This window comes from Dendrobium catenatum, unplaced genomic scaffold, assembly GCF_001605985.2.
Source record: "Dendrobium catenatum unplaced genomic scaffold, ASM160598v2 fragScaff_scaffold_334, whole genome shotgun sequence".
NCBI lineage: Eukaryota > Viridiplantae > Streptophyta > Magnoliopsida > Asparagales > Orchidaceae > Dendrobium > Dendrobium catenatum.
Window position 1 is genome coordinate 3,405,118 of NW_021318796.1, and position 144,179 is coordinate 3,549,296.

At 35.6% G+C, this 144,179-nt stretch overlaps 8 protein-coding genes across 19 annotated transcripts in view; 2 read left to right on the forward strand and 6 right to left on the reverse strand.

Moving 5' to 3' along the window:
• The window catches only part of LOC110099907 (phosphatidylinositol 4-phosphate 5-kinase 9), a 19,342-nt gene extending 13,674 nt beyond the window's left edge, over positions 1-5,668 (reverse strand). Inside the window, exon 1 of one of the 2 annotated variants that reach the window (XM_020827218.2) lies at positions 5,425-5,668. The gene's annotated coding sequence lies outside the window, so the exon portion shown is untranslated. The remainder of the gene's footprint in view (positions 1-5,424) is intronic. The other variant, XM_020827217.2, reaches the window with a different exon arrangement.
• Positions 5,669-19,967: 14,299 nt separating this feature from the next.
• Positions 19,968-36,875, reverse strand: LOC110099942 (malate dehydrogenase [NADP], chloroplastic). Its single transcript, XM_020827280.2, has 14 exons — positions 36,636-36,875; positions 36,431-36,533; positions 34,863-34,949; positions 33,978-34,062; positions 22,613-22,794; positions 22,454-22,524; positions 22,227-22,317; positions 21,632-21,706; positions 21,356-21,457; positions 20,909-21,031; positions 20,658-20,726; positions 20,512-20,580; positions 20,382-20,435; positions 19,968-20,290 (listed from the first exon to the last, which is right to left on the reverse strand). Exons 1-14 carry the CDS (start codon positions 36,800-36,802, stop codon positions 20,237-20,239), a joined length of 1,332 nt encoding a protein of 443 aa, XP_020682939.1. The 5' UTR covers positions 36,803-36,875; the 3' UTR covers positions 19,968-20,236.
• Positions 36,876-42,364: 5,489 nt separating this feature from the next.
• LOC110099920 (acyl-CoA-binding domain-containing protein 4) lies at positions 42,365-77,486 on the reverse strand. 9 transcript variants are annotated; one of them, XM_020827242.2, is made up of 16 exons: positions 77,251-77,486; positions 77,028-77,153; positions 73,344-73,505; positions 73,028-73,105; positions 72,833-72,952; positions 72,659-72,725; positions 68,428-68,489; positions 55,490-55,629; positions 55,283-55,409; positions 55,046-55,160; positions 54,806-54,894; positions 45,196-45,279; positions 43,192-43,512; positions 43,045-43,104; positions 42,767-42,938; positions 42,365-42,677 (listed from the first exon to the last, which is right to left on the reverse strand). In XM_020827242.2, the coding sequence occupies exons 2-15, from the start codon at positions 77,148-77,150 to the stop codon at positions 42,783-42,785; spliced, it is 1,704 nt and encodes a 567-aa protein (XP_020682901.1). In that variant the 5' UTR covers positions 77,151-77,153; positions 77,251-77,486; the 3' UTR covers positions 42,365-42,677; positions 42,767-42,782. The 9 variants fall into 9 exon arrangements, with proteins under 9 accessions (XP_020682901.1, XP_020682907.1, XP_020682904.1 ...); XM_020827248.2 differs by lacking the exon at positions 77,028-77,153 and adding an exon at positions 73,725-73,844 and having other exon boundaries at positions 73,344-73,511; positions 77,251-77,485; XM_020827245.2 differs by lacking the exon at positions 77,028-77,153 and adding an exon at positions 73,725-73,844 and having other exon boundaries at positions 73,344-73,521; positions 77,251-77,485.
• Positions 77,487-81,313: 3,827 nt separating this feature from the next.
• Positions 81,314-89,083, forward strand: LOC110099909. The gene is made up of 2 exons (XM_020827220.2): positions 81,314-83,243; positions 88,876-89,083. The coding sequence occupies exon 1, from the start codon at positions 81,474-81,476 to the stop codon at positions 83,217-83,219; it is 1,746 nt and encodes a 581-aa protein (XP_020682879.1). The 5' UTR covers positions 81,314-81,473; the 3' UTR covers positions 83,220-83,243; positions 88,876-89,083.
• Positions 89,084-98,624: 9,541 nt separating this feature from the next.
• Positions 98,625-99,615, reverse strand: LOC110099948 (zinc finger protein ZAT5-like). The gene has a single exon (XM_020827288.2). It carries the CDS (start codon positions 99,532-99,534, stop codon positions 98,788-98,790), a length of 747 nt encoding a protein of 248 aa, XP_020682947.1. The 5' UTR covers positions 99,535-99,615; the 3' UTR covers positions 98,625-98,787.
• A 14,583-nt stretch (positions 99,616-114,198) lies between these two features.
• LOC110099910 lies at positions 114,199-126,656 on the forward strand. 3 transcript variants are annotated; one of them, XM_028693683.1, is made up of 5 exons: positions 114,199-114,408; positions 114,546-114,846; positions 114,936-115,005; positions 115,104-115,210; positions 125,214-126,656. In XM_028693683.1, the coding sequence occupies exons 1-5, from the start codon at positions 114,304-114,306 to the stop codon at positions 125,840-125,842; spliced, it is 1,212 nt and encodes a 403-aa protein (XP_028549516.1). In that variant the 5' UTR covers positions 114,199-114,303; the 3' UTR covers positions 125,843-126,656. The 3 variants fall into 3 exon arrangements, with proteins under 3 accessions (XP_028549516.1, XP_020682880.1, XP_028549517.1); XM_020827221.2 differs by having other exon boundaries at positions 114,202-114,408; positions 115,095-115,210; XM_028693684.1 differs by having other exon boundaries at positions 114,271-114,460; positions 115,095-115,210.
• Positions 126,657-135,441: 8,785 nt separating this feature from the next.
• Positions 135,442-140,685, reverse strand: LOC110099959 (protein WALLS ARE THIN 1). Its single transcript, XM_020827301.2, has 6 exons — positions 140,423-140,685; positions 140,265-140,327; positions 140,053-140,169; positions 138,730-139,177; positions 136,033-136,184; positions 135,442-135,926 (listed from the first exon to the last, which is right to left on the reverse strand). The coding sequence occupies exons 1-6, from the start codon at positions 140,635-140,637 to the stop codon at positions 135,719-135,721; spliced, it is 1,203 nt and encodes a 400-aa protein (XP_020682960.1). The 5' UTR covers positions 140,638-140,685; the 3' UTR covers positions 135,442-135,718.
• Positions 140,686-143,575: 2,890 nt separating this feature from the next.
• The window catches only part of LOC114579365, a 3,123-nt gene continuing 2,519 nt past the window's right edge, over positions 143,576-144,179 (reverse strand). Inside the window, exon 1 of the mRNA XM_028693698.1 lies at positions 143,576-144,179. This exon is cut by the window's right edge and continues 2,519 nt beyond it. Coding sequence (XP_028549531.1) covers positions 143,576-144,179 — 604 coding nt within the window.

Consider the following 144,179-nt stretch of genomic DNA (forward strand, 5'->3'; position numbering starts at 1 on the left):
GTCCGATTTTACTTAAAATGTTCCGCAAAGCACCACAACGGTGTTTAATTCCTATGTATAGGCTTGTAAGCCCAATTGACAAAAAGAATTGAATTTCATATTAGCGCTCTCCCTCTGCTCCCTCTCTTCCCTCTCGCTCTCTCACTCTTGCAAGAAGCTCAAGCTTCCTCCCAAGAATTGCATAACAAGTGGTATCAAAGCCTCGTTAAAGCGATCTCGAGGTGAAGGAAGTTTCTGTCCAAGAAAGGGAGGTTGGATAGGCCGGTTGTGCACATGATAGGGATGCATAGTCGGGCGTTGTTCGATCGGAGTCGCCTCGTGCCATCAGGGGAGCAAGTGGAGCGTGTGGAGCACAGGCGTAAGAGCGTGCTTTTGAAGATCGCACGCGTAGGCTGGCTTCCGCATGAGATTGCGGGTGGGTCGGAGCAGGTAGATGCCAGGGGCAAGCGAATGGATCGTGCGCTGGGCACAAAGGCGAAAGTGCCACATGGAACAGACAGTTCCAGAGTGGGCCCTGTGAAGACGCAAAGGCAGGAGATGCGGTTCACGCGACATGGTTCTTGGATCACGATCGCGGAAGACAACGGGTTTTGTTCGTGGAAGTCAAAGCGAGTGGGCTCGTTCATGTGTATATGAGGTGTGGGAGTAGGATTTCACTCATGCAAACCCATTCACGAGTGGAGCAGGCAGAAGCGGGTGTTAAGAGCGGTGCAAGCGAAACAGAGGAGGGCGTGAATTCGCGTGAATAGGGCATGCCAGATCGCCGACTACATGCAAGATAAGCTCTTGCCACATAAGAAGCTAATCAACGATAAGGACATTTAGTGGGACCCTTGCGACATCAAGAATGACAATCAGCTCATCTTGGCTCAAAAACGTGAACTAACCAGCAGCAGAGGCCTCACATGGGATTGTTCGCATAAGGCGGATAGGAGACTTTTTGTAGGTCGGGTTCGAAAGTTAGGAGGGTAAATAAGGGCATGGGAGGTGTCGTTCAAGATCTTATGCACGGGAGCGGGTTGGGTAGTGTGTCGGAGCAAGCCAAAAAGGGTTTTGCACGATTTAAGCCATATTTTCCTCGTGTGCAGGCTTTTGTGCGAGCAAGCGGACAGATCTTTGAGGTGGAGCCTTTGGGTCAAAACACGAGCAATTCAACAAGAAGGCACATTTGGTTGTTGTGTGTCAGAGCAGTGGATCAAAATCGGCAAGATTAAGAACCTCAGGGCGGCAAGCTGGTCGCAGACTCAAAATTGGACGGGTGGCTCGTGCAAAGTCGTAGGTCGAAGAGCGCATGGGTGCCAGGGGAAAACTGGAGAGCCGGAGTACACTCGATGCTGAAGCGCGGGTGTGCCGCACAGGAACAAAAGCGTGGGCCAAAAGCACGCAGAAGCAGTCAATGCACAAGGTACGAGCATGCAGATCACAGGAGGAATAATGACGAGTGCAGGCGAGCGTGGGTTAGAACGTGTGAGAGCACAAGCTGGAGCAGTGGATCGAAACACATAATGAAGGACAGGTGCAAGATAGATAGGGCTCGATTCGGTGGATTTGCTCAGGGAGTTAGTACAGGTCGCAACAAACGCACATGTGATTCTTTGATCGTAAAATCGAACCAAGGTGGAGATTGTTGTGTATTGGTCCAATTTTAGATTAATTTATTCTTGCATCACATCACACCAGTGTAAATTCCTATAAATAGAGGTTGTTTAGAATAATGTAAGGTGACCCTCTCTTGTAAGCCCAATTGAATAAATGAAGTGGATTTCCTATTAGCATTGTCCCTCTCTTCCCTCTCCCTCTCTCCTCTCTCTCTCTCTTGCAAGAAGCTCAAGCTTCCTCCTAAGAATTGCATAACAAAAAATCCATTGTCTTCCGCTCCGACTAATCTAAAACCGGATCAATACACAACAAATTTAATTGCACGTTTTAACAAAAAATGCTAAAGGACAACCTCCTTAACAGCTTCGATTGAGTTATGCTAATTTAAAAACTCGAAATCTCATCAAAATTTTATCCATTTTGACCAAATGTTTCTTGGCACAACATTTCTAGAGATCAATAATCATAAGAGTACTCCAGCATCAACACACTTTAACATTGAAGTTCTCAATAAAAATCCAACCAGTATGCAAAAAATATTTGATGATTAAGAGTTTAACTTCACTATGCATAGAAGGTTTCACAATCCTCACACTTAAGTAACTAAAGTTCTTGCTAGTGATCTTATGTAGCTCTGAATTATCCCTCATATAAATAGGATTCTAGAGATGGTCAGTTGATGTTTAAGAAATGGATTAATTCCACCATCTAGTGCTTTACCCCAAATTGGTTCAAGGGCCATCTCTCATAAGCACTTTGACATGCATGAAACTTAGCTCTCATCTATGAGGTGTCATGATGCACCGACACTTTTCCTCAAAGAGGTATGCAGCATTAGACACGTATCAGACACCACACGTGTCTGACACACCTCCGACACATATCAAACATGTTGAAGATGTGTCTGATTAAAAAAATTTAAAAAATAAATTGGACATACGTGTCGCAAACATGTGTCTAAAATATTTTATAAAAGCCCCTATGCCATTTGGACATCTCATCTTTATTCAATGTCATCTTAACATCGACAATCAACATCATCTCGAGATCGATGATCGACGTCGTCTTGACATTAATATTCGATGCCCATTATACAACAACGCCCGACCGTTGAAAACATTGTCGCCTCCCCTCTTGATGCCTATCACAAAATCGAAACCGACCATTGACATCCTAATATTAATCCCTTTATGCACAAATCCTAATTAAATTACATATTATTTCCCTAAACTTATTATTTCTTAATTATTCTTAATATTTTGCTTTTTCAAATTTTATACACTATTTTTAATATATAAAAATTACAATACCGTGTACAACCCATGTTCGTGTCCTATATTTCAATAATTGATGTGTCATGTGTTCGTGTCATGTCGTGCCAGTATCTGTGTCGTTGTGTTCATGTTTGTACATCATAGATTAGGTGGTGTATTTCTCTCATAACCATTTATAACTAATCATCTAATCTCTCATTAAAAAAATAAATAAATAAAAGCTATCTAATCTCTCATCAATCGATAATTGTTCACTTTGGCCTAACATACCTCATGATTTCATCCCCTAGTGAAACTTCCTAGGAGCCAAAATATCTTAAAAATACTCCAGCATGAGCTAACAAATGTTACAAGTTCCCATTAAAAGTTTCAATTGTAACACCAAAAGATGTCTTGATATATGTAAGTTCTACTTTATTGCATTGTGGCCTTGTGGGGTCTCACAATCTTGAATGGGTTCAAAAGGTGACTTCCTAGTGCAGCACTTTGGCATGTATGAAACATAGTTCTCATCTTCTGATTAATATATTGCTTTCATATATTTGTAATAATTCAAATACATACCATTAAGATATTGGCAACTTTAACCTACTATGCCTCATAATTTAGTTCATTTTTTTGCAACTCAAAAAGTCGTCCATCCTAGGAGAGACCAAGAATGAGCAAACTTAATGTTTTAGTTCCCAATGAAAGCCTTACCATTCACTAAAAGGAAACTCAATATTTAATAGCTTAACTGCACTATTTTAGAGGTCTCTCTTGCAACAACTTCTAAATTCTCAAATGAACTCTCTCAATTATTGCCAAAATTACAAATATAAATTGGTCGCTCTTTCATGCTTGTGAGTTGTATAAATTAATCATAAAACTGATAGGACATTGTAAACTACTAGTATTGATCCTGCATGAGTTATATATGGATTCCTCTTGATCACGTTTCCTTTCTTTATTTTAAATATTTGGTTAAGATTTAATTTAGTATTTTGGGCTGAGCGAAATTTTGTATTTTTTTAAAGAGATCTTCTGATTAATTTGACTTTTATCAGTCTTGACTTGTAATCTATTCGTAAATTGTATTGAAATGGGGTCTTATAATTCACGTTAAAGTGCAAATCAAGAGAGTCAAGGAGTGGGAAAACAGTCGGATTGGGTTGCCTATGCAACTGAGAGAGAATGTAGATTGCACAGCTTACTACAACAGTAGGCTGCTTCTTCCTTTGTTTCGCCAAGTGCAACGGATAATTGTTGTTTCTTCTTATTCTCAATCAACATCAACAATCGCATGGGAAAATTACAATCAAATAAAAGCTAAGGCAATTGGTTGCAAAATCTAGAAGCAAAACATCTAGATTTTGCCATATGTGAAGTTTAAATGCAAATCATAATTGTAAAATGCTAGTGCAGATATAGTGAAGAAAGATGGCAAAATATTGCACCATCACCATTTGTGGCGCATGTACTTGGAGGTAAATCTTAGGGAAGTAAGATTTAAGAGGTTAAACTCGTGTTCCCTTATTTAAATATTAAATCTTGAAAGAATCTATTAAACTGTTCATTAAAATTTAACCAAAATTTATATGTATTATGCCAAATGTTTTTCAAGATTTAATGCTTTCGAGATTTACTAAATCTGAATTTACGAATTACTAAGAGCATCTCCAACCGAAAATCCCTTTTTTCACTCCAAAATGCAGTGAAACTAAAAAAATGTCACGATTCATTTCCAATCGAATTCCATTTTGCATGTTTCTGCCAAGGTAATCATCTTTCTCCTCTTTCACGCATTTTTTCGGCAAATCCGGTTGAGACAGAAAAATTGCATAGGTGAACAGTGCCACAGCAATATTGGCGTTGCACTGTTCACCGGCAAGCAAATAGCGGAAGATTTGGCATTCAACTGGAGCGATCAAAGGACATCATACGCATATTTGGTGATGCCCTAAACCTACTTTAATTAAATCTGCACTTGTAGCCAAACAACCTCATAAAACCCTCTCTAATGAGGATTACCGGATCGCCAGCTTCAATTGGGTAACTACCCAATCGTACCCCCACAAACCCCAATTTCAACAAAAAAAATATAAAAAGCATAAAAAAAAAGTACTACAGTGCAATCCCTTAAATCTTCATTGCAAAGCACGCATTTTCTATTAAAGGGGGTCAAGTGCTGTTCTCTAGCTGCAACACTGAACTCAAACTCTATCTAATTCACAAGCAACTTAGCAGCCAAAAAAGAAGTCCAAGTAAAGAAAGTAACAAAACTCGATCAATAAAAACCCAGAAAGCCATATCTTGCTCTCAATTATCACAAGACGCAAAAAGGATTCATCCCCACCTCTCCTCTCCAAAAAACCAGTTCCTTAAAATCCAACTCCTACGTCCTCAAAACCAGCCCCCAATCTCCAGTTTTCGTAAGATTACCAAGATCCTCTCCTTCACTCAGAAAGCCAAATAAACAAGCTCCTTTAGAGATCCAAGCAAAAACTAATTTATTCTTCGTAATATTAGAAAATTCAATCCAGCAAGAATGATAGAGTGAGAGAGAGTGTACGTTTCTGAGCTGCCGCTCGATTGAGCTCAGCTTCGGAGGAAGCCAGCAGTGTGAAGGAGTTGAACTTCGACGGGGCCGTGACAGGTTGAGGAGATTCGCAGGGGAGAAAACGAGATCCGACGACAGAACGAGGGTACAGAGTTAAACTCAGTAAAGCCTTTCACAGCTTCCATCAACAGATGAGAAAGAGAGAGAGAGAGAGAGAGAGAGAGAGAGAGAGAGAATGTCAAAACAAAAAGGTGAGAGAAAGAGAGAGAGATTTCAAAACAAAAAGGAGAGTCGCGGTCGGTAATGGTCAAAAGTGAACCCAGGCAAAGAAGGGCCCGCCAGGGGTAACCAGATCGATCCTGTGCAACACGAATATTCAACTTGTTTGAAAGTTGAAGTTGAAACCTGTTAAATATATCTGCTTTAATAGTTGTAAAACATTATAGGATGAGGATCTCCATAAAGCTAAACTTTGTCACACCTATCGAAGCAAATCTAACGGTCAGCAAGCGGTTAATTCTTGAATTATGTAACTGGAAGAGAATATCTCTTTTTTTTTTTTAGAGAAGGTCACCTAAATTGAAGTCTGGATAGCATGAATTTTTTTAATAGAAGCAGAAGCATCGATCCACCACCACCAGCGGACCAATAATAGCACGGAATGTAGAAAATAAGGCTGAGGTTCCGCTGGGATTTCTCCATCCATACCTATAAATTTCGGCAAATTATAGTAACAAAGTAAATTTGCAAGTAAATTTGGCTATTGGTCGGCAAATTATATATTTTCTTCTGTGCAGTTTTCCTTTCTATTTTATGGGAGGCCTGTGAGACAGATTTAGATTAAAATATTTACATCTATTTGCAATAAATGTATAGTTAAAATGAGCGTCATAATAAAAAAAAAAATCTAATGATAAAAAGAATATCTTAATTTGAGCTCAAATGGATCGAAATTAGACCTTTTGAGAGATCAAATGATCTCCAATTTTTACATACTATAAATTAATGAAAACAAGATCATCCAATTATGAGATTATTGAGGCTTCTTTATATTTTAAAAATCTTGAATAATACAGTGAAATCAACATGCATTATTTGATGGAGATAAGAACTAGATAACTGCAATGCTTCTCCAAAAAACTTATAAATTGATCATACTTCTACATATTAGCAATGATTTTAAATGAGAACACTTTGAGACTCAAAGAATTCCAAAGCTCTGCATGCTAGCATCCAAAACTCATCATTGATGTTGTTGATATTCATCATCGTCCGCCACCAACGTTCGCCATTGTCCGCCAACAGTACTCTTGATGTCCTCCACTATCAATTGCCACAAACAACTGTCAATGCCAAACCTCCCATAGTACTCACCGTCAGTCATCGCTAACACTTCTCATTCATCATCATCCATCACTAAATAGAGCCAACATGCTTTGTCTTCCATGTCCTCCAATAATTGGCAATAGCATATTTTCCTTCCTTGTAATGTCACCTTCAATGTGACAAGAAAAGATGAATCATTGTAAATTTCAATCAATATAATTAAATTATTCAAATACTATGATCTTATCCTTTTCAAAATGCTCCACATAAAAAAATCTAATGCCACTTGTGACTCATAATCTACCGTTTATGTTTGTGTTAAATTTTCATGCAAATCTTCTCTCTCTCCCCTCCCCCCTCCCCTCCCTTCCTTCTCTCTCTTATATATATATATATATATAATGAGAAGATATTATACAAACCAAACTTATATCTAATTTAGAAAAATAATTTGAAAGCAAGTAAAATTTTAAATTATAGAATTTCAAGGGATTATAGTATTATTTCTTAGCCAAATATTTATAAAATTATCCAAGGCCAAAAATCATTTAAAGATGCATTTTAATATACATCTTTAAACATTAAGTACTCAAGGGTGTTGTGGTGAGTTTCTAAATTGAATTTTTCCTGTGACTATTACTTGACAAGCCTAACCCCACTAAAAAAGGATCTTCTAGTCTCTCCCAAGAAGACCACATTCACAAGGACAAATTAATTCCTCAATTCGCACTTGCATGAGATACACCAATTAAAGTGATTGTAGCAAGATTATGCTAAGGAGCTCCCCTTCAAAATCAATTGCATGTTGAGAATGCCAAGTTGAGGACACCCTTATAGTGATCACCAAGATGGAATTTTACTCCTAGTTAATGATGACCTCCATGAAATATCCAACAAAACTTACTTGGCCCTCAAGTTCCATGCAAGTGACGTGACCAACTTCGAGATAAGCAACGAGAGAGAACTTTAATGGAATTACATAATTGAGAACTAGTAACTGGACAAGGGTTGAATCAAGAAATAACTCTCAAGAGGGCATGTGATACACGATGGGAATCACACTATGAATCAATTTTTCGATTGATTACAATTTTTTATTCCCCTTAATTATTGATATTCTAGAAGTGGTTGTTGAAGATGGTATTAGTTCTGAACAAAAAGGTGAGGTTTTGTATTATTAGGGACAATGCAATCTTTTGAATTTTCATTCTGTTTACTATTGATGAAGGATATACTTGGTATAACTGCTGAGTTATCACAAGCTTTGCAAAGAAAAGAACAAGACATTGTAAATGTTATGTCTTTGGTTCAAATATGTAAAAAAAGGCTGCAAGTTATGAGAGATAACAAATGGGAAGAGTTCATAACCAAGTTAACTTCTTTTTGTGAGCAACACAAAATAGATATTCCTGACATGAATGATAGATGGGTTGCTCGGGGACGGCCTCGTCGTAGAGCTCAAGATATGATAAATTTACATCACTTTAGAGTTGAAATTTTCTACATAGTTATTGATATGCAACTTCAATAGTTAAATAATCGTTCCACAGAGACGAATACTTAGTTACTTTTATCTATTGCTTGTTTGAATCCATCTAAATCTTTTTGTTCATTCAGTAAAGACAGATTAATTCGAATGACACATCTTTATCCATGTGATTTTACTTATGTTGAATTGGAAATTCTAGACAATCAGTTGAAAACTTATATCATGGATATGCAGTTAGATCCACAGTTCTCATTGTTAAAAGATATTGAATACCTTGCTGAGACAATGATCGATACAGAACAAGAAAGATATTTTATATCATCTTATTTTCAGGCTATTAAAACTCGCTTTAGTTTTGCCGGTTGCAACAGCAGGAGTAGAAAGAGTATTTTCTGCAATGGCTATCATTAAAACTCGACTGCGAAATAGGATTGGAGATCAGTGGATGAACGATAATTTACTCGCATATATTGAGAAGGAAATATTGGATTGTATTGAAAATGATGTAATTGTTAATCTTTTTCAAAATATGAAGACTAGGCGCTATAAATTGTAAGTATTTTCTATCTTATATTTAGTATTCAATCTTTTTTTAAAAAAATTTAAAACTGCCTATGCCGGTCCCAAGCCCGGATGCAAAAAAGTTGAGGGAAAAATTTTTAAGGAATTTGTCCATAGATTGGGACTGATGATGGCTCTAAGTTTATGATACTTATGGGCGAGTGTGTTATACATTAGCAATATATCTTTCGGAAAACAAAGTACAAAGTAAATAGTTTATAATAATTTGTAATACTTTTTGGTGCACTTAGATCAACCGAATTGGCTAAACCAGTTGTATCATTCCAAATGATGATAATATTTTTTTCTTATAAAAATAATTATTTTTAAATACTTTCTTACATAATAAAAATAAATGTGTTATCCTTCAATAAAATAAAGTACAAATAATATGGCCACAATCTAGCAATTCCTGTTGTAATGCAGGTCTAAAATCTGGACCACAAGGCAACAAACAACCAATGACTTGCCACCACAACTAGGAAAACCCACAGGCGAGAGTTAAGAAAGAGGTAAAGCCAAACTCCCCATGAGACTCCATCCAAGTATTATCCCAATAGTCCTAGCTCAAAACCTAATTATAAATACTCGTTAAAACATAAGAGCAACAACCCAATCTAAAGGTGGTATAACAAACAAAAAACTCCACAAGACTTAGGTAGGAAGTAACAAAAGCCAAAACTCACATAAGGCTACAACCATGAGGTGAGTAATTTGGGTTGACCTAAGAACTATTCAAAAATAACAATCAATGCAAGCTTTTTGTAATTAACTTTTCTTTCTTTTAAGTACTCTGTTTTACATGCAGTAGCTTAGATTTATAAGCATTCATTCAATTTATTATGATGTACTGACTCTTCATTTGTTTGTTTGCAGGTGTTTGTAGCCAATAGTTATAGTAGCCAAGGCTTACACTACCCATAGGTAGCTATAGGAGCTCATATATGAAAGACTTTGGAGGGCTTGCAGGGTGTTTTGTTTATGTTGGAGAGTTTTAGTTTGTGTTGTAGGGAGTTTTGAGAGTTGTTGTGAGGGTTGTAGTTTGAGGGGTTTAGAGAGCACTTATCTATGTTTATGGATATATAAACTATATGAACATGTGTGTAGGCTGTTGGAATGAAATGGGAAAGTTTAACCAAGAATATAAAAGAAATTGAGCAATTAACGATGATCAATTCATTGATTACACTCCAAGCTTTTTCTAAATTGAATTGAGCCTATGACTATTACTTGACAAGCCTAACTCCACTGGAAAAGGATCTTCTAGTCTCTCCTAAGAAGACCACATTCACAAGGACAAATTAATTCCTCAATTCGCACTAGCATGAGATGCACCAATTAAAGTGATTGTAGCAAGATTATGCTAAGGAGCTCCCCTTCAAAATCAATGGCATATTGAGAATGCCAAGTTGAGGACACCTTATAGTGATTGCTTATCACCAAGATGGAATTTTACTCCTAGTTAATGATGACCTCCATGAAATATCCAACATAACTTACTTGGCCCTCAAGTTCCACTCCTAATAGTTCAACTCCTCCAAATGATAAAGGAGAGTGGGAACTTGCATTGCCCTCTCCCAAAAGGAAAACGAAATGATTACAAAAGCGATGAAAGGAAATGATGACGATCCAATATATGTTGAGTTTAATAAAATATCTTCATCTATTTGTTTAATTATTTAGAAAATAAAACTGATTATTTTAAAATAAAATTTAATATTTAATATAAAATATAGATTAACTAACTAATTAATTTTAAAATGAAAATTAATTACATAGTTAATATAACTATTAATAATTATTTGTTAAATCATTTAAATATTTTAAAATTTATAAATTTTCTTTAATTTTTTAAAAAGCCGCCGGAAACGCCAAAAAGCCGCCGGAAAATTCCGCGCGAAAATTTTGCGGGAAATTAGCCGTCGCAAAATTTTTGCGGGGAAGTTAGCCATCGGAAAGCCGCCGGAAAATTTTGTAGGAAATAAGCCGTCAAAAAACCGCCGGAAAGCCACCAGAAAACTGACCACCGAAAAGCCGCCGGAAAATTATGCCGGTAATAAGTGATTTTCCTGTAGTGTTGATCCAATATATGTTGAGTTTAATAAAATATCTTCATCTATTTGTTCTTAAGAAAATGTATGAAGATAAAAACAATGCAATAAATTTTCAGTATAAGGTGGATTTCCTCCCAACACATATGTTGAAGGATATTTCCTTTCTTCCAACTTATTTTGAGACTTCTTCCATGATGCTTATTTTATTTGATAAAGAGTCATTTTATTATTATTTTTATAGGTTGGAATATCAAGCCAATGACGAAGAACCACCTTCATTCAACAAGAGGACACAAGTTTTCTAGATAGTGAGTAAAAAATAGAAAAAGCACCTCAATTGCCTCTAATTGAGCTAGGCCAAACTATAAAGGTAGGTTAAGCTAAATCTCTTGTTCATTTTGATCTAGTCTATGAGATAAAATAATATAATTAAAAAAAGTTCTTTACTATATATGGGTAAGCCAAATAAATATAAGGAAAAAAACTTGTTATCGCGAGTAAGATATTTAGCCTCTTTTTTACAAGTCCAAAGATAAGTCTAAGGGTCATCATTTTCATATAAATTATAATGTCACTCACTTATGGAATATTCTTTTCTTTTTAATATTTATGATATATCAATAATGTTAACTGACTTATGTTAAGGTAGAGATAGACCTAAAAATACTTGGTTAGAAAATATTAGAAATGACATTTTTTATTAGATTTAGATGAGAATTTGACTCTAAACATGACACAATGGAGAAAAAGGATTCATGTAGGAGAAAAAGGATTCATGTAGCCGACCCCAAATAGTGGGATAAAAACTTGTTGTTGTTGTTGTATTAATAATGTTAACTGAGTTGAGACGAACTTTGATTAAAGCCCTCGTCAAACTAGAGGTTTATCAAGCATTTGCTATATAAAATCCCTAAAAGTGTCATTTAAGGATATTCCCGATCTAGCATTCTCAAATTAGAATGTGCTTATGTCAGTGCTTGTTTTTAGGCATTACAAATGAGACTATATACATTTTATAATTCTTAATATCAACACATGAAAAAAAATTGGTTTTTGTTTCATAATATAGGCACTTCATAATATCTTAGTTGTATAAACCTTATAAAGCCCAATTTTGATTCTAATAAAGACATTCAAAGTTTTTTTCCATTCTTCACCTCTTAATCCTTCATAATAATGGCTTGATAATCTAGTCGACTTTGATATTAGCTTGTAGTTTACCTTCACATTTGATACGGCATCACAAAATTAGCTTGATCGGGCACGAATCTCGAGGCAAAAGCTAGTTGGAAACTTCAAAAATTAATTCCGGGAGCACCCGAACACCGATTTCAGTGAGCTTATATTCAAACTGAGCGTCTCGGAAATACGAACCCAACAACACCAAGATCAACTCAATCCGAGCCCAAATGAGTCCGAATCAAGGACCCGAAGCGTTGTTGGAAGGTTCAAACCGCAATTTGAGTTACCAAACGGTCTCCGATTTTAACGAGCTTATACTCGAATCGAGCGTCTCGACGAGACAAACCCAACAAGCCTAAGATCGCGGAATTCCGACATCATTAAGGCCTCCAAATGTCCAACGAACGGTGCACAATCGAAGGGTTCAATATCGGCCGTCCATTCAAACCACTCCCTATTCGCCCATGATCTCACACCTATTTACAAGCTATGCCACTCCAGAAAAACTATAAATAGAGCCCTCATTCTACACAAAGGGGACTGAAGTGAAGAGAGAGAAGAAGAAGGAAAAGGGGAAAAGGCAAATCCTCTCCTCCTCGACCACCGCCGGAGCTCTTCCTGCCGCCTGAATACGCCGGAACTCTGCTGGATTTTCGGGAAACGTTGGAATTTGCAGAACTTTATAAACTTGCTTGAATAAACGAATTGTAATCTGATTGCCCCGACTTGTGGGACAAATCAACCATTTGTAATTTGCAAAACACTAGTGGAATTTTGCAACTGGGCGAGGCCCCGTGGTTTTTTCCTTTTTGGGTTTTCCACATAAAAATTCTGGTGTTCGTATTCTTTTTTCCTGTTTGTGTGTTAAATATGCATGCAACGCTCGGACGCGAATTTACAAACTCTACCGCCGCGTATTTTCTAGCACGCAACAACATTAACTATCACCCAATTAGATTAGATCAGACAAATTTGAATCATGACAGAACAAATCTTTTATCTTTTTATTTCATAATTGTATCTATAGAAAGTATGAGGCGCTAAAATGCCCTCCTTCCAGAACTTGCAATCATTCCATAATTTTTGTTTTCAGCTCTCTCAGCAATAGTTTAGGAGGAAATATTTGTCACAGCTCAATCAATCCTTTCAGTAATTATCACTACAACCAATCACTACAATTATTACTTATCAGCATCCAATGTTATCCATAGGGCAACACTTTTCACATCAAATCAATTTTAGAACTTTGAGGTTAACGACAATTTTTTACTTTTTATTCATGTGTTTAAAGAAATTTTCAACATTGCAAATTTCACTTATATTAGTATTATTAGTAATAAATAAACATTTTCTTTTTTAATATAGATTCAAATGTCTAATTTTGATTAGGGGTGTCAACATATGATCTGACACAAAAATCTGGCTCGAATCCTACCCGAAAATTCTGGATTAGGGTCAATCCGTTTTTGAAACGGGTCGGGTTCAGATTCAACAAATCGACATGTTTCAAAAATCGGGTAGGGGTCGGGTTCGAGTTGAACCGAAATAGGTCGGTTGCCCGTGTTGCATGCCTGGCTGTCTACGTCGCTTGCCTGTGTTGCCTGCTCTCATCGTATCAAGTTGCTTCCACGCATATATGCCTGAGTCGCCTGCTGCGTGTTGTCCGTTGCTGCGCCGCTGTTGCTGCCTGGCCGTTATTGTTGTATGGCCAATGTCACTGTTGCACAACAAGAGAATTAGCGTGCAAACAAAAGGCCGCCGACAGTCTTATAGGTCGAGTTCGTGTCCAAAAAACACCCGTTTGCAAAAACGGGTTTGATTTGAGCTGGCCCGAATAATTTCAAGCTCGACCTAAACCCAATGACTCATGACTCGATTGTGACACTCTTAACTTTGATGATAGAAAAAAAAACGGCACTCAGTTATCTTATTATACTTAACAACTTGCATGTGGGTCACGCTCTCAGCACTATTTTAAAGGGCTTAAAAAACAGCAAGTATGCCTCGCGTGATGATTTCTGATAAGCATGCCTGGATTATCTTACAAACCAAGTGGATTAACAAGCTAAATAACATAATCTGCCCTATAATCTCCATAATTAAACAAACACATCTTATTAATTAGATTCCCACCAAAATAGAACAAGCACAACTGCATAATTTATCGTCCTTTGATTGGATTAAGTCGGTGGCATAAGACTAATTAATTTCCTTGATCTCTGACGTATTACAAAAGAACAAAAATGCGTTGCTGGAACATCCCACGGCCACCGCAAAAGCTATCGCACGCACCTGCGCGGTAGCCAATACACGTCACTTTCGGCAACGAAACGGGGCTCTCGTCTAAAAACACGTGGTGCGGTGACCGGTCAAACTGGTGCCACGTCACTGGCTTCTCCGTCGACGCAGTATTGGCTGTCCGATCGGTAGAACATTCGTTTTTGTTTTTTTAATCTGACAAATCATGCGGTTACTGATGTAAAAGGGACGGTGGTGATGAATTGGTGTGGACGCGTCAGCGTTGGCGTGGAAGTGGAGATTAATGATAAACGAGGGGGGTTTGTTGGATAGTTTCAATGGGCGTTAGGAAAGATTTCACATGGAATATATGTAGATAAAATGTACGCCCTGATGTTGGTTAAATTTATAGACGGCTCTGATAGTGGACAAAATTTTTATGTGAATATCTTACGTGGAAATCAAAAAAGAAAAAAAAATTATGGGCATAATTGAAATAGATTCAACCAGTTTATAGTCATGGAAAATAGTCTTTCCAGTTTGAAGCTCAAGAAGAAATTGTATTGAATGTCGCTATGATGATGATGAATGGAGATTAAGGTTTCGTTTAAGATGGCTTTTTGATTGTTTCTTAAAATAGATTTTTTGCACAAAAAGTTTAATTTTTGTACTAAAAAGCTGTTTTAAGAAGCAGTACGAAAGTCGTCTCAAACAAAGTTTACGATGTGTATGATAAAGTTGCATGACAATTAAAATTTTTCATCATAAAAAAAAAAAAAGATAGGGTGTTAGAAGTTAGAACTAATATCAGCATGCAATTGATAGTTATTATTACTCTCTCCTAGGAGGGGGGAGAATGAGGTGATCTTGACTTGATTGTTGATTGAAAGAAGTTGAGACAACTATTTTCATTAATGAAAAGGAAACTAAGCCAAGTGAAAAATAACAAATGATCAATATGTATTTAAGAACATAAAAATGAATAAATGGTAACCTAGGAGATAATCAGGGGTTCGAAATTATCTGACCTAGTAATATATTAGTTTCATATACATGTTGATGTATGAAATGAGTATAATTAATCTTTATTTATAAAATTTAGTACAATCATGTTAGTCTTTTTATGAAAATCTTTCAATTTATGCTAGTATCAAATGACTTGGATCAGCCTTCATAAGATTGGAAAGGTAATAAGATGATCATACCTACCATTAGATAGAATAATTGATGGGGTTGAATTGGTGGTTGTTGGTGATGAGGATAATTGTCACGTGAACAATGCTGGTTCTGTTGGGCATGCGCTGCCCAATTCTTTGGTTCTTGACAACTCTTTACTCCCTCTTATTATTGTTTTAGACTCGGTTAAAGTTATTAGTGATATTGGTGTTGAGGCTAGGGTGGATTTAGCTGAACTTGTTCTTATTATTTCTTCTAATCATTGTGCTCTTCTTTATTTGGAGGCTTCTCTAGTGCATGTGGAGAGTGAGAGTTTTATTAATGAGGAGGTTAATCACTTGATTGTTATTCCAATTGATGTTGTTCATTCTCCTGTTGGTAGTGATAAGGATATTTTCCATGTAAACACAATGGTTTTGGATGAATCTTCAAGTGGAACTAATGCTGAATCTCATTTTTTTTCTTCTGAACTTGTTTTGTCTCCAACTATGCAACTGGAAGGGAGCGTGCCTTTGGTTGATGTTCCAATTTCTCTTATTACAAATGATGAGTTAAAAGCTCAATTGTTGTTGAATACAAATGATAGCTACTTGGACCACTCTGATTGGTTGGAAGGGTGGTCTCCTCGCCTTGCGGGGGTACTGGGGAAGATTTGGATGAGCTTCTTGCGTTCAATAGCCTGAAGGTTGGTCAATTGGTGGGTGACACTTCCTCTTGTGGAAGTGGTATACGGGGCATAAGAAAATCTAAAAGAAGTTAATTTTGGTGTTCTGTTGCAGCTCTTGTTGTTGTTGGTTTTGGGTTGTATGATTGGCCTTGTGATTTTTGGTTGACTGATTGGTGTTTGGGTTTCTATTGGTATTGTTTACCTTTCGTTTGGTATTGGCTTATTGGCGGTGTTCTGGCCTTTGGGTTGGGATGTTCTTGCTGTTGTCAACGATGTGGTGGCTCTTGGTTGGTTGGTCCTTTTGGGTATGACAATGATGAGACTGGTTTTATGCACGTCCTCCTGGATGGCCTTGGCCTGTTTTGGCAACCTTGGAGGTTATTTCATCTGATCGGTCTGTGGTGACTTCTGTTTGGCTTTTTGGACTTTTTGTCGTTGTTTTCTCTGCCTCCAATGGATGGTCCAAGCGTGACAAATGGGTGGCACTCTGAGTCTAGCTGCCTTATGTGCCCTTTTTTTATTTTTGCTCTCTTTTGGTTTTTTCTTCTTTTTCCGATTGATTTGCAATCTATCTCTTATTGTAGGATTTCTAACTTTGGATTTTCGTGTTTTGGCCTCCTTTGGCCTAGTTGTATATCCCTCTTTCTTTTTGAAATAAAATATTGTTAAGAAAAAAAAAATGTACCAATCTAAATAATGTCTAACTTGGTTAACTAACTAGGGGATAGCGGCGACGACTTGATGCCGGCCTCCACCGATGATATTCTGATCCACAAACAAGGTATATCATTTCAAATATCAAAACACCATGAATCTAACAAAGTTGACTTGCTAAAAATTTGATGGTTGGATTGATTGATATAATTTTGAGAATATTCCTGAATGAAATTCAAGACTATTAGTAAATACAGATAACGTATCATCATTTCTTATGTCAAAATAAGTTTCTCATAAAAAATAATAATTTTTCATAAATGGCTCATAAAACAAATATCGATATTGATCAAAGAAATTTTACAATATATATGTATGGATGAGCCCTAGAAAAATGGCAACTTCTCTTATTATGATCTAATAAAATTTAATTATTATTTATCTTTTGAGTTATCTCATAATTTGTATGAAATTTATCATATGTAAAGTCCATAATTTTTATTTTATTTTTAAGATGAGCTAAAGTAAAATGAAATGCACTTAAGAATAAATAAGATCATGATCTCCAATCTAAAAGGCTGGTTCTAATTTTGCTCACATCTTATTAAAAAATAAAATAAAATTAATTTCTCTCTCAAAAACAATGCTTTAGACATGAAAGGTAAAAAATCTTATATTGATATTTCAATGAATTCAGATACACGATGCTTCCAACTAAGACTTCATTTAGGACGATTTTTTTACTGCTTTTTAAGGAAATTTTATAATACAACAATTAAAATTTTTGTACTAAAAATTTGATTTAAAAAGCAGTAAGAAAGTCATCCCAAACAAAGCCTAAATATTCTTAATAATTTAATTTGAGATCCATGCACAATGAATTTATTTTTCCTCTTCAATCTTATTTCCAATAAATGATATCAAAGCATGTAGCTCATTTGAATATGATTTATCTTAAGGATATGTTAGCAGTGACATTTTATTTATAATGTTTAATTATTATATATTTTAATCAGGTTAACATATTATTATTATATCATTATTAAAAACTTGGAAGTAAAATTAAATTATTTCAATTACAGTTTAGCATAAAATATTAAAATTATATTGATAACTCTTTTTGAGTTATAATGTTAAATCAATTGAAAACATGCTTACTATGAAAACAAATTACATTATATTTTTATGCTACAAATTCATAATTAATTATATAGTTATAGTAACCATAGATGATTCTTCTTATAAAAAAAATGTCAAAAACATAGATAGGTAGGGGCTGTTGAGCAATGATGTAAATTTGACTATATAAAAGTCAAAATTGACTTTATAAAAGTCAAAATTGACTTTATAAAAGTCAAAATTGACTTTATATGCCTCATGAGACAAATATTTTTTGTTGTTGAGAAGTATGCCAGTTTTTTTCTTAGAAAAATTATGTGAAGGAAGAAAAATTGTCAGGGTATACTAGAGGACTTTAAACTCAAATTCAAACGATTTGATTTCATGAAAAAATTGTGCGGCGGAAGAAAACAAGGCTTTGTACCTTCACCACACAAGCCAAATTTGTTTCCTGTTTTTTGGTAACAATATAGGATACTTGGCTGAAGAGTTATTTCTAGGTTTCAAGTTGTTTATTTTATCTCTAGGTCATTATGACCGTATTATGACTACTTAGGAGCTGGGTTCTCTGCTATGAATAATAAAAATGAACTTAGTATCAGAGAACACAACAAGGCGCGCTGCCGCCGCGCGCTGCCGCCGTGGCGGTTCCGGGTCGGGTCGGGTCAACCCGGCAACCCGTCGGGTCGGGTCCGGGTTTGGATTTTCGACCCGTTTCTCTACCCGGGTCGGGTTAGGGTTGACCCGTTTTCCACCCGGGTCAGTTCGGGTTCGACCCGAACCCGACCCGTAACCCGAAATTGACACCCCTAACTGAGTCGATAAATGTAGTTCCTTTGATGAAAGGCATGCAGAAGTTCATCAAGGATTATATAGCACTGATGAGACTAAGGCTTCGTTTGGGACGGTTTTCTTATTGCTTCTTAAAATAGCTTTTTAGGGCATCTCCAATGGAACGACAAACTACTGTTTTCCATTCTTCCGTCGCTCCAACCGAGCAACAATTTTGCCGCTATTTCATCGTGGGTGAACAATGCGACCCAATATTGGCGTCGCACTGTTCACCCGCTAAATTTTTGTGACAACAGGATTTGCCCCCGAAATGGAGAAAGACGATTACGAGACGACGAAGCCCGCAAAATAGAGTTTGATTGGAGCATAATTATCGCATTTTGGAGTTTTGTTGTATGTTGCAGTGGAAAATTGGGTTTTCGGTTGGAGATGCCCTTAGTGTAAAAATTAAAATTTTTGCACTAGGAAGTTGTTTTAAAAAGCAAAAAGAAAGCCGTCTCAAACAAAGCCTAAATAAATTATAAAACTACTGTGTAGGGGAAATCATTGTGAAAATAAAAGTTCAAACCATGCAGAAGAATATTAGATCATGAAATTCAAAATTTAAAAGTTCAACCTATTAAGAGGTTCTGATTTATATATTCCACAATTAATGAGAGAATTCATACCCTATTATAAATGATAATCTTAAAGGTATTCTAATAACCACTCATTATTTTAAGAGTCTCCAAATTTGAGGGAGAATTTAATTTCTTGACTGGAAGAATTAACTAGTATCTTTTGCTTTTACAGTTGACTTTGATCATAACTAAGCATATTTTGTCACATCAATAAAATTTGTGCATGGCCTTTAAATTGCTCAAAAAAAATAAGAACTTTCTATGAAAAAAAAGGATCAAAATGATCCCCAACTATATTAATGGACCATTTTAGTCTCTTAAATATTTTAAAAAAATCAAAATAATTCCATGGTGGGACTGTTTTAATTCCTCTTCAAGAAATTGAGGGATCAAAATAACCTTTTAATATAGTTGAAGACAATTTTGATCTTTTATGAAAAATCATTGTACTATTTTAATTATTTTCTCAATTTTCTATTGATGGAAGGTCATCTTTGGGTTCCCAACTGAAGTAATTCCTATCAGCCCTTTCACCATCCCCGAAGATTGTTGTTGGGTTAGAAGACTCAAAGAGAAGATAAAGTCTTAATTTTGATATGGATGAAGGTCAGTACCTAATCCTCTTTTTGCTTCAACTAAGATGAATTCTCCAAATCCTTATGTAAACATTATTGTAATTGGTCTGACACGAATTACGTAATATATACCATTAAAGCTGTGAATAAATTATACTTAAGACATTGCACTTACAAATATAATATGATACAAAATTTGGATGAATGCCAACATTCTTTACTGCGAAGCCATTTAGCTGCTTATTCTTTTATATAAACATAGTACAGCACACTTACTATTTTGATGGAGGGCATCTCTCCAACTCGATTCTTGTTATTTGGCAAATGATTTTCCAGGTCTAAGATCAAATAAAGAGTGCTGCATCGAAATTTTACTGCTCTCCAGGAAGCATGGTGTCCCCAGGAAGATCACAGAATGCATTGCCCTGTGTGAATTGGTGAATAAAATAAGATTTAAAGATACGACTAGCTACAATTTGATTTACCAAAGCGGTGCACAAGGAATGAATATTTTACCTCCCCTGTAAGATGAGCGACGCATCTTTTCTCAGCAATCAACTCTGCTTCTGTCTGAAGAATTGATGGAATAAATATTGGTTAAACTAACATTATAAAGACATGCAAGCAACTTCTGAAAAAAACTTGCCTTCTTTATACGTTCACGAAGGAAATCATCAATTACTATCTCCTTAACAAGCTCATAGTCACCATCTCCCTGAGTAAAAGTGGTCAACCGCTAAGATCCATCTCCAAATAGGACAAACTAGCAATATGAAACAATGGATGTCTGACCTTTGATCTGCATGGCATACTGAAGACAATATCCTCTTCAATACCATAAGGATTTCCATTGGTGTAAACCTGTAATTTTGCATTTAAAATAACGTTTTTTGCAGCATCAAATCCTGGGAAAATGTGAAACAACTAGCTGAAAGTTGTGCGGCATTAATGTTTTCTATAGTCAATCATGATAAAGGAGTCAAGTCTTTTTTTGTTTTAATTTCGCTTCAAGGGATTAATAAAGGAAAATTGGATAGCCATACCCCAGATGAAAACCAATCACCCTCTGGAGTGGGGGTAACAAGGGATCTTATGCCATCAACAATTGAGACAGCAGTTGATGCAGCAGAAGATCTGCCCCATTTTTGGATAAGCACACCTCCACGCTGCAAATGATAATAGAACATGATACGAATAGGATTTGGATCAAAGACTGCAAAGTATTTCAATCAATTGTACGTAACCAATAATATGAAACAATAATTATGTTTCTCAATAATCATTTCATCATCAGATATGATACACCAGATGAAAAAACCGCCAAGATTTTTACGAACAAATCTTGAAGTTAGCTTAAAATCACCATTTACTTTTCCACCAGGAATCATGCAGGCAGAGAGATGAATAAATCAGTTAATCCAAGAATTCAGCAGAGAGTTTTGCTTCATTTTTTTTAATCCTCTTTGGCATTTCTGTCATTACACATGTACCTTTTGAACTCTTTCAGTAAACTCTTGTTCTAACCACTTAGTGTCATTGATAACTTTCTTCACGGGTACACCATTAATTTTTGCATTAAGAAAATCTGGCACCTGTCAATGGAAGTAGTTAATTCAGAGCAGCAGCACTTTTGTTATATAGGGATAAAGTGAGAGAAAATGAAAGATTAGTCTAGTTCATAATGTGGTAATATATTATTAGCTATATTCTGCTTGAAGGTAATTTTAGGTATCTGATGATATAAAGCTAAGGCTCTCCAAACACACCTGGGTGGTTGAATGGTTTCCCCAAATGGTGACATTTGAGACTTTGTCATAAAAAACACCAGCTTTCAGGGCTAGCTGCAATAATTCATTTTACACTAAGAACGTCATAACTCAGAAATGTTTAAAAAAATGCACAAGAACTAGATTCGCTACAAAAATTGTAACTAACGTAATAGGATGGAGATTGGAGAACAATGTGGTTATATGGTCTTCTGTGAAAAAGGATAATAGTTTAAAACTTAGCAAACAAGAACAATAGTTCATCTTTTTTACAAACAAGATAACTAACCTTTGCACACATTTCCAAGGTTTATTTAAAAACCCTATCAGGATATAGTTTTAATACTAGAGTTCGTTATGAAATATTAGCATACAAACTGTGTATTACTCTAGAACTAATACAGAAGTTTCATAACAATTTGTAATTGGAAAACCTGGAGTTTGAAGAAATCCTGGCGATTGGTTTTTTCTTTATTTGCAAAATAAGGTAAATTATCATCCTTATTTACAAAATTCTTAAACAATTTTCATTTTTCACAGAGACCAAACGATAGAGCTATACAAACCAAAAATAATAATGGGCGCATATATTTACCTGGCATTTTGCTCTGTTTTCATCCAACCGTGTCAGAGCATGGAAATTCTTTGCCGGTATATTTGGTGCATTTTTCAAACAAATAAGTGCACTGCATGAAGCTTGTTTTACTAAGCAGAGCAGCATAATTATGAAGAGAAATGAGTAAAATTTGCTTGGATTGTAAATAAAAAAAGAATAATATTAACTTAATTTTCATGCAAGTTCAGATAGCGCGAGACACATACTTTGTATTGCATGGGTTACCCACTACTATGACTTTGACACTGCGCGATGCCACGGCATTGAGAGCTTTTCCCTATAATTCGTTTAATTCCAAATCTCAATGAGGATGAAGGAAAAATGATTCGGTAACTGAAATAAATTATATTTAGGGTGCATGGAACCTGTTCTGCAAATATTTGTCCATTAATATCTAATAGGGCGGCACGTTCCATTCCAGGACCTCTAGGCTTGGCACCAATTAGAAGTGCCCATTCTGCATCTTCGAAAACATCATAAGGATTTACACCTATGCTTACTTCTCTTAACAAAGGATATAAGGAGTCTTCCAGCTCCATGGCAACACCTAAGCATGCAAAGATACAAAATGGAGAGATCAGAAGCACTTAAAATCAAACAAGTTTTCCAGTTGACAACAATAAAATAGTAAAAAAATTATAAAGAGAATGTTTCCCTAAAAAATTTAAGCGAAGGATTACTTGAAAGATAGGCAGCTTAACTAAAGTCTTGTGTACTGTCTTAGAAGTTTGAAAGTCACTCCAAGAAACTTGTTCCACAATGCTGAATTTTAATAAGCAACTCAAAAGCAAAAAATTTCAAGACAAGGGATTTGAGGAACCTGCAATCCTCAATGTCATGCTCATGATCTTCGTGGTACTCACATAATTTTTTTTTGGAATGCTACAATCCTGGTATTAGCTCTAGAGCCTTTCTTTGGTGTGGGCCAATGAAAATAATCTTCCTTTTGGAAGTCAGCCATCACTAAGGTGAGCAGCCGATTCAATGTAGACTTATGATAGAAAATACTTGAGTTCGCAAGTAACCCTAATGGGAAATACTTGAGCTCGCAAGCAAACCTAATAATAATCGGTAAAACAGCAAGAAAACAGAAGAAAATTTGGTGGAAAAGCAATCAAAATGATAGATAGTCTTATAGAAAGCAAAGTGAAGCAAGAACGAAACAAAGATGCAATTGATCCTCAATTCGAGAGGAGGATCGTTCTCTCCCAATCTCTAGACAAGAAGCCTAGAGCCCAAGACACCAAAGAGACTCCAAGAAAAACTCAAATTTTGCATGCCCTAACCCTAGCCTCTCTTCAACTTTAAATACAAATCTTCCTAATAAAAAACTTCCTAACACAAACCAATTTCAAAAATCACTCCTTATGCATTAGCCTCCCCTTTCTCTCTCTCTCTCTTATGTTGCCGTCTTAAGGGGGGCCTACATGCTGGGATAATTCATTTAAGGAGGCGGCTTAGCCCGCCTCCTATAGAGCTGGACCGGCCCCTCCTGGGTCGGTCTGGTTGGCTCCGTAACACTACCCCGCTCCCAAAGAACCACCTTATCCTCAAGGTGAAAGCTCGAAAACTGATGTTTCATCCTCTCGTATGGCTCCCACGTGGCAACGTAGAAGGCCTTGTCACTTGATCAACACTTATTTAGCTCCCCCCTATTTCTGACGTACCCCCAACAGTTCTAAGGGTTCCAAAATCACCTCTACCTCCTCCATGAGTATCCCCGGCAGCTCCGATCTAACTGCATAATCCCCAATTGCCCTCCTCAACTGTGATACATGAAAAACATGGTGTATAGTTGTCGTTGATTGTAGCTTCAGATGATACGCAACCGCTCCAATCTTATCCAAGACTTCATATGACCCAAAGTATGTAGGGGAAAGCTTCTCATTCCTCCTGTTGGCGACTGATTTCTGCCTATAAGGTCTGAGCTTTAAAAACACCCTTTCTCCTACCTCAAACTGAATGTCTCTTCTATTCCCTTCAGCCTGTTTCTTCATTATTTGCAGAGCTCTCAATAGATGCCTTTTTAATTTTTTCAATACTTTGTCCTTTTCTTGCAGGTACTCCACTGAAGAGATCGGAGTACTGCTAGAGGCAAATCCCTTCCGTACAACACCTTGAATGGGCTCATCTGAGAAACCGAATGATAGGAGGTGTTGTACCAATACTCCGTCCATGATGACCATTTGGCTCATATTTTGGGTGTCTCTGACACAAAGCATCTGAGGTAGGTCTCCAAGCTCCTGTTGACCACTTATGTTTGGTCATCCGTCAGTGGGTGGTAGGCGATACTCCTTTTCAAAACTGTTCCCTGCATTATGAATAGCTCTCTCCAAAAATGGCTGAGGAACACCTTATCCCTGTCGGATACTATCGACTCTGATACCCCATGCAGTCTAACTACCTCTATGATGAATACTGATGCTACTGTCACTGCCATGTAGGGATGTCGTAGGGGAATGAAGTGAACATACTTGCTCAATCTATCCACTAATACCAAGATCACTGTGAAGCCTTCAGAACGGGGCAACCCATCTATGAAGTCCATAAATACCTCCTCCCATACTCAACCCGGTAACACCAATGGTTGTAGTAGTCCTCCTGGGGACATGGCTAGATACTTGTTCCTCTGGCATGCCTCATATATGGACACAAACTCCTCAACATCCTTACGCATTCCCTTCCAAAACAAGTCTGAGGCTAGTCTCCTGTAAGTCTTCTGTACCCCCGAGTGACCCCCAACTGCACTCCCATTGAACTCCTGCAACAAGTGTGGAATGCGGACTGATATCCGGGGCATCACAAACCTTCCCTGGTATGGTAGCCTCTCCCCCTCCAAAGAGTACCCCAGGTGGCTACTCCCTTCCCTCAGTAAGTCGGCCCTGATCTTGCCCAACTCCTCATCCCTGGCGCTTTCCTCTTGGATGGCCTTCCAATTTAACATCAATGGGATAGACACCGCCATCACCTGCAACTCCCCCATGCATCTGGACAAGGCATCAGCCGCCTTGTTTTCCACTACTGGTATGTAATAGATTTCAAAATCATATCCCAGCAGTTTGGACAACCATCTCTGATGCTCCTTTGTCACCATCCGCTGCTCCAACAAGTATTTCAGGCTTTGCTAGTATGTCCTGACAATGAAATGCCTCCCCAATAGGCAGGGCCGCCACTTTTGATGGCTAACACAATAGTCATTAGCTCCCGCTTATAGAATGATTTCAGCCTAGCCTTGACTGTCAACACTTGACTGAAATATGCAATGGATCGACGATTTTGCATGAGTACTGCCCCCAGTCCGTATCCTGAAGCATCTATCTCCACTATGAAAGTTTATGTGAAGTCTGGTAAAGTTAAGACGGGTATTGTAGTCATAGCCTTTTTTAGTCTTTCAAATCCTGTTGTGGCCGCCTCTCCCCATAAGAACTCATCTTTCTTCAATTGTTTTGGCAGTGGCCAGGTTATAGTGTTGTACCCTTTTACAAATCTCCTGTAGTAACCTGTCAGTCCTAAGAATCCTCTCAATTCCTTCAAATTCTTAAGTAAGAGCCACCACAACATAGCCTCGATTTTTGACTGGCCGGAAGCCACATCTTTTTTAGAAACAATATGCCCCAAATATTCCACACGAGTCTGGTCAAAACAATAGTTCTTCAGGTTGGCCCTCAGCTGATGTTCCTGTAGAATTCCCAAGACCACCTTTACGTGTTCCTGAAGCTCCTCCTCAGTTCTACTGTATACTAGTATGTCATCAAAAATACCAAAACAAACTTCTGGAGGTACTACCTGAACACCCTATTCATTACTGACTGGAAAGTAGCAGGGGTGTTGGTAAGCCCAAACGGCATGAACAAAAACTCGTAGTGCCCCTCATGTATCATGAAAGCTGTCTTGGAGATGCCTGCTTCTCTCATTCTGATCTGATGGTATCCAGATTTCAAATCCAGCTTTGAGAATATCATTGTTCCATATAGTTCATCCAAGAGCTCATCAATCACTGGAATAGGGAACTTATCTGACATTGTCCCCTTATTCGAAGCTTTGTAGTCCACACAAAACTGCCATCTCTCATCCTTCTTGACCAGAACGACTAAACCAGAGAAATGACTCACACTCGGCCTGATGATTCCAAACTCCAACATCTCCCGGATCAGCTTCTCAATCTCATCCTTCTGAGATTGAGGAAATCGATAGGGCCTGACGCTGATGGGTGACACCCCTTCCCTCAAGACGATGGCATGCTCCTGCTCCCTCGGTGGTGGCAATCCCTAAGGTGGCTGAAACACCTCCTGGAATTTCTGAATCAACGGCTGTATGGAGGGGTGTATATCCCCTCCCTCTTCCAATCTAGCTTCCTCCAAACTGTGCAGCTCCACCAAATATCCTTCACCCACCAACTGTATATTCCTCACCATAGTTTTAAGTGAAACCTTGGATTTGGATAGCCCTGCATCTCCCTTGATCACTATTCCTCCCATCCACCATCAACTCCATTGTAAGTGCTCCCTAATTAACCTTGGTGTCTCCCAAGGTCTGTAGCCACTTCATGCCAAAGATGGCATCTGTACTTCCCAACTCCAGTGGGAGAAAATCTTCCCTCACCTAAATCCCCTGGATAGTCAATAGCACTCCTCTACAGATCCCCTAGCCTTTCTCCATCTTCCCCGTACCCATCATCACCCCATAACGACTGGTATCCACCAATTTCACTCTCAATTGGTCGATGACCTGAGTGGAAATAAAATTCTGAGTAGCTCCACTATCAATTAGCACCACCACCTCCTGTCCTCTATCTCCCCCTTCACCTTCATGGTATGATTCGTAGTGAATCATACCATTGAGTTCAGGGAAACCTCGGCCAGATTCAAATGCAACTTCTCCTCCATCTCCCCCTCACCTTCCTCCTCAGTTTCCTCATCATCACAGACGGTGAGAACCTGAAGAGTTCGGTTCTTGCATCGATGCCCTAGTGTATACTTCTCATGGCACTTGAAACACAACCCATCTGCTCTCTTCTCCTACATCTCTTTCTCTGTCAGGCTCTTGAAATTTTCCCCACTTCCTCCTCATGTATTCTCTCTGGTGGTCTCCCGACTTCCTCCTGTTACAGGACCTTTAGGTGCTAGCTGAGTAGTCATCATCCTGTAAGTGCGTCCTGAGCTGCTAATCCTGACTCCTCTCTCTAGATTCCTATGGTTTTCAACTAGTTGTGCCAACATCATGGCCTACCCCAAGTCACGAGGCATCAGAACTTTTACTGCCACTCGGATCTCTACCTCCAATCCCTTCATGAAATTCCCCTTCAATACTGTCTCTAATAATCGCTCCACCCTACAAGCCAAGTGCTCAAAACACTCACAATAGTCTGCGACTGATCCCTCATGTACCAGAGCAAAGAACTACTTATAAAAATCTCCTCCCCGGTCGGTTTGTAAACGTTCTATTATGCAGTTCTTGAATTCTCTCCAGCTCCTGATGAGTTTCCTCTAGTCTCTCCACTGATACCATGACAGCACCTTCCCCTCCAAACATAAGATTGCTGTTGTCAGCTTCTCCTCATCCGTTAGCCCATTAATGGTAAAGTACATCTCCACCTTATAGATCCACCAATTCACATCCTCCCCCTCGAAGATAGGCGTCTTCAACTTCCTCACCTTCCTATTTCCCCTTATTCCTATAGTTTCCCCTTTCTCAAGTGTTCACCCCCCCCCCCAAGTCTCCCGATCTTCCCTTCCCCTTTCATACACATAACCTCCTTCGAATTCCCCTCTCCTCTCTTCAAAATCAGCCACTGGGCGGCCATAATTTCCTTCCCTACATTCCCAATCAGCAACCCTTTTCTTCGGCCCTCCATACCCATGCCTTTCCCCAAGCCTATCTCCTTTATCCTCCCTCTGGAAAGGCTCTATATGGGATTTTCTCCTTTCTCCCTCTACAATCTCTACGTCCTCTTTATCCTTACGGATTTTAGAATTTGTATTGTCTTTCTGGCCCTCTCGCCACGAAAGCCGCCGATTGATTGTGGAATTCTAACATCTTCTTCATCATCTCCCGTAAGTCCACGACTTGCCCTTCCACGAAAGAAATTCTGTCCTCCACCATGGTTTTGATTTGGTTCATCTCTCCTTCCAATCTCTCCTCCAAAGCATCCACTTTTTTGCCGCCATCATTCTCCAGATTTTTTGTAGATACAAAAATCTGGATTTTGCCTTTAAAAATAGCACTTTCCTTCTTTATCAACCCAAGAACAGCCGCTGGAATTTGCAAAAACAGCCCACCAATGATCCCAAGATTTGTTATGATACCAATTTGATAGGAAATACTTGAGTTCGTAAGGAACCCTAATGGGAAATACTTGAATTCACAAGCAAACCTAACAATAATCGGTAAAACAGCGAGAAAACAAAAGAAAATTTGGTGGAAAAACAATCAAAACAATAGATAGTCTTATAGAAAGCAAAGTGAAGCATGAACGAAAGAAAGATGCAATTGAACCTCAATTTGAGGGGAGGATTGTTCTCTCCCAATATCTAGACAAGAAGCCTAGAGCCCAAGACACCAAATAGATTCCAAGAGAAACCCAAAATTTTGCATGCCCTAATCCTAGACTCTCTTCATCTTTAAATACAAATCTTCCTAATAAAAAACTTCCTAACATAAACAAATTTCAAAAATCTCTCCTTATGCATTAGCCGCCCTTCTCTCCCTCCTGTTGTCGCCTAAGGGGGGCCACATGCTGGGTGAATTCATTTAAGGAGGCGGCTTAGCCCGCCTCCTGTAGAACTGGACCGGCCCCTCCTAGATCGATATGGTTGGCTCCGTAACAACTTACCTCCCAAAATCACTATTATAGCATTTGTCTTGGCATCATGCACCAATCCTTATTGATGGGACTACCACAACAGGAGTGGTCAAACTTCTAGAATTTCTTCTCAAACGCAGCCAACTGAGGTGATCAATACTTTTCTTTATTCGAAAAATGAACCATAAAAAAAAATGCTCAATCTAGTTCTATAAATTATGAGAACTTCAGAAATAACTATTTCATGGTCCATAGTTGATTCTTGAATAGAGAGAACTTAAACTTGCTGGCGTGCATGCCTAGTGTGAAAGCAGCTTGCTGGGTTTTTATCATCACAGTTAATTTCATGAGCGGCTTTATTAAACTGGCGGAGGTAGTCCTGCAGCTACTCTGATATGTCTTGGAAGAAAAAACAGTAAATAAAAAATAGAAAAAACTGCAGTAGAATCAAAGCGGTGGCTGATTTTGTATTAATACTTCAATAAGAGAAAATAAGATACATGTGATCTAAAATTTGAGAGGTAGATCGGCTCTCCCAATCAACCTAGATGCCACTAGAAAGCCCTAAAAAAAAAAGAACTACATAAAAACCAAAACTCAGCCATAGCATGATCCTAAAATCCTAGACAACTCCCACTTAAATAGCATAAATAGAACATCCCTAAACAATTTAAATACAATTTAGAAAATCTTCATAAACAATTAAACATAATTTATAAAACCATCCTAAACAATTAAACATGATTTAAAAAACCTTCCTAAACAAATTGAATATAACTTAGGAAACATTCCTAAACAATTAAGCATAATTTAAGAAACTTTTCTAAATTGTTCTCCCTTAATTAGGAACCTTCTAAATATATTCCCCTAGGCCCCACAAGGTGACCCCCTTGGCGTATCTATACTCCACTCCCAAAGAGCCACATTGTCCTCAAAGTGTAAGAAAGAGAATTGTCTCCTGATCATCTGTTTTAACACCAAAATTTGCTTCTGTTAGACCGGTCCACTGGACCGGTCCAGCCGGTCCGCATGGGACCTGAATTTAGCGAAATTTCCGCCTCCTGCGGAGATCGGGCGTCCCGACCACCCAAGCGGACCATTTTAGGAAGGATTTTTTAGGGATTTGAGAGGGAAATTTGAATGTAGGGACTATTTAGGGATTTTCTTTTGATTTGTATGCATTAAATACTTTGTTTTCCTAGGGTTAGGGCATCTTGAATTTGGCTGAAATTTGAGATCTCTTAGATTTAAGTTTTCTTCGGGCTCTTGCGGCGTCTAGAGATTTGGGAGAGATCGATCATCCTCTCGAATAGAGGATCAATTGTATCTTGCTATTTTATTTCATCTTCTAGTGGAATACAAGTCCTTGGTTGAGTTTTCTCTTGATTTTGCTGTTTTTTCTGCTGTGAACAGCAAATCTAGACTGTTTTACTGCTGTGGACAGCAGTAATTTTGCTATTTGACTCTCGATTTGGGTTGGGTTACTAGCGAACCCAAATACTTCCTATCAAATTGGTATCGGAGCATCGATTTGGGACCTTGCTGAAATTTCAAAATTTCAGCGGGTTTTTGACAACCAAAAGAAAATCTTTGTGATCCGCGGGAAGAGAGATGGCCGGGAAGGTAGAAGTACTGGAAGGCGAGATCGGGCAACTAATCAAATTTGGAGAGAAAATTTTTTATTTTCAAAACCAAATCACATTCAACAATGAAAGGATAGAGGGGAAATTCACAGTGATGGAAGAAATGTTGAGAAACTATTAGAGTTGAAGACCAATCCTACGACATCGGAAGCAAGAGAGACCACCTGAGGCCATGGAGTAGGAGGGAATCCGAACCCGTTTAGGGGGAGGAGAAATCCAGAAGTGGAGGTCATTGAGGGGGAGGACGACATGCCACCTCTAGAGCCACTTTCTAGAGAGAAGATGAGTTTGGGTAATGACCAGAGGGGTGCTGATTTTGTCGAAAGAAGGGAAGATTTTCATCGCTGGGGTGCTGATTTTGAAGGGAGAAGAGGGGAATATGATGAAGGGTTCGGGAATCATCACCGGAGGGAGGATCGTGACAGTTGGGGAGCACCTCCTCTTCGAGGAATGGGAGGTTATGGAGGATTCAGGAGAAACTGGGGAGACCCACGAGTGAGGAAGCTGAAGATGCCCGTCTTTGAGGGTGAAGACGACCATGGCTGGATCTACAAGGTGGAGCGTTACTTTGCTGTCAACGGGTTGACAGAGGAAAAGAAGCTGATAGCGGCGGGATTGTGTTTGGAAGGAAAAGCATTAGCATGGTACCAGTGGCGTGACAGGAGGGAGCCCATCCGGAGCTGGAGAGAGTTCAAAGATTGCTTATTAGAACGATTCCAAGCCGATGGGGGAGGAGACTTCTATGAGCAATACTTTGCCTTGACTCAGGAGGGGACTGTGGCAGATTACTACGACAGGTTTGAGTACTTGGCTAACAGATTGGATCATATTTCAGAGTTAGCCCTGGAAGGGAACTTCATGAAGGGGCTTAAACCAGAGATACGAACAGCGGTCAGGGTGCTGGAGCCGAGGAACCTAGGGAAGGCTATGGAGCTGACGCAGTTGGTAGAAGATCCGAAGAAATCAGAAAGAGGAGCTCGAGGAAACTGCTTAGGAGGCTCTTACAGGACGACGACCACTCTTCTAGCACCCAAGGGGCCTGCATCAAGCAACATTAATGAGACCACCCGGGAGAAGCTAGTATGAGGAGGGAGTGGGAAAATTTTCAAATGCTTCCTATCAACTTCCTGTCGAGAATCAGTTGACACATGAACCAATTCTATATCCTTCATTATTTGCTCGTGCTTCACTCTAGAGAATACATCATCTTTCAACAGTTTATCATCATTTTATACACCTGCTCCAGTCATCAACTATTTTTTTTTTTCACTCAAAGCCAGAAAGGTTAAAAAGAAATGGTGCAAAAAACTAGGTGATAACAAGGAACCACATGGATGTAGTGAGAAACATAAAGCTTGTTGGATCAGTGGGTGTAGATCCATAGATCAAATAAATAATTAGAGGCGGCATAAGTTCCAAACCCTTTGTAAAATGACTTCTAAAGTACATCTTGTAGTTCGCTACAAACTTTACATGTCGCCCAACGAATCCTCATCTAGTAGCTCTATATTTTGCTCCACCATGTCGGATTATCAGTCCAAAGTAATGGATTTTGTTCCAAACAAGAATGTAAAGAACACTAAGTACAATTGAAGTTGCATGATAATTATGTCACCCAATGCAGTTTTGAATCCCCATTTCAGCCCAATCTCCATAACCATGGGTAAGGCTGTTAATAGACCAAGTTGGACGACAGACTAAAATGTTACAGTAGCCTTCATATGATTATTTCCTCTCATCAATGCTTGCTTCATAATAGCAGACTAAAGCCCACTTAATGACATATAAGGCTTGTCATAGAGGAAAAGGTGGACTATGACAACAACCATCATTGAGTTAAAATAGAACCCTACAGTTGTGAAGTAGTAAGAAAGCATGTGGAAGAAGTAAAATTGGTGGCTCAAGTGATAGATATCTCTATTAAGTATTTGTTCTCCATTGCTACAGCAACCTTTGCTTCAAACAGGGAGATTTGGTTTAAACCTAAGGTGAATGTTTGTCTAAAGAATAAATTACAGTCAATCTTAGCGAACAAAAGGCTCTATACCTAATTAATTATACCCTAAGAATCATTAATAAAGGGCATTAGCAATTGGGGAACATATAGGCTATAGTCATGACCGTAATATAGCATAGTCATTGAGCTAAACCACTCGGTTAGAGTGTCTCAGTCATAATCGTTTACCATATGGAGCCAATGGGCTAAACAATTGGTTCTATAGAGCTGTTAGGTCAAACCACCGATTAGAGGACCCACCATAACTGTTTATCTTGTGAAGTTGTTGGGCCAAACTATTGGTTATAGGACATTTGCCACGTCTACCTACAAAAGATTATTTGAAAATGAATCATAGTGACATTCTCGACTGAATATTTGTTCTTTGTGAGCTGTACTTATCATTGAATTCATCACCCTAGTCAAACAGTTACAGAGGATGGATGAGTTTTTCTTTAAGGCCTAAGTGATTAAATTTTATTTTAAATATTGAAATTTTAATAGATTTAGAATTTTAAAATTTTGGTATAATTTGAGAATTGACCTCTTCGACTGAGTTTTTCTTTCCACATGGCCATTATTTGGATGATATTAATATCACTTTAAAACTTTTATATTTCATTGAGGTTTAGAGGCATTTAAAAGATAGTCCCCTCTAATTGAGATTTACTTTCAACATGGCCATTATTAAGTCAATAAACTCACTTATTGTAAAAAAATTCTATCAAGTTTTACCTGAGTGTTTGGTGAACCCTCACCACAAGAGCAAACTTTTCAGTGGTATAATTTCTTTATGTAGATTTTAAGTGATTTTGCTTCCGTAGTTAATACTTTCTATTTCTTTACCCTTGGTTGTTATTTTTACTTTCTTCTTGTGCTATTGTTATGAATTTTATTGATGCAATAAAATAGTACCTACTTTTCTTTACTTCTCATACTATTTATAATTACTTGTATATGAATATCTTTTTTTAGTACAAAATAGGCTTAAATCAATACTAGTTTTTGAAACTTGTATTTAAGGGTCAAGACAAATCCCTTCAACACGTCTCATGTCGCAGAAGTATATTGCCTTCCAGAACCAAGTTATGACAATAAGCAAGTGAGTAAAGTTCAGAAACAAGTAGAACGATTGAATAGACATATGAAGTCCTGGAATTGCAATAAACTAGGAAGAAGTAAATAAACCTTTATCTTTAAACAAGCTAAACAAAAATTGATCTGCTCAAAGTCTAGGGCAGTATATATAAAATAAACAACGTTAGGAATGACAGTTTTTTTTCACTCACCTTCAAGAGCCTGATATGATCTCTCAGAACCCAATAATCTTAGAGCAATAGGCTGATCTTGCCCAAATACTTCCCCTGATGCTAGCTGAAATAACAAACGAACTCATCATAATATTCTTTCTTGTCATATATATTAAATCTTCAAACTTCAAAATTCCAGAAAAAATTAGTATTCCGAAATTACACAAGAATAATTTGTGTCTTATAAGGCTTATTGGATTGTTTGCACCTTTGGTAAGGGCATAAGTCTAACGTTTCTGGGAATACTAGATGGATATGATTTACATTCGCCTGTGTGCCATCAAAGGTTCTCTGCCTTGTCTGTAACAACATGATGGAGCTGCAGGGAACAGCAGTATATTGCCCAACTATTAATATCTTATCTAATTAACTATATAGCACAGGCTATCTTATCTTTTTTTTTTTGGTGAATGTACTATCAATTTTGATGAAAGTGGGCATTTAGTAAGTTAGGGTGCACTAAAGTGCCACTGTCACAGCGGGGAGGAAGACCTTCCAACGACTAATCCAACACCTCTTAACTGCACCTTATTGAAACCGATAACTCATAAGAAAAGAAGTAAGGCATTTAAGATAGAAGAAACAAGGAATAATGCATGAACCTAAGCACCAAAAAGAGCTATAAATGTGCCTTGATTTTTATTGTGAGAGCAAAAAACAACGTTATTTATACAAGTTCATATTAAAGCAGCATTTGTATGATCTTACAAATTATATTTCATTTCCAGCAAAGAAAAGGTTAAAGCTTCAATGAATAAGTTCATCATAGAAGATAAAAAAGTAAGGAACTCTCATAATGCAAAAATTGAAAAGCTGCGGAATCATTATAATATAAAAAATAAAAAACGATAAGTGGTTCATTACTTTGAAGAGTAGGTGGTTGGATATCATCCCAGCCGCGCCAGAAACAACAACCCTAATTAAACTTTTCCAAGTCTTCGTCTTCTCTTCCTGTGAAGCATTACATTGTAAAAATGCTATCATATTGCAACTGACGGTTAAGCAAAGCCCCTGTATGTTACTCAAGGGACAAAGCCAATGAATAATCTTTAATGTTTCAATAGCCAAAAAAAAAAAAAGTTACATCATGACGATTCCAAAAAAAAAACACTAAATTAAATAGGTTCACGGTGTCATGTTTGTAATAAGTTATGAGGACAGTCATACAACAAACTCTTTGAATAAGCTATCGTTGCTTGAACAACAACCCGAAAGCACTGAAGTAGAGAACTCAAAACAAATTGCTGACGAGGACATGGACATTTCCACTAAAAACCCTGATCAGAATGAAGAGATACAACTATGACAAACTCCAAAGCTAAATTAAGAAAACAAACAACTTTCAGTCTTTCAAGATTAGTAAGATCCATCTTCACCATTGATATATCATCAATAATTTATCTTGATCAGGCACGAATCTCGAAACATAATCAAGTTGGAAACTTCAAAAATTAAATCCGGGACCATCTGAACTTTGATTTCAGCAAACTTATAGTCGAACTGAACGTCTCGGAAATACAAACCCAACGACACCAAATTCAACTCAATTTGAGCCCATATGAGTCCAAATCAAAGACCCGAAGCACATTTGGATGGTTCAATCCATAATTTGGATTACCAAACCGTTTCCAAATATAACGTGTTTATAGTCAAATCGAGCGGCTGTACGAGACAAATCCAACGAGCCCAAGATCGTCAAATTCTAATATCATTAAGACATTCAAATGCTCAATAAACGGCCCATGATCAAGAGATTCAACATCGGCTGTCCATTCAAATCACTCTCAATTTAGCCATGATCTTCCTCCTATTTATTGGTCATGCCACTCTCAGAAAACTATAAATAGACCTATTATTTCTCTTAAGGACCTCACGCAAGAAGAAGAAAGTGAAAGAAGAAGTGAAGGAAGAAAAGGAAGAGACTCATTCTCGATCACCGTCGGACTTTCACCCGATGACCGTCCGATGCTGGAATTAAGCAAGGAAGCAAGAAGAGAAGGAAGAGACTCCTCCTTGACTACGTTGGACTTCCACCCGACTATCGACTGGCATCGGAATTCTGCCCCACAGTCGTCTGATGCCGGATTTTTGTCCGCCACCAGAACGTTGCCGGATTTCCGATCTCCATTTGTAATTCAATTTCAACCTGGGAGTTGATTATTGTAATCTGATCATCCTCAATTTCAGGGACGAGTCAGCCACTTGTAATCTAAACACCAGTTAAATCATTTTAACTGAGCGTGACCCTATGGTTTTTCTCTTTTCTAGGATTTTCACGTAAAAATTTTGGTGTTCCTTTTTTATTTTGTTTGTGTGCTGGATATTCGTACAAAGCTAAGGCGAAAATTTTTCTAACTCTATCACCGCGTATGTTCTAGCCCGCAACAACTATAAAACATCCAAGACTATAAAAAGGGTAAAGACGATTTTACCGCTTTGAGATCGTATGTCGTGCAAAAAACGCCATAACACTCCTGTTTATTCGCCGCATCGGCCGGACGGACGGGAACCGCGGTCGCCGGTGACTGTACTTGGCTGAGAGCGAAACATCAAAATCAAGCAGATATAAAAAAGAATGAAAGAAAATGAGTAACCCAACTGGGAAAACAAATCGAATGAAGCAAAAGAGAAGGCAACCTCGGTGCAACCGAGCAGGTGATGTTCAGCGGCCGGCGGACATGGAGCTTAGATTGGCCGCGCTTGAAGGCGTGGACGTGGAAAGCAGTCAATGGAGCGGACGATAGATTGGAGGGTAGGGTTTGATATCTCGAGTAAGAGCAAGGAGAGAATTCGGCCAATGACATGACTAGAAGCAGAGAGGACGGAGTGAACGGTGAAGGAGGTAGAGGGAACAGATGCGGGGAAAATAGATTGGGGCTTTGATTATTAGGAACGAATATAAGGCCGTGGTTAGGACAACTGGTAGGACAGCGTGATCCAAATTATGTGTAGGCTGAATTGCATGTAGGCCCACATTAGGGCGAAATTATTACTTGGGGTCATCGTCAATTAAGACTATCATATCACTGATATTCTGTATATTATTATTAATATTATTATTATGTAATTCTGTGTATTTAGTAATATTACGTATTTTGATTGACCTCTAAATAGTTTGATGACCGCACATAATAATCTCTCTAAATTATGTGGAGATTGAATTGTAGCTGATCCCTAAATTTATTTTAAGTAATTAAGAGGTTATAGGTTGGAGTATTATGTATGTGAATTTATTTTAATTGGTTTAAATATTTTTAAAAAAAAATCTTAAGTTGAATGCAATAAAAGTTAATTAATTAATTTAAAATAAACATAATGACTATAATTATAAAAATTATTCAAATAATTTTTAAATTCATATATTATGACCTAAATTTTCTCAAATAAAAAGTTCAATAATTGGAATAAGAATCTATTTTTACGATGTTATCATAAATCTTAATTATTTAGAAGCCAAGCATTATTTCACCTTCCTTCATAAAATTTTGATTGAAAAATTAAATTTATGATAAAACTTAACTCTATTGCGTCCTAGAATATTTGCTTTGTACGAAAATTCAACACGCACACTGATAAAAAGAGAGGGTGGGGCATTCACAAGAGACACCAAGATTTCTATATGAAAAACCCTGAAAAGGGAGAAAAATCAGAGGGCCTAGCCCAATTTAAATGGACCAACTAGTATTTGTAGTTGATTACAAATAAGGCCCTTCATTGAAAGAAAGGTCATAACTTTATTTAACAAATATATATCATATAGAGTATGTTACATGGTGGAAATAGGAAGAATCATTGTTGACGTATTCACTTGGTTGGAAGGGCCATAGTCGCTGGGCGATGAAGGTCAGATGGACTGTAGTCAGTGGGCGACGTAAGTCAGAAGAACCTTAGTCGGCGGGCGACATAAGTCGGAAGGACCGTAGTCGATGGAGGTCATAAAGATCGTTGTCTGGCGACAAAGGTCGGAAGGATAGCGTAAGGTAGAAGTCCAACGATGGGACAGAAGTCTAGCATCATGAATGTCTGACGACGGGCAGAAGTCTGACGTCAGAAGTTCGATGGAAGTCCGGCAACGGGCAGAAGTCCAACGTCAGGCAGGAATCCGGCGACGGGCAGAAGTCCAGTGTCATGCAGGAATCCGGCGACGGACGAAAGTCCGATGTCATGTAAGAATCTAGTGATGGGCGGAAGTCCGGTGTTGGGTAGAAGTATGTCAATGGATAAAAATCTGGCATCGGATATAAGCATGGTAAAAGGTAAATTAACAGTGATTTGAATGGATGAATGATGTTGAATCCCTTGGTCTTGGACTGTTTATTAAGCATTTGTCTCGTCAAGCCGCTCGATTCGACTATAAGAATGCCATGTTTGGAAAACTTTTTGGCAATCCAAATTATGGATTGAATCCAGCAAATGCGCTTCGGGTCTTTGATTTAAACTCATTTGAGCTCATATTGAGTCAAATTTGACGTCGTTGGGTTTGCATTTTCAAGATGTTCAGTTATACTATAAGTTTGCTAAAATCAAAGTTCATATGCCTTTTGATTTAATTTTTGAAGGTTCCAACTCGATTTTTGCCTCGAGATTCGTGCTTGATCAAGATAAATTTTTGATGATATATCAAACTCATATTTAGATTTCAACAAATTCGGAATAATTGCATCATAACATTGTTTGCAAGAGTTGTTAGGTTTTTTTTTTCAATAGATAATACTTTTATTGTAAATAAAGAAGCCTATATGAAAATAAATAACTTTATCTTTCTATTCAAATAGTTGACTAACTTTTTAAAATTAAGAAATTCATTAAAAAGTAAATTTTGGATTTATATGACTCATATTATGCATAATTGGAGAAATATCATTGCTATTTTTATTTATTGTAGAAATATATCTTAAAGTCATTTCGAATGAAATAATCTCATCTTACATATTTGGAATGACTATTGATGTCTTTCTTAGTCAAATTTGGTCCTCACTAAATTGATTGTTAGAATTTTGTTCAAACCTGATTTGCAACCTATGTTCGAACTTTCGTTCGAAGATAACTTTTTGGAATGATGCCTTCTTCAGCAAGCATACCGCGATTCCTATGGTGCCTTCCTCAACTAGCACTTTCCGTGTTGTCTATTTCTCCTCGCATGTCATCAATGTTATAAAAGCTTGCCCTAAGCAATCTCTTCTCACAAATTTATTTCATCTTCTACATGTTATCATCTAGTGATTCCTTCTCCAACATGCACATCACCAGCCCTGTGATGCCTTCCCAGATAAGCTTCGTTTATGACTAAACTCCTCCCACACCACCTATATCATCAAAGCTTGTCCAAGAAGCTCCAATTATGAACTCCCCTTCTCCTTCACACGCTTCACAATGAACATACAAATCTCAATTTGATTCAATTTTGTTTGTGATAGGCTTCAAAGTACAAGACATTATCCCTCTTTAAGAGTAATATCCCTCTGTAAGAGTAATTTCAAGCTTCCTTTTAGGGAAGTTCTATTTGGTCCGGTCACAGGACGTAGCTCTACGTTCGGCTGCCAGTAGAATCGTGTCACGCGTTCTCACTATTTACCACGCGCCCCGACAACCTGACCCGGAACGGACCCAGGATGGCTCGGTATTTCTCGATTTTGCTAGGTATTGCTAGGTATTGGTCGATTTTGCTCGGCAATAACCAATACCGAGCAAATACTGAGCAATACCGAGTTGTACCGAGTTTTTCTAGAAAAACTCGATACAACTCGGTATTGCTCGGTATTGGTCTTCACAGAGCGGTATTTCTCATTATTGTCAAGCAATACCTAGCAATACCGAGCAAATACCGAGTAATACCTCGCAATACAAGAACATAGCATTCCCGGGTTCCAGTTCGGGTCAAGTCGTCGGGCCGCGCGGTAAAGAGTAAGAGCACGTGACGACATGTTATTGGCGGCCAAACGTAGCTCTACGTCCGGTCAGAGGACGTAATAATTGTTCCCTTTTAGGGGTGTTTGATTGGCTAAAGAAAAATGCAATGTAAATAAATTTACTGTAAAATAAATACAATATAAAAGAAATACATTTGAGTTATTTAGATGTATATAAAGTAAATGCAGGGGGAATTTTGTTTTATTTGATTAGAAGTAATGAATGTAACATGATGTTTAAAGATGATGACAAATGACAGGTGATAGGATGGTAATGATGGCCAAAGTTGGTCGGCGATAAGTGAACAATTAGCGGCGAGTAGTGGTGGCCAACGACAGGTGTCTGCAATAGCCCATGGTGGCGGTGGATAGTGGTTGGTGGCAACCGGCGACTGTGGATGGTGCACGACTTGCAATGATGGTGGACAGCTGTGGTAGTGGCCACTAATGGCAGACGAAGGCAATGGGCACTAATAGGTGATGGCGGCGGTGTCAACCGACATTGGTGGTCGTCAGAGGACGGTGACCGACAGTAGGCTACAAACAACAATGAACACTATGACATGTGAGGGGCAACAATTATGGGTGTCAATTTCGGGTCACGAGTCGGGTTTGGGTCGAACCTGAAATTGACCCGGCATTATTCGGGTTCGGATCAACCCGACCCGTTTTTGCAAACGGGTCGATTTTCTAAACCTGAACCTGACCCGCTTCGTGTTTGGATCAACCCGACCCGAACCGCGGGACAACAGCCAGCGGCAGCGGATAAACGGCCGGCAACAGCGAAAGTCGGCGGAACTCGAGCGGGAATACCAGGAAGCGAGCGGGACGCGATGCAAACGCTGGCAGCTGGCCTCGGGACGCAACGGAGCAACACAACGCTGGCAACTGGCCTCGGGACGCAACCGTGGGATGCGATGCTGGCGGCTGTCCTCGGGACGCGATGCTACGTAACGAGGGCAGCTGGGGCAAGCGGGCACTCGGGCCGTGGGGCAGCCGGGGTAGACGAGTTTCCGGGTAAACCCGGGTCATTCCTGGGTTCTCAGGTCAACTCGAACCCGACCCAATTTTTCAAACGGGATAATTTTCCGAACCCTAACCTGACCCGCTTCAGGTCAACCCTTTTTGGGTCGGGTTCGGGTCGAGTCCATTATTGATAGGTCTAGCAATGATCTAGCAAGTATAAACAATTCTAGCTCAAAATTAGGCGAATTTGAATTACTTAAAAATTGAACAAAAAAAATTACACCATTTACTTTGATGTGTATATTCTTTTTTTTTTTTTTTTTTTTTTTTTGTATATTCTTAATCCATCCAATCAAATACTTAAATTTTCAAAATCCCCTAATTTAAAATAATTTCCATCACTTTGTATTCCAATCAAACAACCCCTTAATATCATTAGAGAAAATTGGATACATTTCAAAATTGCTTGTTTTTAGATAAATTTTCTTGATATCATCATAAGAAATAAACCACAACTATTCTTAAATGGCAAAATAAAGTGGGAAAACGAAACTTTCATGAATTATTACCTAAAGCTCTGTTTGGTATGTCGTGTGTTTTTATTTAACTTTTATCTTTAAAAATGTTTATTTAAAGTGTCTTTTTGCATTTTTTTTATTTTTAATTTAATTTGAAAAATATTCAAAATAACTATTAAAGCCTATGTGAGACCACTTTATTTTTAATTTTTAAAATATACTTATTTAATATATTTTATTTTAAAAATAAAAAAATAAATTTTATTTATTTTAAATATTTCTAAAACTAACACTTCCATCAACCATCACCTCCACTCACCATTGGCCACTAACTCTAACCATCTTTAATCACCAACATCAACCACCATACTCGACCACTGTTATCTGTCACTGCTGCTCAACGAATGCCTATCACATGAGATTATTTTTTGTGGTCACCAAACTGTCTAAAGGTGAATCAGGATGAGCCACATCACCCGATACACAACACGAGTACATAACAAAAAAAATGATCTGACACATCCTGATTAGCCTCTGGACGCCGTTTGGTGACCGCACAAAATAATTTCTCCAATCACAGTCATTAAGTCATATAAATGAATTTATTAAATATTTAATAGAAATAAAAACATGATTTAAACAAATCAAAATATAAATAAAATAAAATATAAAATGAAACAGAAAATACAATAGTGTTCCACGCTCCTAAATAATTGAAACACCTCATACAAAAATTTTCTTTAGCGGATTCAGACAACATATCTCTACTCAAGCATACAAAGGTTATTCGAGAATATTTTATTGCATTATCCAGGCTGAGCCCAACTTAATAACCCAATAAGCCACAGCAGAAATTACTCGGAACAGTAAAACCATTCCGATAAGAAAATAGCAAACCTATTGAATTATTTCTAATAACATACAAAAATATTTATCTTTCCAGTGCTAAAGCATCTGCCGTAAATAGATAAACTAGCAAATATTGCTCAAAATTTTTCTTTAAAGTTCAATAATACGTCCTAGAAAACATTTTTTTGAAATTTTTATAAGCTCAATAACATGCTTAATAGCTTGAACAAAACAAGATAACCGAATTCCAAAATGAAAATATTAACAAAACAATGCTCACAAATAACTCTCACAATAACGGAGTCTTAAACAATAGCAAAAAAAGACTCACTAAATATGAATTAGAGTAATTGCATGGAACACAAAAGGGTGCGGGCAAACCTCGTTAGCCCACCAAGTAAGCACACTTTCAACTTTTGCTGTGTGCTCATCAGGCCCTACAGAAGGAATGGTTAATTATGACCATAGTAAAGCCATTACAGCAAGATGGAAAGTATATATTTTCTTAACCTCCATCGCCACATACTTCTCTGCATATGCGTTTAACCGGTCATCCAGCGCAAAAGACCACCAGAACCTTGCCGCTGCACTCCAGCCGTATTTTGCTCGACTTGTGATCTCTCCTGCCGTAGGATCTCCAGCTCTCGCTCTAGAGAACCTACTGAATCTAATCTCTTCTGAATATCTGAAATTTGTATCTGTAACGATCCAATAAATAAATTAAATAAAAAGCATTTACTTTAGTTTTATGCAACCAACAAAGGTACCAAGAAACCAAAGAAACAAAAGAATAACTAACAAAACCTCTAGTTTGAAGCATCTTGATCTTTCAGCTTCTAGTTGTGATGCAACAGCCTTGAGTTCCTTTTAATCAGGATTACAATAAAAAAGATAATCAAAAGCTTAAAAAAACAAAGTAAGAGAACATTCCACGAGGGTTTAAGAGTTCACCATAGACAATAAAGACTGACGATTTCTAGCATCTTCAAGATTTCCTTCAACCTTTGCATTTTCTCGTCTTACTTCAGCGAGCTTAGACTCTAGATTCTTCTTCTCTACTGTCAGCACCTCAGTCGCAAACGACTCGACCTCTGGTTGTCTTTTAGCTTGCTCACTCTTAAGGTTTTCGTCAACAGGATCGATGTCCTTTGTGCCAGTTGATGTTACTAAAGCATAAGCAGCTGTAACTGAAGCTGCTGCGGCTGCGGCAGCTGGTGACTGGTAGAGTTTGGGTTTTGTTGGTACTCTTGGCTTGGGTTTTAAAACGAAAAGCTGCAATTAAAAACAGGGGATCACAGATGTATATGATAAACAGCATGCTAACTGTAGATGTAAAGACCTGTGAAATAAAAAACAATTTATATACAAAAAAAAATTGGACTGTTACAAGAAATGTGACGATAATCATCCAATAAACATACAAATGTATATAGAAACTTTGAAAACTAAAATGTGAATAGTCTAGATTGCAGGATAGTTGTCACGTTTAAGTTCTCCTTAGAGACCTTGAGATCAAGGGTTGAGTGGCAGAATAGCTTCTTTATAATGCAGACGTTGGACAACATAAATTAATTCCATAGGCCCAGCCCAACACTAGTTTGAGTTGCAAGTAAATCAAAAATGAAACAAATAAGACAAAAGAAAACAAAGAACAAAATAGAATTAAACGTGGAAAAACCTGAAAATGGGAAAAAATTACGAAGCTGTATAACACCAAAAAATCTACCATAAAAAATGGGAGAAATTTGATGCATTTTTGAAGTAAAAACAACAAGATAACAAGTAGAAAATCGAAAAAAATTTGAAGATAGGGGATGATTTTGATTAATACTTCAACAATAATGAAGGATAACATGGATCAACTATTCGAGAGGTAGATCAGCTCTCCCACAAATCCTAGACTCTAGTAGAAACAACTCACAAGAAAACTACAACAAACATAAATAATATAAAGAAAATAAAACAACATGATTACCCTTAAATAAACCATCATATTTTTCTCTCAAATATAAATTTAAATCAGCCCTCTTTCCCTTAATTAAACATTAATAATTCCCTCCCAAATCTGAATTCAAATCAACCACTTTCCCTAAATAAAACCTTCTTAATTCTCTCCCAAATCTGAATTCAAATCAATCCTCTTTCCTTAAATAATTATTTCCTAATTTCCTCGTCAATCTAAATTCAAATCAACCATCTTTCTCTAAATAAACTTTTATAATTATTTCTCCCCGGATTTCTCCTCCTTATATAGTGAAATATTAATTGGCCCCACAAGGTGGGACCCCATAGCATATCAAAATCGTACATATCTTCACACTAACACTCTCTTCACCTCACACTCATATCCATCATCTCCATAAGCGAATACAAGCATTTCTCACGAATTATAGAACCTTCAATTGGATAAAACTCTTAAAAACAAAAAGAAAACCGACTTAACCAAACCAGCACGACGACACTATACCTACAACACCTCGGCACTATCTCCTCTGCCTCATAATGAGCCCACATCGCTACGGCGTTGTGTTCACAATGCCTCGATGTTGAGCACCTTTTCCAAAGGGGGGGCCACATCACCTTTCATTGAATTTACGTCGTTGCGGCGTTGTACATACAAGAAAATTTTACCCCCCCAAATAGGGGTGCACTGCCCCCCTACAACCCCCTAATGAGTTTCTCGTCCAGCTCCATTGACAGATTGAGGAGATCCGAGTCAACAGTACAACCCAATTAGTCGAAACAATTAGATTCGACATAACTAATAGGGGTATCATATGTATTATGTTGTACACTGTCACCAAGCCAAAATAATTAGGATAAGGCCAATGTTAATAATAATGATTATCAACAGTAAGCTCAAATCATGTGCAATCCAAACAACGAATTTTAGACTGTTTAACCCACTAATTGCATTCTTTAGTTTTTGCATAACAAACAAAGGATCCAATTTACCTCATTGCTGTACTTGCCGTTGTAGCCACCGAAGGCAATCAGAAGGCTTTCCCCGTCAATGGACATTGCAGAAAGGCTAAGGCCCTGCAAAGCACAAGTCAAGACCTAAGCACGATCTTGGAAAACACTGGGAAATATATTGAGATATTTCTCTTGATAATTTTAGAATATAATAGTCCATTCACTTTTAGAACAATATTTTCTTAAAGACTACCCAACTCAGAATGCAAACATTACACTGCACAACTTATAAAGCAGTATCTAAGTATTCCAATGCACTGCACTAAACAAGAAACCAGAAAACATATGAAAATATGCTAACATATATCATCAGTCTCTTCGCATTAAAATCAGAAATAAGCAAATTAATAGGTAAGAAGGAAAGAACATAAAACCGTGAAGCAAAGAAAATCAAAGCAAATGATTTCAACAATAAGATAGCATGCATCAGCCACCCAGCATGTAGTCCAGTGTCATTGCTACTTATCTCCAAGGTCTAGGCCTGAAAATAATAATAATAATAATAAAACAACGCATGCAGCTAGTGAAGCGTGTCAAAAGCAGGGGCAGTTGGCAAGCTAAATCCAAAAGGAGATGCATACATTTAAATGGCCACGCACCTCAGAAAAAAACCACACAAAGTTACAACAATGTTAGTCTTAAAGATCATAATGAGCTTTTATGAAAGTCAACTCAAGAAGGCCGCATGTGAAGAATGCCAAGGAGCTTAATCACAAGAATTTAAAGCTTTTGAACTTGAGAAATTAACAGGAACGAGAAATCTAGGCCATTCACAAGTCAAAATTCACACATTTATTGGATACAAATGCATGATAAGCACTGTACCTTAGTAACATAGATAAGCACTGTACAAGGGAGCGCATCAAAAATTTATGTACACAGTGCCATAGATAAAAACCAATGAACTTCATGCGAGTTTGCTTAGCATCAACATCACGTTTTGCTTCCCATAAAAAGCAGTTCCAGATTGGCTTGAGAACAAGAAACTAGTTTGGATTCGATGCTTATCTACGTAGAATTAACCACTATATGATTTCTAAATTATGAAGGCCAAGATACAAAATGCACATCATGAAAAAAAGCTACTTATTCCACCGACTCTTATTATACCTTTTTTATTTACAAATGTTATGTATTGTACTTGGTGCTCCCCAAAATATTCATAACACAGCTTAGCCGGTACTCATAAGGTGTTTTTAATCCTACAACTTTTGATGGACCTTATCGAGTATCTTGCATTTGTGGCATTCTAAGTGCATTCAGATAGGATTACGAGGCATTACTTTGAGAATAAGTATTAGTTACCCTCCATTCTAGCCATTCTAGTCCTGATTATTCCTTGTTCAAAGTCAGGTCACCTTGATTTGTGGACTCAACAGGGCCCACATTACACTCAAGCGCATTTAAAGACTGACAAGCCATCACGTGCTAGAACAAAAATAAAGGGATAAAAAGATATCCAAATAATAATACTAATAATAAAGAAAAAAAACAACAATCAGAAAATCATTGTATTAGAAAAAAGAAAGAAAAAAAGAATAATAATAAAAATAAGGAAATAAAAAGGGTCATGCATAAGTGCAGCTCATCCCATTCAATTAAGAGGCCCTCTGTATAATTTAAATAAATTGAGAAAATATTCCCCCCTCCTAATTTCTTTTATCGCACGCCTCCAATTGGGGCACTTCTTCCTTCAACGAATGACTTATATAAAAGTAGAGGGCAAAAAATTTCAAAATTCCAAAAATTTAGAAAAGAGAAAATTTTTACTCGCAAGCACTTATGAGAACATTGTTGTACGTGAGGACATTTAACCAAAAGAAAAAGAGCCACTGCGGGTATTTTACTAAAATTTTGTCATAATTGATAAAAAGTAATAATTTATAATGTGATGTAGACAAGAAAAAATTGCCTACAAATATAAAATTTGCAAGTCTTCCAAAATTGACCTATTTCAAACCAAATATACCGAAAAAAATGACTAATATGACGACTTAACGACAAAACTACAAATTATAGATGATATGATAACAAAGACATGTTAAAAGGCACTTAAACACCTAATAAATTTGATAATAAGATAAGTTGAGAAGAAATATACAATTGAGTGGTAACCATGGAGAGAAGTAGATAAGAAGCCTGAGACAAAATCAAAGAGAGGAGAAAAGAAAGGGAACTAGCTCGCAAGCTAGAACACAACCCGCAGGTTTCACATTCCAAATATTTTCTCACCAAAACATACATCTAAAACAGCCCAAAACAATCCTTTATATAGGAGGAAAGAAGAAGCCAAAAAGCCCACAAAACAGCCCTCATAAATTAAAGAAAAGAAGCCCAAGAGTCACCCAATCAACCCCTATTAAATTGCATAAGAGGAATCCAAAAAGTCACCATAAATTAGGAATCCCAAAAGTCACCATAAATTAGGAAATCCAAAAGCCAAATCAGCCTCCCACTCAAACCAATCAGAAAAGATGAGACAAAAGGCCAACAGGCAGTCATCCAAACAGCCAAACGGCAGGGAATCGAACAACCAACCCAAGCAACCAAGAATCGGTTGGCTCTTCCCATTTTGCTTGCATCAATTATTTATGGTAGGGTCAAATTCTCCTTGGGACTCATTCGAATCTTGACATGAGGCTTCCAAAGGATGAATGCATGGAATATCAATTTAAACTCAAAACATATAAAGACTTACAATAACAAAAATTTAAAAACTCTTATGACACCAAGACTCACTCGACAAACCTGCTCTAATACCAAATTGATGCAAGCAAAAATTAGGAAAACCCCTAATTTTTGCAAGCAAAAATAAAACACTTCCTAGGATATAAGAAAATACTTAAAAATAGACAAAATACAACATTTAAACACAATATGACTTTTATAGGATGAAGATAACCCTTACAAACTTATGACATAAAAACAAACACCTAAACTTGCTTTTCTTGGATCGAGAAGAAAGATGCAATTGGCGTCGAACTTGCGGAGAGAAGAAAGAGATAAGAAGCCAAGACGAAAGGGAGGACAAGCTCGCAAGCTTTCCCAAAGAAGAGAGAAGAAGTGGAACAAGCTCGCAAGCTTTTCCAAAGAAAAAACCCTCAGGTTTTTTATTCCAAAAATCTCTCCATAAACTCTTTATTAAAAATCTTCTAAACTCATTAAACATCACATATTTATAGGTGACAAAAGGTAGACAAGCAGTCCCCTTATTCCTCCAATTAAACTAAGCAGATAAGGGGAGATAGAAGGCCAAACATTCAGTCCAGAAACAATACTCAAACAATTACACAGAAAATCCAAAAAGGCAGCCAAGGGAGAACTGAAAAAGCAGCCAAAGGGAGCCAGAATAGCACCCGAAAAGGCCACACAGAAAACCGGGAAAAGCAGTCACGAGACAAGCAGCCATGGGAGAAACCAAAGGGGCAGCATAGGGAATCGGAACCAGCAGACAAGGGAGCCGGAACCAACCAAGGAGAAGAACCAAGAGGGAAAAACGAAGACACATAGGGAAGGGAAAAGGCAACCAGGGGAACCGAAAAAAGGCAACCAGACAGGGAAAACTGAAGGGCCAAGAAAGGGGAAAGAGAGCCATGGGAAGGGGAGCTAGGTGGGGAAATCAAAGGGCCATTAGAGAGGGGGAATTAACTCAATTAAATTCAAATTAATGAGCTAAATAAGAAGTAGCTCAACATTAATGAGCTGATTTTTTAGTAGAGGTCATTGAAGCTCACCCAAAATATTTTGACCCCCCCCCCTTGCCTACATCAACCCCCCCCCCCCCCTTGCCTACATCACAATGTGTTGTATTTTTCTAATTTACTCTCTTTCTTCTCTTACCACGGTCAAACACAAGCTAGTTAGATGTCTAATGACCCAATTAAGTTAAAGTCGACCATGTTACCATACATAACATTTGGGGTTTAGAGATAGGCCTCATACTACCATTTTATTTTATTAGATGTCCAACAACTTGATATAACCAAGGCCAGAAAATACCCATAAATGATCTTCAGAGCATGGTGATAAGGCTCTGCATTATTACTCAACCTTAATTTCTGGAAGTTTGTGAAATGTCTAACAATGTTGTAAAATCAAAGTCGAGAAGCCAACCATGCATGACCTTTGGGGAATGGTGGAGAGGCCCAAGTTTCCATAACCTCAACATTTATTGCAAGGTTTCCATATGTTCAATGGCCCAATAAAGCTAAGGTCGAATGTCACTCGTACGTCATTTAGGATATTTGTAATGTTCCCAAAATGTGTCTTAATGCTTTGCATCACATATATGTCAACTTTCGGGCATAATGTGTATAGGTCACCAAGCTTCCTATTGTCCCTTAGTTGGGAAAGGAACAAAATTTTAGATGAAAATGAGAACTTGCAAAACAAAAAGTTGCCAACATTATACCAAACAGTTACATGGTTAAACCTAAAAACCAAAACATAAATCTACATAAGTACATTGTTGTTACACTCAAAAACATATCCCCACATTTGGACAAGAAGAACCTTGGATTGAGTTTAATAGGGAAAAGCAAAAACTTCCCAGCATTCCATCTACCGATTTGGACAAAGGATAAACAATGAACATTACAAATAATCTAACAAGTACAAACCATACACAAAGCAGACTTAATGAACGTATAATGTAATCAAGTGAAACAACACTAACACTTGAACATGGGTAAATTTAATGTACTCGTCGCATACAGTGAACAAAATTTTGGGCTTAGAACAATGTACAAGCTAGATTATGCACCATCTCTCTACAAACTAAAAATTGTTGTGTGTTAATAATAAAATCTTAGCAAAATATTAGCACAACTTAGAAATAAGTCAAAACTTGATGGAGTCGCCTTTAAGTTAGAACAAAGGACATAGAAATTCTAAATAGGCTTGGGTGGGCCTAATCAGAAAACCTCATTATGAAAATACTTGCTAACTTGTGGGCTCCGAAAATTCGCACCCGGCTTCTCCACCGACCCTCTTTCTTTCTTTTCTTTTTTGGGTCATTGAGGAGAGTTTTAACGAGCAAGTTCCGAGGTAAATTTTTAGAAGGCAGATTGGATTGTGAATAATACATCACCTATAGATTTAACTCTCATTTTGCGAGGATTTTATGATCTGAGTTTTGGTTTCCTATGGGCGCAAACCCCTATAGTTAATTACTCCTCCTGATGACGAGAGAGAACTTTCAATTAAGGCTAATCGTCAAAACAGATACTTGGTATCTGGTGTATAATAGCAGCATGAGTTTGTTATTTGAAAATTTGATATTTAAAATTAGAAATTTTACTATCTTGCACTTAAAGAGGATTGTGGTGGGGGATGATGATGAGCCCAATCAAGTTCATATGGTTCCATCGTCCCGGGACATCATGGTCCTTGATCTACTTAGTCAGAGGAGGTAGTCGACCCAACCTAATAGAAGGATTTTTGTTGGCAGCCATGGGTTGCTTCATCTAAGAGTACGTTGTAGACCTGGGGTTCATATCAAATATTTAGGGTTCCCTCTAGTTGAGATTTTTATGTCAACACGATCATCATCGGGGTACATGAGCAATTTTCATTTTATCCGTCTGAACCTTGTTGACTCTGTCTATTTGACAACAGAGGATCAAGTCCCCTGTTGTTCATTCAATCATTGTACATCTTCACTCTGAATTTCGGCAACATCCCAGCATATCCCATTTGGGGGAAATTTGGGGAGCTGGGCCTTCCCACCATGCCAAGAAAACGTGTATGGGTCTTCAAAGGTACCTACTTTGAAATCCACAATTCTTTCACGGCAGACATTAAGGTACGTACTGGTACTTAAATTTTTTTCCGCCATGATAAGAAAAGCGTGTACAGGGCCTACCCGCCTCATCGTTAGTGTCGTACTAGGTTCTCCTCCTACCACACAAAGAAAAACGTGTGTGTATTGATGGTGATGATGATGCGTGAGGATCGAGGCACACAACTTCTTTCTTCCCCTCTCTCTCTCCTCTTCTTCTTTTTTTAACTTAACTTTTTTTAATTAACATCAATTAATTATAATTAATTATAATTAACTATAATTAATAATAATTAACTATAATTAATAATAATTAACTATAAATAATAATATTAATTAATCATGATTAATAACAATAATTAAGATTAATAATAATTAATTATTATTAATGATAATTAATACTATTAATTAAAATTAATTGCAATTCATTATAAATCAAAATTAATTGCAATTCATTATAATTCATAGTGATTAATTATAATTGATAACAATTAATTATAATTAATGAGCATTAATTATAATTAATCATAATTAATCACAAATTAATTAAAAAAGAATGTATGGATACAAGATTTATGTTAAATTCTATTAAGCAAGATTTAGGGAACGGTTAAATCTCACAGCCAATTAAATCCTCTGTTTCCCTCTTTCGCCATAAACTCTGTTTAGGGATTTGGCTAAAGAAACGCGTGAAGGGATGAAAGATACCTTCATAGTGAGCAAGTTCCCATCGTTGATTCCAATCTAACAGAAGGGAACGTCATCGAAGGAGGAGAATCTGATCCGCAGAGGAAGATGCGGTTGGAGCTCAGTTCAAATGAGTAGGAGGTTGGGATGGAGGATTATAGGTTATATAAAGTATTTGAGGTTGGGAGGCGAGCTCAGCGGCTTGCGAATAGGACTAGAGTGACGGATACCGGATCGGATTGGGTAGAGGTTGCAGGAGGAGGAAGTCAGCCGGTCCAGTTGGGGTGGGGATATTCAAATAATTGATCATGGAAGGAAGAATAGGATTGAGGTAGGTCGACAGTTATAAGCTGATCGGGCTTGTGCAGGGGGATTCGAATCGTCTGGGAGGCAAAATTCGAGGTCAGGAGAGGCCTTGGATGGATGTTTCATTGCAGAGGAAACAGGAAGTCAGGGATTGGCTTCGGCAAGTGTTCCGTTCGTGAGCGAGAAAGGTAACCGGAGGCCTCCTCGATTCGTTTTAATGCAAGCATATGGCAACGATCGAGGCATCATGTGAAGAGGAAGAACGGCGTGGGATTCAAATCGTGCGTAGAGGGATATGCGGGATTCATGTAGAGCTTTGTGCAAAGAACGACGAGCGGAGATCACGGGTCGATGTGTGGAGGTACATGAGATATCGAGCGTATATATCTTCTCTTTTTTTCATTTGGTTATAAGTCAACATAACTATAAAATAAACATAAAATATATTCTCATGTATTCAAAAAATCTACTGACTTATGAGAGTTTCCCATTGGGATTAGACAAAGGGAGGGGAGCCTCTACTTTCTACTATTAACCCAACTAATACATCAAATTAGCATATTGCCCTCAGCCTAAATATATTAATAAAAAATTTACTATCCAAAAATTACACAATTGAACTAGACCCTCGTTGGAAAAACATCGAGATTATGAAAAATAAAAACAATATAAAATATAACAATTCAACACTAATAGTTAGCTCAACCAAATCTTGAAACGACATATCAATCAATCTTGATTGGGTTGTCTTATCTATATAATAAGATCACATGTCCTAACTCTAGACTTTTCTCGGTTTGAGACTATAAATTTCACCCCTGAACTATAATATATTTGGATTCATAAGCCACAATCTCCAAGTAAATGTGTGTCAAACCTTGATGAGAGGATACCCTAACCCTCTCTCTCTCTCTCTCTCTCTCTCTCTCTCTCTCTCTCTCTCTCTCTCTCTCCTCTTTCAAGGCACCCTACCTAAGAAAAGGATTGTAAGGCTAGCTTTTGGGTTACTTTAAAACTTCAAATAATCAAACCCACTCATGGGGTTATCCACTATCAAAGCAATACCCAACTCCCAAACTTGCCTCACATATATAAGTCTCGCCATTAAACCTTCATAATAAAGCCTTAACCCTTTAGCCGAGTTAACACATTGTCAAAAAAACCCATTAAATCAATCCATTAGGCACAAATATGGGCCTCCCTTAGCCTAAAGATGTAAGTCCCACCATTTTGGATCTCTCTATCATCAAAATTATAAGCTCCAAGCACCGAATTTTTATCAACATTAAAATATGACAAATAAGTGTTGATTCTCCATATTTACAAAAATAAAAATAGCATTCCCCACTCTGATAATGAAAGACCGAATTTTCAAAATCACCTTAAGCCCTATGGATAAAGTTCCCAAATTTGGTTACAAACATTGTAAGATCCCATTCTCAAGCTAGCCTGATAGGGAATTCATTATTACACCAGAGCAGATCATAGTTCAATATTATGACAATACCTCTTTGAAGCATAACAAACTTAAGATTAACCCAAGCCTCCCTGCTTGCAGGCCCAAGGCTACCCATGGATGCAACCTGTTGCCATCAATGACGTAGTTTAATCACTGCATAAACAAGCAACCAACCTTTGATACAATTACCACGTGAAGTATACAACATACATATTGGCATCACAACAAAGTATGCTCGATCTGATAAATCCACATTCACTAAAACTGTCTTAGGGCGCTCTCCTTTAAAGTTAGCACACATTTACTCCTAGATAATCAAGTTGACTGCACCAGTCATGAATCGATCAGAGGTACATGTTATGTGCATTTGCGCTAATTTGGTATACGACTGAATCACAATCAATCATAATAGTACCCTTGAACTTTTTACGTCCAAGAGAAACTCATAATCTTAATCAGAGAGAATGACCCCTTTATCATACTACCACCCCAATTGACTCAAAATACCTCAAAGAAAATAACTAATGGTTGCTAATCAAACTCCTTAAATAATATGACTCCAAGCCTTCCATCATCAGTAGATTAGGTCTGTGAGGTCAACTTCAAATGATGAAATCATATTATCTTGATTTAGTCAGCCATCCACCACTCTATCCCATTTTAAAATTAGATATTTTTTATCGCCACACAGCGTAATTAATGTCCTTGATCACAAGTGTAGACTGCATCGCGTCAGAGATGTATTTAACCATGGATGTCATATGAAATCCCAATCCTCTATATATAAAATAAACCCAAATTAACTCCACCAAAGAGGCAAGAGAAAATCACGGGAATGCATAAAAATAAATCCACCTTTGAAATCTTTTTTCTCTTTCCTGTAACTCCAAAAGAGTAAAAGAAATTCCCGTAATTCATAAGACCTTTAGAGCCCTTGGTTTCATGCCATAAGAGCAACCACCGAATGATCTTGTAGCTGAACTAATAGACCAGCATGCCAAAATAGACAACTCCTATGATGTGTATTAACTTAAAACCCATGCATGATATGAGCTAGAGTCGAGCTTGCTTATTTTGTAAAATATTTTTCTTGCATCGTTAATTTTTATCAAGTTAGGGTTCGATATATGATTTTAGAAGCTAACATATGGTCATTTGAGCGCACAAAAAATGACATTTAATCTTTACAAAACGATTTTTTTATGGATCTTGAAATATGATAGTTGAACACGTTCCTGCAAATCCCAGCAGAATAAAACCTAATGATCATTAATTCGCTAAAGAATTAAATCCAGAAAACAAAAATACTAGAATGAAAAGTGGCATATAAAATGTTAAAAGTAAGCGACTAGTTTAACCTCACTGGCAAGTGGATCTTGTGAGGGAACGACCGTAGCTACTGACCAGACAAGTTTGGACATGTTCAAAACAATAGTTTCAGTGGCACCTGCATAAACATGCATATACAATACAACAATATAAAAGCAAATCATAAAAATAACATAACTCATCTAACATGTATAAATAACAAAGGTAGATACTCATCTAGATGATAGAATAACCCAGAATAGAAGAATATTTGGCCGAAGCAAACACACCGCTTATAGTGTTTCCACCACCAACTAGGTACCACATATCACCAACAGCTGCACCAGCATGACCACCTCGAGGTGTCACAGCAACACCTTGCACGTCAGGTTGAGACCACTCCATCTGCAATCAATTATCATGAGTGTGCAGGATCAGGATAAATATTTCAGGTGAACTTCAGTCCCATATAAATATGGATGCAAAATGAATCAAAAGAGAAATGAATATTATATAAAAAAAATTACGTTCTGCAAGTCCAGCACATGAAGATCACAGAAACATGATGATTGAGTGGAGCCACCAAAGATAAACAAGTACCGTCCAGCATGCTCTGTAGCTGTATGATCAAATCGTGGTGACGGAGGAGCATTCCTATTTATTCAATATAAAAGATTCTTAAACACAAAAAATAAAATAACACATAACTATTCACATAAGATAAAATTTAGTACTTAGTTTCCACTTCATCCCAAGTCATAGTAATCAAATCAAGAATATGGAGGTCATTTAGCAACTGTCTATTTCTGCCTTCCCCCCCAAACATTATCAGTTTTGAACCCACAATTGTAACAGATTGACCCCCTCGTGCCACCTGAAACCAAAAGATAGGAATAAAGGTCTCGTTGTAGGAAATCACAAAATTAATACATAATACATGATTTAACCGCCATTGCTAGTCCAAGTCATATGAGAAAGGTTGAGGGTTGGTGATAAGTCAATCATAAATCATAAAACTAATATAAAAACTAATGAAATGAATTAAAATTTGACTTTTTCTAGTGCCAAGTCGGTCCACCAAAAAAAATGTGCCATGGACAATCCAAACAAGAGTACTCGACACAACTTAACCTAATTATGGTTAAAAATAGACAAGGCTGATTAGAATAGCACTCAAAAGTGATGCATCACAACTTAACAGGATTACAGTCAAAAGTAAATAATGGTTGATTAGGTCTAAAACTAATATTAGTTGATTACATATTATATGAAGTTTGAGTACTTCGAAAGGGAAGGAAAGAAAAAAGGTGGACATAATGATTAGTATAAATAAATTGCTTGTTAATAAGAAATCAAACGAAAAGGAAATAAAATCCTAGAACATTAAGGAAGCTTACAAGTTAATGCATAATGCAAATTTTAAAATTGAAATGGGACTGAACCAGTGCAATGGATAGAGAGTTGAAAGATAAAATTATTCAAGTGAATGGAATAAGTGATAAAGTTATTGGTAATAAGATGATCATTGGCAAGGACAGCATAAATACAACTAATGCATATGACCCTCAATTTGGATTAGAATATAGTTTAAAAAACAATTTTACATTTTATAAAAAAAAGAATAAACTACTACAACATACATATGAGAAAGAAAGCAAATTTATTGAGGGTGACTTACATAGGAACATAGATTATAGTAGGGCTATAAACGAATCGAGGCGAGCCGAGCAGGTGCTTAATCAAATTTGAACTCATTTATTATCAACTTGTTCAAGCTCTACTTGAGCTTTATTCAAGTTTTCTGTTCATGCTCAAGCTTTGTTAGTTTAAAATGATAAATGTTTATGTTTGATTTTTGTTTGGTTCATGTTTGATTTGGTTCATGCTTATCAAGCATTAAACAAATAAGGTTTATCGAGCTATTAATGACCTTTACTTTCTAGATGTTCATTAGCATAACAAATGAGCCTTATCAAGCCTACTAACAAACAATTATCTAAAGCATGTTCACGAATATTTCTAGTGAGTATTTTCAAGCTACCAGAAGAGTCCGTTCACGAACATATCTAGCAAGTATTTCAAGCTACCAAATGAGCGCATTCACAAACAAACGAGTAGAAAAAATTATTATTCTTATAAACAAGCTTGTTCACTAACAAGAAGAATATACTCTGCAAAAAAGATACACCAAGGTACATGATGTTGTAAATGTATGGTAAGAATATCCATGACTGATGCAAAATGACATAGGCTTAAAATTGATCCTCGATGTAATCCAACTGAAATAGGAAAATACTTAGTCAAACCACTTTGCATTTGAACACAAGTATGACACATTCTATGCATACTATTGAAACTTTATCATATGCTTTGACTAAATCAATAAATATCATATGTAGATCCTCCTTACTCCCTATACTTTTCCATCAAACCTCTCAAGCAATATATAGCTTCCATATCAGACCTACTCGACATGAATCCAAACTAATTTTGAGAAGCACTAGTATCACGTCGTAACCTATACTCAATTACTCTCTCCCATAATTTTAATGTATGACACATTAACTTAATTCCTTTATACTTCGCACATTCTTGCGATTCACATTTATTTTTAAAAATAGAGACCAACATACGCATTCTCCATTCATCTAACATCTTTTTAGTCTTCAAAATAAAATTAAACAATTTAATAAGCTAAAAAATTCCTTGATCTCCTAAGCATTTTCACATTTCTATTGAAATATCATTAGGACTTACTTTTTTTTATAGTTCATTTTCTTTAATGTTTCTCCAACTTCAGTTTTATCAATACGATGATGAAAACAAAAATCTCTATTTTCATTTTGGGTGCTAAGGTCACTAAAGTTAATCGCCTTCACACAATTTTCATTGAAAAGTTCATCACAATATTTCATCAACTTATATTGAACACCCTCTTATACGAAAAATAATTTTTGATCTTCATCCTTAATTCATTTTACTTGACTAAATCTTTACTTCTCATATATTTTTGCTTGGTTAACTTATGCATACATCCTTCCCTATCATTCGTATCTAATCTATTATATAAATCACTAAAAATTAAATTCTTTACATCACATACTGCTTTCTTAGAATTCCTATAGGCCCCTCTATATCATTCCTCATCTTTCGAACTTTTACATCCAAAACAATTTTTATAACAAGGCTTATTATTTTAATCTTTTGTAGCACATTTTAATTCAATCATCAATTAGTTTTTACTATAAAAAAATTTCCCTTTTATTCCACAAGCACATACTTTATAACATTCCTAATATTGCTAACTATTTTTTTCCTAAATAATATTAGCTTCCTCATAAACAACCTAAATATCTTAAATTTTACTCTTAAAAATATTTTTATTAGTGTTATTTAAATACCTCCATCCAATCATAAGATAATTGTTACTTTATTTTTTATTTTCCACCCCTTCATCTTAAAGTACAAAACCAATAAGAGATGTTTGATACATAAACTTTCACTCGGAATGATTTTACAATCTTTGCAATAAAAAAAAATTATTTTTATAAGAAAACAATCAATTGTTAGTTTATTATAACCACTATTATAAGAAGATACACTTCTCTCTTTTCTTAAATAAAGTATTAGCAATTACAAAATCATAAGCTATATTAAAATTTAATATGACCCCTTCACCTTCATTAGTCGCTTCAAACCGATAGCCACCATAAATATTTTTAAAATATTTTAACACTCTACCAACATGTTCATTTAAATCTTTTCCAATAAAAAACTCTTTTTCTAGTAAGTATCTTTTATATTAATTATTCTAAATCATTCAAAAAATTTATTTTTGAACACATATTCAAATCTACTTGAGGATCATAAGCATTTGTAACATTAATAATCTAAGCATCAACAATAATCCTTAAAATTTTAATTCTATTTTAACTTTTATTAATTTCTACAACATTATCCTTCAAATTCTTATTTATAATCAACCTACATCATTTCTAATACGACTCATAACTGAATACTAAAGTTTAAATTCTAAACTATCAATCTCTAGTATTTTCACCAACCTATTTAATTTCCTTAATACCTAGAGTATTTATCTTCTTATAAATCATATTTTTTATTAATTTCATTAATTTATCTATAAGAGTACCTATATTCTAAGTTCCTATAATATCTCTAGTTTTATGGACAAACTTCTTTGCCCATATCCATCTATGATATAAGGACCCATATTACTGCTGCACCCGGGTGTTGGTGCAGTGGCCCTTGCATATTTTTCGGCGTCTTTAAGCCATACAGAGAGCTTCTAGGGAAATGTCCTAGCATCATAACAATATATTAAAATATTCAAGTCATGATTGCTCGACAAGTTTTACGCTGACTATCGACAAAGCAATGCAACCCTCCACTTTTTTCATCCAATGTTTGGGATCTGACAATGACAATGTTCTATTGAAATAGTATAACATTAAAAAAAAAAGAAATCAATTTTTTAATAAAATAAGAATAATTTATCATAATAAAATAAAATAATGTGTGAAAATATAACAAATAAATATTTATAATTAACATTAATCGATTATTAATGATTCACAAGCTCTATATTAAACATTAATAGAGATTTGCAACGAGCTCTATATCGAGCTTATTCACACGCTTTAATTGATATTATTCATGAACATAAATGATCAAACACATAGTTGTTCAAACTTTTTATTTAATAGTTGAATATTTTAAAAATTATTCAAATTTATCTAATTATTTAAACAAATGATTATGAATGAGCTAAAATCGAGTTAAGCCACAAGTAGCTTATCGAACGCTTGATTCATTTATAGCCCTAGGTTATAGAATGGGCAACAAAAAAATGTGGTGAATGTAGAATAAGAGATAGAAATAAAATGAGAGAAATTATACTTTATTTTACAATAGCATAAGTTACAATAGTGAATCAACATTTTTAGAAATAAGAAGAAGACTCAATTGCATATGAAAGTGGAGCCACCAAATTACAAACGATACAAATAAACTTCCTTTTACTTGGAATGAAAGAAAATCATTATGTAAAACATTTAAGTTGATTCCAAGAGAATTCAGCCACATAACTTAGAGTAGGGATTATAGATGTATATCTTGGATTACAAAGAGAACGATCAAATGAAATTATTGTCTTAAGATAAGCTAGTAAAATTCAAAAGGTGAAAAAGATTTAATCTTCAAAGATTAGAGAAAGATAAAAAATACATTCTTTAGTTGAGCTAAACTCAAAGCGGGATAAATGGTGATCTCAATAATAAGCTAGCCATATAACTTTTAGGAGAGTCTAAGAATAAATTGTGGACTACTACAGAAACTTGGTGGTGAAATGAGGAAGAAAAGGTTATTGAGAAAAATACACTAGTCATTAAAAGAACAACAAAAAATAAGTACTACAGTGGCTTGTATTGTAAAGAGGAAATATAAAGTTTCAAAGATGCATAGCAATGTAGAGTTTCAAAGATTGTTTAGATTTCTGCCAACTGGCAAATGAAGTAAATGGAGATTTATTTTGAAGGTTCTCATACATGCAAATCCCAATAATTAATTACATCTCGAGTATGTTGTTCGAGATCACTTTCAATTAAAAATATCAATGCACTATGGATTCATGGCTGGAGTCAAATTTATGTATAGGAGAAATGGATGAGAAGGAATGAAAAAGCTAAGCAAGATCTTATAATTTTGTCATATCAAGTATAAATGGAGGAACCAATCTATAATTACGGAGGTCGAAGGACACAGTCCAACGAATCTAAATAGCAACCATGTATTACCTCACATCATAAAGCAAGCGAAGATTGTCATGACCCGGCCCAGAAACTCAAATTAACGATAAGAGAACAAAAGGTCGGATGCTTATTTAAAATTTTATTTGCTAAACAAACTAATTTCAAAACAATGAAAGAGACACAAAAACTTCAAATACATTTTAACAAAATATATTATAACCATTTCAAATAAATACCTCTCTCTTAGTGCATTGCGTATACGGTACACATTCTCTTCTTTTTCACTCATTTAAATTCCTTCAAATAATCTGATGGACCGGCCCGGTCCATAGCAACACCGGCCCCACAGGGGCCGGTTCTCACTTACTGCAGGCGGAGAACCCGCCTGCCTGGGCGGACAAACCGAAGGGGAGAAGCAAATGGGAAGGGGCCCACCAAATTGAAGAGGAAGGATGAGGTGTTTGCCCTAGGGGTAATGAGGGGATTTTGAGGGGTTTATGTGAGAGTTAAAAGTGAGTTAGGGGGGCTTTTTGGAGGGATCTTGTTTGGTGGCTGTTTTAGCTTTCTTTTTCTCTAGGGCTTAGGAGAAAGCTTCTCTTCTCGAATTGAGAGCATTGTATCCGTGCAAACTTGTAAGTCTTTTGATATTCAAGTTATTGAAGTGTTTGTGAGTGTTTTCATCCAAGAAATTTCGCATTTTTCACCATTTTTGGGCTGTTTTTGCTGGATTCCGAAAATTACAAACTAAGCTCCATCATAATCTTTGCATATGTTTGATCAATGATAGTAGGGAGTTACAACACAACCAAGTGGGACGTCATGTTGCAAAATTAAAGTAATACAACAGCATTTTTAATGATGTGGGGTCGGCAAAACATGCAACAACAATAACAAGCCTTTATCCCACTATGCGGGATTGGCTACATGAATCCTTTTCTCCATTGTGTCTTGTTAAAAGTTAAATTCTCATCTAAATCAAATAAAGAAATGTCATTTCTAATATTTTCTAACCAAGTCTTATAGACGTCATGCTTGCGACAAAACATGAAGTAATTTTATTTAATAATAACCCTATTTTTTTAATATTGATCATAAATAATATATTATGCATATACACTTATCTTGTCTTATCATTTTATGTAACTAATACAATCATTAAAGTAGACATTGTATAAATAGTGTCAATAATAGTACTTACATTTTCGTTTCTTTTTCCAAAGTTTTTTTCAATTCATGCAAGAGGGTATATTGTATCCCCAGCTAGTATCATAAAGATGTGTACTCCATCAATCAACCAATACACACAAATAAACGATCAATTCTATTTAATCATCCATTTATATATCATTTCAATAACTTTTGATACATAATGACTAGTTGGACAAAATATCATACTATCATAATTTTGATATGACCATTCATTGAAATAAAAAAATAATAAATAATATTTGAATATTACAATAATAAATGTAATAAACAAATATCAATTGGTTCAATACCACAAGTTAGAGGAAATAATTTCATTACTATGAAAATAGAAATATGAGTACTCACCTAAAATTAGACTAGTGATTCATCTTACTCCATTGTCGTCTATTTAACACCTATAAGGCATTCTCATATTCTTAACAACTTGAAAATTTTCTATTCAAGTGTTTAAACTTTTTCCAAATACATCTAATTTATATAAAACTAATTTACTCTTCACATAATTAAAACCTTAAATAATTATTTTGTATAATATAAATTCCTCTCTCTATCTCTTTATATAGATTAGTTGACCAACATAGTGGGATAAATGCTTGTTACTTGTGGTTATTGTTGTCGTCGTCATCATCTCTCTTTATATATATAATTGTATATATAAAAATATATCTTCTATTTAAGACTGCAATTTCATCTTAATATATTTCAAATTTCAGTTAAATTTCTTTGTTATGCTATAAACTTATCCTTTAATTTATAACTTCACTATTATCTAAAATATTTTCAAAATATAATGGCATAAAATTTTAATTTAAATTTCCTTGATAGCATTTTTTAAATTTATTGTAATTGTTATCAAGATTTATAAAATATTTAAAAAATCTATAAATCCATAAATTTCAAATAATAATAATTTAATAATTAATTATAAGATAGGATCTTAGGTATTATCTTAATTGAAAAAAATATGAAAATTATCTTAATAGATCATCACATTAATTAATTCTCAAGTTTTAAATTATATAAAATTTGAAAATCTAAATAATCTTCTCGAGTATGGGTGTAAATGAGTCGAGTCGAGCTCGAGTCAGGGATGCTCGAGCTCAAACTCGCAAGTCAATTAGCGAGCTCGAGCTCGACTCATTAGACTGAAACTAGCTCATCGAGCCGCTCAATTTCGTGCCAAATCCGCGTCCGCCATTTTGATCTGCATCCGTCCGGTTTTTCATTTTTCCCACCCAGGTTCTCATCTTCTTGCCTATGTCCGCCAATCTTCCTGCCTATGTCCACCGTTTGGATCCAGTATTTTGAAATTTTAAAAAGGTTTAAATAAAATAAAATATAGTATTTAAAAGATAATTAATTAAAATTAAATATTTTAAAAAATTATCGATTATACAAAAGCGGCACCAGTTTTATCGATTTTCTGGTTCAACCATCGATTCAAACTAGTTTGAGCTGATTTTATGCAAATCCGACTTTTGAATTTGACCGAACTGAAAACTTGGATAGTTCACGGTCGAACCGGTTGAACCGACTAGTCCGATCTGGTTTTCAAAATGTTGTGTTTATATATATACATTCTCCTTTTAAATAAAATACATCATAAATAATTAATTCTGTCGGAAAACTATACCAAAATATAAAATAAAAAATTGCAAGTTGAAGATGAAATAGGTTGTTGTTTTCATTGGTTTAAATAATTATAGATAGAAAATAGAAAAACCTTAAGCAATAATTAGATACATAATTTACACAAATAACTTAATTTTGCAAGTTTCTAAAGAGAATTTAATTTTTAAAAAATGATGAAAATATCTTACTCGTATCAAATGATAGTATTTTCTAAGAAGAATCCTTTTAGCCTTACTATTATTTAAATATTGTAAAATCGAAAAATAGATACAAAGATAACAATGATCCATCAGATACAAAGATAACAATGATCCATTATAAATATAAAGAAATCCGCCTAAGTAGCTCTAATAACAAAAAATTGAAAATTATTGAATAGAAGAAGTTTTACCTTCCAAAAATTGAATAAATGGAGAAAAATTGCCTAAAAATCAAGTTGAATGGCGAGAGGCGACTGAGAGGCCAAGAGCTTCGGTTGGAGGAGAAAGCTCGATTCAAAATAGAGCCCTTTCTGACAGAATTTTCAATGGATTTCGCAGTAAAAAATTAAGTAAAAATTCCATCAAACCGTCAAATAATCACCGTCAGAAATTTCAATGGATTTTTCAACAAAAAATTTTCGTCAAAAATTACCAACGAAATTTCTGAAAAAAAAAACTTGCCAGCAATTTCCAATGGAATTTCTAGCGGCAAAATTCCGTTGCAAATTCCAACGGATTTTTTGGAGGAAAATTTGGCCGATAATTTTCAGCAAAAATTTCATCAAAATTTACAGTGGAATTTTGCTGCCAGAAATTCCATCAACATTCTGTGAATTTCCTAGTGTTAAAAACTTAAAAAAACTTATAAATCAATAAATTTTAAATAATACTAATTTAATAATCTAAATAATAAGCCTAACTTATATAACCTTAATATAAATTTCTAAAAATTAACTTTTAATTTTCTAAAATAACATTAAATAACTGACCTTATCCCAATCTTTTAAATAGCTTCCCCCCAACCCCCACCTTCATCCACTATAAAAAGCACGAAAGTACTCTCGATCACTAAAGCCGATGTCACTCAAGCCCTTCCTCGCCTCTAACCTCGCACAAAATTTCACCCTCACACACGGTTGTTCTCCCACGCCCAATCACCTCGCCTAGATCATTGTCTTCGTTGTTTGTTGATTTATAGGGATGAAACACTTTTGACTCCTTACGCACCAAGCAACGCACCTTCGTCTTCCTCATGTGAGAATGAACCAACACAGTCATCCATTCAAATCGATTGTAGTTTGTTTAATTTATCTCATATTACATAGATCATGGTGGAAGTATAAGGCATATCCCTTCAAGTGAAAGCTAAAGTTCATTTTGGATAAAAAAGGATGAAGGGATCAATAAGGTTGATTGGGATTTTGAGGCTCAAGGATGTGACCATTAAACAGCAACGCATCAGGCCCAACAAATTCATACTAAAGTTGGCTAATAGGCAAAACATGTGGTTCAGTACAATTATAGTTGTCAACAGGACTGCCTCTCGCTTAAAGGAAATAACATATCCAATTCAATTGTTTGATATGAGGTTAGGCTGATTGGAATGAACCCTAAAGCACATTGAGTAAGGGTTATATGCTACTGGGAGCCTTTGTAAAACGGATCAACCCTTCAGGGTCTATATATCTCTTAGCTACAAAAGTTAACATCCACATGATAGAGGGCTAATTATAGTGAACAACAACAATAACATCAAGCCTTTATCCCACTACGTTTGATTGGCTACATGAATCCTTTTTCTCTAGTGTGTAAGGGTTAAATTCTCATTTAAATCTAATAAAGATAGATTATTTCTACTATTTTCTAACCAAGTCTTTTTAGGTCTACATCTACTTTTTTAACATAAGTCAAATCTAATACATCTACTCTCCTAACCGGGTCATCAAAAGGCCTCCGTTTTATGTGGCCAAACCATCTAAGTCGACTCTCTCTAAAGTTATCTTCCAGTATAGCTACTCCAACCTTTTCACGTATATGCTAGTTTCGTATGATGTCTCTAAAAGTAAAGTCACTCATCCACCTTAGCATCCTCATCTTTGAAACACTTAACTTAATATTATGATTCTCTTTTAATGGCTAACATTCTGCACCATAAAAAATTGCAGGTCTCACCACCATTTTATAGAATTTTTCCTTAAGTTTGAGGGGGACTTTTCTATCACACAACAAGCTCAATGCATTCATCCACTTCAACCATCCAACTTGAATTCTACTCATAATATCTCCATTTATTTTACCATCACTCTGAACAATAGACCCAAGATATCTAAAATGTGTACTCTTATTAATGACTTGATCCCCCAAAGTCAAATACCCCCACTAGATCTATTACTACTAAAATTACACTCCATATATTCGATTTTAGATTTACGCAAACGAAAACCTTTAAACTTTAAGGTTGACCTCCATAATTCAAGTTTACCTTCAAGTTCCTCTCTATTCTTATCAACAAGAAGAATATCATCATCAAAAAAGCATACACCAGGGTACATCTTCTTGCAAATGTCTAGTGAGAACATCCATGACTAAAGCAAAAAAATATGGGCTCAAGGATGATCCTTGATCTAATCCAACTGAAATAGAAAAATACTTGGTCAAACCACCTTTTGTTTGAACACAACTAACAGCTGCTGCATACATATCCTTAATGACTTGAATATAAACATAATTAACTCCTTTCTTTTATAGAGCTCTTCACAGCACTTCTCTTGGAACTTTATCATATGCTTTCTCTAAATCAATAAATACATATGAAGATCCTCCATATTCTCTTTATACTTCTCCATCAAACCTCTCAATAAATGTATAGCTTCCATAGTAGACCTATCCGACAAGAATCTAAATTAATTTTGAGAAAAATTAGTATCACATTGCAACCTATGTCCATAATCTCTCCCATAGTTTTAAAGTATGACACATTAACTTAATTCCTCTATAATTTGCACAATCTTGTGCATCAACTTTAGTCTTAAAGGTAGCAATCAACATACTCATTCTCCACTCATTAGGCATCTTTTTAGTCTTCAAAATAATATTAAAAATTTTAGTAAGCCAAAAAATTCCTTCATCTCCTAAGCATTTGCACACCTCTATAGAAATATCATCAAGTCCAACAACTTTTCCACACTTCATTTTCTTTAAAGTCTCTCTAACTTTGATTTTACTAATACGTCGATAAAAAAAAAATCTTATTTACATTTAGGGTGCTAAGGTCACTAAAGTCTATTGTATTCTTACAATCTTCATTAAAAAAATAGCAAAATATCTCATCCACCTTTGTTGAATATCTTCTAATAAAAGCACTTTTTTATCTTCATCCTTAATGCACTTTACTTGAACTAAATCTTTACTGCTCCTATCTCGTTGTTTGGTTAATTTATTCATATATCTTTCATTCTCTTTTGTATATAATCTATTATATAAATAATTAGAAGTTAAAATATTTGCATCGCATATTGCTTTCATAGACTCCTTACGGGCCTCTTTATATCTTTCTCAATTATCAGAATTTTTAGATCAAACAAATTTTTATAACAAAACTCATTATTATATTTTTTTTTACATATTTTGATTCCACCACCAACTTTGTTTACTATTAAGAACTTTTTCTTTTGATATTCTAAGCACATCCTTTGCAATATTTTTAATATCACTAGCTAGCTTTTCCCACATAACATTAGCTTCCTCATCTATAAACAAAATCTTAGAATCTAGAATCTTACTCTCAAAAATATTGTTGTTAATATTTTTTAAATGCCCCCATCTAATCCTAAAACAATACTTTACTTTATTTTTTATATTTTGCACATTTATCTTAAAGTTCAAAGCTAATAAGCGATGTTGGGTACATAAAATTTCACTCGTGATAACTTTACAGTATTTGCAATCTAAACGATCTATTTTCTTATAAGAAAATAATCGATCTGATTTTTACTATATATATTATTATAAGTGATGAGAAAATCATAACTTATTAGGTATATAAGTGATGAGATTTAAATGGACATCTCCTTTTTTAAATAAGGTATTACCAATTAGAAAATAATAAGCTATAGCAAAATCTAATGTGGTATGTACATCTTCATTACTCGCACCAAACCCAAAGCTACAATTAATATTTTTAAAATCATTTATCACTCTACCAACATGTCCATTTAAATCTCCTACAATAAAAAATCTTTCTTTCAAAGATATTTTTTATATTAATTCTTCTAAGTCATTCCAAAATTTTAATTTTGAACATATATTCAAACCTACTTGAGAAGCACAAGCACTTATAATATTAATAATTTTAGCATCAACAATAATCTTTAAAGATATAATTCTATCTCAAATTCTATTAATTTTTACAACACTATCCTTCAAACTGTTATTTATAATCACGGCTACACCATTTCTAGTATGACTCCTATCAGAATACCATAGATTAAATCTTAAACTATCAATCACCTTGGCTTTCTCTCCAACTCATTTAATTTCCCGAATGCATGGAATATTTATCTTCCTATGCATCATAGTATCTATTAATTCCATTAATTTACTTGAAAGAGAACCAAATGCAACCCTCCACTTTTCTCGTCCATAACTTGGGACTTGACAACGACATTGAAGATGATATTGTAGTTACAATTATTGAAAATTTAGTAATTGAAAACATGCCTAGGTAATTTAGACGTTACAACAAAGGGTACAAAATATACCCATTTGATGTATTAGAAAAATTAGACTTGATTGATTAGGAAGAGAAGACAAGGACCTAACGTAACATGTATAAAAGTTTTTAAAAATAATTTGCAATTAGTAGTCTTAACACCTCAACTAACACTCAACATGAATGACTAAAATTTTCAAATTCACAAAATCAAACCAAAGAAATATTCTTTCAAAGGCAGAATATTGATAACAATGTTGATACACAATTAATAGAGTGACTAAATTAGTTCATGTCAAGTCATTGACATATGATGGTCAAGAAACAAACTAAATAAGTACTTCTCGAATGTTACAAAATATAAACATTACCGGAATTTTTCCTTGGGTCTTCAAGATCGAGAACACCAATGTTTTTAGATCAACTGACCAAACTGCAAATAATCAAGGTAATCAGCATAAGAGGAACAATATGGTGGCAATAATAGTTCAGGTACAGTGCAAAATTCAACTAGAAAATTGAGTGGTATAACCATACACTATTCAAAATTAACATATCTTCATATGAAACAAAGGTAGAAGGCAACGTTTGACCCAAAAGGAGATGCAAACCTGATAGGTGATGCAGGGCTTCAAGTTTGCTTGTCTAATGAAGATTGTCATCATCATTAATTTATTTTTGAGAGATGATTTAGTGGGGATTTCTTGTATTTGAATTTTAATGGGCTAAAATGTTTTAATGAGATGCAATGACACCTTGGAATGCATTTTTATACATTTTTTATTAATTCTGGCCTCACAAAGTACATCATGGTTGTATAGCATGGACCACCAACCATACTGTGGGATGCAATCACATGTTTGAGAACGACCATAGATTCAAGTCTGATATTATTTAGCTGTCACGCAATATTTGGGGTCATTTCACGTTCTATCATCAGCAATTATCCTAGAATAAATGGTCGTTGTCCCATTTCTCGATGTCCTGCTAGTCTGAAAACATGTCTTTTCATGAATTAAATTTTCATTCTTAGGATATAAGTTCTTAATTTCCCACCATGAAGCTTTAAGGAACCAATAAAATCATGTCCAACTAATTCTTATTCATTTTTCCTTCTGCTTAATCAATTATCCTTCCCATCCATCTACAATGTTTGTTCTTGATGTCAAGCAGGTGACGATGATTGTTATTGTTCCAACAACTAAGATCTAGATTTAGCATTGGCAACAAAGTCTCACAAGGATATAGAATAATCTCATCTCTAGTAACTCTTAAGGAGTATTAGTTAACGTATTAATATGCCTATCAAATATCAATGAAATCTTCATTACTTTTATTGTGTACCAAAAGAACAATACAAGTTGAAAATGCAAATTGTAGACCACGAATAATTTACATGAGTGTACTAATTTATGGCATGCATCATCAGAAAACCTACATAATATTATTCATACTTCATCCATGTTTTAGTTAATTGCTAGTGCAATTCTTTCCTAATCAACTTCTAAAATTTACTTTGTGCCTAGCATTAGAATCTATACCACCCTGTATCATCTTCTCTATTAGGACCTAGGTTGCATCAATGCTCACAACGTTAAAATCCTTAGGAGGTCATATGTTGGATCATGAATGTGATGAGATTTTTTCAAGCTTATGTGATCAATTGAACATGTTACAAGTCCAATACAATATCATAAATCATGAACTCACCCATGTCAAAAATCATGTAGAAATATGAAGAGTGGGGGCAACAAAGAGATTTGCAGACTCTAAATCTCGTAAAAACTTTTGTGCTTTGTCCATGTGAAGCAAGGAAACATGAAAATACAATTAAAACACAATTCCTGATGGGCAAGGTGTTCTAATGGATGCAATGGAGGAACCCTTTAGTGCTGAGGGGGGGATTGGCCCCTCTAAAACATATTAAAACTCTCTTTATAATAGGAATAATTTCATAATTTGCCCCCTCCTCTTCCTTTTTTTCCTCTACCCGACCATTTCTCACGCAAAAGGTAAGTCGCAAGCCGGTGCCTTCTTCGTGCATTTCGTTCGCTCCTCACAACCCTGCTATCTGAAGGTCGAAGCTTGAAGTAAAAAATGATGCGTGTGCAGGACTGCGGCCGCATAGCGTCTTCTTCAATTCTTCCCTCACCATCTTCCTTAAGTAAGCTACTAAGCTATGTTTTTTACTTTTCCCCCTTTGAAGGAAAAAAAAAAGTTTCCCTTACCATCTCCTTCCCTCGCCTTCTTAAGTAATAAGCTCTGTTGTTTTAGAAGTATAGTAGTTGTTGTTGTTCAATCAGGTAGTTCATCTAAAAATATATATCTGCATAACTTCTCGTGAGGTCCAATGGAGAGAAAACGGAGCCGTCATCGCTAGGCCTTGAAGAGGCAGTGGATGGGCTGCCTGGGAAGCGGGTGGATGAGCTATTGAAGAGGGAAGAAAAACAGCCGCTTCTCGAGAGGTTGGGAAAGGCCTCCTGCCGTGTAGATAGAGCTAGTGCTATGCTCGCCGAGATCGAGAAGCAGCAGGCTGAAGCCCTCCGCCAATCAGCTTTTTTTGCAGCTCCAAAACCGAGAACTGAGGTTTTGCTTCTTATTTCTCACCATTCTCTCTGTTGTTGATGTTTTACCTTGAATCAAAGCCAATGATGGGGATTAGTGGTTCCAAGGCTTCTATGTAGACTACGAATTTAAACATGTGCACTTCCTTTGAGAGTCAGTTGGCTTATGAAGAAGCTTTTACGTGTAATTAGATAAAAACCTAATTGGAAAGACCATAAAGGAAAACAGTAAACCAAGAAGATTTTACGTGTAATTAGAAAAAAAAAACCTAATTCGAAGCAATAGAATTATTTAATAATGAGAATTGGACTGCTGATAAGCTTCTCAGCTTGCTGCATGTTGAAATAGTTCAACATATTCTGAACATTTAACTTAATTTTCTTTAAAAAGAAAATTATATTAAAAGGTTCAAGTGATGGCAATTTTAAGCTCAAATACTTTGGATTCTACTAGAGATAAAAGAATATGTTGCATTTTTAACAAACTATCTCAGCTTTACATATATGAGGTTCTCAGGTTAACAATGTTGTTGAATTGTTCTACATATGAAAAAATTAAACTGATTTTTCTGCCCCTAGTCATATCTGACTCTTTATTGTTATCTATACTTCATGGTTTTTTGTTGGCCTGAAAGGAACAATTGCAAATACATCAATCTTATTAGAAAATTGAAAGGTCAACTTGTACATTGAAATAAAGGTTTCATTTGGGACAGCTTTCTTACTACTTATTAAAGCAGCTTTTAAGTCCCCCCCAATTTATTTGCAATTTTCTGAATTAAGGCTAATTCCGAAGGCACCATTATGGGGATCAATTGCCACAGACCTCCATGTTGATCTCAAAAAGAAGTGCAAGCTTATAAGTTATGACAATTATTTATTATTTAGCTGACCATGTAGTAGTGTTGATGATGGTCTTGATCGTACAAAGAAACATAATATTAATTTTAAAGCAGATTTAGATAACAAAATTGTAAAACATCCTAGAATTAATAACATGAATCAGAGGATTAAAGTTACTCATAAGCAAGCTCATTGAAGGCCATATTTGTGTAGCCATGAACACCCCAGGCACGTAATTATGAGGATAAACCGATACAAGCCAGGATATGCACAAGCTTGTGTCTTCATTATTTAACAGTTGATTGACTATGAGATTTCTAGCCAACCTGGACCGGCCAAGCCGGTCCGGGTCTTCTCCAGGCGACAAAAAATCGCGGGACAGCACACGATCGCGAGACAGCGGACGGGCGGAAACGATGGGGAGCTCGGGAGTGGGGTCCACTTGGAATTCAAACAAAATTGAAGTATTTTTGGAGGGAGAAGGAAGGGTAGAGAGGTCCTTTTGCTTTTGTTTTGAATTAGAATGCATTAAGTAGGGAGTAAGAGGGGGATTAGGGTTATGTCATGTTTTTGTAGGAATTTCTTTTGTCTTCTTGGATAGTGAGGGCTCTAGATCAAGATCTAGAGATTGGGAGAGTGCGATCCTCCTCTCGAATAGAGGATCCTTGTATCGTTACTATTTTCCTTGCATCTACTAGTAATATACAAGTCGTTTCTTCAGTTTTTCGCTCAGATTTTCCCCATTTCCTACTGTTTTTGGCTGTTTTACTGTTGTGGACAGCAGTTTTCATCTTGGATCTAGTTGGTTTTGGTGAGAAACACTTGGAAATCCAAGTGTTTCCTATCATATTCCAGTACAAATAATGGTTTAAAGCGTATTACTATGCTTCAATGAGCATTAGAATGTGTTTAAATGCTTTTTTCTGCAAGTTTGACCATATCACATGGAAGCTGAACATAAAATTCGTGCATTGAATTTTGATTGAACACCATACCTTAAATACACGCATTTAACTTGCACCATAAATGTGCGAATGTAAAAATAACTAGCTTCCTAAACCAACTTAATTTTGATTCAGATAGAAGTTTTGAGTATTTTAGTGCATTTAGGTCTTATGCTAATTGCTATCGTTCAATGCTTTATTAAAATACTCGGAACATTAGATGCATAAAGCATTGAAAACATCGAGCAAACCTATCACAGAATCTGTTTTTTCCTTTGAATGTCCTGCGACAACTAGAAGCTTGTTTTCCCATTCAACCTACGAAATAATGATGTTAACAAAATACCAGCAAAATAAACACTCAAAATCCTCGTAAGAATCAAAATGGTTGCAGTAAAACAAAATGGGCCGCTACTTAAACTCACCAGACTATGGCCAGAAATTGCTGGGAAGGCCACTTTTGAGGTAGAATTTTCTAAACCGAGATTTTCTATTTCAATCCTTGGATTTAACACGGACCATGTCAACGATCTAAGATCAAAAACCTGCATAAATTCCATAATATTAACATCTGCTGAGGTGTTTTTTTTCATATATGATTCTAAAATCTCATGCATGACCTGCACGTCTGAAAAATATCGACCATTGCAGCTTCCGCCAATGACGAAAAGCTTTTCCTGAGCAACTGCAATTGCATGCTGAGATGTTTAAGAAGTCAGGAAATGAGTGTACAAATAAGAAAAAATCTGCTATAGGGTAAACATGATTTCAAGGGTAATAGAACTTCTGAGGAAAAAGGTTACTGGCGCTGCAAAGAGAAGCAAATTGGAAAAAAAAAAAAAAACGGTTCTCACATTCCAGACACAAATCAAGGCCAAGTTACTGTAAGATAAAAGAAAAGTAAATTTGCCATACAATTATAACAGATACCTTTACCTTATAACGAGCTAAAGGTTTCCTGCCTGAAGAATGTAGTAACGTCCAATTATCATTATGGATTTCTGACAGAAGAACATTCAAATTATAATGCCCATTGACCATCTTATCTCCTCCACCAGCCAATGAAGGATCGTGCATATGGATTTGCTTTGAAATGACCTAAGGCTTTAGAAGGCTTTAGAAGGCATAAGAATGCACTCATCAGTTTTGAAAAATTAAGAGGGTTCAGAGTCACATAAACAATATCAGAGTTCAAAGAAGCCAATTTTTTTGTTAGTTGAGCAGATACAATCCAAAGATGAAATGGGATTGCTCATCGAGTTACACACACGAGAGGACCATATGCTTCCCTCAACTGAATTGATACTTTTATCATACCTACAGACATTTATTCATGATCTGCAGCATAATAACGTGCAAGTAAATGCTCAATTAAGAAGATGCACTTGCGGCCTTAACCCATTTGTTACATGTCTTCCGTCCATCTACAACCGTTTCCTTCACAAAAAAAAAAAATTCCTAGCTTCAAATGCCATGTTGACAAATCTAGGACAAGCATCAACCTTAACATCATTTAAAACTTTTACCACAGTAATTCAAAATTTCTTAGGTGTATGGTCATTCCATAAAATGTGCATTTTAAACTTGTTTTTGTCATGATAACCATTGGTATTCATCCATTTCTTAGTTATTCTAGTTGATAAAACTCACAGGACACAAGTATTAAAGCTCATAATCTCCACGAAAAAACAAACAATTGTTCAAATGCATTTTGCATGCAGTTCCAAGTTCTGTGTTAACCAAAACCAGTAAGTGAGGCTCTTCAAATTAAACTGGAATCTATTTTGGAAAAATGTAATGAGAAGTCTGAAACAATAAGCATATATGACATGCGTTCCAACTTAATAATCAAGCAAAACCAGTAATAACAGCATATTGGCAAACTATTTAGTCAACATGTGAAGATTTGAGTTAAATGGAAAAGGAAAAAAAAAATTAAAAAAGAGACTAGCATAAAATTTTTTGGAGCCTTTGAGATTTTGTAATTTTTGTTATAGAGAACAAATGTAAAGGACACAATGTTTGACTTTTAATATGACACAATGGAGAAAAAGGATTCATTTAGCCGACCCCACGTAGTGGGACAAAGGCTTGATTTGTTGTTATTATAGAGAACAAATGTAAAGAGTATAAACTGAGTACTACTGGCATCTATGATGCATCGACACATCTCCTCAAAGAGGAATACAATGCCCGACACATATCGGACACGACACGCATCTAACACGCCTTCGACACTTGTAGAGCACACCAAAGATAGGTGTGTTCTATTAAAAAATAATAAAAAAAATTTTAGGCACGCTTGTCTTAAATATTTTATATTTTTTTAATATAATTTCTATAACTTTTTTACTTGCTCTCTATAGTCACAAATAAATTGTCCGCACTCAATATTTCATTTTCTGAATATTCTTATTTCCATTTCTCCCTAACGAGTTACAACTAAGGCTTCACAATAATGCATGATGTCATCTCTTTGATGGTGTCACAACATTAATGTTTTAAAACAATCTCAACATTGAAGTATGATGTAGTCTTGACTTTGACGCTCGACCCCAGCAATTTTTACACTCATAATCACGCCACCACACCGTCTCGACATCTAATCTGTCTAAAATCATCTCAACATTGACAACCAATATCATCTCAGCATTTAGGGGTGATACTATCTTGACATCGATGTTTCATGTCTATTGCACAACATCGATGCCAGACTTTTGATAGTATTATCAATAATTGACGTGTCTTGTGTCTTTATCGTGTTGTGTGTGTTTCATAGATTGGCATACATATACTTGGGAAATGGAATGCACTATATATATATATATATATATATATATATATATATATGCGCACATGCATGCATATGCTTATATATATTATCAGTACACTCCTTTTTTTATTGGAGCTCATGAAGCATGGAAGGACAAGGCGGGTCACAACCTTCAAAATTAGCTTTAATTTCATTTTCTTTATTTTCCTTTCGCTTAGGATAATGCTAGTTATCACGCTATTAATTGATTTTGTTCTTTTTTTATTATTGGAATAAACATTTAACTATTTTTATTAAGAGGATTTCTTTGCCTGATTTATTACATCAAATGAACTATGATTTTATTTTCTTTATTTATTATAATTAATTTTGATGTTTATACTAATTAGCACACACCTTGTCTAACCTATATTTGGGCCCTATGCTTTTTTTAAATTTGCAGTGCCTTGTGTGTATATCATATTTTGTCCGTGTTACACTGTTAGTGACCCTGCAGCATTCAATATCAATCAATCTTTAAAAAAATAGGAATCTAAAAAACTAAGGCAAACATGTAGAATGCATTGGTAAAAAAAATGAACGTAATGGAGCAATTTTGCTAAAAGTAGAATTTAACTCAACTAGGATTTAAGAAATCCAGTCAATCTAGATTTAAAAAATCCTAGTGAAATTAAATCTCGGAAATTATCTTGCATGAAAGAGATTAAATCTAACTAAATCTTAATAAATTGTCTGCTTATTTGTTTAAGGATTAGAATTTAAATAAATATGTGATTTAACCAAGGGCTAGAGTCTAGGAAAGATGCTAGATATGATGTTAAACCTGAACTAAAATGAACAATTACTACAAACATTAATTTAATAAAATATAATCAAGACTTTAAATAAAACATAATAATTCATATAAATTGTTAAACGCTTTAAATAAAACATAATAATTCATATTAATTTAAAAGTTTTAATAGAAATCAACATATTCTTTAATTGTTAAACAATACGTATACAATGATATCAATAAATTTCATGAATAAAAAATTGAATCACTAAAGACATTATTTTATTAAATATTCTGTCATCATAAATTTTAAAATTAAGCAATTAGAATAATTATAATTTACTATCAATCATATTTTAAAATTAATTATCAATCACAATTTTTTTAATGTGTCTATTTATTATATTTTAATTCCATAAATATCATAATTATATTCATTAATTTAAATAAATTATTTTACATTTTTTATTTATTCATGTTATCAATTGAAGAAATTAACAACATTTACAAAAATAACAGGATATATTGGTAATTCTAAACTTAATGAAACAAATCTAAATCCCTAAGCCCTTGTCTTCTCCCCTTCCCTTCCTACCCAAATTGTAGAAACTCTCGACGAAAAAAGAAGAGGTGAAGAAGTCGCCACGAGAACTCGCTGGGTGAAGGCATTGGCGGGATTGGTGGCCTGTGAAGTAGAAGTAGAATTCGAGGGAGAAAACGCGATGAAGAATGAGTGAAAGCCTTTAAATCGTCTAACTATGACAACTCTAACGTATGCAGATAAAAACAAGCATGACTTGCCAGATTATTATGGAATCTTTAAAGACTAGAATTTCAGGTGATGCAAACCTACACAAGCAAACCTACTTCTACTTTCAGCAATATTGAGATTTCTTGGTCGAACGGACGCTATAAAATACAAAGCAGAACTATCGAATGGATAAAATCATCGTTGAGCTTGTTAAAAGATACAATCAAATCATTAAAAATGGCTAATCATCGTAGCTTTTCTATAGGATAAATGTTTTTGAAGCCATTCCACATAAAAAGAATAGCCGGTTGAAAACTTAACCTTAGTTAACGGGGACGAAAGCTCGATCCATGTAATGCGCTTATCAGGACAAAACGCAAAATAAAAAAGCCGATCCAAGTAGACAAAAAGGAAACAAAATGATTGCTCTGGAACATCATACATTTCCTGTTTTATTTCCGCAAAATCCAAGGTCAAAAACGATTTGTCTTTGAACCTAGTTATGCTATGAAAAAATCGTAATAGCAGTCGAGATCATTCTCACCTTGTAGATCTCAGCCTCAGGTAAGCAGGACGAAAGTGAGATGGCCAATTTTCCGATCGTCCAACGAGAGAGATCGGCGTGGTGATGAAGATTCTCTTTGATCTGTTCTGCCTCTCCCGCTCACGAATGAGTCGAGGAGGGACCAGGGCGAGCGAACAGAGACAGAAAGAAGAGAGTGATATGTAGAGAGAGAGAGAGAAGGGAAGTTGGGTCAGGACTCAGAATTCGAGTGACTACGAATTACGCTGGCGAGGCTTGTAAATATATATATATATATATATACTTAGGTTCAAACATGTTCAATTTTCATTAAAAAAATCACAAAATATATGAATGGTAAGAAAAACTATACTTGAAAAAAAAAATGAGCTTAAACAAGCACTTGAAGGATGGTAAAATATTTTAGTATATTAATTGAAGAACCAAACGGTCTACAAATTTTGCATACTTGTTGCGAATTGAAAAATTCACATATTATAATTGGTTTAATAGTTTTTTTAAGAGAATGTGAGGCAACATTGGTTGTTGATTATTTATGAAAAATGTGCAAACTTATAAATGATTGTCAAGGCCAAGTTTCATGTTGGAACATTAAGAAGTGGTTGGATTTTTCAAAAAATTAGTACTACTCTTTTTTTTTTCCTGAAAAATTAATGGGTTATTCCAAAGAAATGGGAGAGGCTAAAAGAGTTGTCAGATTATACCTTTTCACGTATATGCTCATTTCATATCCTATCTCTAAGGGTAAAGTCACTCGTCCACCTGAGCATCCTTATCTCTGTCACACTTAACTTAGTATTGTGCTTCTCTTTTAATGGCCAACATTTAACACCATAAAGCATTGCAGGCCTCACTACCATCTTATAGAATTTTCCCTTAAGTTTTAGGAGTACTTTTCTTTCGCACAACAAGCCCGATGCATTCCTCCACTTCAACCATCCAACTTGAATTCTGCTGATAATATCCCTATCTATTTCACCATCACTCTGAACAATAGATCCAAGATATCTAAAATGTGTACTCACTACAGAAAAATCACTCATAACTGGCGGTTTGTTCCGGCGATTACTACTTGTTTTCTAACGGTTTGGCAAAACACTGACGGCTTCTCGGCGGTTCAAAAATCGTCGGAAAACTTTTCCGGCGGTTTTTTTCATCGGCATTTAATACCACAATTTAGATTCTGGCGGACTAAATGTCAGTGACTGCCGGTTTTGTTATCGGCTGCGTACCGGCTGTTCAACCGTCGGTATAAATATCGTCGTTATTACAGCGTAGACCGTCGGTAACAACGGCGGCTTAACATACACCAAGGTACATTCTCTTGCAAATGTCTGGTGAGAACATCCATGACTAAAGCAAAAAAGATATGGACTTAAGGAAGATCCTTTATGTAACACAATCGAAATAGGGAAATACTTGATCAAACCACCTTGTGTTTGAACACAAGTAATAGCTCCTGCATACATATCTTTAATGATTTGAATATAAGCATTATTAACTCCTTTCTTTTCAAGAACTCTCCATAGCACTTCTCTTGGAACTTTATGATAAGCTTTTTCTAAATCAATAAATATTATATGTAAATCCTCCTTATTGTCTCTATATTTCTCTATAAAACCTCTTAATAAATGTATGGCTTCCATAGTCGACCTACCCGACATGAATCCAAATTGATTTTGAGAAATATTAGTATCACGCCGCAACCTATGCTCCATTAACTCGCTCCCATAGTTTTAAAGTATGACACATTAACTTAATTCCTCTATAATTCGCACAAGCTTGTGCATCACCTTTATTCTTAAAAATAATGATTAACGCACTACTCCTCCTCTCATCTGACATCTTTTTAGTCTTCAAAATAATATTAAAAAATATAGTAAGCCAAGAAATTCCTTCATTTCCTAAGTATTTCCACACCTCTATTGAAATATCATCAGGTCCAACAGTTTTTCCACCCTTCATTTTCCTCAAAGCCTCTCTAAGTTCGGTTTTACTAATATGTCGATAAAAATATAAATCTTTATTTTCATTTAGGGTGCTAAGGTCACTATAATCAATCTTATTTTCACAATTTTTATTAAAAAGCTTTTCAAAATATTTCATCCATCTTTGTTGAATATCATCTTCTAAGAAAAATATTTTTTGATCTTCATCCTTAATACACTTCACTTGAACTAAATCCTTATTACTTTTATCCTTTTGTTTGGCTAACTTATACATATATCTTTCCCCCTCCTTAGTTTCTAATCTATTATATAAATCACTAAAAGATAAGGTCTTTGCATCACATATTGCTTTCTTATATTTCTTACGAGCATCTTTATATATTTCTCAATTATCATATTTTTAAAATTAAATTAATTTTTATTATAGATCTTTTTATTTTTAATCTTTTCTTGCACAGTTGGATTTCATCATCAACTATTTTTACTATTAGGAGCTTTTTTCTTTAATACTCCAAGCATATCTTTTGTAATAATCTTAATATCACTAGTCATTTTTTCCCACATAACATTAACATTCTCATGCACAGATAAAATCTTAAGATCTAAAATCTTACTCTTAAAAATATTTTTTTAATATTCTTTAAATGCCACCATCTAATCCTATAATATTGTTTTACTTTATTTTTTATTTTCTGACCTTAAAGTCCAAAACTAATAATCGATATTGTGTACATAAATTTTCACCCGGAATAACTTTACAATCTTTGCAATCTAAACTATCTAATTTTCTTATAAAAAAATAGTCAATTTGAGTTGTACTATATTCATTTTTATAAGTGATGAGATGCTCATTCCTTTTCTTAAATAAGGTATTAGCAATTGAAAAATCACAAGCTAAACAAAAGTCTAATATGATCTTGCTACCTTCATTTGTTGTTCCAAAACCATGGCCGCCATGAATACTTTTAAAATCATCTATCTCTTTGCCAACATGTCCATTTAAATCACCTCCAATAAAAACTCTTTCTTCAAGAAAATAAACTACTCAAAATTATTAAAAATAGATGAAGAGTAGATGTTACTTTCTATGATCAAAACAATTTGCTTAACATGACTTACGAAAGGAAAAGCCCAAAAAGACTTTCTATCTCCTCTCTGCCTTCTCTCCTTTCTTCCTCGGCAAGCAAATGAAATGAGGGAGGGGGGTATATGTTACCATAATGCCAGAGACCACAACACTGCATCGCTGCATGTTGAATCCATAATTATGGCTGATGGTAGTAGGCGGTGGTGGTCGACAGTATTGGGGGCAGATAATCGCAATGATAATAACTTATGGTGTATTAAAAATCACTCAAATATGAGGGATTCTAAATACATCAAAAATAAAAAAAAAGGTAAACTTTAAATGCACAAAAATTCAACACTGCATTTGTTTTATTTCAAAATAAACATCAATATTTTCAAAACCATTGCATTTGTAATACTTCACACCCACTTTACTTCAAACCAAACAATCCCTTAGTTAAAAGTTAAATTTGGGTGTTCGGTTTGCTGAAAAAAAGAATGCTGTGTAAAATTCCAATTATTTTTTTTTTTGCTCCCAAGTTGCTTTGCCCCCAATTTTTTTTTTTTTTTTTTTTTTGCATTGTAAACTCACATGGTGTTAACCGATTTACTTTCTTATGCAAGCCTATTGCATTCTTATCGCCCACATCGCCATTGATCAACCAACCATCATCGGCTATCGCTGGTCACCAACACCTGTCAATCGCCCACCACTATCACCACAATTTTGCCACTAGCCACCACCCTCGTCGACCACGATCGGCCACCTCTTGCTCATCATTGATTGTCCAATGCCTGCCAATGCCCCACCACTGGCATCAAACCACCGGTCAGCCACCGTTGGGCGTTGGGCATTACCATTCGCCACCAACGTCATTTTATTTTACATAAAATTCATTTTACTTCATTAAAAAAAAAACTTATATATATAATCATTCCAATAATTTCAAACACTTCAATACATTTTAATATTTTACTCTAATTAATAATTATTCTATTTAACAAACCAAACAGCCCCTTAAATAAGCTTAAACCGGCCGGCCCAACGTAAGGGTTGGGCGACCAGCTGACGGTGAAATTAGAAGCAGTTAGAGCAAGGCTGAGGAGTCGGAGATCCACGAGCTAAAAGGACCCATTCCTTCTAGCTTCTCCATCAACAGCCTGTCGTTACCTTGCATTGTGTTGTCGTCCGGCGAACTGCAGACGATGAAGAGTCACGCTCTCGTCCCGCGGTCAGCGAGCTTCCGACCGGAGACTCTTGGGCAGAATGCCGTCCAACTTATTGGCAACCTCTGTTTCTCCCTGTTCGTACTCGGCGTCCTCGCCTTCACCATTATTGCCGCCACATACCAGCCTGAAGATCCTCTTCTCCACCCATCCACCAAGCTTTCTTCCTTCCTCACCTCCACATCAAATGCCACCTTCCGCTCAGACGATTCCGCTGCTCACACCGGCGACGACTTCCTCTCCCCTAACTCTACCTCTGACTCCTCCGCTGCCATTACCCTCTCCCACATCAACAGCTCCACGAAAACCTCGCAGGTCGCTGTGGACTCTGCTGCCGCGGTCGGAGATGAGGCGACCGACTCTTCCACTTCCGCTGTTTGTGCCGATGGTCCAATCGACTGCACCGATACGGAGGTCTTCCACTCAATGATGCGCGCCGCCATTGAAATGTTCCGCAACATTCACTTCTATCGCTTTGGCAAGCCGGCGCGTGGCGGTGAAGATGGCAAGTCCTGCGATATGGCCTGGCGTTTCCGCCCTGAGGAGGCAAAGCGGGCCGGCTTCTATAAAGACTACCGCCGGTTCGATATCGTCCGATATGCCAACTGTACCTATTCTGTCGTCAAGGTCGGCGAGTACCATTCCGGCATCAACGCTCGCAAGAAGCGCAAGACAACCCAAGGCGGCGATTTCAAAGCCAAGGACGCTGCCGATTCTCTTTCTGGAATGGTCCTTCCGGTGATCGGTGAGGCGGTGAACGATACCCTTCCGGTGGTGGAGTCCGAGAGCAAGTTCAGCAGCGGCAAGTACTTGATCTACACTGGAGGCGGCGACCGCTGCAAGAGCATGAACCATTACCTTTGGAGTTTCCTCTGTGCGCTTGGGGAAGCTCAATATTTGAACCGTACGCTTGTCATGGATCTTAGCATTTGCCTCAATTCCATGTACAGTTCGAGTAATCAGGACGAGGAGGGGAAGGATTTTAGATTCTACTTCGATTTTGAGCATCTAAGAGACTCAGCCTCGGTCCTTGACCAGCTCCAATTTTGGGAGGATTGGAGTAAATGGCAGAAGAAGAATAAGCTGAGGCTTTATTTGGTGGAGGACTTCAAGATCACACCCCTGAAGTTGGCTGAAGTGAAGGATTCTTTGATAATGAGGAAGTTTGGGACGGTAGAACCGGATAACTATTGGTACAGGGTTTGCGAGGGAGAGACAGAATCCGTGATTCTGCGGCCGTGGAACCTAATTTGGAAGTCCAGGAGGTTAATGGACATAGTTGCAAGTATAGCTTCGAGACTGAATTGGGATTATGATGCAGTCCATGTAGTCAGAGGCGAGAAAGCAAAGAACACTCAACTATGGCCAAATCTTGCTGCTGACACTTCACCTGATGCTCTGCTTTCTGGTATTCGCAACAAGATTGATGATGGAAGAAACCTTTATGTTGCCACTGATGAGCCTGACACCACATTTTTTGACCCTTTGAAGGAAAGGTACACTACTCACTTCCTTAATGATTTCAGAGACTTGTGGGATGAGAACAGTGAGTGGTATCTTGAGACGATGAAGCTAAACAATGGGGTTCCTGTCGAGTTTGATGGGTACATGAGGGTGGAGGTGGATACTGAGGTGTCCTTGAGGGCTAAGAAGCACATTGAGACCTTCAATGATCTCACAAATGACTGCAAAGATGGTATCAATACATGTAGAAAGGCTTCTTGATTATTGATGGGCGAAGGCATATTGGTATCTTAAGATCTTTCTGCTTTTTAACATAATTATTTTCTCAGTTGTACCATAAAATTCATTATTTTTGTTTTAATAAGTTAACGATGACATGCCTTTTGGATAGCTTCTCAAGATCCAATTTGTTCTCCTCGTTAGTGTAGTGCTTGTTTTTAAGTTAATTGGTTGCTAATAAGTAAGAAGATCTTTTTAGGTTGTCTTTGTTGTCATTGCCTTTTTTTTAGAAGGTTAGCAATTTGTAGAATTTACGTTATTATCATTATTTTTTGGTTAGCAATTAGCTTTCAGGGGCCGTTTGGCTACAACTAGAATTTAACTCAAGTATTTATTAAATAAAGTGAGTTGCTTCTTAAAATTGTAAAAACACTTGCAGATGTTATTTCAAATATCTTAGAAATGATTGCTTCAACAATTGGACTAATCAGAGCAGAACATTAATGATTTCTTAGTTCTTATTTATGATAATTAGGCCTAGAATAATTAAAGAATAGTTTGTGAGTAGAATTATTTATAATTAACTGTTTATGAAAGTTAAGCAATGATTGAATAAAATTTAAGTCCATATCATTAAACTTTTTAGTTTTAATAATCCAATATTAATATTAAGTCATCCATAATTAATTATACCAGCCAAATTATCATATATTAAATAACAATAAAATAAATTATCATAATTAAATTTAAGATTACTCAATAAAATAAATAATTAATTAACTATTTGATGCGGAAGTATCAGACGCTTTGAAATGGTTTTGTTTTGTAGAAAGTATGGAATATGAGGGTTCACAAATGAAAGAAGCTAGAGAGGAGGGGTCTGTTTGGGGTGACTACTAATATATGAAAAAATAATTGTAGAGGTGTTGTGTGGAAAGTAATATTTTGAAAGTTGTTGCATGTATTATAACTTTTTTCTTTTTAAAATATCAGACAATAATTTTTTTGCAACTACCCTGCTCTTATAGTTTTAGTTATAACAAATTCATTTTCATTACAAAAATTTCTAAAGAGCAACAAATACAGTGAGCAAAATAAACTGTTAGTTTTATTTATTTTTTTTACATTGCGAAAAATTACTCCAAATTCACAAAATTCTCCCCAACAAATAAGAGGTGAGAAAGTTGCGTGGAAGCTCGCTAGGGGAAGACATCAATGTGATTGACGACATGTGAAGGAGAATAAGAATTCATGATGGGAGCTTGTCGGGGAAAGGTATCGAGGGGATTTGCTGTGTGAAGGAGAAGATGAGTTCATGATAGAAACTCGTTGAGGGTTGAAGATTTAAGTTAAATATGATAATGCCTAAATTTAGTAAATCCATGATTTAACATAAAATGGCAGAGAATCGGGATTTAACATTATATTAGATTGAAGTTCTTTAATTTTATAGATTGGCAATATTTATGCTAAATCTTGTTTAAATCCTACACCAAACAGACCCAACCCATGAATTTGCTATATTTTGTTGTCGGCTCAAAAGTGTTGTGAAAAGAATCAAATTATAATGATTGATTTTCATAGCTTACCGTCATCTTCCTTTGTACTTAACATGCACTTAGGCTTAACATGGATGGCTATTATCCTTCTGTGACCACTATTTTTATTTTCATCACATCGATGAATGGCCGTGGGGCATTATTGATCTTAAACATGTCTTTTTGTTGTACTTCTTCTGAATAGACTTGGCACTGTTACTGACTTTTTTTGTTTTTTCAAAACATAAATAATAGATATGAAGTTTAATACATAGGAAGGATAGTTTGTAGGAAATATTATTTCGTATCATGCAATTTGTACAATATTTATGGATACATGATAGCATAAGAAAGAAAGTTTATTAGCATCATTAATAAACAACAAATTGACGTGGAGACAAAAATCAAGGAAATACAAAATGTTTGCTAATTAGTTATTTCTCCAACATGCTCTCTTAAGATGAAGTCCCGTGAGAGGACACCAATCTTGATATGAATTCAATTGAGGTTTTGATTGAGAGAGTGGCTTAGTATGCATCGATAAGTTGATCGTCAAAGGAAATATGAGGGACTTGATGCTCTCCATTTTGCACTTTTTTTTTTCAAACGTTGTGGAATTCAATATCATTATGCTTTAGTGTGAGTGAAATGCTGGGCATAAAGGCAGGTGGCAACTTTGTTATCATAGTAGACCGTGGGTGTTACTGGTAGAGGAATATTGAGTTCCTAAAGTAGAGATTGTAACCAAGAAATTTTAGTCGTGATGTAGGCAATAAAGCGGTATTCAGCTTCACTGGAAGTATGAGCAACTGTTCGTTGTTTCTTAGAGTTCTAGGAGATAGAATTATGACCAAGAAAAACGAAAGCACTTGTGGAGGTTCGATGGACAACATTACTTTCTTACTTTCCTCAAAGAATCCATGTAGTGATAATTGGGAATTACATTGAATAAATAACCCATGATGTATAGATGTAGTAAGACAGCAAAGGGTTCTTTTGATAGCGGTTCAGTGAGTAGCTATAGGCCAATGCATGAATCGAGAGAGCTTGTTGATAACAAATGAAATATTTGATTTTGCTAGAGAGAGTTATTAGAGGCCACCAACTATGGAGTGATATTGAATGGCGTTAGTGATAGTATTGCCATGAGGGATTGTAAGTATATAATTTGGAGACATGGAAGTGGTGACTCCTTTTGCATTGGCCATATTGGTTCCTTCGAAGAGATCTTGTATGTATTTGTGTGGAGATAGAAAAGACCTTAAGTGGAGGGGATGACTTCAACATCAAAGAAATATGAGAGGTCTCCAAATTCTTCGATTGAATTTTTTTTAGCAAGTTGATGTATGACTTGCTAAAGAAAGTGGTTGTCACTCCTTGTGAGCATAATCTCTTCGGTGTACACTAAAATATATAATGTAAATGATTTTTGGTAGTAGTTAAATAATGATGCTTCTAACTTTGAACTAACAAAGCCAAGCGATAAAAAAAAAGTGATGAGGCTGTTGCTACCAAGCATGAGGAGCTTGTTGTACATGACACACATGAGTAGGATTGTTTTGATCATGAAATCACAGAGGTTGGCTCATGTCGACATCTTTGGTCAAATGATCATGAAGGAAGGCGTTATTGACATCTTACCAAGGTTGGCTCATGTTTGAACAGCCAAGATTTTGCAAAAGCAATACTTATAATGAGTTGAATAGGCTGAATATTTTATGATAGACAATGCTAGCATTGATGAAAGCCTTTATACATAAGTCGAGCCTTGTAGAGATTCTACATCTATCTTTATTTTATTTGATGTGAAACACCCATTTGTAGCCAACAAAAATTTTAGAACGATGAAGAGGAACAAAAGTCCAAGCGTTGTTTTGTGCGAGTGCATTAAAATTAGCTCACCATTCAGCATGTTGAATAGCTTGGGAGATAGAGATTGGTTCACTTATGGAAGATAGGTAGTGAGGCTAATTTTAATAAAATTTTTGAGTTTTATGGATACTATTTTTTATCTATTTTGCATGTGTTGACTATTGTTGTTCGAGAGAGGGTGTTGTGATGGAGGTGGGGTGGAGTTAGTGGACGAATTTTCAAAACGAGTTGAGGTGGTGGAGTTATGAATAATATTGTTGCTTTTATTATGAGGTATGGTAACTGTAGTTAAGAGATGCAATTGATGGGAGATATTATTATTTGTATGGAGCGAAATATAAGAATTTGTGGGATCCATGTCTCTAATGACTGCATCTACAGTGCTGGCTTACCTATGATGACCCAAATTGAATATGTTAAGATTTGCAATTTCATTGAGTTTTTGTTAAAATTCTATAAATTTCAGAGTTATTTATATGTTTAATTTAGTCAAAAAGAGTTGTAGATTGAATTGGAAATAAGAATGTGTTTAGAAGAAATTCCTCCTTGGAAGCATTGCATTGCTGCCCTCTCTATTAGTTAGTGAGCGTTGGGGAGCGCTTAGGCTTAAAGTCTTTGTGTGGTGTGGAATTTCCATTGGGAGTGTTGCGACACTCGGAAGGTAGCGCTACGACACTAGAGCTTATATTTGGATGTCTGGATTTTCCTGTTTGTGGTGCCATAACGATGTGTCTATAAATATCAAGTTCCAATTGCAAAACTCAACCTCCTCATTTTTCATCCCTTAGGTTGCACAGAGAGAGAGGGAGAGAGAGAGGGAGGGAGGGAGAGAGAGATTGGGATTCGGAGGTGTAGAGCCAATTTTGTTCGTCGAACCAGTTGGAATGTTGCTCTTGAGGTAGGTTATCATTGCCCTACTTAAGTTTTAAATTTTTTTGCTTTTAGGAAATTGTTTGGTATTTTGTTTAATTTGATTTCGTGCAAACTCGAATATACTAAGTTTGGAATACTTTTTATTATTGAACTTTTGGTATGTTATGGAATAGGTTACTTTGGTTATGTTAACATCAAAAGTGCAAGTTTTTATCAGGTATTTTGGGTTGTGTGAGGTTTTAGACATTTTGGCAGGTATTTTGATACTAATAGAAGTGTCTATAATAGGATATAAGCATTGAAATATCACTGTTGATATTATATATGAATGATTTTATGATTTATAATTGTTGACATGTGTGCGCAAGTATAACCCTTAAACACTAATGTGTATCATACATGTGAAGTTTTGTACAATTTTGTGATATATCAGGTATTGTTTATACACTTTAAAAGTGTAGGTATTTCTATGTTCATGTGATTAATTAGGTATGGGCTATACATATTGAAAGTGCAATCATTTCTTTGTTCATTTGATTAATTAGGTACTATTTGTACAAGTTGCAAGTGTTGATATTATATGAACATGTGGTGGAAAATATATGTTTCTATGTCATGTATATGGAAATATGTATTTATATGTTCATATGCCTAAAAAGTTTGAAATATGAGAGAAAGAGAAAAAACTTAAAGTGGCTGGTTGTTGATGTTATGTGTGCTGGTGGTTGGCTATTTATGTTTTATATGCATTAATGTGGAGGTAAAAGGGTCTGTGTACTCATGTGAAAAATTCAGCTGTCCATATGATACTCATGAATATATGTGAATCTAATCAAGTGAAGATATCAATGGAAGTGGATGTATAAGGAGGCCTTGGGAAATGTGATTAAGTGGAGGTATCAAGAAATTTTTTAAATGTTGAATATGAAGTGTTTAAATGTTATTTTATGTCATGTTATGTTATTTCATATTGATTTTTTTTGTGATATGTTATACTTTACTTTATACATGTCTAAATTTGCTATTTTCATGCTCATGTGTTAAAAATATGTGTGACGGAAAAGGGAGGATGGAAATGATAGGGGCAAGTGGTTAATGTTTTACATATATACAAATTGAGGTATAAGTGGAAATGAAATATAATGAGGCATTCGGAAATGTAAGTTATGAAATGCTCTTTTATGAATTTCACTTTTGCCTTCAAGTTCGAATGAAAGTTTATGTTATTATTCCTGATACATTCCTATTGTTGGTTGACATGTAACTACAGCTGACACTATTTATATTATTTTTTTCTGTCCAAAAAATATTTAAATTATTGTACAATTTAATGTAGATATTACATTTTTAGTAGGTTTTCATGTAACTTATTGAGCAAGTGTTGCTCACTTTCATTTACCTACATGTCATTTCAGGAAATGACAAGGTCCCAGTTGAGTAGGACCAGCTGATAAGGGTTGGAGTCCATATTGTAGGTATGTATTTCATATATAAGTATATTCTTTTGATAATCCAGTTAGTTCTACATGCATGTTGGGTTTGTACGAGAGAATTATATTTGGATTGCTGTCAGTTATTCATTTGATGAAATGAAATGAATGATGATGAAAATATTTATGTTTACTATTATTTGATGATCTTAGAAGGCTATGTGTTGGATATTATTGAAGGAAAAAAAAATTCCTTCCAACTTAGGTCTTAGGTTGTGACAACATCTGACATGATTCCTAGGGAAGGAATATCTTCAATATTGGTCTGATTCTTTGAAGGAGAGAAGAATTTTGATTTGGGCTTTTTATAGGTGGTATGGTTGCCTAATTTTGATTTTTGATTTTGGGTGGAGTAAAGATGTGTGGGGCCCGTTTATGAAGTTGGTCTTTGCTTGTTATGGGAGGTGGTTCCATAGCCGATATTGAATGGGAGTTGTCTTAAGGAAAAATTAAAGACCGGGGGGATTAGCTTTTGAAAGAGGAGTTATTTTGGCATGTTATGAGATGTGTAGCAGGATTTTGATTTTGATTTTGAATCTGTTGGGGAGTAAGGATGTCTGAGGCCCACTTGCAAATTTGGTCTTGGCTTTTTAAGGTACTTAATGTGGTGTGTATAGGTGGCGGTAGTGGGGTTTGGAGGAGCAGAAATTTTAGTTGTAGGTGGCAGGACTGCATTTGGCATTTTTTAAATTTTAAAATGTGCATTAAATGGATTTTTCCATGAATGATTGGATGAACAAATTGATGAGGGGTGATTGATTTGAGGTGTAGACAATTGCGTATTAGAATTTTGAAATGGAAAAATAGTTTGGGCAAATTATACATTGCAGGAAATGAATATTTTGGTGGTGGCACGTTTGTAATAAAGATAAGCATTTTGAGTCATAATTATCCCATGAATATACAAGGCCAACGCCACTGATAGCACAAGGACCCAAAAGCTTTCAGTTTAGTATAATTTGGGGATGGCGAAATAAATTTTTGAATGGTGAATGCATAGAAAGAACTAGAGCGGGGAGACTGATTAATAAGGTAGATTGCTGTAGAAAATGTATGAGACCAGAAGTTGAGGGAAATGTGAGCGTGATGTGTGATCAGCTTTTTTGAATTAGATAGATGACCTGTTAGTGACTTGATAGGAATTCTATTTTTTCGTTGCATGATTGAATTTGTTCGCATGGGAGCGCTACGACATTGTGCATGGTGGCATTGCGATGTTACTCTCTCTGTTTAATGAGTGCTTTGTGGGGCACTTCGGCACAACAACACTAGTGCTTGGCGTTGTGGCGCCATAGTACTTGTCTTGCATGTTTGGATTTTTAGTCGAGAAAGGGGAGAGCGTGGCTCTTGAAAGAAGAGCGCCGTGACGCTGATCCGATAAGATTATTTTCATATATAATATCCCAAATCATTTTCTCTCACCCCCATACCTCATTCCACTTCCCAAGTGTTGTAGAGGAGCTGGGGAGAGAGAGGAGATGGAGTGTGAAGGAAAAAAGTTGAGAGATGTCTACTTCGGGATGATTTCATCCGTTGAGTCAGTTGAAAAGTTGTTCATTTCATGGTAGGCTATCATTACCTTACCTTCGATTTCAATATTTTTAGTATTTTTGTATTTTAAATTTGTCGGAAATGGTAAAAAGTCCCGATATCTTAAGATTCAACAAACTTTCACCATGAAGCTTTTAGCATGTTGTAGATTTTCTCATTTTGTATTTGTTGACGAGATCATATTCTAATTTCACTAGATATTTTTGTATTTTAACAAATATTTCTTAAGATAATTAGGATAAATGAATTTAAAAAAAGATAAATGGCCATTGCATTAGGTTGGGTCAAAATGGGTGGCATTAATATAGGATAAGGTTAAATTGATATAGCATGTATATTTAACATGATTAGATTAACGATATACATATCTGCTATACATATTTGCTATAATTTATCTGCTAAGAATAATATACACCTCTGTGAAAATAAGCATAATATATTATTATGATTTACATGTTATCCTATATGCTTTAGACATCTGAATATTGATTATAATATGTAATGAATTCTGATGGACTGGGCGATCTGATTGGGAGGGATGAAGTTTCCTAATTAAGTGAGAGCTGTTTAGGAAGGTTCTTAATCAAAGAGGATTAATTAGTAGATGTTTTCTAATTGAATATGGTAGATTTGGGGGTTGATTAATTAGGCAATGTTTCCTAATTGAAGAGGGCAAGTTTGGGGGTTGATTTGGAGGGGATTCATTAAGAAATGTTTCTTAATTGAAGAGGGCAGATTTAGGGGCTGATTTGAGAGGAAAATAATTAAGGAAATATGATAAATTTGGGAGAGAATTTGGGGAGGGTTGTTTTGGTATTTGTTGTTTATTATTTAAGCAGTTGATTTACCCTAGGGTTAGGGTCATGTTTTTGTATGCAGAATTTTATGAGGTTTTGTTGTCCACTATTTTTTTTAGGGATTCTAACGGCATCTAGGATTTAGAAGAGAATGTTCTCCTCTCGAAAGAGGACTTTTGTATCTTACTTGTTTGTGTTTCTTTTTCTTATCAAGAGAATATGTGGGTTTGTTGAATTTAACTGTTTGTTCGCTGATTTTGGTGCTCAATTTCTATCAGATTCCTATGCTATGAATAACATGAAATGTGTGTATGTGAGAAAGGTTGGCTACATATTGATTCAGGTTGTCAGAGATATGATACCATGTACAAGAGGATGAGCTGACGAACTCTATTTTAAATAAGGGTTAGTAGTGTGAACCCAATACTTATTGGGAGACATAAGGAGAAATGATATGAATATAACTGTTGACAGGCTAATATGATGTCACGCCCCAAAATATAATTTGGAAAATTATTCTTTTATATTTTATTATACAACAGTCAGAGCTATATTTTATAATTCAAAACATCACTACACATATATTTATTGACCCAAAAATAAATCATATATAATACTCATGAATCATATAATCACAACATATCCTTCCATTTCTGAGTATAAAATAATAACTAAAATAAAAAAAAAAATCTTTCCTAACTTGAAATCTGTGGACAATAGAGACATAAGGTAGCAGACTATTCTCAAAGGGGATTTGGAGGAAGAACTGATTCAGATGCAAGACAGTCCAAACATACTGTTGGACAAAAGATTGTAGGGTCAAGAGCATATAGTGAAAGATCAATCAACTGGGCGGATGAAAGAGCTGTCAGTGGTAGTCAGAGGGAGATTGTTGCACCACGATTGACTTCACCTACTCTAGTGATTCCACATGTGTACAATTTGTAGTATCTAGAAGACCAACAACAACAACAAAATTATACATGTAAGAACCTTTTCCCCAACTTGAAATCATTTAATCACATATAATGAGAACAAGCAATTAAATCCTACAACTGAACTCAAAACACGACAAAGAAGCAATATACATATCAGTGGTCAAATCATAACAATAATATTTATATGATCATGAATATGTGTAGAAATAGTAAAGCTCATATACAATAACAGTAGAATCTGTAAATAATAAAATAATACGGTATGGAAGCCAGTAAAATAGTACAGTGAGGAAATTAGTAAACTAGTACGGGTGCCGATTCAATAAAGTAGTCGTCGTATCAGTACTTTCAATTAGTACATAAATCGTATAAAGTGGCAAAACTAAAACATTGGTAAAAACTGTCGCAATCATATCAATGCAATAAAATCATATAAGAGTATACACATACTATCCAATATGTCACATATTCAGTATATTATGTGCTTATTATGTCACATATTTAGTATCAATACAGTGAATTAGTAGTATCAAATAATATCAGTGTTTGTATCGATAACAGTACAAGTCTGGTGTCGTAAGTAAAATTGATGGCAATAACAGTAAAATAATATAGTAATGGTAAATCTGTGCAGTAAAAATAAATCCATAAAATAATAAGATCAATGCCTCAATATCTTACATTTTAGTAATCATACTAAACAAGTAAGAAATCTTGACTTAATTGATTTTTTTAGTATTATATTAGTATCAGTAAATCTTTGAATCAGTAAACATAACTCTCTCCCATAGTTTTAAAGTATGACATATTAACTTAATTCTTCTATAATTCACACAATATTGTGCATCACTTTTATTTTTAAAAATAAAATTCAACATATTCATTCTTCACTCATCTGACATTTTATTAGTCTTCAAATTCTTTCATCTCCTAAAAATTTTCACACCTCTATTGGAATATCATCAAGTTCAATAGCTTTTTCACACTTTATTTTTTTTAAGGCTTCTCTAACTTCGGTTTTACTAACATGCCAATAAAAAAAATCTCTATTTTCATTTATGGTGCTAAAGTCACCAAGGTCAATCTTATTATTACAATCTTCATTGAAAGCTTAACAAAATATCTCATCCACCTTTATTGAATATCTTCTTCTAATAAAAACACTTTTCGATCTTCATTCTTAATGTTTTTCACTTGAACTAAATTCTTACCTCTCCTATCTCTTTATTTGACTAACTTATACATATATCTTTCGTAATCCTTAGTATCTAATATATTATATAAATCGTTAAAAGCTAAAATCTTTGTATCATATATTGATTTTTTAGACTCCTTATAAGCCTCTTTATATCTTTCTTAATTTTTAGAGTTTTTACATTAAACCAATTTTTATAACACAGATTCATATTTTTTATTTTTATTATACATTTTGATTTCACCACTAACTATTTTTACTATTATGAGCTTTTCCCCTTGATACTTCAAACATATCATTTGCGATATTTTTAATATAACTAACTACTTTTTCCCATATAATATCAACTTCCTCATGCATAGATAAAATATTAAGATTTAGAATCTTACTTTCATAAATATTTTTGTTGCTATTCTTTAAATTCATTTATCTAATCTTAGAATAAAATTTTACTTTATTTTTTATATTTTGCCAATTCATCTTAAAGTCCAAAATAAATAAGCGATGTTGAGTACATCAACTTTCAACTAGAATTACTTTACAATCTTTACAATCTAAACGATCTATTTTTCTTATAAGAAAATAATCAATCTCAATTTTACTATATCCATTCTTATAAGTGATGAGATGTTCGTCTCTTTTTCTAAATAAGATATTAGCAATTACAAAATCATAAGCATAGGTTACGATGAAATAAATGTGTAGACAAAATGTTTGGACCTTTAGAATAAAATTGTTGTCAGTTTTTAGTTGTCCCACTTAGGTTTATATTCATTTATTTTAGCTAGTTCTATAGTGTCACAACCCAACTCGGTATGACCTATAGACACATGCCACGAGGTGACAGAGCAGAGGCGAAATATAACAAACCAAGATCTTTTATTTGGAGAAATATCAGATTTCAATTCAGATAACAAACATTAGAGCTCTTAATTTTCACTATATATAAATTTACTCATCCACAAAAGTTTCTTTCTTTTTATTTATCCACAACATTATATATTACATATTCTTGCTATAACAATCCTTGGCAACAAACAGACACAGGGTAAGAAATACAAAAATGCTAGGATTGTTCACAAATTTTAAAAGAAGAAGATATCTATATAGAATGAGCTAACACAGCTTAGCAGATTATATTGCCCTAAATCATCTTGTAATAATTACAAAGACCAATTACTTCAAATAAAAAATTATTCTAATCTTAACAACAAACTTACAATAGAGTGGTGTCAGAACAATACAAGGTTTTACTAATAACTAAGCATGTTACATAATTCAGAGTGTATTATACTAAACATAAATAAACACACAGTGCAGAGCAATAAGTAACGAAACTCCAACCCTTATGTCTCCCATTCAGAACTCCAAATCTTTATGCCTCCCATTCAGAACTCTGGCTCTCAAGCCTTCCAATTCTCTCAGCACATTTCAGAATTTTCGCAACATAACTTCACAAATATATATATATATATAATAGAACTCATCTCGAACCCCTCAGAATTTATACAGAGATGCACAAATGCATAGTTAATGTAAATTGCACTATTTATAGAATTTCACAGATTTGCTCTATGGGCAGCATTGTAGTAGTTAGACCCCAATACTGTGTAGCTAAATTTTTTTGACTTTGAATTCTACCAAATAACTAGAGATTGTGCAGAATTATGTTTCGGGGGTTTAATTGTTCTATAGTACTATTTTTTAGTATATGGATATTTTCCATACAATTTTAGAAAATCAGTGCTTCAAAAATACCCGACAGAAATTTTTCAAAAAAAATCTAAATATCTAGAACTACGTTATCTATAACATACTAAAAATTACATAGTGAAAGTTTACACGTTCAAAATTTATCTTTGTTTAAACATCATAAATTTATATTTTTAATCAGGAAAATCCTAAAACGTTCGAATTATTAAAAAAGATAAGCAAAATGCAACCTACCTCGAGCTAGCAACTTTTAGAATTGTGCTGTAAACAGAAAACTATCTGAAGTCGCCCAAAACCAACTTTCTCTCTATAGGAACCTGTCTCTCTAGTTGGTTGCTGTGATCAAGTGAATTGGATTTGAATATTGGAAAAATATATTTTTATTTTTAAAATTTGGCTAGATTTTGCTAGTCGTAGTGCTCCGTCTTGGGAGCCCACAACGCCGTCCCCAACACTGTCGCGCTGAATTAATTGACAAAATTTCAGAGAGCACAGAGCTACGATGCTCCAGGTAAAAAAATTCAAATTTCACAAATATGTACCCAGACCCCTGGGACTTGCTTCAAAGCATATTTAGATATTCACATGCATGCTTAACATTCCCAGAGAGTAATGTAAGAAAGTATAAGGAAAAAATTTTGTAAATTAGTTTTTTCAGATCGGATCAGAACAGATGCAAATGTATCTTGGTTCAGTAGATGTTACATATAGACTTACATGCATCTATATGATTGAGCCCTTAATTATATAAAGAGCCTACTCATCTTAGGCATCCCACCGCAGCAGTTTCCGGAAAGGAGTTGAACCCCAAATTATACTCGACAAAAAATAAAAAAAAGTGGTTATGTGCCTGGTAAGGTTGTACAAGCTTTTGTTAAACTGGTTTGGAATTGGTCTTTCTTTTGTCAACTTATAGACTTTTCTACTTTTGTTTGATTTTAAGGATAAAACTATCGTTGTTGTCCTAAGATGAGATGAGCAGATTAAGGGTTGATATTAAGTTGACAATTATTCATAAAATATGTCGAAAATTATGGAAACTAACTTAATGTTTGCTAGAGATTGGGCATTTCAAGAAGCAAAACTTTATGGCCTTACATGATTGTGGTGAGAAGTGGTGAGTGTTGCCTAGGATATTGCCGGCAAGCTGTAAGTAACGCTCTCCAACTTAATAGGCTGTGGAGAACAATACACTAGGACTGGCTAGGTTATCATGCATGAGTGATAGACTTCGTTTGGGACGGTTTTATTACTGATTTTTAAAGTAACTTTTTAGTATAAAAGTAAAAAAATTTTAACTAAAAAACTGCTTTAAGAAGCAGTTAAAAAGCTGTCCCAAACGAAACCATAGTGTCATTAGTCATTACTCGATTATGTTTAAAAATATATAAGGGTTAACAATTCTATAATAGCTAACATTTTATTTGCTAGATGAAATCATAGATTTTGAATGGGAAGTTTGACCCAATGATTAGAAGGAGAATGACTACTGCACATTTGCAATAAACTAAATTGTAAATACAAAGTGTAAAAGTTATGGAAGGTTATAAGCTATTCGATGCTGCAAAGATTAACAGTTTGAATAAACCAAGAATAGTTGTTCGTAAAGTTGAAAGATCTAATCATTTAGATGAATGGAGTTAGTGATAAGATGATAACTTTCAAGAAAGGGTGATTGCAATAAGTGCTCATGCAATAATGAAAATTTATTCCTTTCAAGTTAATTATTAATATTGATATTGTACTATTGTAGATGTTGTTAAATACTTATTTTCCTTAAGGAATGAATAAAGTTTGAAAAAATATTTCCATCTCAGCTTGGTTCTGCTTGAGCTCTGGCCTTCCTACTATTGGTTTCTGTTTCATTTACCCTTAATGTTTTTTTTTTTCTTTTTTGATTTCCCATCCTTTGACTACATAATGAAGAAAAAAGATTCATATAGTCAATCCCACCTGGTGGGATAAAAACTCGTTGTTGTCAGTTTCCCATCCTTAGTACCTTTTGTGTTCGCATCACTTGAGAGGACATTGCATAGAATTTTAGACCTTTACTTTTTGAGACCAAACTTAATAAATATAAACATAATGTGATTTGTATGAATATGATTCATATCACATTAACTAAGATTATATATGTATGAAACAAGTTATATCATGATGTAAATATTTGTAGAGATTTGATTTTATGTATCAATTAATGTAGTAAAGCTATCTGCACAACATATAGCATTTTTTGTGGTCATAATTGACAAACTAATGATCTTAGTACAAATTTTTATTATAAAAATGGATATGATGATCCAGTCCAAAAGACTAAATTTTATAGCTGTTAAAGCACTCGCCCACTGTCAAATTACAAGGTCATGTATGTCAGTTACCACAATGAGAAGAACCTCATGACCTGCCTTTATACTTTTGTCACGGATAGTTCAAATGTTGCTTTTTTTTAAAGATCCCTCACTTGCATGAGTATATAGCTGATGGAATTGGCCAAATAGCAGAATTCTTATGTTATACAAATTACACTATCATAAAATAGGTCTATCACAGCACAAAATTAGACCATTTCCGGTGATTTTAACCGCCACAAATTTCCTTGTAGCGGTTATAAAATCGCTGCATGCCTGCTGTGATTGCAATGCGCTGTAACGACATTCTACAGCAGTTTAATGACCGCTGAGGAAGACAGAAAGAGTGCGAGTTTTAGTAGCGGTTTTAACCACCACAATCTCATAGATTTAATGCGGTTAAAACCGCCACAATAAACTCTAAAAAATGATTCACATAATAGTGCTCCGGACTAGGCCAGACATGTTGTTGGTTGGAGAAATGAAACAGTTTTTTTAATGAATTCAATTCATATCAATTATACTCCCCAAATAAATTTATACATTTACTGATTTCTCTACCTCATGTCCTCATGCGTTATATTAACATTGCTAAAAAATTCATGAAATTGTCAAATTTTTTATAATTCTCCTGAGTGCAGCAGTACTCTCTCCTGTTGTTATATTGCATTTTGCTCTCTTTATTGTCTCCTTGTCCCGGCTGAGCTCCGGCATTTTTGTACCATCCTGTAATAAATAAAATGGAAAAATCCCTCAAGTTTCATTAAAAAAGAAAACAGATTTCCTGGCCTTCCTTGATACTGCCAAAAACGTGGAGGTTGGAACTACGAAGGCCTGTTTAAAAATCCAAAGAATCCAACTCTCCACCCGCACTCACCCGCTCGCCTGCAATGCGGTTGAAATGAGATCAATTTCTAAGTTATCGTGCAACCGAAACAGCTGGAGGGGGAATATATAAATAGAAGCCGACCCCCAGCATTTTCCTTTGCGTTGTAAGAACTGAAATCCCATTCCAAGCGTCTATCTTTAACCTTCCAGTCGTTATCACCTTTATCATTAAACTCATATTAACGCCCAATTTATTATTATTACAATGCAGCAATAACAAAAAAATAAGTTCTAGCGAGGAAAATTAAGAAATTTTCTTATTATTTTTACTATGTTTCTTACTCATTAAAAATGTCATTTAATGCCCTTTAACAAACTGCTCAAGTTTTCAAATAATGATAAAAAATGGTGAATAGGGTATACATGTTATTCATATCTTTCATTTTGGGATGCGGTAATTTGGACAATTAAAAAAGAGAGTCATCTTCCGATTGATCTTCCGGTTGTTCATCAGTAGGAGCAATCCAGAAGAGCGACATCGACAGAAGCGGCGGCTTGCTCTCAAATGAGAATGACGATGGCGCTGCGGGCGACGTAGATCTCGGCAATTCACCGCCGGCACTGAGGATGTTGTCGTCCTCGGAAGCAGGGAGGTTGAGATCCAAAGACATCACAATATTTTCTTTCTTATTCTTGGCTTCCTTCTTCGCCTCCACGGGCTCGGGAAGGCTCGTCTGCCTGTGCCGTCGCATGTGTCCGCCGAGGGCCTGACCGGAGGAGAACACTGCGCCGCATGTTACACATTCGTGGACTCTTGCGGCCTTGGCATTGTTTGAGTTGGGGAATGAATTCATAGTTAATTGAATCGAATCCTCTTCAATCTCCCCTGTTTTCTTTTCTTTAACAGGCGTGATAGGATGCTTCTTATGGCTTGTCCGGTGGCCGCCGAGCGCTTGGAAGGTTGGGAAGCATTTATTGCACGTCTTGCAAACGAAAAAAATTACTTTGGCTTTGCCATTTGGCGCGACTGTCTTGCTTTTTATCTTCTTCGGCGGCGGGCCGCCGGCGAGAAGTATGAGGCAATTGGCCATGTCCTTCTCCTCCGAGGAAGACGAAGAAGTCGGAGCCATAGTGACCGGAAACTGTTTCTTCCGCTTGGTTCTCCTCCTCTTGATGGCGTGCGGGACAACTATGGCTTCTTCCCCAGCATCCATTGGAAGAAAAGGAAATCCAGGGGAAGCAAGAGTGAATCACACAAGCCACGGCTTATATAATGCCTGCACATAATGTTTCCTCTTTCTCACAACCGAAACAATTTGCTACCTTAAACAGTAACAGTTAATTAGGTTTTGTTTGGGACGTTTTTCTTATTACTTTTTAAAACAGTTTTGTATTATAAAGTTATTTTAAGAATTAATGAAAATGCTGTCTCAAACAAAACTAATCTGTCATCCTTCTTTTTTAACCTCACTTTAATTTATTTAGGTCTGATTAAATATAGACAGCAGGGAATAAGAAGGCTAAAAAGGATTAACAGCTCGAGATGACGAGGGAGAGAGAGAGAGGGTCATAATAATGAAGACAGTTTGTCCATGTGGAATTAGGTGGAATGGGAGAGAGTTGGAGTGAATATAGGCAGCTAGCTTGAGGTCTATTCATATTCTATTTTTGTGTAGTTCTCACTTGACACTTATCAAAGGTTTGTTAAATGGGAAGAGTGAGAGAAGGAGAATACGAATGAGATGTGGGGCTGAACTTGGCCCACCCATCACAAGCTTAACCTAAAAGATATTATAAAAAATACAAAATATCAAAGCACGTTAAAGGCATGATATCTACTTCAAAAGGAGCATCAAATTAGAACGTGAAGGCAGCAACGTCGACTGAGTAACTGCGTGAGGGATCGCTCAGCAGATTCGCCTCCTTTGACAGTGGCGTCATGGTTTTCCTTTTCCACACTATGAGTGATGGGGTTGCTCGTCTGGACCCACGTAAATTTTTTTTTTTTCCATTAGAACAGGGCGGAATCAGCCTTAATTCTTAGAGGGGAAAAATTATAAAAAGATAAAAAAATATATTTCTAACAAAATTTAAACAAGATATTATATTGCAATAAAAATTATAAGCTTTGCATTCTATTTTGCATCTTCTGATAATATTGCATTACAACTTCATTTGGAACTAAATCAAATACTTCTTTCTCAATATATAGAACTAGACAGTCGTTGAGCCAATCATCACCCATTTTACTGCGCAATCTATGTTTAACAATTTTCATTGCTGAAAATGCTCTCTCCACTGTAGCGGTGTCAACGGGCAAAGTTAATGCTAAAACAAGAAGCCGGTGAACTAAGGGGTACACGATATCTTTTTTAGCCTTAACAAATTGTTTTGCTAGACATTGCTAAAACGAGAGGCCGTCGCGGGCTGTTAGGGCAAAAAAGAGGAAAAAAGGGGCAAAAGCATTTTTTCAGAGGGGGCAAAGTACTAAAATGACCATCTATGTAATTAATTTTTTTTTAATAATACTTGGTTCCGCCAGTGCACTAGAATATGCGGAATTATCATTTCGTATAGACATATAGTTTGAATAGGGGTGTCAATATCTGACACGACCAAAAAATTCAACTTGAATACGGTCAAAAAATTTTAGGTTAGGGTCAACCCGTTTGTCAAACGAATCAGATTTGGATTGAACCAAAAACCCGAGAATGATCGGTGACATGAACTCTCCCATTGTAAATGTTAAATGAAATCCTGCTCGGGCCGCTTCCTGGTCGCCGCAGTCGCGATTCAATCGAGCCTAGCCGTTCGCCTCTCCTGTGGCCCCGCCATCCCGTTGTCGGCGCTCGGTCCGAAGTCAAAACCCTAGGCTTATCTTCCACGCCTCCTCCTCGCTAGAACACGCCATCCCGACTTCCGCCACTCCATCTACCGCCGACTCTCCCACACACACAATTGGATCGTCGTCAATTATTTGTCACTCATCTTCCACGACATCTCAGAAGTCGGTCACGACTTCCACTGCGAAGCCCTCACAGCCACCGGGGAAGATGGACGGCGCCGTCTCCTCGACCTTTCCAGCTTCCGTGACGAATTCGGGCAGTCCTCCCCGTGGGACTTCACAGCCTTTGTGTATAGCGGATGGCAGGTCATGTTGGGTTGACCCAAGTCTGAAGTGGGTTGGGCCAACTAGTATCGAGTCAATTCTGGATTGGATCCGAATCCGATCCGTGACCCAATTTTGACAACCCTAAGTTTGAATTCCATCTTAGCAGCAAAGTATTTATGAGAATTTGTTCATTCGTTTTATTTATTTTTCTGATTAAGACCGCATTTAATTTGTGGAAAATAACAATTCTAAAAAGTGCTTAAGCTGCAAGTAGCAGTGTTCCTACAATTGAGTAAATGACTACACTGGTGCATAATTATCTTTTTCAGATAATTAGAATTAAGGCTTCATAGTAGTTTTTTTATGCAATTTTTTTTTTTTAAAATCAAAAGTTATCCCAAACAATCTAAATCTGAATGGAACGGATGAAATTAGATGGAGAGATTATTCTGTACGGACACCAGATGGAGAGAAACGTTCTGTTTTGTCTCTTTGAACAGTGACAACATAGTAGTGATTCACAAAAACAAATTTAACGATTCTCTCTGTTCGATATCCGCAGAGCATAATTTCAGAATTAGACGAATAGACAATGATAACAGCACAGATACAGTTATTGATTCAGCTATAAAGGATTCAAGTCAGTCAATAAGATATCTCTCTTTATTTCGGCTATTTGGTTAGGTGTAGATAGAGTGGGTGATGAACTTCATGTTAATTGTGTACGCCATACAATAGTGCACGCCACACAATGACAATGACAATAGTGCACGCCATACAATGTATCTTAGGTTTGATTTGACTTGATGAGACAGCCTGAGATTACCATAAAACTAGTTAGAAAAGAGCAAGCAAAATGACAACGGCAATAAAGTAAAATGCTGTAAATTAAATTAGAAAAGAGAAGAAGGTCCACGCACCGAGTAGATCAAATTGACTGGGACGAACTGTAAGGGTGGCGAGTAAGGAAAAACCATTCCCTAACAACTGCTATGGAGCAGGAAAGAATCATATTTAGGTTTCCTATGGGACCATTTTTTTTGCTATTTTTTTTAATTCTTTTTAAACAATGATGAAATATAATAATTATATAATTTAACATAAATTATTGCTAATTATTTAGATAAAATTTATAAATATACGTTATATAAAAAACTCACATTATAAAATTATATATGTTGCGGACTAGAATATACGCGGCGATAGAGTTAAAACATTTTCGTCTCAGCGTTATATGGATATCTAGCACACAAACAGATGAGAAATAGCAACATCCGGATTTTTACGTAGAAAATCCCGAAAGGGGAAAAACCACGGGGCCACGCCCAGTTGAAAGAGTTCCACTAGTATTTGCTTGAAATACAAGAGGCTGACTCGTCCTTAAAATTTTGGACGATCAGATTACAATGAATCACTTCAAGATTGAAAATCAGTTACAACGTCGGGCAGAGTTTTGGCGTCACTTGGAGATCGGGCGGAATTTCGGCGTTACTTCAATGTTAGCAGAATTCCAGCGTCACTTGGGCAGAATTCCTGCGTCACTTGAGTGTCGGGCAGAATTCTGGCGTCAATCAGGCGTCGAGCAGAATTCCGGCGGTGGTTGTGGAGGAGTTTCTTCTCTCCAATCATTCTCTTCTTCTTCTTGGTTGTGTCCCCTCTCATGAGAAATGAGGGGTTTATTTATAGATATTCTGGAGTAGCATGACTTGTAAATAGGTGAGAGATCAGAGGTAAATAGAGAGTGGTCGTATGGACGGCCGATATTGAATCCCTTGATTGTGTATCATTTGTCAGATATTTGAAGGTCTTAATGATGTCGGAATTTGGTGATCTTGGGCTCGTTGGATTCGTCTCGTCAAGCCGCTCAATTCGACTATAAGAACGTCATATTTGGAAACCGTTTGGTAACTCAAATTGTGGTTTGAACTTTCTAATAGCACTTCGGATGCTTGATTTGGACTCGGCTCGGATTGAGTTGATTTTAGTGTCGTTGAGTTCGTATTTCCGAGACGCTCAGTTTGCCTGTAAGTTCACTGAAATTGGAGTTCAAGTGATCCCGAATTTAATTTTTGAAGTTTCCAGCTTGATTTTGTCTCGAGATTTGTGCCCGATCAAGATAATTTTTTGATGATACATCAATATATATATAATTAAATATATAAAAATTTAAATAAATATAAATTAAATATTATTAGCTAAAAAAATAAAATTTCCCAAAACATTTATTCATATCATAATATTTGATTATTCATAATATATAATCAAATATATTTAAAAATAGATAAAGATTAAATATTATCAATTAAAAAAATAAATAGTATTAAAATTATAAAAGTTAATTAAAAAATATTAAAAAAATATGTATTATATAGTGTATACATGAAACTGAAGGTAGCTTTTTATTTTGTTTATTACCACATCACTTGTGAAGTTTTGATTTTTATATTTTATATAAATTTTTGCTTTTATTGATGAAAGGAGCTCATATGGAGTAATGGAACCATATGAGAATGTTGGAGTAATATTTAATCATATGTATTTAATACTTATTTAAGAGTTTTAATATATAATATTTATATTAATTGATTCATATTAATATTTGTTTAATATTAAATAATTTGTTTAATTATTTAAATAAAAAAAACTTGAACCATAGACTCATTCGCCGGTTCAGACTGGTTTGATGCCCAATCGGTTTTAGGCTGAATCCGATCAACCTTCATATCATTTCACCGCTGAATCGGTCGGACCAGCCAGTCCTGTCCTATTTTTAAAACCCTTAGTTTTTTTGTAAAGTTTTTTTTTTTAAAAAAAATTGTTTTAAAAATCAACAAGAAAGTTGTCCTAAATGAAACCGTAGACTTCCTTTGAGACAGTTTTTTTTTTTTTTTTTTCTAAAACCATTTTATAGTACAAATATATGCTTTTAACCACTTAAAATCAACTTATAACATTCGTTAGGCGGTATTTTTGCAGCGGGAACCATATTGATATGGACTTGAGTTTGGCCTTTTTAGCCCCTCGCAACTATCTCACTTATTTTTTTCGTTGTCAAAGACTTCCTCGACGTTCATATGCCACTAGTCCCATCGCCATCGAGATCCCATCATGATTCCTCTCATGTTTCTTCATCATTGAGAGTTTGTCATTAAAGCGAGAAACATTTTTGAGGGCGAAGTGAGGGAATGGTAGTTTAGTAAATAAATAAGTTTAGATGTTATATGTGTAAAATATGATAGTTTGAAATATTATGTATATAAGTCATCTTTTATTATTTTATCATGATTAAATTATAAATATTTACAATATTTTTATAGCATCTGTAAAATAGGGCTGTTCGGCAAGCTACTCAATGTTCGGTTCGATTAAAATTCATTTGTGATCGTTTAATTAACTAAACAAACAAACATGAATAACATTTTAAATGCTCAATCCTTAAATAAACAAACTTGAACACTAATGTGTTCGGTTCATTTATGTTCACGAACAACTTCATTTGAAGTTCGTGAACAAGTTCGACATTAAGCTCAGTAAAATGCTCGAATGGAGAGATAGGTAAGCTTCATTTAAGAATATATTCATATAGATTGATCATATTTTCATTTTAAATAGACAACTGCTTTTATTATAAATTTAATTTTCTGAACAAAATATATTGCACATTTGTCCATGTTTGCTAGATTGTTTGTTTAAGATGTTCATGAACAAATTTAATGTTTGTTTGCTCAATAAAATATTTGTTAAATACATTCATGAACATAGCTCATTCAGGCTTATTTGTTTAAAGCTCGATAAGCATTAAACGAATCGAACATGAACCGAACTTGAACTAAATATGAATACCCTTGAATTAAATGAACCAAACATGAACACAAACAATAAAACTCGAATCAAACGCGAACTGAACTTGAACAAGTTAATGATAAAAAAACTCAAACATGAATACTCACATACTCGGCTCGGCTCGGTTCGTTTGTAGCCCTACTGTAAAACAAAATAATCAAATGATTTCATAACTTTAAATATAATATGCAATATTTAGAGTCAGCCATGATAAAATTAGAACAAAATGACTGGTAAAAATTTTCCTCTCAAAATATAACACTTATTCTTGAATTATAAAATTGTTGCTCTTTTAATACTAGTAGGACTATCAAAATCGGGTCATGGGTCGGGTTCGGGTCAACTCTGTTTTTGCAAACAGGTCAATTTTTTGGACCCAACCCAACTTGTTTTTGTAAACGGGTCAGTTTTTTGGACCCGAACTCGACCCGCTTCTGGTACATGTCAACCCGACCCGACCAGTAAGGCTATGGCGCGATAGCGGCTTCCAAAGAGATGCGCAGGTGGGCGACGGTGCGACGCGGGCATGCGAAGCTGGAAGACATGCTGGCGGGCGACTCGGGCAGGAGCGGTCAGCCACGGGATTCCGGGTCATGCTCGAGTTTCCAGGTCAAATAGAACCCGACCCAATTTTTGAAATGGGTCGGTTAATTGAATCCGAACCTACCCATTTTACAAATGGGTTGACCCTAATCCGGAATTTTCTGGTCATGTCAAATATTGACACCCCTAACTAAAAGACAAAACGTTATATATTGCAAAAGGAATTTATAATTATTTGAATTATTATCTTGCAAAATAAAATGCAATACCTTAATTAAAAAATCTTAGGGATCATAAAGGAGATGCTGTTTTTCCTTTCTTTTTCTCCCCTTAGCATGTTAATGTTAGGGGGAATGGATGAACTGTGGATGAATGCGAGAGTCGGTGTATTAATTAATGGGAAGAACCGCATATTCTTTGCGTAATGAATATATAGTTGTTAAGTTCGGCATGGTTGTGTGAGGCACGAAAGTACCTGCAGCTTTCTCATTCTCTCCCTATGTCGTGCTATTTATTATAATTAAATGGAGGTGCAAGTTGACAGTTTAATTTTTTTTATTAAAATTCTAGTTTAAGAAGTAATAAGAAATCGTCCCAAATGAAACCTTAACCCACCGATGCTTAACTCAGTTGGTGGGCGTGCTCGGTTGGGAAACCCCCATCCCGAGTTTGATTCCCTCGAGCAGCAGTCGGCCCTTAAGTGGGGGCTCCAAAGAGCTGGCTATGAGTTTGTGGCCTGGGTGGCCCATTAGTCAGGTGTGGCAGCAGACGGTTCCTCGTCAAAAAAAAAAAAAAAAAAAATTTCACACTCATAAAAAAAAAAAAAAAATGAAACCTTACAGCTCTTCAACACTGCTTTCTATATAAGGTGTAGCTCTCATCATTACTAGCCATTCGATTTTCGGATTTTGGTGTCTTTTGGGACACTAATTTGAGACCATAAAATTAAGCATTTAGGTTTCGTTAGAGAGATAAAGCAGTTTTATGGTATAAAATTTTCTAGTTTAAACTTTTTTTTTTTATTAAAATATTGCTTTAAAAAATTATAAAAACTGTCCCAAAATGAAGCCTTAATACTAATAAAAGCATCTCAACAAAATAAACTTGGCTGGAAGCCATGCTGCTAATTTAGAAAGCGGCGAGCGAGTTGGGTTTGATCGACTTTTTATTTAGTTTGATCGAACAACTATCCAAATGAGTCTAATTAGATTTAATGGCCTTAAGGAAAACAAAATTAAGAGGGGCTAACAAAACCAATAATCATTCAAATCGTAGCCAAATCGAGACCACTTCAACTGGCCTTAACAGGATCAAATCAGTTGCAAGGGAGCAGTCAAATTGAGCCAGTTGGTGCTAAACATTGGCAAGGAGTACATTGTCAGCCTCGATTATCAAAACTCACCTCATTTGATAGTAGTAATAAATGGATCAAATTCAAGTCTTCTCAAAATTGTTATAGCTTCTACATTCTATCTTATCAAGCACTTTTTGTATTGATATGCCGATGAGCTAGGAATATTATTTTTTTAGCATTCTTTAAAAGCATCCATTTGTGAAGAATTACCTTAATTTATTTTAGTTAAACACCCCTTATATTTTGAATTTTCTTAAATTAATCCTTTGCATGTCTATAAAAATCCTGGTTAAGTTTCCTTATGTATTGAAGGGATTCATGTTCATATGAAAATCTTACCTCTAGGGGGATAGTTCCACTAAAACTCTTGGTGAGCTTTGGACACACTTCTCTTCGTTACATTCATAATTCAATTAGTAAATATATCAACGTAAATGTTATTTTCATCACATTTTGCTAATATTGATTATTCTATAATCGTGTTATCTTCAAATTATTAAAAGAGTTTGAAATACATGATTGATATGAAATCTAATATTTAAGCTTATAATTTATTGAGAAGATGCCAGACATATTTGTCATTTTTATGGATTTTAAATTTTGGATTGACTATAAGGAATTGAAATAGTAAGTTAAGTGTTGCAGAGATGAGGATGCTTAGGTGGATGAGTGACTTGACCCTTTGAGATAGGATATGAAATTAGCATATATGTGAAAAAGTTGGAGTAGCTCCAGTGAAATATAAGATTAGAGAGAGTCGCCTTAGATGATTTGGTCACATTAAACGAAGGCCTTCCAATGACCGGTTAGGAAAGTTGAGGTATTAAATTTGACTTATGTTAAGAAAGGTAGAGGTAGACCTAAAAAGACTTGGTTAGAAAATATTAGAAATGATCTTTCTTTATTAGATTTAAATGAGAATTTGACTTTTAACCGGACACAATGGCAAAAAAGGATTTATGTAGCCAACCCCACGTAGTAGGACAACGGCTTGATGTTGTTTTTGTTGTATAAAGAATTGAATAAGATGAGAATGAAGAACAAATACTCATTGCCTAGGATTAATGATCTTTTTTATTTGTAAACAACTTAGGAGCAATATTTAGTGGTTGTGATGGATAGCTTCAATTAGAGGTGGCATTGCTAAGTCATGGTTACAATTGTGCACAAATGGTGGTTCAAGCTATTTTCCCAAATAGAATTAGTTTAGCTCAAATGGAGAATGCAAGATAATATAGATTAGACAACAAATGCAAGTAGGGTTGAAACCAACATTTATGTTCTATCAAGATAGTATGTTGAAGTTGTAAGATCGATTAACTGTTGGATGTTATAATATTCTTCATTAATAGTTAATTTACGAGGCACATTATTCTCCTTATTGATAAATTTTAGGAATACTAAGGTGTATCAAAGTCTTATAAAACTCTGTTAGTGAAGATGATTGTAGGCTTGATAGCCTTTTGTGCAAAAAGGTGATTGATTTGCTAAATGATTAAGTAGAGTATTGAAAGTACAGTGACATGTAGATAACTTCATAGATTCTTAAAATGGAGTGAGAATAGATTGCTATAGACTTTGTCATCAGCTTATTAAGATCTCGTCAGTAGCATGATATTGTTTGGATGATCATTGATAGGATCACCAAGTTGGTTCATTTTCCACCCAACTATAAAATTTATTTGGTTGATAAATTGATAAAAGTTTATATGAACGACAATGTTTGACTACATGGCATACTAATGATAATTATGTTGGATTGAGATGATGACTTCATTTTATGACTCTTAAAAAAGGTGTAAGATTTCTTGATGACAAAGTTGAACTTGACCACAATCTAAAGGTTAGTGTGAGCCCATCATTTAAATTTTAGAAATTTTGTTGAAAGTTTGATATATAAGATATGAGATATGAGAAATCACCAATGTGCATCTTTAATAATATGGTTTGAGAGTTTCATTAATTACAATCTCACTTTTATCAAGGTCCTTTGGCAAAGCCATTCTGTGACAGGGACTGTTTGAAAAGTTGAAGAAGAGATGCGCATCAAATAACAAATGTTTGAATCTATTTCTATAATGAGTTTGGATTTAAGAAGTCACATTCATTTAGATAGGGTGCATGTCTCGCTTTAAAAATAAATAAACTTTGTTGAACACAATGAATTCAATTAAGTTGTGAGGACGAAGGGGGTGTGATCACCTCTTATATTTTGTAGAGAAAGTGAAAAAAGATTTAATGATTAGTATAAGTGAAATTATTTAGAACTCCAAAATTAAAAACAAATGTGGCGGAAGGGATATGATTGAGAAGAGAGATATAAGGGAGGGCATTTAACCTTCCTCCATTATTTCTTCCTTCTCCTCCCCCATGCTCTTTTTCTCTTCCGTTCTATTATTCCTTCTTGTTATTTTTGGTTGGTGATGGATTGCTGACAACTGAAACAACAATTTGGTGGGGTTAAGAGTTCTCTCAATACAAGGATCTTATAGTTGTACCAAATTATAACAGAAAAATATTTGTGGCATGAAAAATCAAAAAGTTATATTAGGATAATTATGTTCTTACTTAAATAAGTTCTCTAATTATATTATAAATTTTGTGTTATGATGTTTCAATTGTAATTTGAGAAAATAGTTTGATTAAGATAATAATTTGAAACTAAGGTAATTTAAATTTAAACATAAATTAGTACATGATCATTAAATTCATAAATCATTCAACAAATTATCTAATACTGCAATTGTGTTCCTACAACATTAAATGGTTGAGCTATGATTTCTTTTGATCACTTGGCCCTCGGTTTAATTGTTTCTCTGTTAGCAGTAGTGAGTACTTTTAATCATTTCATCCCTTTCAAAGATTGAGGCTTTTTAACAATACTGCTATATCTTTTTTTTTTTTTTTTTAATAAAACCCTTAGAGGCCTACACATTAAAGCACAAGAAAGTTACAAGTCCTTAAAGAAACTTCATCTCTCTAAAAGTGCGGTCTTTGAAGAAAAAATTACGAGCAAATGGTTCTACCTATTACAATGAGAAACAACAGAAAATAAAGTAACAAAACTAAGAAAACAAGGATAAAAAATAGCTCGACAAAGCAACATGAAGATCTTCAATCCCTGACATGGAGCCAAATAAGCCACCAAAAGCAACCTAAAAGATTTGGATCCAAAAGAGAATTCTACAAAAGGAAACAAAAGAAACAACCCAAAAGCCAACAAATTAACCATCACCCAACATCCAACCAAAGAAACAACACTAGAAACAAACAACCACAAGACTACTTCCACACACACCAACAACCAACAACAGCAACCCAACCACAATACACTAAGTTCCATAGAGAAAACCTAGAAACCCCATCTACAGAGTCAAACCCAAACCACAACACCTAAGACAATACGAAGAGAGCAAAAAACAACCTAACCAGACTGGTCAGCCACCAACCGAAGCAACACCAAACCCAAAGGCAAAATCGATAGAGGGGGGCCAAGAGCACCAAAGAGAAGCAACAAACAAAACCAATTACTTCATTTTAAACTTCCTCCTACCACTTTTTCCACTCCCACGAGAAAATACTTTTTCAACAATGGGACCCACATTCAAACTATACATCGCTTGGAACTCATCGACAGAGTCAACCAAGTCATTCCCAACACCCCCGCATGGCTAATAACCATACCCAACCCATCAGTTTGATCCAAACAACTATCCTTTAAATTCAACGACAATACACCTATATCTATTTTATTGTTTTTGTATGTTATAGGGCTTGTTATTACGCACTTCCACTTTAACATTGATTACTCTGCAAATAAAATACTTTAAAATTTATAGCGAAACTTTCTTGTATCCTCTTGAGAAAATTGACAAATTATGATAGTGTATAAGTGTTAAATTTTTTTTATTATAGTTTTGCTTCTCTTAAAAGAATATCTGAAGCCCTCTGAGTATTCTACAAATTTTTTTTATTATGGTTATACATTTGTAATTGCATAAATTTTATTTATGTTTTTTTTTTTTCAAACTTGTACTTCTACAAAGGAAGATTTAAACACAGTAATTTTTTGTAGAGCTAATGTTCTAATTTAGAAATTTTACATATTAAGTTTACCCATCTTAAAAAATTGGCTGTATCCGCCCTTGTGGTGAATGAATCCCAAATTTGTTAGAGCAATTTATCCTAAGGGAGCTCATCAATCACTTGATTACGACCAGGTGTCACTGGGCAAGTTAGGATTAATTATCCAAGTATTAGAGAATTGATTTGATTTAAAAGTTTCCCTTCACGAGTTTGCACTAATCAGTCACTATTAAAATCTTCTCTGAAGAATCACTTCTTTTATAATTATTTTAAAAAAATGCTATGAATTATATCTTAAGCTCTCTGGATATACATACTTGAAAGTTCTAATATAAAATAGTTTCATAAATTTTCATAAATATAACAATAATATTTTCTAACATTCATCATTTCAATACCAAAGAAACTTTTAATATCAAAAGTAATCTTTGTTATAAACCAAATTGTTGCGTCCTGGAATATTCGCGGCAGTAGAGAAATATATGTTTTAACGTCTTAGCATTGTACGAAGATCCAACACACAAGCAGATAAGAGAGGGGGTGAAACATTCATAAGAGACACCAGAGTTTTTACGTGGAAAACCCCTGAAAAGGGGGAAAAACCATGGGGATTGGCCCAGTTTGAATGAATCCACTAGTATTTCCAGTCGATTACAAATGATGCCCTTCCTTTAGAGAAGGCCTTGTATTGATGTAGCAAATATACATCATATAGATTGCATTACATGGTAGGAGTTACATATACATATTTGTTTGGTCGGAAGGACAGTAGTCGGCAGGAGACCGAGGTCAGAAAGACTGTTGTTTGTTGATGGAGGTCGGAAGGACTACAGTAGGCGACGGAGGTAGAAATGACCATAGTCGGCAAGAGACGGGGGTCAGAAAGACCGTTGTTTGTTGATGGAGGTTGGAAGGACCATAGCAGGCGACGGAGGTCGAAAAGACCGTAGTCGACAGTATTCTGGGGAGAACTATGGGAATCAGGTGGTGGCTTGGTGGAGCTCAAGGCCTCAAGTAGTGGTCCGGCGGAAGTATGGGCCTCACGTGATGTTCTAGTGAAGCACACGGCCTTTGATGATAATATGGCGAAGACAAGGGCCTTTGGCAAAGGTGAGGGCCTCTGGCGAAGGTGAAGGCCGCTGGTAAAAGTGATGGCCTCTGGCGAAGGTTAGGGCTTCTGACGAAGGTGAGGGCCTCTGGAGAAGGTGAGGGCCTCAGATGAAGACGTCAGGCCTGAAAGTCGGGCCTTAAGCAGAACGTTGGGCCTTCAGCAGAACGTCGGGCCTGAATGCCGGGCCTTCAGTAGAACGTCGGGCCTGAACATGTCACGCCCCAAGATCTAACTTGGAAAGAATCTCAATTAATTTCTCAAACAATTTACCAGAGCTATATAAACAACAAATAAACAGTCTATAAACATCTATAGTATTTAAAACATCAATATACAAGTCGATCCATATTTCAAAAGTTCATGTACAATACTCAGGAACTAAACTACAATCACAAGTACAGAAATCTATCCTGTCCTGAGTACAAAATAATCAAAATCATCAAAAGAACTAAAACCTGTAGATCCGGATCAATTTCTATCTTCTGCTCCCTTGCCTTGACCTGAAAATGTCAACCACATATAATGAGCTTTACAAAGCCCAGCAGGTCACCTAATACCTATAACTGAAATCAAAGCACGGCGATGCTATCAATATGCATGTCAGTCAATCAAATCCATATCAGTCAATGGTCAATGAGTCTATGCAATACTGAAATTCATAGTCAATGAAACCAGTCAATGCAGCAGCAGGCAAATCGATAAATCAAGCTCAATTAATACACGTCAATCTCGAAGAAATCCGTACACAGAAGAAAATCAATCAATGTGTCAAATCAGTCGTATCGAATCAATCAATCAAATCAAATCAAATATATGCTATCTAGTCAATAAAATCAATCGGAAAGGCAATACGATAAATCTCAATATATCCTATCAATAAATCAAATGTAGCAAGTCAATACAATGCAGAATCAATAGTATCAATAAATCTATAAGCAATATCAATATCCATATCCAAAGCATCAATGAATCTAACAATATCTATATCCATTAGAACCATATCAATGTCAATAATCAATAGTATCCATGCTCAATGATCAACAAAGAAATCGATGAAATCGTATGAAATCACATAATACAGTAAATCCAATCAAATCAATAAAGCAAAAATCGATAAAGCAGTAAATCCGTATGCCAATACAGTAAACATGCATTCGATACAATAATATTGAACAAGTACAATCAACTGGCTATTTAGACATTTTTTTTTTTTTTTTAATTTTGTGCGTTATTGTTCAGCAAGTTTACAAAAAAATCTTGTATGAATTCTTGAATGAACTTGCAATGAGCTTCCTCCATCACTGAAATTCTAAATTTTACAAAATAAATTTGTTCACCAAAAATTTATGAGGTTTTTTAAATGTTATAAACCAAATAAGCATTATAAGACTCATTTGAGATATTTTTCTTATTATTTTATTTTTGAGATAATATTTATAATTTTTATTTGATAATTAATTATTTATTAATTTTAAAAAATTTTATATTAAAAAGCTATTGCCTAGAGTAGCTTTTAAAAAATTTCTTTCACCATAGAAGTTTTGTCTTTTTTGATTATTTGCATAGAAAATATAGCAATAATATATTTTTTTTTAGAAATTTCTGTAATTAAAATTTATTTTTTAATTAGAATGTTAAATTAATTTTTTCTTAATAGCTTCAAAATTACTTCTAATCAAACCCGATATGACTTTCGTAAAGGTTCACAAACAGGAGAGGCATCTGACCCAGTCGGATCGGACGTAGGTCCGATTAACTAATTAATTAAGTGGTCCAACGCAAACCTTCCATATGTCGTCACGAATGCTTGTCATGTTAAATGTCGGCAAAAGCTGCAAAGGTTTCGCCGTCCACGAAGTTAAAAGAGTCCAAAAGGAATCACAAATTGAGTGATCGTGTAGAGAACCCGAATCCAACTCCAGCTAAGACCACGGATGCTATTCTCAGTGCTCTGCTTTTCTTCGAATGGCAAATGGGCGCCCTCGCACTTTCGCCCCTGTGCTTTCATTTACTTTGTCTTCGACAGCCGGTTTTCCTTTGTATTAATCTTCGTCAATCCTGTCTAGTACTAATTTCATGCGATTCTTGGCGGTTGCTTACTATTCTATGCGAAGTTGATCCCTTTTGCAGCTCATTCTGCACCTTATTTTATCGTCAACTATTTTCAATTTTGTAGGGCACCCAGCCTGCTCTCTTAACCTTATCGTCCGTAGCTGGGCGTCTAATTTGGGATTTCCTGTACATTAAGGACTTTATAGTTAGTGAAAAGGAAATGGTGGGAAGAGTAAGCAGAAATGTTGAGCAGGTGAGCCCGGAGAGATGCGTCGTATGGACGGAGCCTTCTGGTAAGCATCGGAAGTTGTGGCAACAAGGTATGAAGGTTCCAGTTGTATATTATCTCTGCAAGAATAGCCTTATGGAGCACCCCCATTTCATTGAAGTTCCCTTATCCTCGCCCGAAGGTCTCTACCTAAAAGGTCAGTAGACCAAATTGACGAATCCCATAAAAGCATTTATTTGGGTATCCATTGTAATCATCTGATTAAAGCTATTTGTTTGCTTGTAGATGTGATTAATCGTCTGGTTGTTTTGAGAGGAAATCACATGCCCACCATGTATTCATGGTCTTGCAAGAGGTTTGAGGAAAACCTAGATGGTAAAATTTGACAACAATCTCATTTTAAGGTGATGGGTTGTTGAATTAATTCATTTAAGTGTGATGCAGGAGCTACAGAAATGGATTTGTGTGGCAAGACCTTTCTGAGAATGATCTGATCATACCGGCCCTAGGAAATGATTACATCCTTAAGGGTTCACTGCTCCTTGATCAGGCTTCTGCAGGTAACAAAATGATTTGGAAAATTGCCGTTTAACATCTGTTTAGGGCATCTCCAACCGAAAATCCCATTTTTCACTCCAAAATGCAGTGAAACTAAAAAATGTCATGATTCATCTCCAATAGAACTCCATTTTGCGTCCTCTGCGAAGATATCCGTCTTTCTCCTCTTTCACGCAAATCCCGTAGAGACAGAGAAAAATAGCGTATGTGAACAGTGCGAATAGCGGAAGTTATGCCTTTGGAGTTTGGTTGGAGAAGGCCTTAGTGGTGTGCATCGTGCAACTAGGTTGCCTTGGCTTGTCTGCATTGTAGGGCTAGTCATCTGGTCATTAGGCGACTTGCAACCTACCTGGCAAGCTCCCACTTGTAGATATAAAAATTAAAGAATGCGAGTCCTGATCCGAAAGTGGGGAATGCGAGTACCTCATTTAGGCTGGAAAATAATGTTGGGAATTAGAATGTGATATAATTCAGATCATTGAGAAGAACAAATAAACCAAAGAAACTAAAATACAAAAAAAAAAAAAAATCTATAATTTTTACATGAGTTTGCCCAATTTATAATTAATTCCGGTTTGTACTAGTGCATATTTCATTATGATCATAATGATTAAATTTTATAAGTGAAATTCAATGGCCTCACGTACTCTCTAAGTTTTTAATATCTTACATCAAACCCTAATAACAATGCCTCTTTTATAATGAAAACATAGGACAATCATAATTAAATGTGAAATAACAGAACACCCTTAATGAAGCAAGTCAAAAGTATTGTATACTTTTTGGATGCATGTACTATATTTGTGTACTTCGTAGGACATCACTTAGGCTCTACAAGTTAACAAATAAAAGTTGGAGTCATTATAAAATTGATTATTATCTAGCATATCTATTTCATAGCATGTGATGTGAACAAGAGAACGAAGCATACGGTTGACAGTTATGGATTCAATAGGATATATGTCTTGTTTGAATTCCATATCATATTCGATTATTTGATTTAAACACAATGCACACTTGTTGCATGTTGTAAGGTTTACAACGGTAGAGTCAAAGAGTTTATTGTCTTAGAATTATAAGAAGATATATCACACACTGGCAAGAGAAGAGTTATAAGAGGCATCATATTTTTTATGTGCAAAACTCAAGAATGGAAAAATCATGGAGCTTGACTAGTTGAAATGGTTATATTAGTATATTTCTTCGATTACAATTGATGCTTCTCTTATGATTGGGGAGGTTTTGATGCAATATAGTAGACAAATTATATCATATAGATTTCGTGATGGAAGTTGGAAGAGCCCTTTGGCATGGAAGTTATCTTCAAGAGATTTTTTTGTTGTATGTTCTTCCTTGAGGGGAGATCAGGGACTAAGAAGTCTAATACAGATGTTGGTGCTGACATCAAGTGTCGACCACGTGCATCAGCCTTACAAGGTGATAATGTACATTGACATTGTCGGAGATGACATGCGATGAAATCAGTCGAGATTGTAGTCAAGCGATAATGGTAAGGAAACTGAAGTTGAGCAAGGAAGTTAAATGGTCGTAGTCTGGCGATGATGTTTGACCGTAGTCGGGTGATAGTGGTTAGAAGGCTGCATTCAGGTAATGGTGGTCAGAGTATCGTAATCGGTTACAGTGGTTAAAGAGCCGTAGACTGACGATATTTGTTGAAGGACCGTATTTTGGCGAGGTGGTCGGAGGGCTATAGTTGAGTGATAGTGGTTGAAGGATCATAGTTGGGTGAAGATGCTCATGTGACAATGGTTAAATGATTGTAATTAAGAGACGATAGATAGATGATTATAAACAGGCGAGGGTGGTTGAAGGATCGTAGTTGAGCGAGGGTGACTATAGGACCTGATTCAAACTACAGTGGTCAGAGCACCAGAGGTAGACGATGATGGTGGGAGGATATGAGTTTGGCGATGGTGATCGGTAGGCTATAGTTAGGCGATGCTAGTCAAAGGGCCATATTCAGGTGATAGTAGTTAGAGGACCATATTTCAGCAAGAGTGGTAAAGAGATGGTGGTCGGGCGACTATAGTCAAATGATAGTGGTCAAAAGATTATAATCGGATGACAGCGGTCGAAGAGCCATAGTTAGATGCTGAGGATTGTAGTTTGACAATGATGACTATTGGAGGATCGTAGTCGATGGTTGGTGGGTGCAGGTTCAACAATGATGATTTGATGGGGATGTGGTTTGGTGATGGTGGTCCATTGGTGATGGTATGACGACGGTGTTGATTTGGAAATATTTTCAAATCTAGATTAGCCTTAATTTGGAAGGCTTTGATGGCTCTTTATGTAATTAATTAGAGAGTTGATTGTTTTCCTGATTAAGTTGATTTGATAGGAGATTTGATTGATGCATTAATTAGGGGATTTGATTATTGCATAAATTGGGAGATTTATTTGACATGATTAGATTATGCCATATTGTAGCATTAATTAAAGTTTCCTTTGTAGCTTTGTTTCAAATCTTTAAATAAGGCTTGAGGGCTATTGTATTGTATGCATGAGATGAAGAGCCAAATTGTAATCCCTATTGTTCTCTAATATAGTGAAATCATCATCCCCTCCCCTTGGATGTAGGCAAGTTTTCTGGACCACGTAAATCGCCATGTTTTTTATGTTGTGTGATTTATGATTTATTATTTCTACTGTGTATTGCACAACAATTGGTATCAAAGCTGAATTTCAGTGGGATTTTCAGTGGTGGTTTGAAAAATGGGAGAAAATCTCTAAGACGTGATCTAGTCAGATTGAGTAAGCAAATGCTGTTGATTTTTATTTTGGATTTTTATTGAGTCGAATTGGTGCGATTCCGATGTCATTAGACATCTGCAATTTGGTGGAGGCTATAAGATATTGTGGAGTCATGGATACATTCACCTCAATGGTAGAGAAGACAGCGATCCATCAGGTGGTTATACATTCCGTCAAAATTGATGTGACGAAATTTGATGGCAAAGGAAACTTTGACATGTGTTGATGTGAGGTGATGGATGCACCGTGCTCTTTGAATCTAGAGGATGTTCTAGAGAGCAATGAACGTCCTGAGGAGATTTCAAAGAGAGATTGACTGAAGATGAATCAGAATGCTTGTGGCTTGATCGGAAATTTCCTATCTCAGGAGATTAAGTATTAGGTGATGATGTAGACTTCTTCCATGAAGTTGTGAAATTTTTTGGAGAATAAGTATATGACGAAGAGCTTGGAGAATCATCTCCATATGAAACGCAAATTCTATAGGTTTCAGATAAAATATTGGGTTACAATTTATGAGCATTTAAATGACTTTACAAAGCTATTGACATATCTTTTGAATTTGGATAAGGATGTTGGAGATGAAGGCAAGGTGCTCATTCTGTTAAATTCGCTCCCAGATGAGTACGAAAACTTCACGATGACACTCATTCATGGGAAGGAGGTCTTAAACTATGGTGAGGTGACTACTGCATTGTTGAATCATGAGTTCTGGCGTCGAGACAAGCAACATGCAGAGATGGATTTGGTTGAGGCTCTCACACTCCAACAAGAAAGATTTGAAAAGCAGAAGAATAAAAAGAGCGGTAGAAGCAAATAGGGCAAGTCTCGTAGGCACAGTCTTCGGAAGAATCAATGTGCTTTATGTTTGGAGCTTGTTCATTAGAAGAAAGATTGCCCGAAGCTGAAGGAGAAGGGAAAGAGAGTTTCCACGGAGGCTAATGCAAACCTTAGCTTGGAAGAGCGTGATGAAGACTTAGATGTATCACTATCTGCAGCTTCACAGAGTTTGTATTCAGACGGTTCATGTTGAATTTTGGATATTGGTGCTACCTATGTTGCACCGATACACCTATTTATGAAGGCGTGCTGTATCCGATACACCGATGCACAGATACGCCTCCGATACATCACTAATACGTGTCGGATACGCCAAAGCCGTATCCAATTAAAATACTATTTAATTTTAAAAAGACACACGTATCCGATATGCGTGTTCGTTAAAAAATAAGAAGAAACCTAAAAAAAGATGCGTCGTATTTACTTCCGCGACTGCGAGCAAGGTTTTCTCATTTCCGAGATGGATTTGAGTTTCTTGATGATATGGGAATATTAGAAATTACTAATCTTTCACTTCATGAGCTTGAATTAGAAGCTATGATATTTATTGAAGATGATACAAAAGTTCAAAGACAAACCACTGAAGAAGCTAATCATATCATTCCTTTTATTTAATGGTTGAAATTTCATGTGCTAGACAATTTATGTTTATGCTTTTATTGTTGTACTAAACATTTAATGCTTACTTATATTTTGATATTATAAGCTACAAGGCTACAAATGATGTTGTTGTCATTTTTGTTTTGTAATTTTAAATTTTATGCTTTGATTGCTTTCTTAATTTTTATGTATAATTTATATAAATTATAATGCCGTGTCCGCGTCGTACCCGTAGGTCCCGTATTCTGTATTTTTAAGAATTGATGTGTCCCGTATTCGTATCGTGTCGTACCCGTGTCGTCGTATCCATATCGGTGCAACATAGGGTACCTATCACATTTATCCCTCTAGAAAGTAGTTTTCTACATATAGGGAGCTTGATAGATGTGTTCAAACCATGAGAAATGATCAGGCTTGTCATACAGTTGGTGTAGGGAGCATCTTCATGAAAATGTTTGATGGTATTGTAAGAGAGCTGACTAATGTAAGACTTGTTCTACATATCAGAAAGAATTTGTTGTCTGTTGGGGCTTTAGATACTAAAGACTACAAGGTAGTCATTAAGGCAGGAGTTTTGAAGATATATCATGCAACAACAACAACAACAAGCCTTTATCCCACTATATGAGGCGAGAGCAAAACTAAGAATGCTCAAGAAAGTTGGATCCATTCGGGAATACATCAAGGATTTGACTAGTTTAGTCCTCAATATTCTCGACATGTTCGGTAAAGATGCTCTCTTCAACGTCATGGATGGTCTTCAAGCATGGGCCAAGACTGAACTAGGAGGCTTGGAGTACAATATCTTGCTTCTGCCATTATCACCACAGAGAGCCTAATTGATTAAACCAAGGACTCCGAGCCAAAAGAAAAGAAAACTATCCATGCTAAAGTGGGGGAGACAAAGGGCCACATAAGGAGGAATCTCACTACACCTCCCCAGCTTGGGGGAAAGAAAAAGGGAAGTTCAAAGACAACAAGAGCAAGCCATATAATAGATGCTTTCTTTGTGGAGGACCTCACTGGATAAGGGAATGCCCTCAAAAGAAGACCCTAAATTCTTTTCTAGCAAGTCATCAGGAGGTGGCAGAAGCTGAGGTTGGAGATACTATGGCACAAGTGGGATCCATGCAACTGCTGAATGGGATACCGTCAATGCCAAATCTCAAAGCCCAAGGACCACTCTTTGTAAAGATGAGCTTTGAAGGAAAGAATACCAGTGCTATGGTAGGCACTGGTTAGCACTTGTGCCTCACACAACTTCATCTCCATGGAAGAAGCAAGGAGGCTAGGGCTAAAATCAATGGGAGAAGGAGGCTCCATTAAAGCAGTAAATTCAGCAGCAAGGCCCATACATGGTATAGCCGGAGGAGTTAGGGCCACTATCGGTGCATGGTCAGGAACTCTAGACTTCTCCATCATTCTAATGGATGACTTCAAGATTGTCTTGGGACTGGAATTCTTGGACCAGATAAAGGGTTTCCAATATTCTATGCCAACGACATGTTAATCATGGAAGAGAAGAAAGCTTGTATGGTGCCAACAAAAAGGGCCATCAAGCAATAGGAGAAGATACTATCAGCCATACAATTCAAAAAAGGTGTCATGCGAGATGAGGAAAGCTATTTGGCCATTCTTCATGATATTGATGAAGAGGAGAAACCCCAAGAAGACATGCCAAGGGAAATAGTGATGGTACTTGAAGAGTTCAAAGATGTTGCTCCAACAAAATTACCAAAAGAGCTACCACCTTGAAGGGAGATGAATCATAAGATTGAGTTGGAGTCAGGATAAAGCCACCAGCTATGGGAGCATACCGTATGGCACTGCCAGAGTTGGCTGAACTTTGCAAGAAACTAATGGAGTTTTTTGGTGCAGGGTTCATTCGACTAATTAAAGTTCCATTTGGTGCTCCAGTCCTATTCCAAAAGAAGAAGGATGGTTCCTTGTGCATGTGTATAGACTATCGGGCTTTGAACAAGATAACCAAAAAGAATAAATATCCTATTTCTCTCATCTCCGACCTCTTTGATCAATTGGGAGATGCCAAATATTTCTCCAAACTAGACTTAAGATCGGGTTACTACCAAGTGCGTATAGCAGAGGGGAATGAGCCAAAGACAACATGTGTTACCAGATATGGGTCCTATAATTTTTTGGTTATTCCCTTTGGGTTAACCAATGCCCCTGCAACATTCTACACTTTGATGAATAAGCTTTTTCACCCATGTATGAATCAGTTCATGGTCGTGTACTTAGATGATATAGTGATCTACAATAAGACACTCAGAGATCATATTGACATCTAAAACAAGTGTTCAAAGTACTAAGAGACAACAAATTATATATCAAGAAGGAAAAGTGCTCATTTGCCAAATAAGTGGTGACATTCTTGGGACACTGGATAAAAGATGGCAAACTCATGATGGAGAATGAAAAGATACAGGCCATTCAAAGTTGGGAGTCACCCTCCAAAGTAAGTGAGCTAAGGTCCTTTCTAGGACTTGTAAATTACTATCAACGATTCATAAAAGGCTACTCTGTAAGGGCTGCTTCACTAACAGATCTACTAAAAAAGAGCAAAACATGGGAATGGGATACAAAGTGTCAAGAAGCATTCGAAGATATCAAGAAAACCATCGGTCAAGAGCCAGTAGTTAGCCTCCGAGATCATACAATGGCTTATGAGGATGCTTTTGACTATACTATAGGAGTACTCATGTAAGGACATCTCATCGCCTATGAAAGTAGGAAGCTTAATGAGATAGAAAAAAGATACATTGTTCAAGAAAAGGAGATGACAATCTTCATACATTGCTTAGAGTCTAGAGGTACTACCTACTGTGGTGAAAATTCAAGATCATGATTGATAATATTGCCATAAGCTACTTTCACACTCAAAAGAAACTAAATCCCAAGCAAGCATGATGGCAAGACTTCCTTGTAGAGTTCGACTATATCCTTGAATATAAGCCAAGGAAGGCTAATGTAGTCGCCGATGCACTAATCAGGAAAACAAGTATAGCTAGCATTTCACATGTCCCTAGATTACTAATGAACAAAATAAAGAAGGGATTGATGAAAGATCTGCAGGCTCAAAGTATTCGCACTCTTATAAAAGAAGGGTGTACTAGAAGATTTTGGGAGGAAGAAGGCATTCTCTACACCAAAATTCATTGAATCTATGTTCCAAGACGGGGAAATCTAAGAAGGGTAATGCTAAAAGAGTCATGTTTCACTTTTGGGGGGACGTCATGGTACAAAGAGAACTCTAGCCCTCCTAAAGTCCAAGTACTACTGGTCAGGGATGATGGATGTACTAGAAGAATATGTACGGACTTGTCTCATTTTCCAATAAGATAAGATAGTTCAACATAGCTAGGGGGATTGTTGGAGCCACTACCAATCCCACAAAGACCATGGGAAAGCATCTTGTTGGATTTCATCTCTTGCCTACCAAAATTATAAGGATATGGGAGCATATTGGTTGTGGTGGATAGGTTCAATAAATATGCAATCTTCGTAGCAACCCCCATGGATTGTACTGAAGAAGCAGCAGCAAGACTTTTCCTACATAATGTAATAAAACTATGGGGAGCACCAAGGAGCATCATTAGTGATAAAGACTCTTGCTTCGTTTGGAGATTTTGGACATAGCTATTCAAGATGTTGGGATCAGATTTGAATTTCTCAAAAAGTTTTCATCCCCATAGCGATGGGCAAACTGATAGGATCAATGCACTCTTGGATCTTTACGTAAGGCATTATGTGAGTGCAAATCAATAAAATTGGGCAAAACTTCTTTATATGGAGAAATTATTATGTGCGGACGCTGGACGAAGAGAATCGTCCGGATTTGCTGTGCTTTTGTTGCCCTTTTGCTGTTCTTTTGCAAAAGAGTAGTAAAATGACAGTAAATATTCAATTATGAATGCATTTTTACTGTTTTTTTGCAAAAGCGCAACAAATATTCAACTATTTAATAAATATTAAATTTTGGTTGCCCTTTTACTGCCATTTTGTAAAAGAACAGTAAAAAAACAGCAAATCCTGACAGTTCTCTCTGTCCGGTGTCTGCATAGAATAATTAGTCCTTTATGTGACACAATTTTCTTACAATTTACAACAAAGTGAGGCCAGTAACAAGTGTCTTTTTGAGATTATCATAGGGAAACAACCTGCGACACCTCTCATCCTTTCCACTAGTTATGAAGGAGAAAGCCCAACAATGTACAAATTTGCTAGGTCATGGAATGAGCAAAGAGAGTAAGCTCGTGCCTCACTTCATAAAGCATCAAAGAGGATAAATAAGTGGACAGACATGAGAAGAAGACGTGGAGTTTAAGGAAGGAGATCTTGTTTTTGTTAAGCAACTACCACAACAATTCAAGACTCTTTGAAAAGTACACAAAGGACTAGTGAGGAAATATGAAGGGACATTTGAAATAATCAAGCAAGTAGGAAAAGTCTCCTACAAGCTTAACCTTCCTCCTAAACTAAGATTCACCCAGTCTTTCATGTGAGCATGTTGAGGCCTTACCATGAAGATCAGGATGATCCATCAAGAGGAATATCCAAGCGAGCTCGAACCACAATAATCACTTCCTTTGATAAAAATGTAGAAGAAATACTATTAGATCGAGTAATCCGCCGATGAGGGGCCCCAAATTATAAGGAATACTTCATTAAGTGGAAGGGCTTGTCATATAGCGAAGCTAGCTGGGAACATGAAGACACTCTGTGGCAATTCAAGGACAAGATCCAGCAGTACCATATGGAAGGCACGATGAGGGCATCACGAGCTTAAATGGAGGAGAGTGTCACACCTTGCCATCTTAAGGAGGTTAACCCAAAGACCAAGACCTATAAAACTCTAGAAGCTTCTCACAAGTTTTAGATCGTGCTAGAATGGAGGAGCTTCAAGAGAACTCAAGATAATCTAGAATATTCTAGGCAATCTTGTATGAACTAGTGTAATAAACTAGAATAGTATGGAATAATCTAGAAGCAAGATGTTCTCATGAATGTTCTCTAGGGTTATGGGGGATTATAAATGGAGGTCCCCACCCCTCATTTGGGATCATTCAAAGTTTTCCAAGTTCTTAAGTCTTGTAAAGCTTCCTTTCTCACTAAAGCATTACTTTCCTTTCCACTTTTCTTCTCCAAGTGTCCAAGTGTTCTTATCCTTGTGTTGTGAAAGTTATGTTGCTTAGCATTGGTTTTGAGTGCTTAAGGTCGCATGAGTAACTATGATAAGGTCATTGCGTGACACTAAGCTTTCAATCAATTGATCAACGTGAGCTGCGTATTATTTAAAATCTAAATTAGATATCTATTCTCAGGTTCAAAAAAATGTTGAGGACTTTTAAGCTACAAATCCGAGCATCTGTGTGTGTTGTTTGAATCATATTAAGAATAACAGCTGTAACAGTGAATTCTTGGTTGCTGTAAACCCATTCAACAATGCTTAGGTCTCTGAAGACCCAGGTATGAATGTATGGGTTACTTGAAACCTTGATAATGATGTCGTGGTTGCTAATACCTCAGCGGATTGCAAACAAGATGGTAATATTCAAGTTGCCACAATTCTTGCCAAATGCGTGTATTATATGAAACCTAGGCATAAATTTCTGGGTTTTATCTATCCTCATAATCCTCATTTACAAAGTAGGGCAACTTTTTGTCAAAATTTAGAAACATGGCATTTATCATGAAAAATTTAATCTACAGGTTTTAAAAAGAAATCCTTTTTTGATTGGAAGATCTCTTTATTTTCTTTTTCTTATTCAGATGGCCATAACAAGAGTAACATTAGCCTGGGGGTGCAGAAAAATACCTCTCTTAGACAGAATGACCGTTCACTATATTCAAAAAATGAAGAAGCTTCCTCCTCTTTATCTTCTGTCACTAGTATGAGACAAATGAAGCCACTTACTCCAACACCCCTGGCTTCTCCTCATCAACAAGGAGACGATAAGTCCCTGCCTTCAGATCAGAACTCAACCCCTGTGATAGGCTCCTCAAGCTCAGGAGAATGTATGGATCTCATGCCAAGTGGGGCTCTAGCTGTTTCAAACATGGTTGATGACGGAGGAGGAAAGAAGCCATTTGAGCCAAGCACTCAAACTACTTTGGTCTCAACAGATAATGCATTGCCTGATACCAATTTCAATGAGATCCAGCTGAAAGATGTGCAAGCTAATGATGGCATGAGAGAGGAAATCCCTGAAATTCCAGTGTCATGGAATGCTGGGATGGGCACCTTGGTGTCTCTTATCCGTGCAGAAGTGGAAAAATTGGATAATTTCAAGGTAATTGATGAGAAGGAACTTCAATCAAATGTGAAGATCAAGAGGACAAATGCACTCTTGCAGCTAATTTCATGTGGCTCAATCTTGAAAAAAATCAACATATCATAGTGTTTGTCACAATGCACAATATGAGGTTATTTTGCAGGAAGTTATCGTCGTTCTTAGAACCCATTGGTGAGCTCAAGTGTGATAAAGCTTTGCGACGGATGAAAAGGTTTCCTTCAACTCGTCACTGGCTAAAAATTGTATTATGCTTGAGGGAGAAGAAGAAACATAGCCAACCATCGGCCGCACTTCTGCAATCACTATAGGTAGTTTACATTCCTATTTGGAAAATAAATTAGAAGCTTTATTCTTTTAAAAGAAAAATATGAACAGAATATGAGATTATGAAGTACGAATGCCGTAACTTAAGAAATCCAAACACCTTAACCTCTTTGTTTAAAATGCGTAGCACTTATACTCAATAACGTAAAAATTTTATAGATTTTGCTTCAGTATTTAGTCATGAAAGCCTTTTGCTCCATTTGGTCTCAAAGTAATTTTATATAGCCTATAGCACGTTGAGGCATACTAGCTTAACATCAATGGACGGTGAAGGATGTGATAATAGCGTTGAATATATAGCCTTCCTCCTAAAACAATGCTTCCTAAAATAAATCTTTCTGAAGTAATTATTCTCTATATCTTGATATTCATTTGGCTTTATTTGCTTTGATTTGATTTTATTTGATTAGATTTTTAAGTTGGTCTTTTCTAGTAAGTTTTATGCCAAACTAGACTTCCTCTGTATAAATACGTGCAGAAATAAGCTGTAATAGAGCAAGAGAAAGCTCTAAAATCATTAATTTCTTTTCTATGCTCCAAAATTATATTCTATGTTGTTCTCCAAACTCAGACTACAATACAAAAGTTTTCTCAACCCTGTAAATTGTCATTTCTTATGCTTGACTTTTTGAAGTTCAGGCGGGCTTAGACTTCATTTGAGGTAGATTTTTTACTGCTTCTTAAAGCAGCTTTTTTATAAAAATTTACTAGAAAGTTGCTTTAAGAAGAAGTAAGAAAGCCGTCTCTAACAAAGCCTTAATGTTGTCAATTATATCTATTTATTTTCTTTGCCATCATTCCTATTTTCCATATATGAGATTATTCCACTAAGTTTTTGGAGCCTTGGCATGCTTTATGCTTATAATAAACACATTGTAAAATAATTATTAATGCTTTCTGTTTATTATTAAAATCAGATTCCTATTGCTATGTTCATATTATTCTGTCGGATGAGTGTGCTTTAATTTGATGCAGCATCAGGACAAATGCTAAGGTCAATATCACAAATTAAGGCACTATATCAAAATTTGGGATATTTATCATGCATAATTCTCAATACAATCTTATGGATGACCCAAAAACTCTTTAGAATCATAGGAGAATAATTAAAAAGCTTAATTTAAAGCCCCTTAATAGATAAGTGGGACATGCAAGTTAGAAAGCAAAAAATTTACAAATTATTTGATTTTAGGATCACTTTATTTGACTTATTGGTCAATATGAATTTTCATGTTTTTAAAGGCTTTAACTTTTATTTTATTTCTCTTTTTTTTTTGTATTAGGATAGGTCATCAATCTTGCTAATATTGTTTTAGAAGCTCCTGAAGTTTTTCAAAATTCTAATGGCAAAAAATGACCTATAAATAGGACTTTGCTTTGTAGTTTTGGATTCATTGAATAAAAATTATTTTTTGCTTATGCAAATTTCATGTGGAGCGGTGCAATGGTTGCTCTACTCTTTGATAAAGCTTGATGGTTGATTTCTTAAGGTTTTGGTGAGCCATTAGTTATCTTTTCTCACCCTTATTTCTCTTCTTTCTCGATACAATCACCATTGCCTTGACATAACCTCAAACTTAACTTTCATCTACCCCAAAACAAATCTAACTCTTCAAAATTTTCTCAAATATTTTCTGACATCTCTCATAATCTTTGACGGCTTTAACTTCCAATAACTCTAAGCTATCCCAGTCAAAAGCCCCTTATAGGGAAATAATTTTTTATTGTAGTTGGACTAAAAATATGACAACTCCTTAATCATTGATCTAACATTTATAAACATATCATCATTAATTTTTTAACATCCCAAATTTTTGATATATAGTTCTTCGTTTTTCTCTAAAAAAAATTGCCCATTGATGGCTTATAAGCATCCTCAGCGATAAAATTTGTCCAAATTTTAAAATATCTATTTAATACTAGTTTGAATTGATTTAGGTCCCTTGGGTCCTAAGTTTGATCAATTGAAGGCTATTTGTTGCAATTCTAGCCTGTTTTGGTCTGCTGGCCTTTAGTTTGGCCAATGCAAGCATTGCTGAGCCTAAAACTCTTGGTGATACACTAAAAATTGTTCTATTTTTAACAATACTTCCAAAATAAGTGTTTTTAAATACAAATATAATCTCCTAAGATTTTTCTTTCTTTTTGGTTTTATTTATTTATTTTTTTCATTTTCTTTTTCTTACCAAATTAGGTTGATGAATTAAGTAGGTCGATTTAGTGTAGTTATGATGAACTAATGATATGGAGCGACTAGATTGGAGCTGACCACTTTCAATTTTGTCTTTTAATACAATGGGATTGTTCAAGGTCTTCTCCTCTTGAATGAAATGTGGTGGGCAGGGGCGGAACCGCCATATGTGCTAATGCTTACATGTTAATGACTAATTTTGATGTCTTTACAAATATAACCCTTAATGATGAAAGGAGTTTGAGTAAGAGTAGGATAGGGAGATGATTGATAGCGAGGTTGCCATTGCTGGGTAAACAAGATGGCTGCGGCCCATTCAAGTCACTTGTGGTCATAAAGTGACATTCGATAGGAGGCATGGAGGGCTCCTAACATTGGAGAGCGGTTGGAAATCCCTCTTCTGTGTCAGATCTTCACAGAGGAATGTCAGGAAGCTAATATAATGGGGAGCCCATGATGATAATGGTTTGTGGGAGTTGGTCCAAGGCTGTGGCGGGCCACCACCTTAAAATGCTCTTTTGATGAAGAGAGGTGGATCTTTGTTTATGTACTACCATTAATTTGACAAGCAAGAGGTTTTTGATAGTGAGGCAGCCCGACGATGCTAGAGTGAGGGGTGAGAGCGGCAAATGGGTTGGAATCTTGTGCAGTAGACATTTGCTTCAACATTCAGGGTGGCAAGAAAGGGCACCAACCTTGCAGAGTGTCCCCATGCAGTGCGTCTGTTTTATGAGGAAGACAATTTGCAGGTTGTTTGGCCTGCTCTGGACCTTGATCGTGTGGGCTAGTTGTACTACTTGGATCGGTTAGGCTAGTTTATGACTAATTTGATCGATTCAAGCTCCTTAGTTCCATTGTTCGAGAGATTAAACTCTATTTTGGTGCTGGTTTGGCCAGTTTAGGCCTGAAGTGTGCCGGTTTGGTTTGTAATAGGCTCTGCCTATTTATTAGAGGGAAGTCCAAACACGATACAGAGTCATCTTTCTTTCAGCGAACTTGCAGGACAGTTATTTTGCTATAATTCTTAACAAGAGAATATAAAGGCTTGCTGTTTTGATCTGAAATATTTGCATTCGAAAACAATCAATTTCATAGTTCTAATCATATGCTCTGGCGTGGAATACTTTCTCTGAAGTTATACATATATGCAATTATTATAATTTTGTTGATAAGCAATGGGTTCGCCCCTTAGTATAAGGGTAAATAGTATCAAGCAAGTTGTGTTTGGCTCAAATTTTAAATATTTTTTCCCTTAAATTTGACCGAAATCGTTTCAAAATGGATTAATTTCAGTTGACTTAAAATGAATTCTAATTTTCTCAAAATTATTAATATATAACTCACACAATTGGTTTCCAGTAAGCCACTTCAGGCTTTCCTTGAAATTTGATTTTTGGACTAGATTCACATGCCAATATTGAATCGATTCAAAGTTCAAGTTCTACTGATGTGGTGCATCTTAAATATAGTATGTCTTAGGAATAATATATTCTTTAATATCTTTTGTACCTGTTTTTTAAGAAATTTCTAAAAAATTCTATTGCTATCGTATACCTAAAACTATTATAGGAGGAAGATAGATATATCATATATGAAATATTTTTGGAATTACGGTATTTTATTATTATTTATTCTTTTAAGTTGTTTGCATCTCCTTTTCAATGATTATCTATATCAATGAATATCAAAGCTTAGGCTCATGAAGAATGACGTTGTACTGTTCACCAGCAACTAAATAGCGGAAGTTTTACCATTCAGCTGGAGCTCATGATCGACACCATTCATGCGTTTGAAGTTCAATTAGAGAAGGCCTTAGGAATTGTTTGGGGTAGTTTTCTGATTGCTTGATATGATTTTTAAATTGCTATCGTATTTGTATTTACTCATTAGTTTTTTTTTTTGGTGTTTTCTCAAATTTTTAAAAATTTATAGTGAGAAACTGAATTTTATAATCAGATCTGTTAAAGAATTGTAAGAAAATTATTATTTAAATTTGAAAAAAAAATATTTATAATAATTTTATTTTATTTTTCCTCATGATAACTTCACAACTACTTTTATAGAAAAACCTAAGCAAATAGTCCAAATGCTGTTCCATGAGGTTGACGCAAGCAAAAGCTTACATCCAAGCAAAATTAAAAGGTAACGAGCTTCCCACGTCCGTTATGTTTAACAAAAAATCGCATTGCTTTTTAAAAAGCAGATGCATTATTCAAATTGCCAAAGGGGAAGTCATTCATCACTCTCCTACTATATATGAAAGGTACTAAGTTGGATACTATAAGTAGATTGCAGGCAAGCTTTCCATCGTTTGCAAAGCATCAGTGATCGCTATGTAATCTCCTGATCAATATTATTTATTCATGGACCACTCATAAAGTTTGTTGGATTGATCCAATTAAATCTGCTTTAATTAGGCCTTCGATTAATAGAAATAAATAATGATTAGGAAAAAGGCTTGTTTTCTCCAAAACATTCCAAGCAATGTTTAATTTGAGTTTCTTCAATTTGTTTTCTGTCATTCCGAGAGTTGTTTCTTGATTCAGTATGAAATAATAACCTTTTACATTACTCAACCTCGTTAGTGAGGCCGGTTCGCCACCAAAGCCGATTCGCCTCCAAAGATCAGGATGGGACAATGAGGCCGATTCACCACCGAGGCCGATTCGCCACCGAAGAGCAGGACGGGATGAAGAGATGACTAGTTGAACCCGTCGGACCATGGATGGCCTTCGACTTGGCTTCTTCCGGCACTGGAATCTACGGACTGCTAGAAGCCTGTCTTCAACACCTGAAATATGTTCATGATTCAAGAAAAACAGGAGACTATCCAAAAAACATATTCTTATGATTATCAACTCTCAAAAACCACTTTTATTAAATCTACAAGAGACTATATATATATATACACACAAAAGAATGACATACCACGGCAATACGAATGATAGACAGAAGAAGGCTATACGAAAGATCGAGCTACACTGTCCACCACATATTAATACAATTTATTTTTGGAGACACTCCAATGTCAGTTAGCACAACAAACTTTATGATGAATTCAATTAATAAACATTATCATTTTTTTCCTCAAATGAAATAAAACTATATCTTGTAATTGTTCCAATATCCGATATAGATTGGAGAAGTGATAGCATATGCGTAAATAAGCTTAATCTTAAACAACATTAATTCCGAGGGCAAGACCAACTACAACTCTTTCATATGTATTTACTCCATTATTTCAACCAGCTACAGTGAATATTAATGAATCAAATGTAGATGGACGTTCCCTAATGAAGGAGAAATTATTGTGTGCAGAGTCCAGACATAACTCTATAAGTCCGGATTCCAATAAAATGCTGACACATAAATATTTAATATTTATATTATTTTTCTTATGACCTAACAACCATACTCGATCCAGACACTCGTATTACCTTTTTTTAAAAAAGAAATATACGAAAGCACCCAAATATTTAAGGTTTTGGTGGGCAGAATATTTCATTTTATCTGCTGAGAAAAAAATGAGAAACAGGCGAAGAAGATGAAAAATGGTTTGGAGGACATTTCATTCTCCGAGGAAATGAAAAGCTATATGCAAAATATTTAGAAAGACTTACTGTAGCCAACATGGGAGAAAAATTAGGGTTATTATAGGTAAATTTTAAACTCTTCTCAAGTTTTAATGTATTTCCTATAAATATATAGTTTTTTAGGGTTTAGGATGTATTCAATTTTTATATGCCAATGTTAGCCACCATGAACACTGCTTACTACCCCTAAACACTACTTCCAACTCATGGTTATCACCCACCATAATTTACGTACTATCATCGATAGCCGCCTGGCACCCTCGGCTACCACTACTTTCAACAGCCATCTCCCACCATCCTTGGCCACCTTCATCCTTTTCAATGCATTTGAAATTGTATATACACAATGACTTAATAGAGAAAAACATAGTATTTTTCATAATATATCTCAAATACATAGCTGTGAAAATGCTTAAAAAGTTTTCAAATGAACGATTATATTGTTTGGTTGCCACATATCTTGTGTCATATAAATACTCAGCAATACACAGTAATATCCAATGACTTAAAAGATAATAGTATTTCCCATATAATTTCTCAAATATGTAGCTGTGAAAAGACTTAAAAGGTTTTCAAATAAATAAATACAACAATGTCTAGTTGTTATAAGTTTTTATCATAGAAATACACAATAATACACATCAATATACAATGTCTTAACAAAGAAAAAAAATATTTCCCTCAAAATTTCTAAAATACACTGATGTGAAAATGCTTAAAAAGTTTTCAAATAAGCAATCACAACAATGTATGGGTGCCACATATTTTGTATGATAGAAATACTCACTAATACATAGCAATACCAATAACTTAACAGAGAAATAATAGCATTTCTCATAAAATTTCTCAAATACATAGCTATGAAAAAACTTATAAAGGTTTTAAAATAACAAACACAATACTTTCTGGTTGCCATAAGCTTGTATTATGGAAATACACAATAAGTTTTTGTAATGCTAAGATTGTTTCAACAAAATATTTTTTAAGATGATATTGAGTTGAATTTTGGAGGAGTGTTCCTAATATAGTACTAAAATATAACTTATATTAATTTAATTATCCAATACATAATGTCTAATTAAATTCGTGTTCTAAATGATCATAGTAGAATAAGCGTAGAACATGATGATGACTTTTTTAGATTCTACATGATTAGATCACATCAAAGTTTATGTAAATTCATAATTGAATAAGCGTAGAATATTGAGTTAATAGGATATTTTATGTTTAGATTTTTAGGGCTTTAACCAAACTATAAGAGTTTCATGCTAGTAAACACTTGACAATCTCCCTTTGGACATTTTGCTCTTGCATAATATAGCTATGGCTATAAGAAATACCATGAATTTAAGAGCTTACATTTATCTATTCTATATATTTTTAATTTGTTGTTGTTACAAAAAAAAAAAAAAAGAAAAAGATAGTGATAGCCAACTATGAGCAAAAAGAGGTAAAAAGAATGAGAGTTTTAAATTAGAAAGATTAGTTGTTTGGCGATGTATTAAGCTCCTATCATAAACACAATCATTGAATTATTCTATATATGAGAGATTTTGGTGCATATATATTAGATGCCATTACAAGTAAAAAATTAAAGGAAAACTTCAAGGATAGAAAAATATCTAAGGATAGAAATAATCAACTTTCTCTATTAGGGATTTCAATTAAATAAGTTATAGTCATTTTAATTCAAAATGAAGTTGGGGTGTATTAATAGACAAATACATCATTTAATAATAAATTTAAAGAGAAATCATCTCCCATTTATCATATTTCTATTTAATTAGGATTAAATTTGAATTTTTGTTCTATATGATACATTTTTTTGGTACTAGGATTTTTAGCGAGGAAATCAAGAAGTTTATTTTTCCCTAAGTTTTCACATAACCTCTTTTCTCAATAATTAAGCCTAGCCTTTGCTCTCTCTAATCAAGCCACTAAGTCTCTTTAGCATTACTTCATATACCCAATCTTAATCTCCATCATGAGAAGCATAAGGAGAGGGATTTGATTCCTAGTGCAAAAAGGCTATATATAGAAGGCCAAGGCTAAGAAAGGAGAATGCAAGAAAAAAAATTGAGATTCAAAAGATTAATTTTCTACTTAATAGGGTTACATTTCATTACCATAAATGTTAGATTATTTGTATCAAGATTTAATTATCAAATAAAGAAATTTAATTTTTAGTCTAAATTCTCTCTCTCCATTAGCAAGTGTAGCAACCCTTCTCTTTGATTGACCTTTCTTTAAAACATATAGGAGGATTTATTCCAAGTGCAAAAAGGCTACAAAAAGAAGATGACAAAATTAAACAAAGGAAGGAGGCAAAAAAGCAAGGGTGAAATTGAAAGAAGAGAAAAAGTGGCTCAAGGAGCTTTCATAAAGTGTGAGAATTCACATAAATTTGATTTTGTCTAATGCTTAATAATTTGATTATTCAATTTTCAAATTATTCCATTAACTCTCCTTATGTGCATTATTTCTCTATTCAATATCAATCGATCTTCTAATTTCATAAGTCATACACTTTGCATAGTTTAATCTTATGAATACCTATTTATAAAGAATCATCATAAAATGTACTTCATGAGTAATTTTAATATAGCAACTTAAAGTGCATAATTTTAACTTAAAAAAAAAAGAGGCATCACTTTAATTCCTGAAATTACTTCTAAACATTCTAGATTAAAGTCATAATAAAAGCTCCCAATATGGATCATTGATAACTCGTAATACATCCTCATCAAATCTATCAAATTTGAAATGAAAGGTGATCAACAAGAGTTCCAATAATAACCTCATAGGTCTATGAATTTATTAATCATTGCTAATGATCATGACCAATTTAAGAACATTAAATTATATGCTTGCATAAACGAACCATAACCTTATGCACTCTTTCTTACATTTGGGTTAATAATTTTTAACTTTATGTATGTTGCATCTTGGAATATTCCTGTGGCACTAAAGAAATATAAAGTTTAATGTCTTAGCTTTGTACTAAGATTCACAAGTTTTGATTGTTGCGTGATTTATTTTGGAAGTTTATGATTCAACTTTGTCTTGAGATTTGAGCCCGATCAAGACAATTTTTTGATGATATATCAATGCCAATATTGTATTGGAATCAGACTTTGGAGAAATTATTTTGTTTCCGTACTCCGCAGAGAGTAGTTTCTCCAAACTTTGAGCGCATAAAACTATTAAAGGTTATGATTCATATAAATGAGAAGATGCTAGTTTTTTTTTTTTTTTTTTTTTTCCAGACTCGTTGTTGTTAATATAGCAAGAAATTCAAGGTAGAGGTAAAAATACGCCATATCAGTAGTTCTCTTGTAAATTGATATAATTGTTTTATTTATTTCCATAGATATCTTAACTTAAATTAATTAGCATATAACGGATACTAAGAAAAAAAATTCCATATGATGGCGACTAAAAGTACGCAAAACAGGAGGCAACTAGCACTGCTGTCTGCCCCAGTAATTCTCTAGAAATCTCAGTTCTTTTTTTCCTTGTCTCTATCTCTTGGAAAGCACTTCCTTGTTTTACATGGAAATCTATTTTCAGCCATTAAAAACGTGAAGGCATCTTGATTGCCGGGCTAAAAGACAAATTGCGCCATTTGAACTTCCATTACAGGTTTCAACTTAACAAGCAATCAGAATAAAAGGAGAGAAAAATCAAATACAAACAAACCAACAAAAAAGAAACAAACACTCGCATCACCTTCAACAAAGTAGCAGACACATGCAAGCTTAATCACTCATCACTGCTCAGTACTAGCAACTAGAAGTAAAGCTCTTGAAACCTAATTGAACTAAGGTTTAGTTAATTGAGCTCACTTTCTCCACTGCAGAGTACTTGAGAAATTTAAACGCTCTCTGAGGTCGACGAAGGCAGGAGAGGCTGATTCAAAGTAGCGGCTTTATGAGAAGCAGACGCAGATGATCTTATGATATCATGTTCTTCTGCAGGTGAGAGCAGATGGTTTGGCTCCTTCGCAGCTATGGATTTCTCCTCACTTTTCCCCCAAAGAACAAGGTAGAGACCGATGATGATGAACACAGCACCAATAATACTGCACAAATATTAGTGAAAAACAGAAAAAGAAGATCGATAAATACTAATGTAAATTATGCTTAATCTGTTATATTAAATATTGAGCTATTTTTATTTTTTATTACCCTCCTAAATAGAACTCTTCTCCCAGAGCAATGGAAGCCATGATGGCTACGACAAAGGTCTGAACTGGTTGATAGACTGCAACAAAGACAGGGCCACCTCTGTCTATGCACCATATTTGAATTGCAAATGCTATTCCAGATGCAACACATCCCTGATAGGAGAAGAAAGATAAACTGTTTGATTAATAGTTTTCATTCAGAAGCTGGATGAATGAATATTAAATCGAATAAAAATATATATGAAAATGTATTTCCATCTACAGAAACTAGATTAATTGACTATATATACCTCAATAAGTTAAGTGTTGTCCATCTTGGAACTGTATATATGTTTTTACTGAGCAAATTTAATTACATTAAAGGCTTGTTGGAGTTGAGAGAGCGCCTCTCCAATCTCCATTAATGATGAGCCTGAAGATTCCTTTCCCAAAGTTTCGTGGATCTATCAAGCTATGAAATAAGTTCTCTAAAATAATATTTCAGAGTGAGTGGAAAGCATTCACACGCCATGATGTCGACCACTTTAGCAGTGATAAAATTCGGATCAATATTTTACAGCAGTTTAATATAGAAAAGCTACAAGCTAAGCTTTCTTTTTCAACTCACTGCAAAGCTTCTCAAAGAAGTGAAAGAGGGGATGAAGTACTTTCGGAAAGCTACAGCAACTTTATAAGAAGCATTTTCTTCTTCGAGCTCATAGTGTTAGAGCATAACTCAAGTATAATTTACTAATCCTACTCCAACTACATCAACTCAAATAAGTTCAGGGACGGATCCATCTTCTTTTTTCAGGGTGGGCAAAAAAAAAATAATTGGTGGGAGATGGGCAAAAATGCTTATGATTGATAAAATTAGGGTAAAAATTTTTTTTGAGAGGGGGGAAAATACCCAAAATAATAAAATATACCCTCTAAAATTAAAAAAAAAAATTTTGAGGGTGGGCATTTGGCCCCCCTCAATCCAATGGGGATCCGCCCATAAGTAAATCAGCACTACTCCCTTTTGTACGTACCGTCTGCTAATACTGGCCTGGCCGTTTTCTGCAGACGGTATGATAGGGAGTAGTGCAGTCTCACTTGAGCTGATGTAGTTGGAGTAGGATAAGTAAGTTATACTTGAGTTGCACGCTAACTCATAGTGCTATGCTTTGCGGGTCCATTAACCTGCTACTAGCTCAGCAATATCTCATATAGCTTAAAGTTTAGTTTGGGATGATTTTTTTATTGTTTCTTAAAATAAATTTTTAGCAAAAAAATTTAAAAAATTGTTGAATAATAATAATAATAAAGCCGTCCCAATTGAAACCTAACTTAAGAATAAAAATAACATTATTACCTTATCTATTGTACCAACTATTAAAAAAAAAAAAAGTGGGAAACCGACTAAGCCTTCAAAACTATAAACAATTTTAAAGTTGCCTCATTGAAGAATATATATCTAGATGTAGCTTAGCATGATTATTCTAACATAGCTATATAATTTAAGATAAGATCTGCACTTCAATCTAAACTTTAGGAGAACTTTCTTTGCAGTTCAAAGACTAAACACAGATTTGGGAAAGTGAACAAGAAACGTTTAGGACCTTCTCATCAAAATGTTTATCTTTGTTAGATGCTAAATAAGTTTTTACTAACTAAATTTTTTTATTATTCTAGTGCAATTTTAAGTATAAAACATATAATATTATATAAATTTTAGGATAATTTAATGAACGTTGTGGATAAAGGTCAGGAATTAGATATATTGGAGCAAAAAGTAGCAAGGAAGAATCCAATAATAAGACAATAGAAGTCATAGAAATGATGGACAAAGTTCAGATTTTACTTAATTGGGAACATCTAAGATCTGCATCATTAGGCTTGTGATAATTTAAAATCTGGCCACTAATTAATTATTGTACTGATCTCAATCTATTTATTTTGAATGGATGTTATTATATCCAATAAAAAAGAGTTATTTTAAACATTTTCTTTGCATTCAAGTCCAAGCAATTAAGATAATCAATTTAGACGGGTGAAATTTAATAACTGCTCATAAATAATTAACAGATGTAACTGTTAAGGATCCTGCCTCTTGTTTTCAAAACGCAAGAAAGACACTGAAAATGAAATATTGTCTATCAAAATCCTTTTTGAGAGAGATTATTCTGTGCGGTGTTCGAATGTATCCGGAGGTTATTTCGAACGTGCCATGTCATCCAATGCATTGTGCATTGGGTGAAATGGCATGCTCGAATTAGTCTCCGGATGTGCTCGGACAAAACACAAGATATATTTTTTTTCTTTTGTGAAAGAACCTTTGGCTCTTTGCTAATGGAGATAATTGTGCCGTTGGGTCATGGATTCAAATCACACATCTGGGGATTTATGACTTTTCATTATTTAAAAAAAAAACTACGGCTCTTTTTGGTCTGTTAATTGAAAGTTTTGGTTATTAATTAAAAGATTTTGAATTCATATTTTTAATGTGATGTATGTAAGTATGACTTTGTTTTAATTAACATGAGAAGTGCTAATCAAATCTTGGCTATCCAGCGGCTGCATTGTACTTAGTTGACAGAAGCGACAATATTTAACTATTATTAGCATATTTAGTATCATAACATGAACAAAGTTAGTAATACATCCAACGCAACCTCCTGGATCAAATAAAAATAAAAAACTATGGAGAGAGGGCGAGAGGATAAGAGTAACTTACAGCGTAAAGAATGGTAAAAACCTCAGTCCCGGAGTGAAAAGCCCAAGCCTGAGCTTTGCGCTCGACGAAGGCGGCTATGATCAGAAACTGGATGACGCCGAAAAAACAAGTGTAGGAAGTGACGGAAAGCCTCGCCGGATATTTCTTAAGAACCGGCGCCTGAAGCACAAGCCACCCGGACCACGAAAGGCAGTGACCCATCAGATAGAGGCACCCAAGTGTCCAGCTTTTGCCAGCCTTCGCATCTCCTAACCAAGTTGCAGCCGCCGCCGCCGACGACGAGACAGCCGAAGCTGCAACCGCCGACAGTCCCGGCGGCGGCCGTGACGACGGTGAGAAGATGGTCGGGCCTTTATATAACGTAATCACTGTCGCGCCGGCGACGCAGGCTAGTGTGCCGATCACCTTCGCGATGCCGTCGCGCCGGTCCAACCTCACTTTCTCTATTCTGATATGTTTCACAAATAGGAACACCGTTAATTTAGCAGTGTAATTCAACAAGATCATTCGAGTATGGTCAATATAAGATGGTTGATTGAAATAATATTTATCAGACTTTTAAAAATATCCTTGCGGCGCTATAACCTAGTTTACTTAGGTTACGCTTTATGATTATTTTTCGAATAGAAAAAAGAATAATAATATATATTTTTGGATTATAGGCTTTTCAAAATAGTTTTAGAATTTTTTTTATAAAGAACATTTATAATTATGATTAAAATTTTTTAAAAAAATAAAAAAAGAAAGGATAGATCTACTTGAAAAAGATAGATCTTCTTTAAAAAGTTTAGAACTGTTTGTATTTTTTTTTTTTTTTTGGGACATTTAGGCCATTTAAGGCAAACTCACACACACAACACATACACATAGACTCGAATCCTGAACCTCTTAGTTGGAAGCCTAAGCTCTCAACCAATAGGCCAAGGAGAGTTGTGTACTGTTTGTATTTTAACTCGATCGATCCCTGGTTAGTAAAGTGATCATCTGGCCTACCTAATCCGGAAAAAGGAAATGAGCATTTGATTCAATATTTCAATGTAATCAATTTTAAAAAATGATTTTTTTCTTTTCCTAATAATAAGGTCGTCAGGCAGAATATTATTATCCTTCTAAATTATATAATAAAAAATAAAAATATAATATTGGCTCCATAAATTCTCAAAAAACATCTATTTATAATGAAGTTTCTTCTAAAACTACATTTAAAATATTTATTTCCTATAAAAAAAACATAAATCTTTCCCTTTATTTTTGAATTTTTAGTGTGCTATTTATTGAATATACCAATAGATCGACGCACAAAAATAATAAACAAGAACAGACCTAAGGGCGACGGCCATGAGAAACGTGATGGCCGGAACGGAGTTCTGGATAGCGGAGGCAAACGTCGGCGAGGTGTTGTCCAGTCCCAAGAGATAAAATCCCTGGTTTGCGGTAATCCTTTTTTTTTTGGCAAAAAATTTAAACAATATTACTAACCAATATATTTATTGTGTATTTAACCAGTCCCAAAGCTACTCCGCTTTTTGACTTACCCGCAGAGCGCAAGGAAGAAGAACTGAACGAGAAAGGAGAGACTGAAAGGCGGCCTATCCTTTCTGCAGACGATATCAACAATTAGGTTCATTAATATGGATTTTATTAAAAAAAAATAATTATCAGACTGTGCGTGATGATCTCGTATATAAATTACTTCTCGAAGAAGTAGGCGAAGGGCACGAGTAGTAGGAGAGCGATGATGTTGCGGTAGACGGCGAAGACCAACTTGCTGATGCCCATATTGAGCGCCGCACGTGACACGACATGGAAGCCGGCGTAGCCGAACTGCAGGGCAAGCATAGCCACGTGCAGCTGCGCCTTCTCCGACACGCCGCATATCCTCCTTGCCGAGGCCGCCGCCTCCGCCATTTTAGGGTTTAGGGAGGTGGAGGAGATGGGAAGATGGAGCGAATTGGAAGGGGATTGGGGGGCTCTAAATATGGTTGGGCTGGGCTGGAATGAGCTGAGTGGGAGGAAGAGGTAGTGAGAGTGACAGTGGTGGTGAGTGTAGAGTAGCCCCCACGAGCGTTCTGGCTGCGCTCTTATTTCTTTAAATGATGTTATATCACACTACTACTTTGTTTCTGGTTGTCCCCCGCATTCTTGCTTTTGTTATCTCTTTCTTGCATTATGGTAAGAACTGGGGTTGTAAAGGACTCATTCAAGCTGTCCTTGATTTGAGTTTAAATATAATTAATCAAATTAATTCTGGTTTGAGTTTTTTTTTTAAATTTAATTTTATGTATTCAAATTTTGAGTTTTAATTTGTTATAAAAGATAGAAGATGATATGATTGAAGGAATTGAAGAGACGAAATCATTAAAAAAAATTGTAATTTGAAATATAAATGATGATAGAGAAAGTAAGACATGGATGAAGATTGAGTTTTTTTTTAGCTTAAAATTTTATTAATTTATTATTTTTTAAATATATTTTATATTAGCGTTTTTTTTTACTTTTTCTTAAGAGCCAATTTACGAGTTGATGAGTTGGGAAGGGCTATATCAAATTTGATTTATTGGCTCAATGAGTTATTTATGGACTTCAATGGTGAGTCAACTTAATTTCATTACACCCCTCATAAAGTAACATTACGATCAGAGTAAAGTTAATTCTCAGGTGACTAGCAGGTTCTAACAGCTTAAAAGTTTAGCGGATAGGCCGTTCAAATCTGTTCATATATGATCGCTAACTTTTAAATTTGAATTTTACGAAAAACAGTTACCATATGTAATATGGTAAGCACATTAGAAAATTGTAGCTCATAATGATTTTTTGGGTTAATGGATATCGTTTTTTTTTTGTTTCTAAAATTATACTAATCAAACTTTTTTTTTAATTTGTAAATCAAATTTCTATCAATTCAATAAAATAATATTTATTTTTGTCGTTATTACGGGTTAGAATATACGCGGCGATAGAGTTATAATATTACGTCTTAATGTTGTACGGATATCCAGCTCACATACAGAGAACACATGATTCTTTACATGGAAAACCCTAGAAAAATGAAAAACCATGGGTCTGGCACAGTCTGAAATGATTTTACTTGTGTTTGGGTAGATTACAGTGGGCTGACTCATCCTTAAGGGTGATCAGAGTACAAATGTCAACCGTATAGTTGAAATCTAATGACAAACGGGGATGAAAGTTCGACGTCACTTGGTGAACTGACATAAGTTAAGTGCTACTTGAAAATTCGGGCGTCAGTTGGTAGCCTAGCAGTGGTTTGATTGAACTTCGGCATCAGGCGGTGGTCCGACAGAACTCTAGGCATCAGGTGGTGGTCCGACGGAACTCCAGGCGTCATGTGGTGGTCTAGCAAAACTCTGGGCGTTAGGTGATGGTCCGACAGAACTCCGAGCGTCAGGTGGTCGTGCAGTGGAACTCCGGGCATCAGATGGTGGTCTAGTCGAAGTTCAGCCCTCAGGTGGTGGTATGGTAGAAGTACAGGCCTCATGTGGTGGTCCGGTAGAAGTCCGGGCTCATGTAGTGGTCTGACAGAAGTCCTGGCGGTGGTCGATGAGGCAAGGAGGTAAGAGCGATCTTCAATCTCTCTCTCTTGTTTCCTTTAGGCTTAGGGGCCTCTTTTCAAGATAAAGTTGGTGTAGCCCAATAACCTCCGATCTCGCGCGAATCGATCTTCCGTTCCTTCAATGCAAGAGATACCTGCAATCAAGGGTAAATGGAGAGTGGTTTGGATGGACGGCTGATGTTGAATCCCTTGATCGTGGGCCGTTCGCTTGACATTTAAAGGTCTTACTGATGTCGGAATTCTGTGATCTTGGACTGGTTGGTTTCGTCTCATTGAGCCACTCGATTCGATTATAAGCATGTCACGTTTGGAAACCGTTTGGTAATCCAAATTGTGGTTCGAACCTTCCAACAGTTCTTCGGACGCTTGACTTGGACCCATTTGGGCTCAGATTGAGTCGAATTTGGTGTCATTGGGTTCGTATTCTTGAGACGTTCAGTTCAACTTCAAGTTCGCTGAAATCAGAGTTTGGATGATCCCAAATATAATTTTGGAAGTTTCCAACTTGATTTTTTCTTGAGATCCGTTTCCGATCAGGATAATTTTTTGATGATGTATAACATAATATTTTGCAACATTTTTTTTTTCTATTTATATAGAATAGCTCAGGTCTCTCGTCGCTCTCCAAAGTTGTGAATGGACGTCCCGAGCATAAAACATGCGTTTTTGGTGCTGCTGGTTGATCAGTTCCATCGGATCGATACATTTGTGGAGTTATCTCGCACTTATAAAGATGATAACGACAGGGAGTGAGTGAATTTAGAATTAAATTGGCTTAGAATTAAAAATAAAAATTAAATAAAGAAAGATTGGAAGGAAAAGAGATTTCAACCTTAGCAGAACAACTCATGGGTTAGCAGAAATACGTCAATGTGTAAGCGCAGAGGGATATAATAGTCTGGTGAAGGTGTCATCTAATATAGACTGTAATATATTTGTTGTCGAAAGTTGAAAATTAGCTTTATTTGTCGGAAATCTATGCTACAGCACCCAATAAAAAAAAAAAAAAAGAAAGAAAAGCAATTCTGAGAAGTCGATCTGTTCATCCGAGTTAAAATGTGAATATTTTTCTCTACTTTAATTAAGACAGTATTTCATGGTTACTATTCTCGTAAATTTGCTGTTAATTCTATGTAGAATCTGATTGTGTTTCAATTGGATTATACGGCTGACTAAGACACCAATTCCATTGTTCGAGCTCATTGGGGGATTGCAGGAGGGACTCCCGCTTTAGGTTTAGGTGTTTTGCCCCCGTTTTTTTTATGTATAATTTTATAGCATTGTGGCGCTGTATATTTTAGCGTTGCAATGCTGTACACTCGTGCTTGTTAGAAATAGATACAGCTCCCACTGTTTTAATGAGCGGATGACGGCATAGAGCTCCTGCTCATAAGCTGACCACTTTTGTCTAGCTTCACTCAATTTCTCACTGAAAAATGCTACAGGTTTACCTTCCTGTGAGAGAACTGCTCCGATTCCCACTGACGATGCATCAGTTTCGACCATAAAGACCTTGTCGAAATTCGGTAACACTAATACTGGAGCGGATGTCAGAGCCCGTTTAATTGCATCAAAACTTTGCTGTTGAGCCGAATTCCACTGGAATATCTTTTCTTTCAAGCAGTCGGTCACTGGTGCCATCAACATGCTGAAGTTCCTGATGAATTTGCGGTAAAAATTCGCCAAGCCGTGGAAACTCCTTACCTCATAGAAGGAAGTTGGTGGTGGCCAGTCACGGACGGTGCTAATTTTCTGCGGATCCATGTGCACACCGGTAGCATCTATGACAAAACCAAGGAAATGAACCTTCTGAACTGCCAATTCACACTTTGGAAGATTAAGGATTAGCCTATGTTCTTTGAGAACTTCAAATAGT

What these genes read in the sequence shown, in the direction of transcription:
- LOC110099959 (XM_020827301.2), bottom strand. Translation starts at nt 140,637, where the DNA reads ATGGCGGAGGCGGCGGCCTCGGCAAGGAGGATATGCGGCGTGTCGGAG. An exon ending in CTCATGGCCGTCGCCCTTAG is followed by an intron (nt 139,178 to 140,052) that starts GTCTGTTCTTGT and finishes GAAACATATCAG; the next exon opens with AATAGAGAAAGTGAGGTTGG. An exon ending in GAAGAGTTCTATTTAGGAGG is followed by an intron (nt 135,927 to 136,032) that starts GTAATAAAAAAT and finishes ATATTTGTGCAG; the next exon opens with TATTATTGGTGCTGTGTTCA.
- LOC110099909 (XM_020827220.2), top strand. Translation starts at nt 81,474, where the DNA reads ATGAAGAGTCACGCTCTCGTCCCGCGGTCAGCGAGCTTCCGACCGGAG.
- LOC110099920 (XM_020827242.2), bottom strand. Translation starts at nt 77,150, where the DNA reads ATGTATGATGTTCCAGAGCAATCATTTTGTTTCCTTTTTGTCTACTTG. An exon ending in AACCTTTAGCTCGTTATAAG is followed by an intron (nt 73,106 to 73,343) that starts GTAAAGGTATCT and finishes TAAACATCTCAG; the next exon opens with CATGCAATTGCAGTTGCTCA. An exon ending in AAAAACAGATTCTGTGATAG is followed by an intron (nt 68,490 to 72,658) that starts GTTTGCTCGATG and finishes GATTATTTGCAG; the next exon opens with TTTGGTCAGTTGATCTAAAA.
- LOC110099910 (XM_020827221.2), top strand. Translation starts at nt 114,304, where the DNA reads ATGCTATTCTCAGTGCTCTGCTTTTCTTCGAATGGCAAATGGGCGCCC. An exon ending in TCGACAGCCGGTTTTCCTTT is followed by an intron (nt 114,409 to 114,545) that starts GTATTAATCTTC and finishes TCAATTTTGTAG; the next exon opens with GGCACCCAGCCTGCTCTCTT. An exon ending in CGAAGGTCTCTACCTAAAAG is followed by an intron (nt 114,847 to 114,935) that starts GTCAGTAGACCA and finishes GTTTGCTTGTAG; the next exon opens with ATGTGATTAATCGTCTGGTT.
- LOC110099942 (XM_020827280.2), bottom strand. Translation starts at nt 36,802, where the DNA reads ATGTCATTGGCCGAATTCTCTCCTTGCTCTTACTCGAGATATCAAACC. An exon ending in GAAACCATTCAACCACCCAG is followed by an intron (nt 21,458 to 21,631) that starts GTGTGTTTGGAG and finishes TTCCATTGACAG; the next exon opens with GTGCCAGATTTTCTTAATGC. An exon ending in TTACTGAAAGAGTTCAAAAG is followed by an intron (nt 21,032 to 21,355) that starts GTACATGTGTAA and finishes TATCATTTGCAG; the next exon opens with CGTGGAGGTGTGCTTATCCA.
- LOC110099948 (XM_020827288.2), bottom strand. Translation starts at nt 99,534, where the DNA reads ATGGATGCTGGGGAAGAAGCCATAGTTGTCCCGCACGCCATCAAGAGG.